Source organism: Clytia hemisphaerica, unplaced genomic scaffold (genome assembly GCF_902728285.1).
Source record: "Clytia hemisphaerica strain Z4C2 unplaced genomic scaffold, Clytia hemisphaerica genome assembly, whole genome shotgun sequence".
Lineage (NCBI taxonomy): Eukaryota > Metazoa > Cnidaria > Hydrozoa > Leptothecata > Clytiidae > Clytia > Clytia hemisphaerica.
This window is the reverse complement of record NW_027103529.1, coordinates 199758-328429: the sequence shown is the minus strand read 5'-3', so window position 1 is coordinate 328429 and position 128672 is coordinate 199758. Positions and strand designations below refer to the sequence as shown.

At 34.7% G+C, this 128672-nt stretch overlaps 10 protein-coding genes across 13 annotated transcripts; 6 read left to right on the top strand and 4 right to left on the bottom strand.

Annotated features, from left to right (window-relative positions):
* Positions 1 to 17587: 17587 nt before the first annotated feature.
* On the bottom strand, positions 17588 to 22061 carry LOC136799654 (protein lin-7 homolog C-like). Of its 2 annotated transcripts, none has more exons than XM_067056372.1 (9): positions 21967 to 22061; positions 21685 to 21726; positions 21174 to 21250; positions 20881 to 20952; positions 20351 to 20511; positions 19834 to 19882; positions 19492 to 19582; positions 18584 to 18649; positions 17588 to 17743 (listed from the first exon to the last, which is right to left on the bottom strand). In XM_067056372.1, exons 1-8 carry the CDS (start codon positions 22001 to 22003, stop codon positions 18606 to 18608), a joined length of 573 nt encoding a protein of 190 aa, XP_066912473.1. In that variant the 5' UTR covers positions 22004 to 22061; the 3' UTR covers positions 17588 to 17743; positions 18584 to 18605. The 2 variants fall into 2 exon arrangements, with proteins under 2 accessions (XP_066912473.1, XP_066912474.1); XM_067056373.1 differs by lacking the exon at positions 17588 to 17743 and adding an exon at positions 17804 to 17990.
* A 7616-nt stretch (positions 22062 to 29677) lies between these two features.
* On the top strand, positions 29678 to 33227 carry LOC136799653 (P2X receptor C-like). The gene is made up of 6 exons (XM_067056371.1): positions 29678 to 30003; positions 30716 to 30999; positions 31239 to 31382; positions 31785 to 31973; positions 32317 to 32474; positions 32882 to 33227. The coding sequence occupies exons 1-6, from the start codon at positions 29866 to 29868 to the stop codon at positions 33097 to 33099; spliced, it is 1131 nt and encodes a 376-aa protein (XP_066912472.1). The 5' UTR covers positions 29678 to 29865; the 3' UTR covers positions 33100 to 33227.
* Positions 33228 to 35192: 1965 nt separating this feature from the next.
* LOC136799652 (uncharacterized) lies at positions 35193 to 63647 on the bottom strand. Of its 3 annotated transcripts, XM_067056368.1 has the most exons (19): positions 63333 to 63647; positions 62046 to 62131; positions 60687 to 60824; positions 58304 to 59049; positions 57211 to 57507; positions 50966 to 51265; positions 49885 to 50028; positions 46483 to 46583; positions 45199 to 45304; positions 44174 to 44252; positions 43680 to 43777; positions 41930 to 42079; positions 40089 to 40861; positions 39669 to 39825; positions 38033 to 38138; positions 37526 to 37574; positions 36666 to 36845; positions 36072 to 36268; positions 35193 to 35399 (listed from the first exon to the last, which is right to left on the bottom strand). In XM_067056368.1, exons 3-19 carry the CDS (start codon positions 60787 to 60789, stop codon positions 35341 to 35343), a joined length of 3645 nt encoding a protein of 1214 aa, XP_066912469.1. In that variant the 5' UTR covers positions 60790 to 60824; positions 62046 to 62131; positions 63333 to 63647; the 3' UTR covers positions 35193 to 35340. The 3 variants fall into 3 exon arrangements, with proteins under 3 accessions (XP_066912469.1, XP_066912471.1, XP_066912470.1); XM_067056370.1 differs by lacking the exons at positions 62046 to 62131; positions 63333 to 63647 and adding an exon at positions 60990 to 61196; XM_067056369.1 differs by lacking the exons at positions 62046 to 62131; positions 63333 to 63647 and adding an exon at positions 61129 to 61195.
* A 1975-nt stretch (positions 63648 to 65622) lies between these two features.
* Positions 65623 to 70445, bottom strand: LOC136799651 (uncharacterized). The gene is made up of 3 exons (XM_067056367.1): positions 67342 to 70445; positions 66454 to 67002; positions 65623 to 65816 (listed from the first exon to the last, which is right to left on the bottom strand). Exons 1-3 carry the CDS (start codon positions 70391 to 70393, stop codon positions 65713 to 65715), a joined length of 3705 nt encoding a protein of 1234 aa, XP_066912468.1. The 5' UTR covers positions 70394 to 70445; the 3' UTR covers positions 65623 to 65712.
* A 339-nt stretch (positions 70446 to 70784) lies between these two features.
* LOC136799650 (uncharacterized) lies at positions 70785 to 84554 on the bottom strand. The gene is made up of 3 exons (XM_067056366.1): positions 84452 to 84554; positions 73195 to 76600; positions 70785 to 72060 (listed from the first exon to the last, which is right to left on the bottom strand). The coding sequence occupies exons 2-3, from the start codon at positions 76595 to 76597 to the stop codon at positions 71990 to 71992; spliced, it is 3474 nt and encodes a 1157-aa protein (XP_066912467.1). The 5' UTR covers positions 76598 to 76600; positions 84452 to 84554; the 3' UTR covers positions 70785 to 71989.
* A 7925-nt stretch (positions 84555 to 92479) lies between these two features.
* Positions 92480 to 94604, top strand: LOC136799670 (U5 small nuclear ribonucleoprotein TSSC4-like). The gene is made up of 3 exons (XM_067056386.1): positions 92480 to 92485; positions 93528 to 93781; positions 94067 to 94604. Exons 1-3 carry the CDS (start codon positions 92480 to 92482, stop codon positions 94488 to 94490), a joined length of 684 nt encoding a protein of 227 aa, XP_066912487.1. The 3' UTR covers positions 94491 to 94604.
* Positions 94605 to 95127: 523 nt separating this feature from the next.
* LOC136799648 (aminoacyl tRNA synthase complex-interacting multifunctional protein 1-like) lies at positions 95128 to 99853 on the top strand. The gene is made up of 10 exons (XM_067056365.1): positions 95128 to 95326; positions 95684 to 95709; positions 96075 to 96171; positions 96814 to 97008; positions 97429 to 97530; positions 97889 to 97962; positions 98121 to 98161; positions 98729 to 98850; positions 99053 to 99087; positions 99654 to 99853. Exons 1-10 carry the CDS (start codon positions 95170 to 95172, stop codon positions 99783 to 99785), a joined length of 981 nt encoding a protein of 326 aa, XP_066912466.1. The 5' UTR covers positions 95128 to 95169; the 3' UTR covers positions 99786 to 99853.
* A 1251-nt stretch (positions 99854 to 101104) lies between these two features.
* On the top strand, positions 101105 to 110378 carry LOC136799647 (ADP-ribosylation factor-like protein 1). The gene is made up of 8 exons (XM_067056364.1): positions 101105 to 101207; positions 106604 to 106741; positions 106844 to 106894; positions 107031 to 107061; positions 107502 to 107613; positions 108522 to 108569; positions 108787 to 108917; positions 109495 to 110378. Exons 1-8 carry the CDS (start codon positions 101204 to 101206, stop codon positions 109523 to 109525), a joined length of 546 nt encoding a protein of 181 aa, XP_066912465.1. The 5' UTR covers positions 101105 to 101203; the 3' UTR covers positions 109526 to 110378.
* A 276-nt stretch (positions 110379 to 110654) lies between these two features.
* Positions 110655 to 115649, top strand: LOC136799646 (uncharacterized). The gene is made up of 5 exons (XM_067056363.1): positions 110655 to 111489; positions 111672 to 111827; positions 112124 to 112343; positions 113902 to 114053; positions 114578 to 115649. Exons 1-5 carry the CDS (start codon positions 110869 to 110871, stop codon positions 114788 to 114790), a joined length of 1362 nt encoding a protein of 453 aa, XP_066912464.1. The 5' UTR covers positions 110655 to 110868; the 3' UTR covers positions 114791 to 115649.
* A 428-nt stretch (positions 115650 to 116077) lies between these two features.
* LOC136799645 (DNA topoisomerase 3-beta-1-like) lies at positions 116078 to 126484 on the top strand (the record flags this gene model as incomplete). Its single annotated transcript, XM_067056362.1, is given in 7 exon segments — positions 116078 to 116224; positions 116816 to 116958; positions 117484 to 117561; positions 117808 to 117876; positions 118314 to 118520; positions 125527 to 125661; positions 126236 to 126484. Coding segments are annotated over 7 exon segments (972 nt in total), but the record flags the coding sequence as incomplete, so codon positions are not given.
* Between the last annotated feature and the right edge of the window lie 2188 nt (positions 126485 to 128672).

Below are 128672 nucleotides of genomic sequence, written 5' to 3'. Positions count from 1 at the left end.
GGCACACAACGTTATTTGAACATTTTATGGAGATTCCATGTTCTTATGGTTGGAATTCACACGACTCTGACTGTTGGAACCTCTACTAAAACGAAACTGGTCTTAACCGTAATATATACCTACAAAAAAATATAAAAAAAAACCATCATGTTTCAACGTAAAATAATTTGAAATGTAGACAAGTTTTGACATAAGATTTTTAGTTATTTTTACGTCAAAGCGAGTGAAATCGGAAAGACCCAATCCAACTATCCTATATGTGGCATTGCTAAAAATATTTAACAGGACAATTAAGTGCAACGGGATTCCATTTGAATCACATTTCTATAACTGCTTGTGAAAAATCGGAAAAACATGATTTTCAGGGCAAACATTTGGTAAAGAAATAAAACCATAAAATTTGTTTTACTGAAGAAATATTGACAAACTTTTGCAGAAGTTTTTAAAAATAATGTTAGTTAGAGATTGTGGAATGTCGTGTGATGATCCAGCCCTTCTTTAAATAAAACCTTCGTGTAGAAATGGTGAGAAGAAAATTCAAATCCCTCCCTGTGAAATATGGAAAGACTATATATCTACACTATCAAAGAAATTTCGACGGTTATTAGCAATTTTAATGAAGATGAAATTTGGTCTAAATTGTAGAATTTAGAATCTTGATGTTTTACACAGTCCCTAATTATTAATTCAGTGAGATAGAATTTGTACAAAATCATCAATCTATCTCCATACCAAACTTTAACAAAAGAAATTTACGAAGTAAAAATTACGCAAAACTATTTGTTGAAAAAAAATACCATACGATTCTCCCAAAACTCTGACTACGGACTTAGAAAAAAAACGCAAAGTACATGGAAAAACACGACAAACTTGGAAAAAACACAGCGACGCAAAGATAAAATGATAAAATTCCCCTAAAAATTCACTATTAAATAAGCAAGCCAAGCGAAACAATATCTCAAGCAATAAGGAAGCTATTCTGACATATGATATTCAAGACAGAACAACAAGATTCACGAAGTCAAGCTGTTACATAAACCATTTCGACTATTGTCACGCAAAAACAAGACAGTCAAAGCGACAGACAGACAGAAATTCAAGTTTGATAGAAAACATGCCCATCTTCCCATAATGAAATAAATGCTTACTTCTTGAAAAAAATCTGAAACCTATCTCTTAATAAGTGTCGTCCAACTCCAAGGAGAAGGCTTATACTATAAGCTGACATAGGAGATCACAATCTGACCATCGAAAGAAAAAAATCTGTTTAACAGTCCTGATGATCTAATCTCGAATGAAGATCGTTCAAATGTTTTGTAGGTATTAATTAAAGCAATACTAAACATCGATTTAACTTTCCCCTCCCTCCGTTTTACCTGTACCATAATTCAAGATTCATATCGAGTTAAGTATAAAATATCTAAGCTAAGAAATAAGAGCAGTCTATGAAAGACTAGGATTCGTCTATTTGATACAAAAAAGGAAACTAACTATCATCAGGGAAGGGTAACCTAACCCCCTTTTTCGCAGTAGCGAGTATTGGTGCGAGTCCCTGGTCCTTCAACATCAAGAATGTTTTTAAGGATGGGAAAATTAACTTAGGTTCCAATTCAATGTGATCAATCTAAGTGGATCAAAGTTAACAGTTCAAATTCTGGAACATGATGTCTAACATCTTAAAAGGAAAACATACCAAAGGTCAATAAGAACACAAGAGCTTGTACGCATGTACTTTCGAAACCACAATTCATGTTTATATGTTTATAGGCCAAAGATCAGAAAAGAATGCTAACTTTTGAGAAGAACAAGATGTATCATCTATCATGCGGAACAACCCAAACCCACCGGTCTCGAGTATTATTATTGTTCGACTTCAGAAAACCATATAACAAAGATTATGTGACAAATATCATGATTGATTCAAATATTCCAGCGAAGCTTGAACACAGTGTTGTTTTAACGTCCATCTAACGCTATGAACGTTACGAGCATTAGATAGACGTTGTTGTGTGCCAGAAGGTCAACCTCAACCACATCGATGGTAACATCAAATGTCAAAGTCGTTGCTCTTCAAGGAGCTTTTATCACACTACCGCAAGGAATGATTATATTAGATACAATTAAAATCAATTTAAAAATAATCTTAACCAATCTTAACTCTTTATAAGATGATATGAGAGATTGTTCAGAACTTTCAACGATTTAAAAACGCAAATTTATGCGCGGTATCTTTTGAAACGGTAATTGACAGGGAAAATGAAAGAAGTCGTTTGTACTCATTATGGAAGATTCCAGGCGAAATTAATGGGATGATGTAAAAAGACCATTAATTAACGTTTAGTGCGCATTATGCAGTATTCATATGCTATAGATTTTCGATGAGTCATTAGACTAGAGTCTACTTCTCAATGAACTTTGCTTTTTGATGGCACCGAGTCCAGTGAAGTATCAGTGCCATCCAGTCTATCAAAATCTTAATCACAATGCTATTCAGTTTCCAAAGTGTTTAAAAAAATTTCTGAATTCTTACAAAGAATTTCTGAATTGTTGCATTATTCTTCGCACAACTAAAAGTATATTTCCTGAAAGGACGTATAACAAATTTCCCGCACATGCGCATTTAAGGGTATTAATTGATCTTAATTAAAGGAAGACTAGGTGTCATGGTTGTGTTATAAAATGTTTCCACCAATGACGGGGATTTCTAGAATATTTTTGTAATATTTCACAATTTTACATTTTACTAGCCCCAATCAGAAACCTTTCGCGAATTGCATTAAAATTTACATTTTATCAAAAAGGCAAAACCGAGGAACTGGGATAAACACACTGCCTCTCTTTTTGTGTTGGGAATTTTTTAAAGACCAGCAAATTCAATTCAAACTGAAGATTTTCAAATACACTTGTAGCTTCTTTTGGTTAAAAAACTCATTCCCACACTATTCAAATTTTCAAAAGAAAAGAATGTCCCGAAGTGTTTTAGTAAAGAAGTAAGGAAGAAAATTTTAAAAATAATCTTCAAAATAATCTAAATTTTAAGTTTTAATCAAAATGCTAAAATTGATGAGAAGGGAAAAATGATACTTTGATTAATTTTGAATTCTTAATAAAATTTTAGTTGTTTTCATTTGAAAATTATTATTACCCCTGCAATTAATCAGAATAATCAGAAAATGCATGCGTGAAACATGTACTTAGGGTGCAATCTCTATCCCTTAACTCAAGCAAAAATTCTGTTCACCGCCAGTCTCAGTAATGTTTAGAGCACTCAATCAGCCTTTAACTCATTTTAATTGTTGTATGTTGATAGGGTAAAATTTGAGTAATACCTATCTCTTAATTTCTTAGGTGGTTTGCTTGCCCTCAAAATGTTTGAAACAGTTTGATTTTTTTGGTGAGTCACCCGGTATTTCAAGACTTATAAAAACAGTGAAAATATATCCAAGTATAAAAATTTTCCCACGGAGCTACACATCAACCACGAGTAATCTAAGAATCAAACTTTCATATAATTAGTTGGTTTGGTCTATGATTTCAGATAAGGACTAAATGTAATTTCAGAAAAATTATATAGAAGTTAAAAGAAGATGATAAAATCAGATAATAATGTTAATCTCAGGTTTAAGACAACCTTACCGTCAGACAACGCAGCGATATACGTGCTCTATAGTCGCAGGCTTGTAAAGAGTCTTAACATAAATACCGAGAAAGCTTCTTAGAGTTCCTGTCACGATTTCAAATGTTAACTCTCTCCATGCTACAATATGGAAACCACTCTCAGTGTAATTATTCTTATTATACTGACATGGTTTCTACATAGTAGAAAGCAAGAGTGCACACACGCGACGAAGACTTAAGATTTAAGATATTATTCAAGAAATTGTTAAATTTGGCTCCAAAAGAAGTCCAAGAAGCTAAGGTAAAAAACCTCAAAATCAATTGTTTGTTTAAGTAGTTTGGTGGCGCAATAATGCACACTTGACTTACAGTAGATATCATCAAAAATCAAATTATGAGCTTTTCAGTAAAAAGGTCAACACAAACAAAAACAAACATAAGATCGATCCCCCACATCCCTAGCAAAACCAACCCCTTCAAATTCCAAGAGAGAGACGCGCTTTAGGGTTTGTGATTTATTATTCCCTTTGCACAATGATATTCAAAACCCTCAAAAAATAATATTTCCGAACATCACACAGAAGAAAAAAGGACAAAAATCAGGTTTCAAATTATCGGAATTTAGTCCCGATTGAAATCAGATATTATTATCAGCTATTGGTTTGTGTAGTGTTGTTGGTACCGAAAAACTTTATGTTTGATTATTATTTAAAAACAATATTTCAGACTAACCGAAATTAAAAAAAGAACCTCCACCTAAGCCAACATTCTTGTAACTTTAAATGGATAACTAAAAATCATAGATAAGAAACAGTTTAAATTGTGGAGTCCAGCTCCATCTAGAAACATAATTCGCGCCTGCAAAGACGGGACCAAGTGATGTTGATACCCTTAAACAATAGTTCACCATAAAACTAAAACGTAAATAGATCAAAAGCACATTTCGATAAAGTGATAAGCAACAAATGATAACAAAAGCTGAGACTCTTTTTTTTCACCTAAAGCAAACCAGTACAAAAAGCTGGCATAATGTCGAATAAGTAACTTCCACCTAACGTTAATGAAATCCAGACAAATTCGTATGAACGTAACATTGAATGCTTGCTGGTGTATATATATAACAAATCCAAGATTTTGATCAAAAAACTTAAAAATACTGTAAAAAAACTCATTTTTTTAAAGAACTCTTAGATTGAAATTTCAGACCTTACAACAATATGATCATAAACAATAACAAATTTCTGTGCTGACAAGACCAAAACAAATCAAAACTGATTTTTCAAACAAAACTATCATTTTATTTTTTCGATATTTTACAGCTGTAGTTTGATACTCATTTAAGAATGACACAATACATTGAATGTCACAAAAAATAGAGGCATGGGAAATCGACATACCACAATTTTGTAGGAACACTTTGGAAGATGGTTTAGAATTGAAGGTTCTAAAATTTCATAAACCAACTTTCTTTGCTTTACCTTCTTTTGCTTTACATGTCATTATGTAGTAGGAAGATCTTTGAAGCACTAGGAAGATCTGTACCAAGAGCAAGAGCGTCAAAGTTGTTCGTTCTTTGCTAAATTATCTGATGACTGGCAACAAACAATACAGCTTAAGATCTCTAACAGATATCTTCTTACAGAGAAAGAACTAAAGGGTTTTCGAAAAAACTTGTTGTAAGGAACAGGGGGTAAGAAGATACCTTCACATCACCGTAATTTTCAAACGAACAAACAAGGAGGCGGAGATTGTCAACAAAATATACACTTATGAAACAATGTAAACATCAAAATAACATATGATGCTATGATGTCTTTTTATCGGCTATAGGTAAATAAATAAGCAGCGTAATAATACCAGTTAGGTATTTCACGTCTCATTCTATTTAGTTAGTTCCTTGCATTTTGTAAATCTCTGCGACGTAAAAGCATATCCATCCCTTTCGGATAAGAAGCGATGTCCAAGACAAAAAATATCAAATCTAACCTCTGGCTGTGTTTAGGGTTTCTATTTGACGGAAAAATGAAAAGAAGAACCAGCTCACAATTGTTTGGATTCATTCGATCTTATGCCTGAAAGTGACCAACAAGCAGACGCATGACAAAATTGACAATCAAACAATCAATCTCAATGATGACAAGTCATGTTACCATACTGCGCTAAAAAACAATATTACACCAGCTACCAGTATGACCCTTACGACCAACAAATGTCATAACCCATAAACATGTGAAATACTAAACAAAAAACAAACAAAATAGAGGCATCGTCATCACATCGGTATACTCATTAATTCGGCATCTTTAGATCATTTGGCATTAAATAAACAAATAAAGAATACAACTTTAGGTATATAATTAATGATAATTATCTTTTCCAAAGCTATCCCCTGCTATCTAATTCGATTAACATATGCCTCATGATACCTTTGATAATACCGGCTCTGGTTTCCGTCTTATATGACTGATGATCTCATAGGATTTGTTCGAGGTTTACATTTTTGCCATTTAAAATGTATTTTAAAGAGGTTTTCCTTTCTTAAGAAGTATTTGAATTTTCGTGAAAATACCGAGGTATTGTCGTTGAAATCCAGAATCTAATTAAGAGATTGTTATTTAGCACTAAAAGCATCATTAAAGGTTTTATTCTTACACAAGTGTTCTCGTTTCATATCAGACACATATTTCATATCGGGACAGTGTCTTCATATTGTTATGTTATGCTGATATAAGCAAAAAAATGTTTTTCTTTTCCTCTTTCTGACCAATCTTGCCCCACATCTGTGTCAATCCAATGCGAAAAAGCTTTGTAAATTAAAATTGATAAGTAAGCAAACGATATCACTTTTATTTAAAAACAAAACCTTTAAGATTAGGATTCACAGTGTATAACCCACTCAAATTTTAGGATATGGCTATAAGTTACATTAAGTTGGATTCACTACAAGCAATCTAGTTGTGAAACAGCAAAATTTACATTTTCCAAATACATCACGTACTCACATCTTAAATTGAACTAAATTTGATCTCATAATGAAGAATTTTAACAGAAAACTTGCGAAAAACTAACGAAATGCTAAACAATCAAAGTATACAATGGTTTTCTCTTAGGCTCGAATTACACTAACCTTATTCAGTTTTTACCCATTATTTTGACGCTCAAAAGTCTAACTGATCAAACAAAAAGTCCAGCTTCTTCAAATACAGATCAATTAGCATGTCTAATGATTTTTTCACCCTGATTTTAGCTGAGAATCATTTATAACGTAAAAGCCTTGGTAGAAGAGTACTACAGAAATTTAAGAAAAGTTAAATAAAACCGAACTCTCAGGATAATATTCCCCGCCTTACCCGAAGAACATTCCATTAAAAGATAAGCCCGTATGTGTTTCAAAGTATAATGGAAAAAGAGCCTAGAGCTGCAGTGACGGGCCCAAATACGGTACACGAAATCAATCAACCAACGGCGATATTCAATTATAAAGCACAAAACCGCATTCAGTCTAACAAATTATTGGGAATGATAAAATTGAATATCGTATCTTAAGGTTGCTTCGATGGGATGTCTTTTTGTTAAAGAGATGTTTGACTGTTTAATTTCTAGAAACGGTGGGTGAAAGATTTCTTTACATAAAAGGATGCGCAACAAATATCCATTCATAGCTCTCTCTCTCGTAGTGAATAAAATAATTTTGAATAAATATCACCGCGTTTTGCGTCAATAAAATTAAGGTAATTTCTTTTTTAAAGGTAATTTTCGGTTAGTTTGGATTATTTATGCCGGAACCCTGTGTTGTATCCAGGGGGTCGTATACTTTCTTTTTGATTTTTAAATAAATTATTCAACCTTTTGATATTAAATAATATTCAAATTCCCATTGATATTTTAAAAATAACAAAATCGTTTTTGATTAAAACCGAAACGAACAGAAATCAAGGATGAATTAAAAAATCGATAAAAAATGAATAAAATTTAAAAGATTATTTAATGAATTTCATGGGGAAGGAAGGAAAAAATTGGTTACATTTGCCCCAAATTTCTTTTGTTATTTTGTAACAAGTTAAATATCGAAATTTAGAATTAAAATAGGGGAAACGGTCCCGCTGAATTTGCTTTCACACGGTTTTTTTACTTTGCTTTTGGCGGTCCGCGCCAAAGACGGTTCACAAAACGTGATTGAAATCCTTGATCTAAAACTCTCTCATTTCCAAAACATGATATTTATCAAATTTTAGGAATAATTCAAAAAGCTAGAACATAGAGTTTTGATAGAACGAAAAGTAATTTAATTAAGTCGAGCCAAAAAGTACAGGTTTTAGAGCATAACGCTTCATTGGCCAAAATATTAAGAACAAGTTAAGGATGCTTTGTGGACTGTCTAAAACATCAAAGACTTTAAAGGTATAAAACTCAGAATAATAATAACAACTAAAGGCTTAAACAATGCTGGACATTCCCAACGTGGAGGGGTGGACGCAACTTTACCAGAATAATCTCTCCACTTACCCTTGATCCGTCTCTTTAGTTGTAAGCATTAAACAGAAAGGCATCAAATACCATTTAGGGATAATTGATATGACTCGGCTGAGAATCGAACCCACAACTTTGCACACCGTAGATGGATGCCCTACCTTCGAGCTACAGCTAATATTTTTCTCATCTTTAAAACATCAACAATAGATTTTGATAAAAAATTGGTAACTTGTAAAGAAAAGACATCCATTGAAAGAAACACTTTCATGGAACTGCAACTGAAATGTCCTTGGAGTTATTAACCAAAAATTCCCGGTGAAACACGCCTCTTCACAGAAGGGGAAATTTAATAAAACACAAAGAAGGAGCACAATATAATGCATAAATGGTATAAATTGCAATAGGTTGGTTCCTCCTCCATAGAGGTTTCTCATAAAACGCCTCTGTTCACATTTTTGGGGGTTTGTCCCTTTCACACTTAATCCTGAACCAAAAAGAAAGTTTAAATGTCAACCTTTCAGAATGATGACAAAAAGATCTCACGTTCATCATCAAAGAAACCAGAAATGCCTTCTTTCAAAAAGTATTAAATCAGCAAACTTCTTTACCATTTCAGAAATCGTATCTTCTAAACTGCAGCTTTAGTAAAAAACTAAACTTAAACCTGACTATAATACGACAGCAACGCTAAAATCAATCTCCGAGCAGAACCTAACTAACGATAAGATCACCGTATTCCAAAGCGTAGTGCTGGTAGAATGGATAATATGCTTCGAGATAAAGGTAAATTCGACCCTAGTGGTGTTTTTTCTTAACAGAACAGAATCTTTCAAATTTCCAATAATTCTAGCCCCAAAATTTTACACTCTTACAGCGTACCTTCTGTCTCCTCGAATTTTAAAACTGAAAGAACTGAATACCTAACACTAAGGTACCTCGAGCATAACAGGAGACGACAAGGGCGTCGCCCTCGTGCTTTTTTCAAAACTTGAATTTGTAAACGTATACATACATACATAGTAAAGCGTAGTAATTTTTACGACAGCTTAATGACCAATTTTTGTTCATTCATTGACAAAGAATGTTGGTTTGGGTCAAATTAAGATCCTATAATTTGTGAGGAAAAAATAACTTGAAAAATTATTTACACACCACCGGAAATTTCAATATTTTATGAGCTTTAACCGCTATTTAATTACAAGAGAAAATAATAAAGGACCTCTTGACAGATGGTATAGCACGCATAATGGGCCTTTCAAGGGCCATGACTCCTTTTCCTAAAATATTTCACAAAGAAAACGAAGCAGGATGTTCTATATTCTAAGGAAATAGCGTAATTCAGATCTCCAATAAGCCTTAATTCTCGGCTAAATCCAGCCAAGCCAGTAATTTTCGGGTATGACAAGGTCTAAATTCGACTCCCTTCACATTTCAAATCAGTTTTAAGGGGTATGTCCACACAAAGTTCGTGCAAGCATATTCACCCACCATTTTTTCGAAATCGTTACGCAGACCTTAAAAAAGATGATTTAAAAGTTCGAATTTTTTCTTTAACAATGTCTGCAGAATAAAAGTGTCTGCATAATTTAGGGATGGACTTTATTGAAGAGGTATCAAAAAACCTTTTTTTATAGAAATCACATGAGTTTATGGGAAACTAATCAATCAATCGTGAAGCACCATCCCCCTATTTTCTCTATAAAGTTCTCAGAGACATTTTTTAGCTTGTCTGGTAAGGTCATTATCAACCGTTATGTCATATTTTCAATATTTATGTCAATAGTGCCAGGATTTAGCTTTTTCTTTTTTACTTAAATGACAATTTTGAGTAAGATAAACTTCAAAACAGTTCAGCCTATTTCACATACTACACTCCTATATCTCAGCATAATTCTTTATATGAAGGAAATTTAACAGTATGAAATATAGGGTAACATCATTAGTTAATTATAAGAGCAGTCAAAAGATAATTTCTATAAGGAGCACGAATCCGTTAGTGGATGCCAGCAGCCTACGTCGTCCTCAGTTGGTCAGGATGTAGACAAAATATTAGAACCTTACCATCTCAGCAATAGTTCCAATGAAAGATCACTGTGGCTATATTTCTAACATTATTTCGAGAAAATTTTCATAAAACATAGTACCTTACAAACTAAAAGGGGGCTGGGTTCGAATTCTTCAGGTTCTACTAGCTTCAAACATTTGATCAATAAAATGACATTAATTTAATTAAGTCCAATCCCTCTTACCAATACCAGTTCTGATAGGTGTATTAGCAGAATTTTTCACTTTCCTTTTTTCACCAACAAGAAGGGTGTCGATAGTGACCCCGCCCCCCGATCCTTTTGTACACCATAACCAGAATAAACTTTAGTACACCAAAATTGAAATAATAGCGAGTTGTATTTGCACTTTTGAGGACGCTAAAGTGACTGAAGCGATTTGGAACAACCCGCAGTTTTGACCCTCAAAATCGAGGACGGTAAAAGTGCTGATTTACCGTCGTCCTCAGTCAGTTAGTCAGGATGTAGACAAAATATTAGAACCTTACCGTCTCCGGCAGAAAAACATACATACATAAACTCGGTAATATTTCCAAACGGTACAAAATGGTTTCTCGTTGAAAGACCATAAATTAAAAGTAAGTGAAAGAAAATTTTTACTTTCAAAAACTGATAAAAACACACTTGTTAGCATAAACTTACGATTTTCTGTGGAAAGTTAAGAATTTGTAATATTTCACAGATTACACCTACATCTGACAGCTCAATGAAGTGCTAAACGGTATACAGTCTAAAACACGTGGTTAAAAAAAGCTAACAATTAGCCCGACTTCCTATTTTAATCAACATGGTATTGTGAGCTAAGCTGAAGCAAAATTTTAGAACTTGGTAGAGATTTAAAGCTTTGTTACTGAGTATTTTATGTCAACAAGGAAAGGGAAAGGCTATTGCTAATGACGCTGACAGCAATTTCTAAAAAAAAATTGGGGTGGAGACATACACATAAACCTTTACATCTATTCATCCTCCAAGGGGTTGATTAAATTATTTCAAAGCTCCTGGTCCAAATGTATCCTACCCTAAATGTTTCAGGGTTCAAGTTCTTAGGGAGAATGACATGGTAGAATTTCTTTTAGGAAAAAAAAAATCTCGGTTTCGGATCAAATTAATGGAATCCAAAAATAAAATGTCGTTAAAATAAAATCCATGAAGAAAACCAAACACTTGAGATAACGACCCTATAATCTTCTGACAATTTTAATCTGCAGGTTCAATCATTAAGATGTAAAAGAATGATTTACGATCAAACTAATTAATATAGAGTAAATTTTTCTTCAATCATATTTCGCGTTAGCCTGTACTAAACATTGAAATCTTTATATTGCAGAAGGAAACAGTTTTAAAAGTCTCGTACAGTCTATGGGAGGTATGTTTAGACATTTTCTTTTATTAATCCAATCCTTGGTGATACGATAATAAGGACTGAATTTAATGAATTTAACAGAAAATCAAAACTTTCAGCTACCTTTTAAATGTAAAGATTTCCTTTTTGAAACGTTGATTTTGTGGATGAGTTTAACTGATTTTTCTTTATTTCTTAACAATATTCAAAATTTCTTTTCCCCGCCTGGATTGCAACTAATACCCATGTTTTAAAATGTGTGTTTTTAGTTAGGGATTGCAGAAACTAATATTATTAGATAGCGCATTCCAAGGCCAGTAAAAACAAGAAAATGATTGAATACATTTACCGTCCTAAATGAAGCTTGGAAACATAAATTTCAATTTAAACCAAAAAATGTTTTTTTAAGCAAAAAGATCACAGATTGTCATGAAATTTTTAGAGACTTCCCTTCTAAAACTAAAGTAGAGCTAGAGTCTCTATAGCTGGAACATCCATTGCTCGAATGTATCATTAACTTGAACAAGGTTAATGGTCCCTTCATAATGTCTTTAATAAGACATAATACAAATAGTCTATATAACTCGAGCTTTCCATAACTCGAACAGTTTCCCGTTGGTGCTCGAGTTATGAAGACTCCAATGTCCAAACTCTGACTGAAGACTGCCTGAAACGGCACGAAACTCCGAGTATCGGAGTATAAATTTGTCTCTATTCTTGACTGAGAGACTCCAATGTAAATAGAAACGTTCGACGTTCGTCAACGGTCATCAGACTAAAAGGGAAGCCTGTTGTCATGACTTGCCACGCGAACATTATATAAAACAACGTTTATATTTTTCATACTAGTGGCACGCGACTCAAGGACCCATATGAAACTTTTTTCTTAAGAGGCCACTCAAACCTTACGGTTCTGTACGGTTTAATTTAGTTCGAAAACAAAAAACAATAAAAAAGCCACAAAAATGAGATAAAAATCAAATGAAAGTCAAAAACCACAAACTTTCTGTCTTTTTCGAAAAATAAATGAAAAACTAACCCAGTTGACCCTTTTGAATTTAAAATGGGAAAATAATATTGGTTCTATAATGTCTTGAAATAGTCAAGATTTAATAAGTAACCCCTACTAAAGTTGACTGAGTCATTTTAATACATAAATAATGGCTATATGGGATAACTCTCTTAAAACAAGAAGTCTCATTTACATGGTTGTTAGGCCATATCAAGTCTCAAACTTCGAGTCACACAAGATACTTTTCCCATAGTGGGGATGAGAAGTTCTATCGAGATCCAAAAATCAAATGGAGTTGGTTTTGGAGTGCAGTTTTTCCCATTGAATTTCTAATTGGGGTGAAATCAAAGTCAATTTCCTTGTCGAACTGAATTGTAGGGTATTTTCCCCACCGGGAACAGAATTTTGGTCTAATTTTCCAATGAAGTAGGTGTCTACTGGGTCTTTCACAACGGGTTTAGTTAGACTTCACATCATATACGTTAGTAAGTCACACTCTTATCGCTTTAAAAAAAAATTACTAAAAATTACTTTATCATAAGTTTTAATTAACTTAAACTTCTAATGTGACTTAGAATGTGGGCTAAAACCATTCAACCGTCCCTCGCCCTACCTTATACAAATTAAATGAATGAATCCAAAGCAATAAAACAATACCAAATAAGAGGCATGGGATTGGGTCAACAACTTCTAGTGTGTCCAAATGTACCTGCCAAGGTTCTTTCTTCACTTAGAGTCAACAACAAACGTAACGCCTTCCTTTTTCCAAAAAGTTTTTTCGACAAAGAAAGATAATATAATAAAAAAATCACACACTTGAACTTTTTAGCAACCAAATTAAAATACCACAAACGAGAAAAAAACTAAATGGAAACTTTTTAAAACAAAATCAAAAAAGATCAATGAAAAACTAACTTAAATCTTCAACAATCTCCAATTTTTTGTTACCAGAATCATCTTCAACAATAGGAAACTCAAAAGAGGGAAATAAAGGGGTAGAAAGGGGAAAAGTGAAAACAAAAGGGGAAATGTTTCAGTTTAAAAATAAAATACCAATCTTTGTGCCTGATAAATTATTTAATACCTAAAGGAGAGTGAAGATACATTTGAGAAAGTAACTAGAATTCGTCGGGAGTTTCTAAACATCGACCAGAAATGGCGACCACGACCAGCGACCACGACCGGCGACCAGATAAATTTGGGTTATCGAGTTTACCTGCTCTCTCCACCGTAGAAAACATCCGAATCGAGTCCTGACAAGGCTTTCAAACGAACCACTGAGCATGTGGCTGAGAATTACTCTAGCTAGAGAATACTAAAAGTGACTTTTGACGTTACCAGTCATTTTCTAGACAAAGTGACACTTTTTGACAAAAATATTGACAGGGGAATTAAGTGTGATGCCTGTAAACTTTATTACACCAAATATTTTAATTGTACCGAATGAGATGCCTTTAGTATGAATAGATAGAAATTGTCAGTAGGAAAAAGCTGGGAAGGCCAGTTTTAGAGATATCAATCTCATCAATTATTCATTTGTCTTTACATTGTCAAAATGACTTATTTTGACAAAATAATGATCTGATGATCAAATATAAAGCTTCCTAAATAAATTCCAGCACAAATTTTGCCACTAATTAATTTGATGCCGAAAATACAAAAGGATAGGAATTGACACTCTATTCAAGCTCCAAGAGCGTTGAAATAGCTGCTCTACACGTTTTGCACGTGGCTTTATAATTACTGTAGGTGAGACAGGGGTCAGCTTTACTCTTCAATTCGATAAATAAATGACCATAAGAGAAAGACTCTACGGTGGAGAAAGAGGAAAAACTCGATATCCCAAATGTATCTGGTCGCCGGTCGTGGTCGCTGGTCGTGGTCGTCATTTCTGGTCGATGTTTAGAAACTCCCGAATTCGTCATTAGAAACTTATCGGTAAACCTGGAACAGTGCAACACCCCTGTCTCGCGGCCCCGGTGGAACTTTTTCCTTAGTGGAGATAAAAACTCCTATTGAAATCCAGTGGGGATGGGTTTGGAGTGCAATTCTTAAACATTGAATTCCGAATGGGGATGAAATTTGAAATTTCAGGGGATTTTCCCTCCGGGGACGAAATTTTTGTCAAATTTTCCAGTGGGGCTGGGGTCCCAGCGGGTCTGTGACACAGGGGTGTAGTACACTTCTGTAATAGTGAATAATGAATTTAAAATCCAATCGCTACTGTACGACAAAAAACGAAGTAAACGTTTTCCTACCATGAAATTCGTAATTCAAAACCGTTAATGTATTTTTGCATCGCGCTTCTTCCTTCTAATATTTGTATGTCTTTCAATCTATCCATTGGCAAAATCGAGAGTATATCTGCAAAACCCATTAAAACAGCGAACGTACGTAAAACAGCATTCTAATCGCTGTCAACATACCTACGCCATCTATACGGAAGCAATTCATAATTTGATTTCACAATTTGAAATCCCTCTTACAATGTTTATACCAGCTAAAATTCAGTCAAGATATTCGATACTTTGATATTGACTTGAAATTCAAGTTCGACGAAATCGATAAAAACATAGATTTACAAACCATAAGTGACACAGAATGCTTCAGGAGATGGTTAACTAGAAAATATAGACAACGGTTAATACCCTAGCCTCTAAACCAGCAGGGTAAACTTCTAATAAATACTTAAAGCCATACGGCGAAAATAACAATGTCGCTTTGAAAGTCTACAGCAAGTTTTTAATCAAAGCATAGCCTACCGACCCAATACCATTACAGTAACCTAGCTTAAATCTTAAAAGGCCAATCTCGGCAAGATTTTCTGACAATCGTAAACTTTGTAAAGTTTCTAAAAATACACTTGACACGCGTTCGTTTCGAAAAATGAAGTAAAAAATAGTTTATAAATCTTAAAAATCTTTAGTGTTAGAAGATTAAAAGTCATATAGATTAAGTTAACCCTAATATTGATATATCGTGGTGTTCAAGATATTAGACATCACGCACAAACTGACTGGCTATTTTGTGCCAACAAAGAAAGTTTCGGAGACAAATAAGCTGAGAGACATGGATATCGTTTTCAAGAAAATGTGATTTTATGCCCAGGCTGCAAATCCCACCATCTAGATAACCTAAAGCAACAATTACCAGCTCCCCCTGTTTTGTTTTATCCAGCAATGAGTCGACGACCAGAATCTCATTTCCAACGTCAAAATTAGCAAGATAAGATGACTTTTACAGTAGGACAATAAGCTGAGTGACATTTGATAAAACCAAGGAACTGGATAAAACTAGGTATTAATATAAATTCTTCAAAAAATTAAACAAAACTTACGGTCGATCTTATTGGTTGAATGCAGTACCATTTCATTGTAGCATTATACTGATTCATGTTGGTCCAACAAAACTTGTTGCCCCTGGTCATCGTCTCTCTCCAGAATCAAAGTCTTCATTTTTTGTTAGTTAGTTTTTAGTATATATAAATTTTTCTTTGATTTTCTATTTTTGACTCTGCAGGAGAAGAAAATAGAATTGATTCATGGATAAGAGATGCTAAATCTCTCAAAACACAAAGTACAAAAGAATTGATAATGTGAAAACAAAGGTTTAATTACTAGATGATGTTAGTCTTGACAAAAAGAGCTTAAAATAAATTGAATGCCTGTCTAGATTCAAAGACAATTAGCAATGGAAGATTCATCAAGAATACTCCATACAGTTCAAAATAAAATGGAACATTCTCATCTGTATCTTTAGAAACTTTATATTACAACTTCTAGTGACATCATAGGTGTACAAGCTTGTCATAATATCTGGTTTTGTTGTCCCTTTTCCTCAACATAAAGGCATTTGTAGCTATATCCACCATTTTTATGAGAGTTTCTTGAAAAGTGGTACCCCACTAATGGTAGCACTACTCAATGGGGGTCAATTTGTAATTCACCAACATTAAGTAGTGTCTACCATTAAGGTACGAATCAAATATTCTGATCATAGATTTTGCTTGACCGGGATCGACTAAGCACAAGTAAACACGACGCTGTTTTTAAAGGACGCTATGGGTGTCATATGTGAAGGACTGATCAAGACAAGGACTCAGTTTTCTAGTTTTAATTTTCAATATAATATATACTACAATTAGAATAAAAAATTGGGGTTATCTTATAGAAGTTTTTTACAAAAAAATTATACAGTCAGTCATAAAGAACAATAAAAGCTGTGTTAAACTTTGATGAAGCACTTCTTAACCTGGTATTTTCAAAATATTATTTGAAAGCGAGGTCTAACAGGATAACTTTTGCGGCTTGCAGATGAATAAAGATAAAAATATGGAGGTTACTTTTGTAAGAGGCCCGATGTTAGAATGTAAATTTTAAAAAATGTATCAGATTTTATCAAAACTCAATGACTTTATCAAATATAAAGATTCAAGTCTCTAACCTAAAATCCAACTTTAAAGGTGTTTAATGTTATTGGACCCAGATTCGAGAAATGTATTTACTGCTATTTAAAGCTTCAAGTATAATTATAGATTGCAGTGCAGTGTTTCAAGAAAGCTTCTAGAAATCGACATCTAGACAGCTGAAAGAAAAAATGCTATCTAAATATAAAACATGTTCTATGATTTCATAATTCGTAAAAATAATGGAAAAGTTAAAATATTGACAGGTCATAAGTTTTGCTTAAAACTCTAGAAAAAAGCAGGCATACCTTCTCATTCTTGTAAAAAACTGTGGTATCTTCAAAATAACATGATTAATCAAATTGCTGTTTTCACACTTGTCAATGAACAAGAAAAAGTACTGTTCAGTAAAAAAAGGAAGCCCCAAAGAGAATAAAAAACTTGTCGAAGCCATGTCCTTATCCTACCCAACTAGGACGAAATGTCTATCTTACTCCAATAAAATCTAAAAACATTAAAAAGACGTCAAAATAACGTTCTGTACCAGCTGGGTATTTTTCTTCCAAACAATGTCCTATATTTAGGACTTTAGTGGAAGATTTTTTGTGGAGTCCGCAGCACTTAAAGTAATACGCTGTTAATGCTAGAAGCGGCGCATTAAATACGACGAAATGTAAGCTTCATAAATCTACTTCAAATCGCACAACGGGAATGAAAAAGAGCTAAAAGCGATTTAAAAAAAACTAATAAATAGATTGAAAACTATAAAAATGTTATAACTTATAAAATCAAGTCCAACTTTCTCTTCCAAGAAATAGCCAACAAAACCCCTGCAAGGTAGGGAAGAACATTTTAAAATAATTACATACAAAAAAGGTGTGTCATTACCACGTAGCCTAAGTATAAACAGTATTACGAGCAGCAGTTTGCTCTTTGAGCCTTATCACTGTAATGCAAAAATCACGCATTACCCTTGCAAGGTAAAGAACAGACAACAAACGAATAATTGTGTTGGTTATGAGACATTTCGGTGACTAGAAAAAGCCTGTTGACAAGTCGTGAAGTAAATCGTGACAACTGTAGAAAAATGAGGTGTGAAAAGAATATTACTAGAATTTTAAATACGTAGTGGAGGGCTATACAGACGCAAGGTTTATTAACTGCACTTTATCAATCCTTTCACCAGAAAGTTTTTCAAAGAGGGATAAGTATATGAGGGTCAAAGGGCAATTTCACAGTCGAAATGAAGAATCATGAATTTATAATTAGGACTATTTTAGCCCCAAAACGGCCTCCCATAGACCTTTTCATAAATTATGTCACGAACATCACTTGCCTCGTATTCAAACAATTTCCATGGTGATATTGTCCCTTGAGACATTGATGACATTCATGATTTTTCTTAAGAAAGTAGTTTTAATAAAATCCGCTGGGAGTTAATCACAATGGCAATAATTTCAAAATGAGGTAAGTGATGTTCGTGACGTAATTTATGAAAAGGTCTATTGGTTTGAAATTTATTTATTTATTTCGACCGTGAAATGACCTAATGACGAGCACACAGGTAGAACTATGACGCCATTTAACCATTGTAAGCTGATCCCAATTCCCTTGTTAAGTGATAAGGGCTGATAGGTGTACACAATATCATTGAGCAAAATGAAATTTACCTTCACGAAATTATTCACTAGCTCATTTCTTTCTACGATCAAAACGTGACTCCATTTCTTCAAGAACTGAAAAAAAAAGTAAACGAAAAATATATTTGAAAGTTATTGGGAGAAAGAAAAACAGAAATTGCTACACGAAAACCCCCCAAAAGAGTCCCCCAAATAATAAAGAAAACTAGCCTAAACCTATCTGTATTGTGAGTATCCTAATTCCAGGACAAAAAGAAAGTAAAACTTTCATTTCCCCTTTTTCCCTTGTTTTTCAACGAGGTGTCTCTTTCCCCATAAAAGACATATTACAAACTTTTTACCCCAATATTTTGTCTCGAAGTCACAGTTTTAGTAATTTAGTATAATTTCCTCTTTTCTTCTTAAAGAATATTATTTTAAAGTTGAATAAACTTTATAGGAAAAGTATAAGCTAAAGGGAAGACAAAAAACAAAATCTTGTTCATCCTTGACGTTTCGATACTTCTTGTATCATGATCACAAGCAAATGTTAGCTTACAATGATCATGATACAAGAAATATCGAAACGTCAAGGATGAACAAAATTTTGTTTTTGGTCTTCACTTTTTTTTTTAGAATAATCTGGCCCAGAAGAAAATCTTTTGAAGCTAAAGGGACTCGAAATTATAGGGACTTTTTCTTTCCCGGATGTAAAATAGAGCGCTTACACAGAGCATTATATTTGTCGAATTGACGAATTTTCGAAACAATATTTTTTAAACACGTGCAGAGCAATTCGAAGTACGAAGGTCTGTCAGTAAAGCAATGTATTATTAGTAATGCAAAGGTCACGTGAGTCCTCATTAGAGATGTTGGTGTTAAAACGTGACCATTGCATGTCCGCAAGACATCCGCTGAAGATAATCAAGAACAATTGTGTAAACAATTTCATAAAATACCTTGGGGAGTATATTTAACGACAAGTTTGACTCTTCCAACAGCCTCTTTCAATAAATCTACAGCTTTCTCGTGGTGCTCCCCCTCAACGTTCTACAAAAAAAAAGGAAATTGAAAAATGGATTGAAGAGATTCCATTTTTAGTATGCTGTGATAATAAGGGGCGTTATAAGTATAAAGGACGTTTATTGGCGATTGATAATTTGATACGCTGGATAAATCCTGACTCGAAATGATTGTGTAGATTGAATAAAGTTAAAGGTGAAAGGTTTTCGTCATTTCATTTGAATACTTTAGTTGCTCTGGTACAGACAATAAAAAAACAACACAATAAATGCCCTTACCACGCCATTTACTGCAAGCAGTTGATCGCCACGTTTCAAACCACCATGTCTAAATTAGTGTAAAGGAAAATGTGTAAGTAATAAAAGCGAGGGCCGTTACAAGCCATGCTACTTTTACGGCTAATTCATTAGTATCAGAGTCTACTTTTGGTGAGTTTCATATGGTTATGGACCATGATTCGGGTAAATTCCATCTAAAAAGAGCATAATGAGCATAATGTTCATTATAAATGAACATTTCATCTTAACTTTTTCGTAAAAATAAAAAGAGTCGTATTTGAACCAAAATTTACTCATCTCCGGGCAGATTCTGGTTACTTCACGCTGACATGTGTGCACTCTAAGGCTTAGAGAATCAGCAAAAGGCAACGTTTGTTCAAATGTTTGTTTAATCAACCAGGTCATATCAACACATTCGCCACCTTCCTTAAGCAGAGCGTGGTGTAAGCAGAATGGCCGAAGGAATGATTTATTATGAGATCAAACTTTACGGGTTCTTAATTAAAAGCGTATATACCTATCAGCAACACCGTCAGGGATAATTCTGGAAATGTAAATTGGTGAATTTTGTTCCAGTCCTCCCATAACGTTAAATCCTAATCCTTCATCAGTTTTTGGTAATTCAACAATTCTTGGGTGTGCGTGCCCTTCACTCGCTGCAAATGCCGCTACTGTTGCCTAGATATAATTATTTCGAGTTATAAAAACTAAAGAAACAAATTGGTCAAAAATAAGCTTCTTAGAGACTTTTAACTTGTCCTTTTTTACCATGAAATCAGCCAGACCGATAATAACAAAAAAAACAGAAATGTTATCAAAGACAAGTTTATGTACTATGATAAACACTCTTGCACTGTTTTCAACCAATCCGAAGGCTAAGTAGATCATATGCACGTGGCAGTATTACAACAGTTTTTTTCTACAAGACTCTTTAGGGATTCTAAGCTGAGCAGAAACTAAAATCGTCAAGTTTTGGGGAAGAATATACCTAATAATATTTTCGTATAGTGCTTGTACGTAGTGAATGTTATAGACGTCAAAACATACCTTTGCTGTTGCGTTCGCACGTACTTCATCATTTGTATTGAAATCTACCGTCTCGTAAACTTGTTCGTAAACCTACGAAAATATTTTTCAGAGAAGTATCTTGAAGTATCGTGTTCATATAACAGATGTCCTTGGATTTTTCATTAGGCGGTAACGTCTTTAGTACGTCCACCACGCCCAATGTAATGTTTAAGATTTTTCAATGAAGGCAATTCGCCAAATAAGGCAATAAATAAACAGGCTTTTGACAAAGGAGAGACAAAAAATGTTTCATAACAATGTATAACACTTACATCTTTTACACTTTGGCAAAAGTGACTTTCCAAAACCGATTTGAGATTTTGCATTTTTTGAGCTGGTAGATCATTTCCTACAAGATAAAGAAAAAGAGAAAAATGGTTTAAAAGTTTATTTTAGTTTACGTGACAAAATATAATCATGCCGTCAAGCAAATCGCTGATGACACCCTTTAATCAAAATGTCGAGATTGCCAGATGTCAGATTTTGTTCCTTTTTTTTTCCGTAGAAAACTAACAGGCCAACAGCCTAAAGTGAAGAGCGTGAAGAGTGTGAAGAGCGTAAGTGTGCGTAAGTGGCACCTAATCATATGAAGTTTTCTCTTGAAAAGGGAGAGAATTATGCCAGTACAAAAGAATTGTGAATAGAACATTGTTTAAAAGATTTGCCCAGCAAATTTAAATATTTTAAGATTTTTGAGTGTTTAAAAGGTTCATTTTCAAGGTTTTCCAGGTCCCGACAGCAGTCTTATAAATAAAGAGTTTATTAAAAATGAAATTCACATACTTTGGCTTAGTTCATCCAGTAATTCGATGGCTCGTTGAATGTCTAAATAAAAAAGCAGGTTTCAGAAATTAAAAATGAATCAAAGTAATCTTATTTTATTTAGAATTAGTTTAGACAATCATTGGATTCTTTCAGATTTCAATATATAACGGAGTGAAGTGAAAACATAAGGGAGTAGGGTCCCCACAGGATCACAGTAGTTTCCATGAATTGCTGTGTTAGTTAAAAACGGAAAATAGAATTGTAGAAGCAAGTAAAATTAACAAAATAGTAGAATCTTACCGGACGAAAGGTTAAGTGATCTTGCAGAGTCTGTCATCTTTATTTTACTTTTTATTATTTCTGCTAAAACTAAAGAACGTTTTGAAGTTGTAAATGTTTCGTGGTCTAACGAAAGCATTGAAAATGGCAAATAAGTGAGAAAAACATCTATTTATAGCACACTTAAATCAGAACTCTCCAATCCTCCCATGTTTGTTTTAAAAAACAAACCTCAAGCAAGCTGCTCTGTTCCTAAACTGACATAAATTTCTCCCAAAAAACAAAGTCAAAATAAAAACTATACCTGCGTCCAAACAGCAACAGGATATATTTGAAGACTTTGGCCTATCAAGGTGTTTCTAAATCATCCTGTAAATATTCTTTCTATATACCATTTCTTAGAAAAATGGCTGATCGTGGCTGATAATGATGTCACAAGAAAGTGGTCTATTATACTGCCTATACAAAAGGCATAGAATGCAGAGGGGTCCAGCCCCCGGCATTTTTCAGGGGGGGGGGGTAAAAGAAAATAACATAAGTTGGTCTATTGTTAACATCCCTAATCTAATTCTGACACCCTTTTTTAGAGCTTAAAATAATAGAAAGGTCAAAACTATTTTTCTTGGATTAGTTGTCAGAGAAGGAAAAATCCTTTTTCAATCAGTGATTCCAACTTTTATAACGTGAGATTTGGTAGTCAGTAGAGGCTAACATGCATAGATAGCACTCAAATGAATGACCTGCCTGGCCAATAAAATAGTTAAATCCAAACAAACCTGATTTTTACGATTTAATTTACGATTCATATCTACTGATCATAAAAGTGATGTCATGCATAATTATGTTTAAAATATCATCATCAAAAAAAGCGGTTTGTCGGTTTCGGGCCTTTTTTTGTCGGTTTATTGGTGAAGAGCACGAAATCTGTGCGGGTATCAGTGAAGGGAAAAGATTATGGTGTTGGTCGGTGATTGGGCTGTTTTTGTGGGTGATAGAATCAAAAAGTGAGCGGTTTTCGGCGATTGTCGAATACGTCGGTTTCTAAGAATTGATTATCCTTGAATCCTTGTGCATAAATAATCGAGAAGTAAAATAGCTCAAGAAGTAAAAAAGATTCTTAACAATAGCCCATAATTCTTAAGGTTCCTAAAGTTCACTGTAGGGGTCGAAATAAGCAAAAATGAGAATTTGAAAATGAAAATTTTTCGCCCAAATTTTGCTAAATTTTCTTTACACTGTAAGGGTTCAATTTGAATGACTTTTGGGTTGCGCGTATGGTCGTTTTTCAATTGAATGTCTCCCCCGGGCCATAAGTAAAAGAGGAAACTGTTGTAATGTTTGCGCTTATAAAATGGACAAAATCATTTTACTTTCGTGTTAATGAACCTTGATCTTACAAAAAGAACGCATATTTTCTTAGAGAAAACACACTTTCTTATAATCACCATAAAGTAATTATCCCATTTTTGTTTCAATTTTCATCAGAGAGTTTTCACTTTTTTTTGATTTACAAATTTGGAATTAAGTCAATGAATTTCAAGTTTTAATTCATCAATTTTCATTGAATTATTGGCATGGCACTTCACAGCACACACTCATAGGCCAGCCGGTGAGTTTTGGTTCCTTTGAATTTCTGTGGTTTGTCTAGGATTTTGGTTCCAAGTGTCTCTCTTTAAGTAAGGATAAGCATAGGATTTTTCAGTACAATTTTCAATTATGAATAAAGAATTTACCTAAAATTTCTTTTGGAATCAATTCATTTCAGTCATGCTTTCTTGTCATTTTGTCACTATGATTTGTTCACATTTTGAGAAATTTGAGAGATTTATCACAAGCATTTTGAGGATATCTAGGATATTTTGTCATATTTAGTCAAGGAATTGTCATTTTAGTTCAAAATATTTATCAATTTCATTTTTTACTTTTTAGTTTGAACCCAATTGTCAACACAATATCAATCAATCAAATCAAATTCAATACATTATTGTGTGCGTGTTCCAAACCGAACCTTAATTTTTTTGCTATTAATTCTAACTTTTCTTTTTGTTTAGATGCATAAGAAATAAGAAGAGTTAGAAAATGAGGGAATGAGAAAATCTGAAAAAAATCTTAGAAACAGAAAATGAAAGCATGATATTCAAGTGTATTTACAAGACCATAAAAGTATTTAAAGATTACCATCCTTATCAATTATTTATCTAAAATACATTTATCTAAATACACTGAAATTACTAAAAACACACTGAATTTAACCTAAAAAATGCAGTTAAATATTATTAAATAAAATATGTGAAAGCATCAAAATATTTCAAGTCTGCAAATTGCCTTTTTTAGACGCCCATGCGCGGCATACATGTGTTTTTGAAAATCTATTAATTTTATCCGGCCGGACGCGCCCGGAGAAGTCTGGGCGTGTTCGAGGGTCCTCTTGGAAGAGCTTAAAAAGCACGACTTCTAGCCCTTGGGGCTTTATAAAGGCGAGATAAAAAAATTAAGAATTATTGTGCAGAGCCTAATTCATAGTTTGTGAACCCAAGGGGCATGCAGTCTGCCTTTATATTAATAGTTACATACCATTTGAAGGAAGAGTAAAAAGTCAGTGTCTGTGAAGACAGGTGGAGAGGATAAATCTTGTCGGTTTATTGTTGAAAGAGCTATTTTTGCGCAGTTTTATTGGTTTTTGGAAGTCCCGTGTAGAGGGGGGTGCCCAGAGCACGAACACCAAAGTTATTTTTCACTTTTCTCACTTGCTTTTGGTTTTTGCGTAAATCCTTTTTGAATCCTTGAAGTCCTTCTTTCAGTTTGTTTTCACTTTATTTGAAAGTTTTTCTTGGAATAATAAGTCGTTAAAGCGAGCGCTATTCGGACTCAGTCCGCGAAGGAACCATCTTAAGAAAAAACATTCAAGACCACCTGGATAATACTAACCAACACGGATTTAGGTCAGGAAGATCCTGCCTTAGCCAATTACTTGAACACATTGAACGATTGATTCAGCATATCGAAAATGGTGACAACGTAGATGTTATCTACCTTGACTTAAGTAAAGCATTCGATCGGGTTGACCACTCAATACTTCTGCATAAACTTGAAAGAAATGGCATTTTGTGGAAAACTTCTCGACTGGATCAAATCGTTCCTAACAAAGAGAAAACAAAGAGTCTCAGTCAACACTTTCCAAAAGTGCAGATGTTTTATCTGGGGTGCCCCAAGGTTCCGTACTGGGTCCCCTCCTGTTTCTTGTGATGATATTGATATCAGGATATTGATGAAGATATTTATCATGCAGTGCTGCCCTCATTTGCGGACGATACAAGACTGCTGAAAGAAGTGTCCAGTCAAGATGATGTTCAGCTTCTTCAAAATGACCTCAATAGAGTATCAGAGAGTATACAAATGGTCAGAGATCAATAACATGCAACTCAATGGACTGAAATTCGAACATATGCGTTATGGGAAAAATGAAGAGCTGAAACCAAATTCAGTTTATTATTCTGATACCCATGACCAAATTGAGACCAAAAACAAAGTCAAAGACCTTGGAGTCACTTTGGATGTGGATAGCTACAGTCAACACATCCAAAATCAAATCAGCAAAGTCAAAGGCATCAGCTCATTCCGAACCTTCAAGACACGGAACCCTTTGGAAGTCACTTGCTATTCCACACCTTGATTACTGCTCCCAACTATGGTCTCCGTCAAAGCGATGCCTTATCCAACAATTGGAGCTGCTGCAAAAATCATTTTTGAACAGGGTTTCCTTGTTGAATCACTTGAATTATTGGGAAAAATTGAGTCAACTGAAAATCTACAGTCTTGAAAGAAGAAGAGAAAGATACAGAATAATCATGGTGCATACTAGAAGATATCACCCCAAACTTCAATTACAGCGATGATATGCAGGCGGCGTGCATTCCTACATAAACCAGAGACTGGGTAGAAAATGTAAATTAAAAGCTGTCAATGTCAAACATAAAAATATTTGGAGGGATGGTCTCTCACAGGAAGGACCAAGACTTTTTAATGCTCTGCCAAAATCCCTTCTAAACCTTACAAAATGAACCAAACAAACTTTTAAACAACATCTTAGACCAATTCCTCAATACACTGCCATGACGAACCACTGCTTCCTTATTATTTCAACTTCAGGAGAGCTGATTCCAACAGTATATCGCAGTAATGGTCAATCATCGGATTCCACGAATTGGATGAGTACCATAAAGTACAAAATCAAAAACGAAGTAAGTATCACATCTTTCAATGAAATTTTGTGTGATGGAAGATAACAGGTTTTCAAACAACGAGGAAAGTCATTTTCAGAACTCTTCTTGAGCAAATCTTCTCATAAAAATAATTCCTCTTGTGATCAGCCATGTTTACAAAAATCCCGAATTTCGTGCTTTTTTGACCTCGTTCAAAATTGGTTTGGTGTTGTTCTAGTGCTCGGTTTATTTTAATTTTTGGATAGATTGCAACGGATAGTTTGAGGAATCTACTGCACAAAGGAAATTCTATAGAAGTTTGTTTTTGGTTGTTTTTTTTTAAGTTCAAAGACGTTCGTTCATGCACTGGTAACTTGACTACTACGCCCCCTCTCTAAAGTAAAGGACCCTGCTGACGCACCGGACTGTCCGGTGTATTTGTCTGGTGGTAAAAAGTATCCTATCGCTACACCGGACTGTCCGGTGTTACATACTGGGAATTTTGGACGCCGGACATTTATGAAACAAAAAATTAAGAAACACCGGACGCACCGGACTGGTCATGTCAGGTGTTTTGATTGTCTGGGTGGGAAAAAATATCCTTCTCCGACACCGGACATCCAACTTCCTTAAGCAGTCTGTCACAAACAGCGATATTTCGATTGCACGGAAGCGCTTCAAAACACCCGCTTTTTTGGAGTTTTGTCTTGTTTACCCAAACACTTCAATCTCGCGTAGACTTAGGGGTCAAGACTAGAACCCCCAATACGAGACATTTGCCCATCATCATCAAATTAATATATGCATAAACCTGACGAAATCCTTTCTTTTTTATGCTTAGGTGACGTCACCATCAATCCTGTTTTGACAATGGAGAACCAAATTTGGCAATGCATTATTATTACGAGCGGCCGAGAAAGTTTGTGTGACGCAAAAATTGCGCGATAAACGAAGCCCTAGAAAAACGCCCACTGAAAATTGAAACTAGGAATTTATTGAATATTTCACTAATGAAGTATCAAACTTTTTGTTTTTTGTAATTATTATAAATTCATAATTTTTAAATACTATTTTTTGAAAGTCAAAGGACAATTAAAGTGAATTTAAGCTGATTAGGTAGATATTGGGGGCGGACGGGCGTTTTTCATGTTCCGAGATTGGAAATTAGACCAGAGTAAAAAGACGGGGGCGTCTTAGTATGTAATATTAATTCATTATTATTATTTTACTTTTTTCGCGAATGTTTTTGATTTTTGAATTAAAGGAAATATAATGTAATATATTTTATTTGATTGTCGATGCCAAAAGATATTTTTTTACGTTACGATTAATCTGCTGTTAGCGACTCCAGAAGTCATGCAACTTTCGTTGACGTCAAACCAAATGTTTCATTTTTCCGTGAACTTTGAACCCTTCGAACTTTGTTTCTATGTATGCTAAAGCTTTCCGGTTTTTACTAAATGAAAGCCCGTGATCTTAGCTTTCCAGCGGTATTTAACACTGTGGACACGGGCTAGACGGGAAATTGGTAAAATGCCGAACGTTTTGCAACATTTTGAAAATTGTTTGCCGACGGGAGAAAAAAAATTAGCAACTATCGAAGAACAAATGTGTTTGGAAACGGAGGAAAATGTATTTGGAGGCTGAAACTTTGTATGTTTATCAGAAAAAGGGTGAGGAATTCAAAAATCACAATCGCTAATTCTAGTTCTTCCATTTTCATGTAGTTTTTTTAACTTTTTTGCTTCTTTAGAATGGGAATGTCCCAAAAAAAAGTTTTTATTTCTGCCGAAATGGATTTTCTTTTCATTTGGGGTTTCTCCTTTCAGAAAAACTTATTCTTTACTCATAAGTTTTTGTTCCTCCATTTCCAGAGGCCCCTTGAAAATGGGTCCTACCACTTTTTTTGACTCGTTTCAACCTTTTCCAAGCTATTTTCTTCAAAAACAAAAATAAAACAATGCAATGTCTTCTTTTTTCAAAAAAAGATATATCTTTCGTTATTTTGATAAATATATATACTAAATATTTTACAAATATTTTTATATAATAATATTTTAACACCATCAAACAGTTACATCAAAATGCCTCGAAAATGTCACTATGAAAATTGCGTAATCAGAGAACGTATGTCTCGCTCATTATAAAAAGGCCGACACAAACTTTCAATAATTGGATTGTAACATCGAGTTAAGTCTCTTTTGTTAAGTCACCAGGGGGTAAATAAAACAGACCTTGATACATTTATCGTTCGTTTCAACTTGACGATTCGTTTAAAACTCAGCCTCCTAAATATTTGGGGTAGGTAAAATATGTACAAAGAAATTCATACTTTTCCAACCCGGCGAATCTTTAAAAAAGAAGCGAACAATAAAATATAATTACCCTTTCCAAATAAACCTCTTCGGTGGCGAGCGTGGTCTACTCTGACGTAATTGTAAAATTTATGTGATGGGAGTTTGACATATAATGTAATGTTGTTTGGGGAATTATGAAGTTATCTGGAATTGCGATTGCATTTATTTAGGTTGATTTTTTATGACTTCTAATGGTACTTTTTCTAACGAGTTTGATACTCTGTTCTCACACTTATGTCTTTTTTTTTTCGCGTCCTTTTCCGTGATTAATTTTATTTATATTTTTAAAGACAGGTAAGAAAGCATATTGATGTAACTGTCAAAGAATTCTCCCTCCAAATTTGAGGTATCTAGCTACACTAGAAAAAGAGATATGCAAAATTTAAGAAGCATGACTGGAAAATTTCTTGTTTTTCTTTTTTGACACATTTTTCAAATTTTTCCTAGCTATTTTCCTAACCTTATTTTTGACATTTTTAGTCAAATTTTTGACACTAAAATTTGAATATCTTTACAACCACTAATCCTCTGGAGGCCTATGACCCCTCATTTTCTTTCTTTTTCAAAGCTCTACAAGATAGGATAGATTTTGAAAAAAAAATTCTGGAGTTGCTACTGCTGTGTTGCCTCGCCATTTACCCCGGATTGTTTTAATAGGCACTTCAGTCATGTGAATAAAAACACGCGTATATGTTGAACCCGACTGTGGACTGACCGAAATTGCAATTACATAAATTATTGTGAAAGTGAACGCTTACGACAAAATTTGGGAAATAAAAAAGACAGCCTTTGTTTTGTGATGTGAGAATGTTGAGTTTTGTTTATATGGCAGTTTGTGATGGACTGTTAAGTCTGGTGTAGAAATTATCTAGTGGTTAAAAAAATTCTCATTTTACACCGGACTTTCGCGTGTCCGGTACGTCGGCAGGGTCCTCTCTCTAAACTTAAGCAGCTCTTGCCTCTCCCACAAAAGCAAAAGCTCAGCTAAAGATTCAAAAATAAGGTAACATGAGGATGAGACTAGTACCAGCCAGACTAATATTATTTAAAGAAAAAAACATAGAAAGATAATCACAAACCTCTATCCTTTTAAACATATTGATCAGGTTTATCCCTGACTGTTGATTTGACTTGATTTGTTAAATAATTCCAAAAATTTAGTTGAAAAATTTTTCGCGAACAAGCTGAGGTTCGGACCTATAACTTCTAGTTTTAGAAATGCAAAATCGACTTCTTGGAAAAGCAAAGAAGATAACTATTGTACAATCAAAAACGAAAGTGAAAGTTGATTCGAAATTATTTTTTCTGAGTTTTTCAAAAAAATAAAAATATTGATCAACCACCCAGGACAAGCCAGGAGAATGTCTCTGTTTCACTATGTAACATACAAATATATTATCATCAAGGATAAACGGCTTGGAATAGCCTACTATATATTGGCATTTCTCATAATATTTTATACATTGGTTCAGCTCTTGGTCAACAAATCATATTTACAGGTATGCTCGTCCGTCTATTATCTCTCCAGTCCAGTCACAATAAGTCTTTTGTTTTTATATACCAGATTCTCCCATCCCATCATCACTCATTATCCAACATAATAGAACGTAATCAAATCTCAGTCAAATACAATCGAATCCGTAAATTGCGGTAATACTGTATTCAATTAGGATTCTATCGTTTTGGACAGTTGAAAATTTCAATCGGTCGATTGCGTTTGATTTGGTTCGACTGGTTAGTTGGATCATCAACTATTCCATCCGTTTAATTGAGATTGTCTGGCCATTATCAACCATTTTTTGTGTCAATATCATCTGTCTCAATAATACTCATTTTTGTTTAGCATTAATAAAGCTTGTTTTAGCCTTTTTCATTTTATTAAAGATTATTTTTTATCATATCATGATAATATAATGCATACGTATGGGTGCATGTCACTAGTCCGATTTTTTCTAGTCAGACAGTAAAATAGTCTGAATCTATAAAATAAATTCACAATTTAGAAATCTTTTTTTCCGACGTCACTTTTGTCCGAGAACGAGCCATTATTCACTGAGATAATATTAATTAAAGTTCAATTTGGCGGCATAATTAGAAATAAAGTACCACTAACTTTAATTACAGCCCCACCCCCCAAAAAAAAAAAAGAAAAAAAAAGAACAAAAGGATTTAAGGATTTTTAGGGTGATGAATTTTGTTTTTAATGTTTAGTATGATTCCTCACCAAGTGGAAACATGAGAATCCTTGTCAACACGCCCACAAAACTTCAAAACGATGAAAATGAATATAATATCAATCCTGATTATTGCAAACAAAAGGAAAGTGCAAACAGTACAATATGTAGAAAACTAGATGGGTTATCAATTAACTGGCCAATTGAATCACGTTCTGTTACTCTTGCTACATTTATTAAAGAAAAATGGCAAAGACCAAAAGATTGTCAATATGCTCTTGTTTATGATCCAGAAAATCCAGTAAAATATGAAGATTTGAGGTAATTAACAAAGCTGCACTAATCACACAGATTAAATTTTGGTAAATTTAGAGGAATGTTTTCAAATATCATTACAGCAGGTTACATTGTTTCAATTTTTCAATTAATAACGACATGAAATCAAATGATAAGCACATGATTTGTGCTGCAATAGAAAGCTAAAACATATATTTTTTTCTTGTGAAAATATAAAAAGTTCCATTTTTCTATTTATACCGATTTTGTGTTTCAATTTATAGGGACGTCGATTACTATGCAGTAAATCCTGAGTTTGCTTTGATCAAGGTTGAACATTCGTTTACAGCCTTTTCTGGCCAGCTGACACATTCACATCGCAGGATGTCTGGATCACTTGTTGATATGAATGGCAATACAATCAAAAGGTGATCATTTGTACATTTGGTTTTATATTTAAGGAGGATTATTTTCAGAGTATGTGAAATAGTTTTGTCGATTTTTGAGCAGTCAAATTACTAATCTACTAATCTACAAATTATAACCATAATAGCTTTCACTCATGCAAACTTTGTTAAAAAAATGGGGTTAATATGTAGGGAAGTATGATAATCGGTATGGTTCCAGACTACCGTATTATTACTTTGGTTTTTTAAGAGAAGCGTTTATTAGAGGGGCATTTTATTTTGAAGTAATACAGAGAGAATAATGCATGAACTCTGAGGTGTGCACTTTTGGTTTTTGATTTACATCTCATTTTTTTACGATTGTAGCGCTGTTTTCTTTAGTACAATTGATTTCAAACCTATTTAGATCCCTTTTATTTTTAGACTGAATTCTAATGGAGTATCGAAGGTTGACAAGATTTTACTCAAAGATTTTTTGATTGCAGCCAACGTGTCTTTAGATGAAGTGTCAGATGCTTTGAATGCAAAAGAGCGTACCTTTCGTCAAAACGGTTTAATACTTCATGTCTCGATCATGTATAAAAATTCTGAGAAAATGTTGTATGGCGTCAAGTAAGGAATACAAAACATTTTATTTTTATTTTTTTTGAAGGTATTATTTTCGGGTACTCTCAGGTTCCAAATAAAATTGAGGTACGATAAAGAGTACTCGTATGGATCACACATACAGATGAGATGGAGTTTTTATAAGATACTTTAATAATTGGTCATTTGATGTAATAAAAATTGGCGTTCTTTGGAAAAAATAAGAAAATCGTTTTATTACTGTTAACGACCAACCAAATCAATTAAGAGCTTGTAAAAACTCCATCTCGTCCCCACACATACCCGTCACGTCCCCGAAGTGCATTTTTTAATACTCGTTTTTCAAGGGTTTGCCTAACTTTCTATTTAGTATTCCTGAATATACGTACCATGTCAGAAGAGTACCGTTTTCCGATTATCGCTTGAAACAAGAAATTCCTATTGCTAATAATGAGGGAAATATTTGTGAACGAATCATCAAGAAACGATATGCTGTTAGAATTGAATTTCACCAAGGAGGAAAAATTGGTAAGGTATTTATTGATATAATGTGTTGTTGTTTTTTTAAGTTTAATCTTCACGGTCGTACAGTTTATTCTGCTTTTGTCATCCGCACATTTGCAAAAATGTATTGTACGACTTTACTCCATGTTTGCTGCGATAGAAACGACTAAAATGGGATAAATGTTTGTGAGCATCATTGTGCTTATGATTAGTAGAAATAGAGAACGATTAAATTAAAAGCTTGGGAGTTTCTACTTTTCTGAAATTTCATAGATTCTTGAAGCATAGCATTTGTGTATGTTTTTACAGCATTTCATTTTTGGCCAGATTTGATTACAAAATTTGTTCAATTTGACAAAAAATTTACTTCGCTCCGACTCAAGTCAAATCTATAAATTATTGGATTTGTCTTTTTATCTTATATTTTCTAGGTCAATTTTCATCAGCAAATCTAGTCTTCCAATTGGTTTCAGTGATGGGTTTGTTAACACTGACAGCAACGGTTATTGATGTTATAGCTCTTTATATTGTTCCAAACAAAGATAATTATAGGCAATACGTTTTTGATGAATCACCGGAATTTTCAGAGCAAGAAAAACAAACTTTGAAAGAAAATGTAAATGATGAACAATCGAAGAAAGATCAATGAAATTATTTTTAGACGCTATTCGAATTTTGAATATCTATTGTAACAGGTGGGGGGGGGCATTCAAAAAATCTTATCTTATTCTTCTATGAAATGAAATTTTTAATTTTTTTTTGAAAAATTAGAACGCTTCGATGTTTTAGTATTGACCCCACTTCCACGAATGTATTTGTTTTTAATTTTGAGAATTTTGAATATCTATAGTAAGACTGGGTCATTTTGAATAAAGGGAGAAATCTGACTTAATTCGAACTCGCTCTGCCCGTTTAAAGGCAATAACCCTTTGTTTGGCTAAAAATTGGTTATTTTTCATCTTTCAAAAGGCTTTTCCATTTTCAAGGTTATTTTAGCGTGTTTGAATGATAGGCGATCAAAGCACTTCTCCAGCTAAAGGCTATGGAAAACCTTGGAGACAAGTTAGAGGAGGGGATGTCAAGAAATTGGTGTGATCCCATCCGCACTATAGGCAGAAAGTTATAGTTTCAAAGAGGAGATGGATTTAGTAAATGTTTAAACTTTTTGATCACTACTGGCCATTGATATATCGATAGTGACTTTTCAACGAATTATAACGAGATCAAGTATGTAAGGTTTTCAGAAAGTAGTTCAATGCAACAGAATTTAAACCAATTCCATCCACCTTAAAAAGTATCCAAAATAGGTATTTTTTCAATCTTCAGGATTTTTATATTGTGGTAATTTATTTTGTACCTATAAATTCATGATTTTTTTTTAATTTTGTATACTTTATACTTGGGTTGGATGGGATTTTTATATGGTGTAAATGTAGATTAATTTATATGAAATTAGAATAAGATAATCTTTCAATATCATCCTACTAATTTCTTCAGAAATCAATCGCTCTTACCTTTATTCGGGAGTGCCTTGAATCTTCAGTGTCTTTGTTGTCTGGCTCACCATTTATAAAAATCTTTTCTGACAATTTCTTAGCCGGGTACTTTGATGTTAAATGAACACTGCAACTGCAGAAATTGTGGGATTATATGCATATTATTGTGTTTCAGGGAGGGGGGAGAGAAGCTTATCCCGGGAACCCCCTTCCCTCCCCTTAAGTGTATTGTGCAAATTAGTGTTTGATGAAGGGTTAAAGCATCGAGTTTAAATCCCCGAATGGCAGAGAGGAAACTTAAACCTTTCTTATGCAAGAAAAAGTGAAGTCTTACTATTTGCTCCTTATTCAGAATGATAGATTGAATCTAGCTGTTCCTTTGGGTAGGTTTGGATGGGTTTTACTTTCAATCTGACGTGTCTGGGAATACCATTGAGTTTAAAGCCCGAAGGGCTAGAGTTCAATCTCTAGCCTTTCCCAGGCAAGAAAAAGTGAAGCCTTAAAAAATACGCCGTAATTTGGACGTCAGATTGAATCTAGCAATTCCTTTGTTTACGATTGATATTTTTTTCGAAATTTAGCGGTAAATTTTAGTTTCAATCTGTCATTTGTGTAAAAACCAGGCGAGCCGCTCAAGGCCGCGCAACTTTGGTAGGATTTGCTGGCTTCAAATCCTACCAAAGAGATTGACTTCTAGCCCTTCGGGCTTATACTTCATTGGTGAAAACTACTCTGGCCACACGTTTTGGATGAGAAACAAGTGTCTTCATTTTCCTTTCAAGAGTTTCAAATATAGTCCCTTCTAGGCTTTGAAATCCTTCGGTATAAATAGGGAGACCGCAATCGCTTTCGAATTGAGTGGCACCATCCATTCCGAGAAAGCTTATGTGAAACAAAGAGATAACGATTTTGAAGAAGTGATTCATTGTCGAATGCGATGGAGGATAAATGCTTTTGAAGAAGAGTGTTAACTTCCATTAAAGGTTTTATCTTTACATAAGTATTCTCGTTTCATATCAGACACATGTTTCATATCAGGAGAGTGTCTGCCTATTGTTATATTATGCTGATATAAGCAAAAAATGTTTTTCTTTTCCTTTTCCTGACCAATCTTGCTCCACATCTTGCTCCACATCCGTGTCAATCCAATGTGAAAAATCTTGAAAATTAAAAGTGACGAGTAAGCAAACGATATCACTCTTATTTAAAGACGAAACCTTAAATGCAGAATATTGATAAAAAAGAATTTCCTCGTAAAGATTTCGAGCTACTTTCCGTACCCGCCATCATTATTATTGAATATAACAAAAATACATAAAAAATAAATCTTAGTGACAAATATTATACAAGTGCATATATAGAATTATGAAACATGGCTGAGAGAGGATAGTGGTTTAGATTCGTATAGGATCTTCAAGTAAAATTTCGTAGAAGCTTGAACGTTTGACCGGGTCTATGGAATAAAAACATGAATATATTGAAAAGAATCTGAACAATTGCTTAGGTAGACTTGGGATAATACCCGGGGGTACTAGCTAGATTTACGAAATGTCGGGGGGACCACCCAATTTTTGAAAATGGAAAATTTTAGGGTCTCAGATTCTTGATACGCCTAAGTCAAGATGACGTCATATTTTTTAACGGAAGCACTCGAAAAAAGCCGAATTTTGACCTCTGTCTTTCTATTTTTAGTAGCAGAGAGGGGTCAGATCCCGCATTTTTTCGGCTGTTTCCGCTAGAAAAATGACTTACGCATGTCAAAAAAACCTCAGAGGGACTTTGAAGGTTCAAAAAGGCACTCTTAAGAGCGGCACATAGCCGTTCCCTCCATTTGCCTAAGTACCCCCATCCCCGGGGATAAGACAACGTACTCGGGAACAGAATTTTCTTACAGGCCATGGATAACATGTTTAAAGATTGTTGGCTGTTAGATTTTTTTGCAGTCCTGAGCAAAACGTTTTAATCTTTTTTGCCTAACTGCTTTTAAAAGTTGATATTCAGGCCATAAGACATTGTGTATTTTTATATGAACTTTAGAAAGATTTTATAGTTTAAACATCTCAAACAATTCAATTACCTGCAAAATTTCAAAGTGAATGAATGTTAAAAATGGAAGCTAGATTACCTTCGATTCCATTATTATGATGCGCACGTTCGATTTTTGATGAACCAGCCGTGTTCCGTCTTCGGAGTGAAGATTTTTTGCCAAAGAATCGTCTCTTGAGATCTTGTGCTGATTTACTTAACCGGCGTAACGGATTGCGGCTTGTTGACATGTGGGCGTGTGCTTCTTTTTCTGTTACTTCTTTGGTACCATCAAACCTATCACCAACAAATGATAAAGTTATAATCACCGGACCTAGTCTATGAACATATATATAAATCCTCTACACACGTAGAACAGATAGAAACCAAAATGTGACTTTTTTGCAAAACAAAATAGCGCGCTTAGAAAAAAGCTGAATTTCAAAAATAAAAAATAAATCAACTTTAAATTTAAAATACAGTAAACTCTCGCTTGTTCCAACTTCTAATATTCGAATCTTTCTATAATTAGAACTGGTTTCCAACCCCCTTCAGTAGAAACCCTCTTAAAATAATTGCTATAATTCGAATCTCTCTCTAATTCGAACAAATAAGATTATCCATTTAAATGTTTCTCTGAGCAGGTCAGAAAAATCCAATTAGACTTTTTGGAAAGGTACTTCAGCATACTCACCCTTCTATAGCAGGTATTTCACCTTCCGTTTGTTTCGAAGAGCTGACTTTGCGAGCACCATACCAAGTCCATGTCATATTGTCTTCATCGAAGTTATACCGTGTATCCGTAATGTGTAAAATATCTCCAGCTTTGAAACTCATTTCATTGAGGTTAGTGGCATTATAAGAATGTAATGTCCTGTCATGGAAAAAGTAAAAGGTCATAAAGGAGCGATGGCCAAGTGGTCAAAGGCGTCAGCCTCTTATACCAGGTACGAATCCCCGCTCCTTCCGATGTTCCGCTCAGTTCATGAAAAGCCGAGCTGGCTGGCCTTGGACCCCGTGAAAACAATCGACTGCCTAAAAGTCCTAGATTACTGGGTTATTCACGTAAAATATCGACTCTAATGAACCCATTTCCAATGCAAGATGAATTTTGAAATGAGGTGGAATTCGTGTTTCAGAGGGGTAATATAATGACCCGTCAAAAATAACCGGGATTCCATGTACTTTAAATCCGGTGAAGATTTAGAACTTAAGTTAAAAAGGGTTTAAATCTGTAAGATTCTGGAATCCCAGGGTAATAGTATTTTAGGTTAGAATGCTTATATCAAAAAAAGGTTGGGCTTTAAAAAAAAAGGGGTACGGGTTGTTTTCATTTTGAAGCCACAAAATATACCCCACAAAATTGTTTTAGATGCTGTGTTCTTCAGGAAAAGATGATATTATATAAATTGTTATGATAAAAAAGGTAGTAGGCCATGATAATATAAAATTTTAGTTTTAGGTCTCTTGATTTTTTCCGTTGTAAGATTTTCATGGACTATAGCAATTTTATTTCTCACCAGATCAACAAAAATGAATGATATGAGCACAAACCTGACGTAAAGTGACTCCGCATAGGAGTTTTGTACGACGTCTAAGTAATCTGTAGAATGAAAGAGAGCGATGTTAGCATATTATGAAAACATAGCCCATATAGAAAACCCCGGTCTGGAAGCCTTTTGTTTCTTTCCATTGTTTCTTACTTGAACTTGCGTTAAGAAGTTAGTTTGTTTGACTCACTTTCGATCATGTGATTAAATTCCCAGTTTGCAGAGTATAGCAAGGCTGCACTCGAGGAAAAATTGGTGTATAATGGGCTACAGTACAGAAAAAGACGAGTATTGGGTGTTGTTTCGCCAACATTTTGTCAACTTTTTGTTAAAATTTTTGTAAATGTGTGCAAGTTCCAGTTTAACTCTCTGTTTTTCTTAACTTGTTTTCTTATTTTCAGTCTGACCAGTTCCTTAACTATTCCTTATTTTTTGGGAAATAATATAGTAAATTTCAAAAAGTAAAAGTTTGCTATATCATTTCCCTGCATTTAACAGCAATTTGTTTTACTTTCATGTTCTTGTAACTGCATTCGAACTTTGGTAGACTTTATATTGCTCATCATGACACGAGTTGCAAAGTCCAAAGTTGCTCTCGTCAAATCCAATGAGTTCATCTATGGGAAAGAAGAAAATTAGAAAACTTTTGACAAAACAATAAGCTATTAGAGGTAAGATAGGAATTTACCACACCCTGAAAAAGGTCAGGATTACTATTCAGCCTGTGAAACAGGTGTTTGCACTGACGGAAAAGGTCGAGTTTTATCCATTTCTAAAAGATTGACAAAGGACCATAAGTAAAAAAAGCATTGAAAATAATACTCACAAATATACCGGGTGCGCCAGAAAAAAGTATACAAGTTTGTCGATGTATTTTAGGCTTTAGGATGAGAATTTTTATTTGATTCTTTTTTCATTGTATAGGGGAAAATCTAACTTAAATTTTGGTATATAAAACTTTAAAATAGGTTCAGTCAATCAAAAGTTATGCTAAAAAAAACTGAAAATTTCGACTTACCCAAAAATTCAAAATTCATTAGAAACAAGGAACAAGATTTTCACTCTGTTTATTATCACTTAAACAGTTAAATAACCGTAAATGAATAAAATTGTCAATTGGTAACTGTAAAATGGTTGATTTAAGGTCGGTGAAGCTCAGACTTTGCTAAGAAAGTAAAAATTTCCATAAAAATTCGAAAATTCTTGCTAAATAGCTAAAAACTAAAAAAAACATCCAATTTTCAAGTGAAACTTTCAAAATGCCACCATATCGATACTTCGACGCCCTGATTTTAGTTTTGAGGCTTAATTTGAATTATTTTAATATCCAATGAGTCGAGGAAAGCTTAAAGACCAACATTTTACCAAAAGAAATGCTTAGAAAATGACATTTTATCGAAAGATAGATAGATAGATAGTGGTAATTGTACATTCAAATTTTGTTCACGGTTTTTAATGAATTTTGAATTTTTGGGTAAGTCAAGATTTACAGTTTTTTTATCATAACTTTTGATTGACTGAACCGATTTTGAAGTTTTATATACCAAAATTTAAGTTAGGTTTTCCCCTATACAAGGAAAAAAGAATCAAATTAAAATTCTCATCCTAAAGCCTACAATATCTCGACAAACTTGTATACTTTTTTCTGGCGCACCCGGTATTGTAAAACGGAACAAAATGTAGTATAAAAATGAAATTTAAGAACTTGATATCATTTTTGATGAGATACAAAACAAGCGTGCAAAACAGAAAAAACACCCCTGTCTCACAGCCCCAGTGGAACTTTCTACCTCAGTGGGGATAAAAAATCCAAATGGGGATAGAAATTCTATTGCTCCATTGTTAAAAATCCACTGGGGATAGTTTTGGATTGCAATTTTTAAACATTGAATTTTGAACGGGGATGAAAACAAAGTCAATTTCCCAGTGGGGCTGAAATTCCAAATTATTTTCCCACCGGGGACGAAATTTTTGGCAAATTTTCCAGTAGGGCTGGGGTCCCAGTGGGTCTGTGACACAGGGGTGTAACTCATATGCTGACAAAAAAGAAAAGTAGCGCAGAAGGCTAAGAAAATCGTTTTGTCTTTCGTAAAAAAATGATGAGTAAGAAAAGTGATAAGAAGCACCAGAGGTACATGCAAACATACATTTATAATTCGATCCCCAACTTTGAGATTTGAATGAGCAGCAGCAGAACCAGGAAGAATGTCACTGATGAAAATACCAACTTTGTTTCCACCACAAATTTTAATGCCAAGTTTCTCATCTTCAGATTTTGCCAAACGAATTGATTTTGTTGCTTTCCTATTGAATTAGAATTGAACAACCTCAAAAGAATTGAAAGCTTTCCTTAAAAATACACTTTCTAAAAACAAAAACCAGATTTTTTCGCATTTCACACAAACCTTCAACCAGGAAAATATTGATAAAAAACTTTTTCCTCAATTCTTTGGACTAAATGATGTGGTTTTCATATGATGTGGACTTGAAAATGTGGAACGCGTAAACACGAAAATATTTCATAAAAAGTTTATACGGATAAAAATTTCCTCAAAATCACTACTTACTTTTTGGACGGTTTCTTTTTATATTTCCTCGGTAAAGTTGCATAACCCGATATGTTTCGTAAAGTTTGTTGTGAACTCAATGTATCCGCATGAAGGCTTATCCGGTTATTAATGTCTCCGGTCAAATGTGGTTCCGGTGGATCATCTAACGTTATGGGAGCTGCGAAGGAGCGTCTATTTAAAACTTCAAGATACAAACTTTTACTTTTATATTGTCTCGTAGCACGATCGGTGACGGCAAATTCGTCCTCGATCCGTCGTATTCGGGGACTGGGTCTATATAGTGAATGTCTATGAGGCGGTTCAATATTTTCTGAGTTCTCATTGGTTGGAAAATTGTTCATTTTGTTATTGGCGCTGTCAAATGGCGTATTACTATCTGCAAATATCTTTTGCGTGAAATTTTCAAACGAGTTACTACGCTCGGGAGAATATAAGCGATCTCGTTTGTCGTTTTCTTTTTCGGTATTTGTCGGTGTTTCAATAGTAATTGACGGTAAATTTGACGTTTTTTGTTTAGTAAAACGAGGCGGAGGTGGCTGGTGAGGTGGAATATTCGAAAAGCCGTGAAACGAGGCACGGAATGTCGGAACTCGGCTACCATTTTGTTGCCTAGGAACCGTTGACGCTGCATCACTGTTCGCTCTGAATGGTAACTTTGATGAGATGTCATTAATTAAGTTTCTAGCAGCTGACGATTCATTGGTTGATTTCCGTGGTGTGATTGATGATGTAATACTTGAGAATGATTTTGATTGGCTCACTTGTTTGCTCTATAAATTCAGAACATGAATTCAAATTAAGAACGCCACAGTAGAGAATGTCCAGTGATGATAACTACTCACATACTGACTCGTTAAAGGTTTTGTTATTACATAAGTGTTCCCGTTTCATATTAGACACATATTTCATATCAGGACAGTATCTGTCTACTGTTATATTATGCTTATATAAGCAAAAAAATGACCAATCTTTCTACACATCCGTATCAATCTAATGTGAAAAAGCTTGTGAATTAAAATTGACGAGTAAGCAAACGACATCACTCTTATTTAAAAACAAAACCTTGAAGACCCTACTTAAAACTAACGAATCAAAATATCCTGAAACTACACGCTTTGTTTATAAGAATTCTACTCTAGAAGAATATTCATGATGAAGTTGGTCAAAATGCTTTTGCTAGAATTTCCTAAGAATATCACCATCGTGGTATTTAGCATAACTGAACCTAAAAATACCAGTTTTACAGCATTTTATCCGTAAATTGCCAATTATCCCCTACGCTCTTTACTTTCACAAAAATACCATGTAAAGTTTCGGTTGAATTTGGATCCTTCCCTGAGAATACAGTTAAGAATATTCTAGGATGATTTTCCCCAAAAAGTTAAGAAAATTCGATGATGAGATGGAAAAACATCATTCTTATTAAAAGAAAACCTTGTACCTATATTTGGGGGGGGGTTGTAGGGGTTTGAAATACCATTTTCCCGTCAAAATTTTTGCTGAATCCCGGAATCCCGAAAATTGAAAAAAATAATAACACCGTCACACCGGTTTGTACTGGTTCATATACCGGCATAATGACAAAAAGTAAGGCCAAATACCGTCACCGTCTGATTTTAAAATACCGTTTTCCCGTCTTTTTTTTCGTCACATCCCGTAATACCGTACTAAAAAAGGGCCAATCCCGTCACATCATAAAAGTACAACCCCCCCTATATTGTAAGGAAAACAAAAAGTAAACATTAATACGTGATCACTATTAATGATGTCGTGAACTTAAAATGACTTATCTTTTTCTTAAAAAGTTTTATGAAAAGAGTAAACTTTGTGATTATTACCTTATTTTGTCGTGGTATGTACGGCAAGCTATCGACGGGAGCACTCATGCCGTCTCCTCTACGTATACGATATGTGATTTTGTTATTGGATTTCTTTGCTAGCTTCTTGATGACTGCACTTAATATGGAATCAATGTCTTGCGAATTAATCTGAAATGATAGGATAGAAAATAAAAACATTGAAATATGTGATCTTCAGAATACTATACCTTGCGCTAGATTTGTTTTGGGGACTTTAACGGATTGCTGGTTAAAAACCCTTTGTATATATTCGTTCTTGGAATGGAATGAACTGAAGTCTGTCTCAAAATAATTTGCAGCTGGAGATAAAAATGGCTGTAACTTTTGATAGAACATGAATCAAGTTGCGATTTTATGCTCGTTGAAAATATATTCGTAAGTGGAATATTATCAAGCAAAAAAGAAATTGAAAAAAAAAAGGAAATGAAAATGAAAAATGAAGAAGAAAAAAAACCAACTTCTTGTAGAAATGTGGTATAACTACTGCTTTCACAGGAGTGATTCTTAAATCTTAGATCATCATCACTGGGAAAAAAAATTTCAAAAATATTCATTCAATCAAAAGATACCAAACAAAGTTTGTTATTGGTTGATCGACAAAAGGATGTTTTTTTTGTCGTTTTTTACTACTTTATAGAGTCAACCAGCAATAAACTTTGTCACGGCGATCTTTGATCGGATTAATCGGATTCAAATTTCCTTGTTTTAGCCAAATTTTAGGAAATTAACTGAGAAGAAATGCTTTCTTTTTATTTTATCCTTTAGAGGGCAAATATTAGTACATTCTGTGAAAATTTCAAGTCTCTAGCACTTTCCTATCCGGAATTCTCTTGATTCCGATTTAGAGGGATCTCAAGCGGGATGAGGATGGGATAGAGGGATCTCTCGAAAACGAAAGTGCCCAATAACTGGTGAACAATTTTATCTATCAAAAAACTTATTTTCCTACTTTTACATTGCTATAAGGATACTTTATATATCAAATTTCATCTCCTTATGAGCACTACTTAGGGAGATACAAGGGATATTAGCCAAAAAATAATCCCGATTTTGCAAAGTTCCAATGAAAGATCACTGTGTGTTTGATATCTTTTGATTAAATGAATATTTTTGAAAATATTTTCTACAAGAACTTGATTTTTTTCCTCTTCATTTTTCATTTTCATTTTTCTTTTTTTCCCCCAAATTTTTACTTGATAATATTCCACTCACAAATATATTTTCAACGAGCACAAAATCGCAACTTGATTCAAATTCTATTAAAAGTTTCAGCCATTTTTGTTTCAGCTGCAAATTATTTTGAGACAGACTTTAATCGAATACACGTTTTTTTATAAGAACACCCAAAAGTTTTAAGACTAAAAATGTTCTTAATATCACCATTTTGCGAGAATTTTTGTCCATTTTCTTGAGAAATTGGTTATTTTAGATTCTGCAAAGCCTTAAAATGTTCTCAACTTGTTCTTAAAATTTTGCCATCCAAGCCAAATATAGTTTGTTCTTATAAAAAAACGTATATAATAAAAGTCGATTCAATTCTTATTTTCAACTTTTAAAAGTTAAAGTTTATTGATTTATCTAGAACTTTTACGACTCACAATCTCATACTTTAAGAAGGAAAAAAAGATTCTTTAGGCCGATCGTTTTGACTCAAAGTAATGTTTACTTTGGTATTAACACTCATTACATGTCAAACTTTCTACAAATTCAAACCGAAACTGAAACTGACCTTTGTGATGACATCTCCATTATGGATATTTTCGAGACCAGTAAACAAATCTCTATTCTCAGTGTTTATGTATTTGACACTTAGTTGGAATTGAAGTCCTGAAATTCAATGGAAAGGATAAATGGTTAAATTTTGATCATGTTTTAAGGTTAACAAACTTGAATAAGAGGGGAAGGTATAAGCAAGAAAGTTTCTAGGTATAAGATTCAAAGGTCCTATTGAAATAAGCCTTCACAGGAAAATCGTCAAAACATAAAGTTTCATAGATTTTATTAAAAGCGCGATAATAATTCATGATATTTATGACGTAATGTTTTCTACGGAAATACACCGGTTTTAGCCAGTAGTGGCAAATTTAAGCTAGACAAAATCTGCCACAACTGGCAAAAACCGGAGTCTTTCCGTAAAACACAATACGTCATGAATATCATAAATTGACGGTGTCAAATAAATTACAAAGCAATGAAACAGAATAACGAAACATGAAAATAAACCTAGATCATTTTGTTTCCCATAATTCACTTCAACGTCTGTCAATTCTTTCATCACACACATTTTTTCACGGCGTAATACCTGTAGAGAGAGAAAGAGCATAATAGACCTTATTGGAGTTTTTGATTTTTCTAAAAAAGCGATGCATTGTGGGATGTTTCGAATGTATTACAATAGAAATCTCTTAGAAATTCCTCGAGGGAATTCTATTGTAATACACTCGAAGCAATCCCAAAATGCATCGCTTTTTTAGAAAAATCAAAAACTCCAAAAAGGTCTATTTGTAAGTTACTAAAAGAAGCAAGAGAAGTCATCAAAGGATTGTTATCTAGTCTGTACACGTTATTTTTATAAGAACAAACTAGATTAGAACATAAGGCTTTGCCTTTGATGGACTAAATGCTAAGAGTAAGTTAAAAAGTTTTTAAAGGTTTCGTGCACTCGAAAACACCCGATTAAAATTTAGGGAAATGGTCGAAAATGGTCACAAAGTAGATAAAATAAGAACATTTTAAGGACTTTTTTAGGTTTAAAACCTAAAAAGCTAAAAAGAATCCGAAGGTTTCAAAAATTTTGGATGTCTTATAAAAAAACATATATTAAATATTCCCTCTGAAATCAAAAACGCTCGTCAAACCATGATAACTATTTCATTTGAGAATGATCGAAACATTAGCTTTAAAAAAGTGCATAGCTCGAATTTCATGCAGATCAAAAAAAAACTAAAGAATTTTCAATTTATTTCTCTGATCATATTCCTCTAAATTCCATATTTTGAGCCTCTGCATTAAGAAAATCTTTGGCGATTCATTTGTCCTTATACGAAACTGGCAAAAAAACGTCAATACAACGTCCTACGAACGTTAAAACAACGTTAGATGGATGTTGAAAAGATGTTCTGTGACTATTGGTCAAGCTTTAAAACAGCCCATATACCAGTAAAAATGGTTAAAATATGTTTTAAACTGGTTTTCAAACTAACACCACTGAGATATGAGTTAAAATATGTATCCAAAAAAATCCATACCAATGAGATAGTTCTACCAACGGTCTCTTTGAAAAGTTTCTCCACAACTTTTTTGTCGCCCTGATGAACCGAAGTACCGTTAACACTAAGAATGCGATCGCTCTTTCTATAGTAAAATAAAGATAGATAAGATTATTATGACAGTTGCTTATTTAAAGTCTGTCTCAAAATAATACGCAGCGCAGACAAGAAAAGGCTGTCACTTTTAATGTATTCCCAATAAAACAGCTGTGGGGTATTCAAATTCTATCAAAAATTATAGGTTTTTTTGTCGTCACTGCATATTATTTTTAGACAGACTTATACAGCTAAGTGTACCAAAAATCAACTCTTTATGAAGTGGTAACTCTAGTTACAGTTTATCGACTCGGTCTTTTCTCGATATAAAACGTTTCCCAAACGCTCTAACCATTACTTGTCCCAACCAACAAGGAACATGATTTTCAGCGTTTAAAAAAACTATCTGTCATTGATAGATCATTATTAAGTTTGAATAAAGATTCAAAAAAATTTTTGATTTTGTTAGCACTTTCTACCGAACAGTTTAACCACGCGAACGATGACGTCATTACAATTATTCTGACCAATAAGATCAATAAATAAACAAACACTAAGCGTAAACAAACAAAATGGTAGACATTTGAAAACCCATTATCGTAAAAAGGAAATGAAAGCAATCTAAGTCACGTCTAGAGGTAAAATGAACCGATCAAATTTCCTTCGAGTTTTATTGCATGTCACAGGCACTTATCTGAGTTTTCAATTATCAAGCTCCGGTGTCTTCAATTTTTCCGAGAGGACATGATAAAAAGTTTTAAAGGTTTTGTCATCTACATAGCAAAGTTTTTTATATTATATCCTTCATGATTATATGATTGATCTCTTTTAGATTGTAAAATGGACCATCAAAAGGACTGTATTAGTACACCCCTGTGTCACGGACCCGCTGGGGCCCCAGCCCCACTAGAAAATTTGGCAAAAAAATTCGTCCCGATGGAAGAAATACCCTAGAATTTCAGCCCCACTGAGAAACTGACTTTGATTTCATCCCCATTCAAAATTCATTGTTTGGAAATCGCACTCCAAAACCATCCCCACTGGATTTTTTAACCTTGGAACAATAGAATTTTTATCCCCATTGAGATTTTAATCGAAATTTTTATCCCCGCTGTAGGAAAAAGTTTTACCGGGGCTGTGAGACAGGAGTGTATTAGTAATTCGTCAGATCTAACAGCGATTTTACAAAGCTCTAGTCCACAAAGTCTACTCAGAGCACATGTTTACCTGATATTCCACTTGTCTTCTAATTGCTTTGTGACGTCACACACCATAACACGTGGTTCGTCATACGCATTGTCTAACTTCAAACCAGTCCTTGAATCGAACTATAAGACATAGAAGATGAATGTAAAATAGCGTTCAAAACCTCAGGAGCAAAGCATATGCATCTTCAGTCTGGTCTAGAAATTTGAAATCATTTTTCGAGGACAGATTCTAGATAGATTAGAAAGCAGATGTTTTCAAAAATCTGAATGATTTGCGTTTCTCAGCCCTAGTGAAGAAAAGCAGATTTTGAAGGTTTAAGGCTGTGAATTTTGGTGCAATATATATATATATTTACGAAAACTTGCAGAACAAGCTAGCACTTCACTTTTTTCTTGCGAAAGCCATCTGAAAAGATGGTATGAATTATTGATCGATACTTTTCTTACGAAGACTATGAAAATTGATAAAGCTAATGTTAAGAAATCTCCTTCCCACATCCTTCCTATTTATTTATTTATTTATTTCCACAATAAAGGTCTTGAGTTTATTCAGCTCAAAAATATTCTTCGCAAGCCTTGTGTGAATTCCAAACTTCCTGAAAAACTTCAAAAAGATCCACCATCGATTGTTTACTCTTTAACTCCTACGATTAGAAATAAAATCTTTAATTATAAAGAAACTGTAAATTCCATCAATACAGCAGATTTAGAAACTTTTGGCACCAACCTTCCATCTTGTGAGTGTCACGATTCTCCTTTTATTGATCTAGACCATGGTCATATCATGACCGGAGATTTAAGTTTCATTAAAAATAATCATTTGCGAAAATTGATATCCAAGGGACCAAATTATCGTGAACCTCGAAATATCAATTGGAATAAATGCAGAGATGTTATTTCTAGTGGTCTGGATAGTTTTGTGAATAAAACTTCAGCCAAAATTAATGAGACTGACGAAAACTTTCTTCAATGGAAAGTTGAAGTGTTAAAACAGGTGGATAAAAAGATAAAATTTTTGAAAAAGAAGATCAGGTACAATAAAGTGAGCTCTGTGCTCAAAAGACAAGATGTTATTGATTATTTGAATGTTTTACACACTAATTTTGTTATTGTCCCCATTGATAAAGCTGCTAATAACGTTGCATTTATTTGTAAACGTTTCTATGTTGAAGTAATTTTGAAGGAGATTGGGATTTTGGGTGCAGGAAATGAAACATACATTAGAGTTAATCAGAATAAAGCAGAAATGGTGAATGAAAATGTTCGTTTTCTAAACGTTTTGGTCTTGCTGTTTCTGAGAAGGACTTGGATCTTCCATGTATCTATTGGACTCCAAAGAAACACAAGACTCCTACTGGTAAACGTTTCATTATCGCTTCAAAACATTGTTCCACCAAACTGATTTCTAGATCTGTCAGTCTAGTTTTTAAGCTTGTTTACAGACAAGTTGAAAATTTCCATACGAAAGCAAAGTTTTTGAGCAATTATAATAAATTTTGGGTACTTCAAAATTGTGATCCAGTACTAGATTCACTCAACCGAATCAATAAAAAGAAAAACGCCAAATCTATTTCCACCTTTGACTTTAGTACATTGTACACAAAGATTCCTCATGACAAACTGATTAAAGAACTATCAGAGGTCATTGATTTTGTATTTGATGCAGGTAACTGCAAGTTTATCGCTATTTCTAAAATGATAAAGCGTATTGGTCAAAACAAAACCCAAATCTTCTGTGTCTTTTACACAGAATTCTTTGAAAACTGCTATGAAACATCTGATAAAAAATTGTTTTTTCAATGCAGGTGATATTGTTATGTGTCAAGTGATCGGGATTCCCATGGGAATCGATCCGGCGCCATTTTGGGCTAATCTTTTCCTCTACCAATACGAACAAAGGTATATGAGCAGGATCATTGAGGAAAATAAGGTTAAGGCTCGCCATTTTCATTCGACTAAAAGATTCATTGATGATTTGTGTGCGATCAATGACGGTAAACTGTTTCAGTCTGTGTATAGAGATATCTATCCAGATGAGCTTGAACTCAAAATTGAGCACTCTGGTAATCATGCTTCTTTTTTAAACCTGGATATTACCATCAAAGACGGGATATTTATTTATAAGTTGTTTGATAAACGGGATGCATTTCCTTTTTCCATAGTCCGAATGCCACATAAAGATAGCAACTTGCCAGAATCGATTTTTTATTCTTCTTTTGTTGGTGAACTTCTCAGGATTGCTCGTTCTACGTTACTTTTCGAGGACTTGAAAGTTAAAGCCAAAGTTTTTATACAAAGAATGCGATGTCAAGGTGCTGAAAACGCAAAGTTAGATTGCAGTCTTCGACGGGTTATAGTTCGTCATTTTTCAGAATTTTCAAGATTTCAACTCTCTCAAGATTCACTCGTTCGCCAGCTCTTGCGGTGAGCGGTCACGGTGTACGGGGCTTCGAACCGGGTTATAGTCCGATTTTTTAAATTCTCATTCTTTCCCCACTCTTTCCATCTTATTCTTTGAACTGTAAAATGTGTGTGAGAGCCACAGGGTTGGATAGTGGCAATCCAATCCCAGTTCCTTCTCTTCTAGTACGCTTTCTTCAACGTTGTGGCAGAAACGTGTCAAAGGTGTGGCAACTTTGTCTAGTAGAAAGTATACTTCTTTTCTCATTGTAATTTTAGTTTCTTCGGCTGGTTCCGTGTTACGTTTTAGTTTATTTTATATTATTGCGCGCGTTTTATACTTTCAATAAACACATCTTTTTACTATCTTTTATCTGTGGTGGTGTCTAATTAACACTGCTTGGCCTACCTACACAACCCTATTTCCATCATATAGGAGGATATTTTCACAAATGGCCGAAATCCTGTGTAGGTCGAAAACTGAGGAACAGATAATGTGTTTTCTTGAAATATTTTTTTGACTCATATTGAGTTACTTCTTTCCATCTTAACTCATATTGAGTTACTTTCTTCCTCAAAGTCATTTTAGATCACTAGTTTTACATTGACGGATTTCTATGTCATCATATTTTCCTTTTCTACTCCAACCTGATTGATTTTCTGTGAATGTTCATTCTAGATTTTTGTTGTATTTGTATTGTCTTTTTGTTTTGTGGGTTTTTGTATTTATTGTTTCCATTTTGAGTAGTTGAAGGTTTTATACTTCTAGACTATATATACATTTTTTTCTCAATTACGCCTCCTCATTGAGACTTTTTTTTATTTAAAAACAAAGTATGCAATTTTTAGCAAACTAAATCAAAATACTCATAAAATGCTGAAAATTAAGAACATTTTAAGAAAATTTCTAGGCTTAAAATAAAGCCAAAATATTGAAAGCATCGGTTGGCTTCAAAACTTTTCGATGTTTTTATAAAAAAAGCGTGCGGACAACAAGATCTGCTATAGAAAATGGTCATACCGTGTCAATACAAATCGCAATGTCTTCGTATTGTTCATATTGGTTGTGCAGTTTGTTCAGGGCTTTATTTGAACCCAATATTTTGTCTTGATCAGTAATGAAAACGTTGTCATTATCTGTCTCACTCATCCCAAATCCAACGTTCTATAGAAGAAGACAATATTGAGTTTAAAAGGGTCTCTTTTTTCCGAACCAAAAGTGAGTTTATGTTTCTATCTTTTTTAGGATGGATGAGAGACTGAAAGTATTTGGAACAACGCACGTTGCTAAGTAAATGAAATGCTAACCGTTTCAACGCTGCCGAAAACAGAGGATACTTAGACTTGCCAATCAAAGAAAAACAAATGCGCATTATCCATGTACATCTGCATCATCTCCCCGGCAAAATGGTCCTCGAACAGTTGAACCCTGAATAGTTTCCCCCTAAATAGTTACCCCCAGACATTCCCCTAGAACAATTGCTTTCCATAAGAAAATTATCCCCGGACATTATATTGAAAAGGAGACATCGAATTAAACTTCAGCAATAAAATTATAGAAAAGTCCAGTCTCAAGTGATAAGTTGGAAATAAATTTAGATTCGTAATAATAGACGATACTGGACTATGGCTACTTTGCAAGGCTTTTACACAAGAAATTATACCAATAGGTTACGTAAAAAGCAATAGTGAAGTAACTGGAAAAAAGCTCTGAGTCATTTTGAATTCTCGCTGCGATTAAAAGAAGTCTAGTTTCACATACGACAAAACACAGCAGGGTTAAGAATTAGTAAGCAGTTGAAGCATTGCCTGTTCAATTTGCATCTACGGCAACATAGCGAGCTCCTTAAAAAGATAGTCCAAATATAACTCAGAAAAATATTGAATCTCGTCGCATCGGTTGAATTCAAAGTAAAATCCTCGCTAATTCGAACTCGGACGGGAAGTCAAATTTGTTTGAATTAAAGTGAGTTTTTTATGAGGGTTTTCTCTTAACGAATATCAGAAATTCGAATTCGAGTCCGATGTTGTTATCATTATCATTTACTGGATTGAAAATTTGGAAAACTGTAGAATAAATTTCAAAATTTTCAGAATCCTACCTCGTTAAGTGATCCGGTTCTAATCAGTTTCTTCGCTACGTTATCATCACCGAAGTTAATGGACATGTGTTTATTCTTCGATGACATCTCCAACAATTTACGTATCCTATCCAATTCATTACGTAATTGATCTCGTTCTTTAGTCACATCATCTGGTCCTGTTACGTCGTTGAGAACGGCCTTATTGGGTCCATCATCAGGGGTCGACGGATGGGGGTTATTATTTATAGGCACCATCGTGTCTAAGATAAGCATGGTGAGCTGATCTTGTTTTTCTATGTTGGTTACTAAATGTGATACCTAAAAAGATAATGGAAAACAGTAAGAAAACTTGATTATTCCAGAAACATGATATTATTCCCTTGAAGAGGACGTCGGTGTGAATTTTCAAAAAGTGATTTTCTCTACAGAGTGTGACAGCGTTAGACGCTTGATCTTTATGATATATTTTTTTTAATACAATTTGAATTAACATGCATTTCACTGCTTTCTGATTTTTCTTAGTAAATTCCAAAAAAAATTACGAAAAGTTGGAAAAGAAAACTGTAAATTCACAGTCCTATAAAGCTTATAAAATAATCTTCCCTAAACACACCCCTGTCTCACAGTCCCAGATGAACTTCTTCCCACAGTGGAGATGTGGAGTAAAAAAATGCACTGCTCAATTTTTCCATTGAACTTCAAATTCAAATGGGGATGGAAGCAATTTTCAAGTAGGGCTGGAATTATAGCGTAATAGCAGACAGGCCAGGTGCCTAAACTAATCTCAAAGCAATTCCAAAAGAAAGTTAATACTCAAGCGGCTAGCCAACATAATTTCACTCTCCAGATTTTGTCTTCAAACTTGATAAACAATAAATCTAATTCAAAATTTGGATCCGCATAATTCAGCCACAATATCTAAATTTCAACTGAAATCTCTCTTCCATTCCAAAAGATTTCTTCTGTAAAAAGGAACGAGTTTAGAGAGAATTTACTGTTAAAGTGAAATTCTACACAAGGAAATTGAAGTTCAATCATGGTGAAAAAAATCATATATATAGAAATCGAAAAATTTTCAAATCAAAAAAAAGTAAAAACGTATTGGCTACCAGCCATAATGAAACATTTTTTTCAGTACAAAATAACATTCAGGTTTTTCTAATCGACGTCAGAGCTGTGTTAGTTAGACAATAAAAACGAACGAAATTCTCAGTTTTTTAAGATTTTATGTTCCTAAAAACATTTATAAGAAAATGTTATTCTAAGAAATTGTTCTCGAATTCTCATTTAAACGGCTAAAAAAATTAAGGAAATCATCATAACTTTCACACACTAATTTCAATAATGCCCGAGACTTGCATTCCTAACATAAACCTAAAATTAGGCCTTCAAGCCTTTTGAGAAACTTGTTTGTGCTAAATTTAACTAGCTACAACAAGCTTTCCAAATTTAAAATATAAACGAATGAATTCTTATAAAAAACAAAATAAAACCCAACTTATTACGTTAGAAAACATCTAATAAAGATCATCAAACAACGTTATAGATGTGATAGGGAGAGATAGAAAGAGAAAGACTGACGCGACCTTAGCTTGATTGTAAATACAATTTAAGTCAGCTTTCTATAAATAGAAAATGACGAAACCATTGCTTTCTCTCTTGTTAAAAGTTGTCATAACCTAGATAGAGTGTTTAACTTTTAAAACCTTATAAACGTTAGGGGATAAAAAGTCACGGCCGTTATTTAAAAAGTGCGTGCACTGTAGACTTTACACTACTTTTTGTTAAAAAGAGGTTTTATAAGAACATCCAAAATTTTTAAAGCTTCCAGATGTTTCTTAGCTTTTTGAGTTTAGGCCTAAAAATTTTCTTGTTTTTATCAGGTTTTTAATCCAGGTGTTCTTAAATATGGTTTATTCTTATAAAAAACCTTGCAGTAATTTTCGGTTTCAAGAAAACTTGCGCGAGCCCTCGGGAATCGTTGGCGGAAGGGCAGGAGAAAGTGAGGGCTGAGATCAGATTTGATTACTCAAACCTTGTTTATAGCGTTTTAAACAATAACGCCTTACAGAAAATTTCCTTCATAAAACTAAACACACGATAGGGGAAAAGAGAAGGGGCGTGATGGTGTGTGTCATAACACGAGGGTGGAAATCAATGACGTCATGTTACTTCCTAGAAAATAAACCACAACACACTAAAAAAAGAGGGGGTTAGGTTTGGATGATGTCAAGCTGGCAGCTCTCGAAATGGCGTTCTCGAAATTATAAGAGAATAGAAAAAAAGAATGCGATAACGTTAGAGGTTTTGCTTTTAAATAAGAGTGATATCGTTTGCTTACTCATCAATTTTAAGTTATAAGCTTTTTCACATTGAATTGACACGGATGTGGAGCAAGATTGGTCAGGAAAAGAAAACAATTTTTTGCTTATATCTGCATAATATAACAATAGGCAGACACTGTCCTGATATAAAATATGTGTCTGATTTGAAACGGGAACACTTACGTAAAAAAAAACCTTTAAGTACAATGGATTTTCCGTATTCCATTGCGTAATGTGCAAAGGAATGGTTTCACTGTTACAATATTGTACACCATCGTTAAATTTAACCTTCTGATTTCCTGGCAAACTATTCGCGATTGGTATTGCGTTTGAGTCACCAAGACCACGTCAATTTGTATAAATTTCGACCAAGTTGAATGCAATTTTTTTTCAACGATAAAATAAAAATTCCTTTCAGAGCTGTTACGCTAAGTGCTCAACTATTGCGAAAAAACAAAAACAAGATCCTTTTAAATATTGATCAAGATCTGGAACTAAAATAATCTAACATGACCCATAATATAGGGAGAGGTACTTGTTTTTTTCCAAGAATTCCTACCGTAGTGTGAAACCAAATAGAGACTTGAGAGTTGAGAGTACCAAAATATGGAAATATCTTTTGAACAAAACAATTCAAAATCATAGACGAACCCCTGTTAAGAGTAATCAGTTTTTAATCAATCTCGTAATTTATATCTTCAATAAATTCTTTTTACCAGCAAACAAACAAAAATTAAAACTAAGATCGAAAAATTTCGGAGAAATATGAGATGCTACAAAGAAGTAAACAAATTCACATTCACATTGGTTAAAAAATTCCATAGCCATAGCCATAAGTTTGTGACCTCTTACGTGTCTGCCTTTTCTGCCTTGAAAAGGAACTAAAAGCCTTAAATTTGATAGCCTAAATCAGTTAGGTCCCGTCCCAAAGGATCTTCAAAAAGCCAGGATCATTTCAGGAGTATAACTGTTCAGCCGTTATTCTAAACCTCGGATTAATGAACTGGCTGTAAAGTATACGATGTTCGCCATATCCATAGAAGCACACATTGCTCATGATCAACTCCAGCAGGAATTGGTCGACAGAAAACAATTAATAAAATTCATTTGGTCCCGGAGTCAACAAAATATGAAGTTACACCACTCCTTGTATATTAACCAATCAAAGTGGCGAAGTAGAGTCACATGATACACAAAAAAATGCATCAGAGATAGAAATCAACATCACGAAAAAGGGATAATCTACAAATCTACAGTTTACAGATCAAACTAAATTAATTTGAAATTGGTTTGATACAGTTTTTCCTTCCAAAACTTTGAAATGAACTCATCAGCAAAGTCTAAATCTATAGCACACAGCGTTTTGATGACGTTCACCTAACGTTATAAATGGGCGTTATGGTCGTTAGTGGTAGTTTCATTTGTGTCACGCGTTTGCATTCTATCCTCAATTAGACTATGCTATAGTCTAAGACGAATCACTATCTAAGAAAAAAGCCCAAAGCCGAAAAAAATTCGCAAACAGGTTTTTTGCCGAAAAGAGTTTATAGTCGGTAGAGTTGCCAGTCTTCTTCGAAACTCTCCCGCCGATTTTTTTTCCGTGAACCGCTATAACGCCATACTACCATTTCTTACCGCCTTTACTATTACTGTAACGGACGATAACATCGTCTAATCCTCAATGTGTGGACTACATATCTACGTCAAACATTTCCTCAAAAACGAGTCTTGTAGTAATAAAAGCTTTTTTTCAGTATTGAGGTCGATAGCATCATCCATTCTTAGCACACAATATTATTTGTAAGTCCCTCATGATGGTGTAATGAAAATGCCAGTTTATTGGATTGCAGAGAATTATACAGCGAAACCTCTAATTAGCGGACACCATCGAGGAAAGGGGTTAGTGTCCGCTAATTAGAAGTGTCCGCCTTTTAGAAACTTTTGATCTCGGAGCTCCAATTTTGAAATTAGGCCATCCCAGGGTGTCGAAAATACAAAATTGGGGTCTAAAGTACTTATCTGCAGACACTAGGCCATAGAAGAGCTCGAGTGACTGGCAAGAGGTTAGATCGAGGTGGAGGGTACGGACTAACTTTGTCCTACCTAAATTCGTTGAACGGGTCAATGGAAAACTGGAAATTTGTAGAAATAATTTGAATAATAAGACTAATAAGTGCTTGAAATAAAAATATCTAAATTTTTTTTTTCAATTTTGGACCCGTTTGATATTCAATGTCCGCTAATTTGAGAGCTAAAATAGGGGTTTTGGCCATTTCATGCGAAAAAATTGTTCGCTAATCAGAGGGTCCGCTAATTGCGTGTCCGCCTTGTAGAAACTTTTTTATGAAGATTTGACTAGGAAACGGCCGGGGAAAATGAAATTGTCCGCTAATCAGAGGTGTCCGCCTTTTAGAGTGTCCGTTAATTAGAGGTTTTACTGTATTCATTTTCAAACCGTTTTAATTAATTGAATCTGCTACAACACGACATATTGAAAAGAAGGCAACAATCTATATTGGGTCTAAAATTTAGCTTTCATACTGGTCCAGGAATTTGATAGAAGTCAACTCTGGCAGTCATTGAGGTAGCACCTGTACTAATAAAAATTATTTACAAATACACCGCCTGTAATAGTCGTTGCATAGAAAGACTTTAGACCCGAGGACTTAATTGCCACTAGGTAGATCTGGAAGTGAATACTGACTGGACAGAGACAGTGAATTTGGAGAAATCTATCTCCACATTGCTAGTGTGTTGGAATTCACCAACTACTACACTACTGGCCAGTCTGTAGACAAGAATTCACTTCCAGCTCTACCTAGTTGCAATTGAGTCCTCGATTTCCGCATGGACCTGTAGCTCAATGGTAGAGAAAATGCCCGCGAATGGAATGGTTGGCATGGTTTTAAGTCTTGCCGGAGCCGTTGGTTTTCCAACGGTTCTGGTGGCTGGTCAGAAGCAACACGAGAGCGACTGTATTCACTTCATTGTAATACAAAGATCGAAATTCGTGATTATAATCATATTAACAATCATGACGTCATCTAGATATCAAAATTTTCTACAAATCCAAAACCTAATTAAAAAACAAGGTCTCTTGTCCCAAAACCACTCTTTTTCCCCTTTTCATTAGGTTACGGTCAGAGAAAACCCGAATTAAAACAAAATGTTTGAAATCAAAATATTAAAGGTTTTATACTGAACACATAAACTTCAAGAAATGATTCTCCAAAATGTTTGAGAGGAGGGAAGCATAAGAAAAACCTGTTTCTCTAAACGAATGATCAATCAAAATTTGATTTAAAAGAAAGAACCTTTTTTTAAAGATTGATTCATATGTTTCTAAAAGGTATGAGTCATGAACTAATACGAACAATTCAGCTTCGAAATTCGAAAGAAAGTTCTGACTAGAAAGCGGACCCAGGGACCTGTATTCGAAACCCTCATACCCCACCCTTGATCAGGATTTTTATTTCAAATAATTCCCAACAAAGATTTTGATTGTGATTGTGATTGAGAAACTTTCTCCAGGGTTTGTAAAACTCAGTGATTAGACCTCCCAAGTACTGTAGAACCCACTAACCATGGCAAAATTAAACAGGAAATTGTCCCAGTGAAAAGATACACAGATATTTCATTTCTATTTGAAAAACACACTTAACTACCCTAACTGGGAAAAGCTGGATTTCGTGAGCTAATCGCATCTAGCTGGATTTTTTCAAGCTGTAAGTATAAATGCAATCTTTTGAGCTATAAACAATAGATTTTGCATTCAGGATTCTTTCCGCATCTAGCTCCTGCATTTCACCTGACTGGGTTAACACATTTTACCAGGTCATTGATGGTCATTGACACACTTCTATCCAGACTCACCAGATTGACTTATAATTTATTGAAAAATCTCAAGATTTAAATGACAACAAAGAAGCTTTATCATACCTGTGAATGTAGTTGATTGCAAATTACTTTAGTTTCCTCAATTTCCATGTTGGATTCTTCAATTTCGGTCATCATTTCATGAATCTGTCTGGCAAGTTGGTACGAAATTTTCGCCTCATCGGTTCTCTGTTTCAAATAATCATCTCTTTCTTTCTTCAACGTGAAACGTAATTCCGTCAACTCGATAATTTTTGTTTGAAGGTCTTCAATTTCTAAATCTTTCTCGTCTAAGTTACTTTGGTAGAATTGTAATAATTGGTTAAGCCTCTCTTGTTGTTTGTCTCTGTCATCTTTAACCTATTTTTGTAGATCAGGAGATGATAGTTTTTATATAAGCATAATTAGATTTCGACTTCTCAAACAAGGGCTTCACGCTAGACTTCTCAGGGCGGGTCGTTGGCAAAAAAACATGAGGGCGAAGATGCATGATGTATCAAGCGCTATTATCTATAATATGAAAAAGCACACCAGGCAAAAAACACTGTTAAAGAAGTAAATAGTTGTCAAAGTTAGGCAAATATCTTGACTGTAACGTTTAAAAAAAGAAGCAATCATTGTTTCAATCAATCAAAGTTCCTATGGATAACATATTTCAAATATAATAAAAACAGAAATAGGTCATTGAAATTCTTTTCTATCAAATGTTTTGACGCTAACAAATGTTTTAAGAAAAAACCAGCGTCGCGTGTTCTCTCTGACAAAATCCTCATCCCCCCATAAGTAGGGTATCATTATAATCAAAAATCTGATTTCGTCAATTATATTCTTTTTTTATAGTCCATTAGTTTAATCTTCGTTAAGCACTTGAATTAAAATCAATGATGTTTGAATTGGATTTAGTTTTTTCTGTTTACAAGTTACCCCTTTTTAGAATTTTTCCCCATGCAAATAAGTAAGTGAGCGAACAAACGAACGAACGAACGAACGAACGAACGAACGAACGAACGAACGAACGAACGAACGAACGAATGGAGGGTATTTTGTTGTCTCATTCGGTAAACGACGTTTTCCAACGTTTGTCTTGTTGTTATATGGATGTTATAGAAAGAAAGACGGTGTCTTGACGTTATGTGTCAGTTAGGAAATGACTTACGGCCATGAGCTCTGTCAGTGTTATGTCCAATTCATCGATCAATTCTTCACATTTCTTTGCACTTTCACTCCACTCTTCAAGAACTTTGTCTCGCTCACTAATCAACGTCTCTCGATCATCCAAAAGGCGATTTTTCGGAGGAGAAGATGGCACTGGGTGCTTCGATTTGGAATTAATTGAAATTTTACGTAAGAAATTTGTAATGGTTTTGGTCGGCCGCACGTTATTGGGCGCTGTAGTTGATGCTCGAGATTCGTCGAGGTTTGAATTGACTGAAAGGATTGAGTTGTCAATTTGTTGTCTTGAGGCGATTGCACCTTTAAATGTTTTCAGCTGTTCTAAAGATTCCATTGACTTCTGACGTAACATTTGTCGTCTATTAACAAGCTCTGGGGTGGAGATACGACGCGTTTTCACTTGCTCTCCATCACTGTTAACATTTGTGATGGAACGTAAACGACGCGGAACAGCTGAAGCGCCAAACGAGTCTGCGCGACAAACACGAGAACTTTGATTAAGCGTATGACTGTACGTTCGTATGGCGTAACGAGGCGCCGGGGACGGCTTGTGGGTCCTGAAACTTGAGCTTTTGATTATCGGCATCTGGTCTGTAGATTTGTCAGTATCATTTGGTTCGTCTTCTTTTTCAATGCTAGAGCTTTTTTGACGCACAAATTTCATATGTTTGATATTACTCAAAGCTGAACGACGTTTACGTGTTGGGCTGGCTCTTGGCGGACTCCCACCTGGAAAAATGACAAGGTAAAATTAACATTATTTTTCACTTTCTACAAGGGAGATTAATAAAAAAAGATAAAATGAAGATGAAGAAGATGAAATTTTAATCCCTTGCTGCTAGAAAGCTCATTTGTAATGCAAAGGTACTTTCTTATTTCAGCAATATGATCCTTTTTCACATAGAATTTTTGCATCAAAGACTGTAATGTCTAGAAGTCTCGTACCATTGAAGTGAAAAAATCACTTCTCGTCATCAGCACACTGAAGGCACCAAGAAAACTGAATTGGCAGAGGAAATATTTTTTCAATACAAAGAAACTCCTTTTTTCTAGTAGTTATTCGGTTATCATCCAGAAAAAAATTAACATTCTAGACGAAAAAAATAAATAGCACGAACACAGATATTTACAAAGTTTTCTTGCTCGCTGTTTTTCCTGTTTTTATCACTTTTCGAAAATCTTCTCATCTTAACGGAGATAAAAAATAAATGATACCCTTTCTTTCATTGCAACAAAAACATTTTTGAACTAACTAGAAAAATACACCATCCCACTGCGTGAAATATGCCATAGGGATTAAGAAGGTATTTCCCAACCCTGAAAGTACAAGGGTAGTTTTTTTTACGCCGCATGGAAGGATAAGCATTCGGAAAAACAACTTCTTTTTTAAACATCCTAAGGTAGAAAATGATATGAGATAAAAAAGACTAAGAAACAGATTCGAACAAGTGATGTTGTTTGTCCGTTGACGATAAGTCAAGTTGAGATGGTTAGAGTTTATGACATTTTATGACACAATAATGTTTTATACAGAAGCAGCAAAAAGAGCCCGGGAGTTTTTTGGTGCTTCTATATGCTTACGTATAAAAACATTATGTCATAAATACCATGAATAATAGTAAAGTAAGTATATTCATCTGGTGGCTGTCGGGGGAACCAGGACTTAAGGGCCTATCCCCTTTTCTATTCGCGCTAGACCTGAGAGATGGAATGCTGAGGTGGAGCACCACATCTACTACCTTGGTAATTGTATATTTCAACACCCCGAGTCATAACCAGGTGGAGCCCTAGCTCCGAACAAAAATTGGCAAAAAAATGTACTGAAATGTAGTTAAAGTGCCGTACGAATTCATCCCTATTCGAAATTGAGTGAAACCAAACTCTAAAACTACCCAAACGAGCGTTTTTGAGCTGAAAACAATAGATTTTCTAGATCATTTTCTATGTGATTTCGAGTTGTGTAGTGGTCAAATTCAAAGAAGGGCGTCTCCCTTGGGAAGTAAAAATGTGCGAAAAAAAACAACATTCTTGGCTCAGCCGTATCATACGAGCCTCAGATTTCCCTCGAGATTCATCAAAAAGGAAGTTATTTTGACAATCGTTTCGTAAAGACCGGATTCCACCTATGCGCACTGCAATCGCACCGTTTGGCTTCAATCTTTTTTGCTTGGAAAAAAGATTACGCCATAAAAATGAAGCGCACGTTCGAAAAAAAAGTTGAATACATTTCAACTTTTTTCAACCGTTACGTCCAGATCGTGCCAATGGAATTGATTCGTTTTTCTTTTGACCTATAGCGTGGAAGCTTTGCCAGATAAAGTGTGATCGCAGCACGCGCAAGTGGAGATCGGCCTTAAGACCTTCACCTGTTTTGATGAATGAAAGTGTTCGACCAGAAACGTCAACAAAAGAATCATTTTCAATCTCCTCTTTTTCCCCTTCTTCTTCGTGCTGTTGATCACGTGACATGTTTCTCCCTCATTGATTGGCTAAGAGCAATCGATCTATAACGAGAGTAAGAGAAATAACATAGAAAGTTAAGATCAAACCGAAAAGTTATTAATTTCGGTCAGAAATAGGATAAAAGGCCAGAATCTTTTTGTAAATTTTGCTAAAAAATACTAAGCTCATAAATTATCAATGGGTCAGCGAACATCAGCAAAACTTGCCTAAAACAAAACTCCCCCTATCCATATTAATTGATTGGTTGATTTCAGAGTTTCTTCACAAAAAAAGCACAGGATTGCTACGTTTTCAAAGTAAATGATCTGACACAAGAACATCACTATCAGCTCTGTAAAACATTACCTTAATTCTAACTAATGCCAGACTAACTAACAGCATCAATGATATATAACATACACAAGCCAAACACAAAAAACATATACATTTTTCGCTTAAATATTTACTTAATCTGCAACACATACTCTTTTTATAAGAAACAGTTTTTCGGCACTTTTAGCTTCAAATTGATTTTAAAATAACTAAGGTACTATATAAGTTTTGCACCAATTTTTATACTTTCTTTGATAGCTGAATTGTTTGAAATCCAACAGTTCCACGCTCGGTTTTGTTCTTATTATTTGACTATTTCAAGACCCATTATTCTTATAAATTGTTCTTATACTGTAGATAAAGATTGTAAGTGTTTAAAAAGCAAACAAGATTTGTAAAGACGAGGGATTAAAGCTTTCGAAATGATTGTCAATAAGTGGACTGGCTATCTGCGTGTACAATATACCCTCGAATATACCGGTATTCATATGAAACTTGATTGACATAAAATGACTACTTATCGGCCCTTTTATCACCGGTCATAATTTAGCTCCAGACCCTTTTACGCCGGCTCTCGCCAGCGACGAAAAAATAACGCCAATATAGCCGTTGGTTTTTATCGCCCTTCTTTAATAGTGACGTCCTTTTAATCTTACCTATGACGTGTTTTTTCGACGAATTTCATAACGTCAAAATCAGTTTTTTGCTGATATCTTAAAATCGGCTTAATCTAAATTTTTGACCTAACACTTTCCATAACCATCTCGTTAATACGATTCTTTTGAGCTATATGCGAGCAAAGAATATTTCTTTGATGTGAGAGTTAAGTAACAATGAGAAGCGGTGGAAAAATCGGGGAATAAGTTTTGAACTTTCCTTAACTCCTTAACCTTCTACTGAATGAACATTCTGAGCAATATAAATTGACAATAGAGCAAGGTTTAACCTACCAGAAGAGAGAAAACCAGTGTTATTCATCAGCAATCCGATATAAAATGCCGGCCTCACTACAGAACTTTCTATCAGTGACTTTGACCTAAAGATATAAGAATGAAGAAAAGTTTTTATCGAATATTGTAGTTTGTGCATCTCGAGAAACTATTTGTTAGACAAATGGTAAATGAATCTCATAGGCATAAGATCCATATGTTAGATCGATTATTGAACACAAACAAAAATGATAGATGTTTAAGTGAAAAACCTTCATATCTTGTACACACCCAAAATTTATGTTCCGGAAAACTTCCCTGGTAATCGAACCAAAATTCAGTCGAACGGTTAAAGGCATTTGATTGAGCTTTGTGTAATTCTTATAAAACATAGCATCTACGTTTTGTTTATCTAAATGTAAACAATGACTGAGACAGCTCAAAAAAGGAGGCATCATATTAAAATTCTGTCTTTAATATTTGTACAATTTTGTATCATGTTTGCAATTTGATGCCACTTGTGCTGACGTCATCAGAAACCACGTGTCAGTTGGTTAACCGTAAAGAATTTGGAGTTTTGGTGGTTTTAATTATGTCTTGTGTGAGTCAGCTATTAGAACCATCATTTGACTGCGTGTTATAAAAGCTGGCTCTTTCACATGGGCTTACCAGCCTTGAGGTCCAATCATTTGTTATTAATAACACCCCTGTGTCACAGACCCGCTGGGACCTCAGTCCCGCTGGAAAATTAAGCAAAAATTTAGTCACGGTGGGAAAATACCCTTGAATTTCAGTCCCATTGGGAAATTGACCTTAATTTCATCCCAAATCGAAATTTCATGTTTAAAAATTGCACTTCAAAACCACTGGGTTATGTAATATTGGAACAGTAGAATTTCTATCCCCATTAGAATTTTTATCCATTAGAATTTCCACCGGGTCTGTGAGACAGGGATGTTCAATACTATGGAAGCGATTAGGATGGTGCAATACACCTAACATTTATGGTTTTCGTCCGACTTTAGTAAATTAGAACCCAATCTTCAAAAGGGTTGAAAGGTCTGTTGTTGGGACTATATAGGCCATTTCACAGTCGCAAAGCGTAATGGGTAATCAGGACCACTGCGTGCTAATAACGACTTACTATTGGTCCAAAGTTTTGAACAAAATTGAAGATTTTTGCGTCTAGCCAACGGGAAGCCGTAATGGAGGCGCAATCAGCCCTGATTACCCACGATCCATTTCGACTGTGAAATGGCCTATAACGGAATGGCGATGATGAAAGTATTTTAAAGTCCTTTATCTTACCAATAAGCATCAAAGTTAAAGGTGAGAAATAAATCCTTTCCAGTCTCATCAGCCAATCGGAGCATCAATGTCGGATCCATACCATCAAGTAGTCAAACAATATATTGACAGTGGATATAATTCATGTACAAAGTCTGGTTTGGTTATAGGTTATAGGCATCAGCTTCATGGTTGTATGGTTAGTTGTCCAGCGCTGTTAGTTTTATTGTTATAAACGGTATTCGACAGGGTTTGGTATGTGATACCAATTTTTTTTTTTTTTTGACTCAATCTTCTTTCTCAGAATAATATTTGGTTTATTTTTATTTTGGAACTATAAAAAGTAAAGAAGACAATTTACAGTGATTGTGTTATGGATTCTAATTCTAAGTGGTAATGGGTCAACAAATCATAAAATAATTTTTCAAATAAAAAGATTAAAAATCCATAAAATCCGAAGAAAAACCCAAAAGGATTTTAAAATTCTACCCTAGAAAAATTCCAGACTCGCAAAAAATGTCATATTTAGCAATAGGGGTAATCTTTGAAGATCTTTTACAACCCAAAATAATCCCGAGAATATCCTTTCCTATTATTTGAAACTTTCATACAACACCCGAAATTTTCATCCCCGGCTGTGGGGGCTCGGGGCTGTCAGACAGGGTTACCATACACTTTACTAGGAGTTAAACCCCTCCCCTCGATTTTCGCTAAATTTCACAAATTGTTCTATCAAAACTTTATATTTTATCATTAAAAGAAAATTAAAAAATATAAATGCAGTGATTAATTTGATTAGGTAAAAAAATAGATGAATCAATACCCTGTACAAAAAGATTTTTTACAAAATAAATTAACTACAAAATTCTTATAAATCTTTTATTTCTAATGTTTGCATATCTATTTTCAAAATTACTACTAAATATTTTCAAAGAATATATTATTTGGGGAATCAACACTAACATAATACACCTTTCCCGAATTGTTTGGTATTTTTGGAAGATCTTCAAACCATATTAAAAACAATATATTTGTATTTCTGCTATAAAGTCAAGTGCATGCTGAAAATTTGAGCTCAAAAGCTTTTTTCTATCAATTTTTATGACTGTTTTTGTTCACGGTGAAGTCCCTTATAAAAATTAAAACATACAGCCCGGCCTCGTTTCCATGTAATTCTATTGTTTATAAAGAAATTTCAAATCAAAATAACTCAAGAACCGGAAGTGCTTTTTTCATAATTCTTTTTTTATTTGTTTAGTTTTGCGACATATAATTTTGTGAAACTAAATAGACACATCCAAACATTAAAACAAAAAAGTCAAAAAGCCTAAATAACAATTCGGGATAGGTGTATTCACCAAAATCCAAAATTCAAAATTCAATTGATCTTTGAATTCTAAAGTCCAAGAGAATTAGTACATGATCTAATTACGCTGACAGAGTGCACACTTAAAGCGAGTAGACTTTAGGAATCTTTTGTCTCATTAATCAATAGTTGATGTTAACACAAATGACATTTTGATTGACAAAAATTTCGGAAAATTCGTAAATGCATCGATAAATTTCTCTACTAAAATGAGTGTTAACAAGATTGATAATAATAAATACAGTGAGGTGCATAAGGTAGAAGGTAAAAATTAAAAACAGTACACGTTTTTTTATATGAACATCCAAAATTTTTGAAGCCTTCGGATGTTCTTAACTTTTTGAGTCTTAAGCCTAAAATGTTCTAAAACCTGTTCTTATTTTGACCATTTTGTGAGTACTTCTGGCTATTTTCCTAAGAAAAAGGGTGTTTTGAGACCACAGAGCCTTAAAATGTACTTAACTTGTTCTTAACATTGTGGCCATCGAAGCCCTATGTTCTTATATAGTTTGTTCTTATAAAAAACATGTACTTGCTTTATCCAAAAGGCCAATCGTATAATCTGAATCAACATTCCAAAGGGCAGACTTACGCAATCCTAAAAATATTTAGTTTTACTTAATTTAAGTGCCCAAGTCACTGTATATTAGAAACCTGGTGTCCAATCAAAAGAGACGTAATATAAGGAATATGAAAGGTTACTAATAATATGCATTATACGCAAGTATGTTGATGATGGGGATTTTTAAGTATAAATCCTGTTCTACTGGTGCTTGGTGTGGTGTAATGTAATAAAGAGTGAATATGAATTTATCCAATGCTTTCGTCAAGATCCCCATATTGAGTTGTTATAATTGTGATTCCTAAGGGTCAAAGCTTTTTGGAACCGAGTACATTAAAAAAATCCTTAGGGGTTAAAAGTGATATCAAAATGGGTGTTGCTTTTTTTTCGAGTTCATCTCCTTGTGAAATTAAGGGAAAGTGACTCGAAACATTCCTTTGCGTGGTGAAACGTTGTAAAATGTTAAATCTGAATTAACATTCAATGCTGTCATCGGGTAGTTGCTGCTCTCCTTGGTCACCATCGTCGGTCTTTGAAAGTAACGGTTTTGATAGATCTGGATTGGTGGGTTTAGAATCTAAAATGACAGAGATATTCTAAATCTTCACATAGGGTAAAAACACATCCGCAGTTGTGGATAAAAAGGTGGTTCCGAAAAATGACTGAAGGTTTGATTTCCATCTTTATAAGGAGAATATCTTTTCAGAATCTGTGAAATCTGAGTCAAAAATTGTTTTAATTTGTTCTTAGGTTTTGACAATCATAAAAATTACAAAGGTTTAAAGCACTTAGTGTATCACAGAAGTGATCTTTAAAGGAATTATCTAACGATAGAATACAGGGTTGTTGAAAATAACCCGTCAAATAAAACAGAAGAATAATTAAACTCATCCATACGGCAGAAAGGTCGATATAAAGCACTGTGTCTGTTGTCAAATTTGCTGAAAGTCGCTTAAATTCACTATGCAAAAAAATGGGCCTATCCTGAGAAAAGCTCGTAACAGACGAACGAACGGACGAACAAAGGTTAAATTAAAGGACCTCCAAGGTAGGTCCAAAAAAGACCTACTCCGTCAAACACTTTCTTTGAGTGCAGGAAACACAATGTCGTTCAAAATTTAAACGTGGTATATTCGTAACCAAATCCTTTTCATACGCCCTTCAACGCAAAGGTTGAAAAACGATGTATATAGAACGATAAACAAAGTACTTACCATTAGAAAATTTCTCTTTAATCCAATTCCAGAATTTAGGTCCATAGACCCAAAAGATTCGTATGGTCACCAAAATAAAGGGTAGCAAAATCAAAACATTGATCAGATTTCTGAAAACTTTATGTCGATTAGGTGCAAATCCACGCATCATCAGACAAAGCATTGAGACGACGGTCAAATTGGATAAAATGAAGATGTCATAATAATTCATCAACGGTTTATCATAAGGTTCATTGAAAGTGAAGACGACACATACAAGGAGACATAACAAACATTTCCATGTACTAGACTCAGCATCAATTGGTACAAAGGTGTTTAAACCAAGAAGAACTACTCTTGAAGTGTAGTAAAACGAAATGAAATAAAGTTGATCATCACGATAACAATAATTGAAATACTTGAAGAATGTGGTCAAACGACGGAATGGATTCTGTCCCCACAGTGGCCGCAATGCAACCAATTTGTAATGGAAGAAAAGAACGATAGGAAAACCAAGGACAATGAAGAAGCCAACAATGATGGCAACGACTGCAAATCCAATATGGTATCCTTTAAAAGAAAATTTTGTGTGATTGATTACGTGATATGTCATAAAAGTTATTGTTGATTTATAAACCGCTTGACTTCAATCTCACCTACTCATCTGTGATGAACGGAGCCTTCTGGATTTTGACATTTAAATTCATAGAATGTATGCCTGTTGTTTGGAGTTTCATAATGTAAGCTTCTGGAGGTATTGAATAAGTTCCCAAACTGCGAAGGCCGTAATCGGGTTCATGACTACAATAATAAACTTTTAAACTCTCCATAACAGGAACAATTTTTACCCTTTCCCCTTCGGTTTTCGAGCTATAGAGAGTCAACCTTAAATGCATCAAAATGTCATACCTTTTAAATATTCGACATCACCTTGTATCCAGACGTTTAGTTTGTTTGGCTCATCGGGATCAAGTTTCGCTCTGTTTAGCAGTTGGAAAGTGATACGTGTGAAATCTGAATAAGCCAACACGCTTATGATGGTAAAGGACTTCATGTAGTTGACATTTGCGAATCTGCTGTTTGGATCCCTGGCTAGGTATCCAATCACGACTAAGATGAGAATCATAATGGTCGGGAAAAGATAATTAAACAATGCTTTCCATAGGTTATCAAAACCGTCAATAAAACAAAAAGCTGGTATGAAACCCCCGGTTGAATCCATGTTGATTATACCAGTAATTAACTTCATTGGGTACCAATATTCAAAGGAGGACGGGGGTAACAGTACGATTGTTTGACAATAGTATATAAAGCCATTCAAATAGTTTGAGTAAATATCAATATCGAGCCATATAATGACAGCGTCTACCATGACAAAGAAAACAATAGTCGCAATAATCACCCAGATCCAGTTCCATTTAGAATAGCGTGAAAAAACTTCGTTCTTACATTTGACGCATTCCTCTTTTCCTAAAGCTACAGACCAACCATGAAGGCAGCGCCCACAGATCTTAGAATTTTGGTCTCGACTTGGTCTACACTGGTTTGGTTTGGTTTGATCATATCGGCAATCATAGCCTGTGATCGATACACCTCCTTTACAGTCATTACAATAGCCAGGAGGGCAAGTCACTGTTATCTCAGCATCTCTAATAAACGCTTTTTGATCTCTGTACGCCCATCTATTTTTGTAAAAATAAATATCCCCTCTATAACAAAAGGCGATCCCTTTGTCCTGGTTTTTCTGCATTAAACATTGGCACCGATTCTTCTTAAGGGTATATCCAAAATAACAAGGTTTTAATTGACGATCTGTTAAAGTTTTGTACACAACTTTGTTCCATGCTAACGAAATAGTAACGTCATAGTAACAATATTTACCGTATTTACCGTCAATTTTTGGTTGGTTGTTACCGAGAAGTGTTAATGAGATTGTATCATCCTCCGTAACGATGAATCGAGGATTGGTTTCTACTGATACGTTGCATTGTTTATGTGAGTGATTTTTATGGATGATGACGTTAATTTGCTCACTGACATGGTTTCCACGTTGGTCAAGAAGAATGATACTTGGATGAAACATTGTGCCTGGTGGTTGATGCCATTGTAAATCATTGATATGGATTTCGACAGCTCTGGTGATGATTTGTGTACGGTTTTTAGGACGGAAATTGAAATTTTTCCAATGTAATAAAGTATCATTGATGCCAATGCTGGTAACATTGCATGCTGCTAGTGAGGAGATGAATATACTGTCACCATTGATTTTGGCATAATTGTCTGTAAACGATACTTTGCCTTCAAATGATTGTATGTTATCTTCAAACGTCGTCACGGTTTCGCCAGCATATTGAAAGAAACATCTATCAAATTTCAAAGCATTGACTAAATTGTGATCTAATGGTGGTCCAGATGATTCAATATAAATAGCACCTCCACGACGCCAAGCTGTATTATTTTTGAAGGTCAATTCAGTACTGTTGTAAAGGAATAAAAAAGAATTGCCATACATTGAGATCGCACCACCATTCTCTCCTTTGTTACGATCAAACAAAGCTGTCCCTGGAAAATGGAGATGACTGCAATCAAGAACAAAAGCATTGTTCATATTTTCTTTGAATAAATTAGAACCATAGCAATAGAGTTTACTCTCAAAGGCATATATAGCACCTTGGCCCCCTGTACCATTAAATGTGCTACCGAAGTTATTCATAGTATCCATATTGTTAAAAATCACAAAAATACGTTCCAAATTAATTGCTGATCCAATATTTGCCATATTGTGTGTGAACTGAGTACCAGCGATTGTAATAGTTCGCAAATCTTTGATAGAGTCTAACGAAATATGCTTCTGGAACATTGCGCCACCAATTTCAGCAGAATTGTTGATAAACCTGCATTGATGGATTTCGACCTTGTTTTCAAAATCCTCTCTTTGTGTACTGGTGACAAATAAGCCTCCGCCTGATAGATTTGCATTGTTATTGGTGAAATTAGTGTTAACCATATTGATGGTATTGTAAGAGCTTTCATTGCGAAAACGTGCATATACAGCACCTCCCCAAGCAGCTTTATTTCCTTCAAACCAACAATTTAAAATGTCTACTGTAACATGATTGACATTTAAAAAGAACAAACTTAGGGCACCACCACGTCCAAATCCAATATGTCCTTCAGCCATTCCAGAGCCAGTTGGACTGGCAGATACGTTGTCAGCAGTGTTATACAAGAAATGTGAATGTTGTAATGAAATTGATGGTGTGTTTATCTCCTGTTTACGAAGTTCAATATATATTCCGCCACCTGAGGCATAGCCAGGAATCACTTTTTGAGTGCTCGGAGTTTTCAGCTGTACAAGTTCATTATGTTCTATAATGATATTATCAAACTTAATCTCCCCTTGAACATTAAACAATGCAGTTGCATATCCGTGACTGCCATTGAAAGATACTCCAGTCATTGAAATGTCGGTAACTTCTTTAAAATAAATTGCAGACCAGATATTGATAGGTTTCTTAAAGTCAGGGTGAGTTACGAAGGACGGCATCGGATGACCGCATTCTTCAAATTTGATATTCGAAATACGAACTGATTTGACATTTTGGAAGTTGAATCCAGATTTCTGATTTTCATTACCAAAACAAGGTACACGAAATGTTTTGGAAGGTGGATAGCTGGATATACTGATATTGGATACTTTGCTAATGGATATGACACTTCCCAGTATTGAGCTTGTAAGATCTTTCCATATGCGAATACATGTGTTATCAGTAAATGGGAAAGATGCTAAATTCTTCAAAGATCCACATTGATAATGTCCCTGATTGTCTTTCTTGCACCCATCATTTGGTTGCTTTCCAACATCAATGATTGTAATGTATGCAGAGTCGCCAAGGATAAATTGTACTGATGAAAGCAATACAAGACCAGCAAAAAACATCCCAATGAAACTTGATGCCATTTTTTTATCAATTTTTTATATCTTTTATGTGTTTTTCTTTTTGTTATTGTCATCTGAAAATAAGAGAAAATTAAAATTATGGCCTATTAGTATTATTTATAGCAATCAAAGAATTTGTTTTAATATAAATTTCAGTCAAAAATTTGTCAAGGTTTTTCCATGGATGATGAAAATATGAAAGGATAACAAAGTTTGAAAGAATATGAATGAAAGAAACACAGTAAAAAGAAAATTTATATTGTATGCTTGACAACTATAGAATTAATCACCTGGGAATAAACTCTATAATAACCGAGCCAGACTGCAGTCCTCAATTTAGGTCCGTAAATTCCCTGCAAATATATTTTTGTTGCAATTTGTTATAAGACAAAGGGATAAGTATCGCTAAAACTCAGATAAACAAGAAGACATGTTAAAATAATTTATTCTAAATAAGATTGACAAGAAAAATCAAAATAATTAAAAATACCCAAAAAGCGTACTTAAAAATACACACCTCATGATCAAAGGATCTTTTAAAAAGGGACAAATATTTCTCGGATCTGAAGGAATTATACACTCCCAACAGTAGATAAAATTAAGTTTAATAGAGGCTATATATTTGAGAAGTTCAAAGTAAACGATGATGTCTCAAAAGATTATGAGCAAATAGTTTAAACCTTTATGAGGATCATAAGTGTATCTGTAATCGAATTAACTAAAACTAAGCATAAGCAGTCTAAAACTTTGAGATTGATTTCCAAAAACCTGGTATCACTTTGAGATGCATTGTAAAGCAACTATTAAAAACTGGCCTTTAAGTCTCAATACCGGTATAAATTTGAAATATAAAAATATAGAATTATTTTATAAAATATTTACAAAAATTAATTTAAAATTATTCAAAGAATTATATACCTTTTATTTAGTTTTTCTTTAATACAATATTATACTAATTATCTAAACAAGCCGACTCAATCGTTTTTCGATTTCATTGATGACCAAAATGAAATTTTATTATCTTGCTACTACAGGGGGACTACAATGCAAATACAATAATAAATATCTTCAAAATTCTGCAAATAGATTTTTGTTTGGATTCTAGAAGATTTTATGTCAATTGACAAAAGTGGCGTGTGCAAAGAACACTTAAATTTTTAGCATTTTGACAGATTCACAATATCCTTTCTAAATTCATAATTCTTATCAAAACATAAACAAAACAAAAAACAAAACAGAAAACAATTCAAATTTTACAAAAGATAAGATTTTAGTTAAAAATTAGCCAAGTTTTCATTTTCAATATTTTAGTTAATTAGTTTTGTCAAATAATCTGTCCAAAACTCAGGCCATTTTATTAGGTCTATGAAAACTAAATTAACTAAAGTCTAAAGCAAGTCAATTGAAACAGTAATTAGAAAAATGATAATAGCAATTTCAATTCTAAAAGCATTAGTTGAAAGTAGAATATTTTCCAAAATTGATTTTAGAAGCCCAAAAGTAAACAAAGACTTAAACTGTGTAAAAAATGAACACACATTAAAAATTTCAAGACAAATAAAGTGCATATAAAAATTCTCAAACATTACTTATATATTAATTTATAGTAAATTATTTTTAGTCTTCATCATAACGTTGGTATGGGACATTGTAATCAGCAGTTGCACGAACAGGGAATGGGGTCGATACTAAAATGGAAAAAATAAGTTTTTATTATGACTGCATGTCTTAATAAAAGCATAACTTTGTGAAATTTAACAACTTGTAATTACCTGGTAGTAATTTTAATTTTGTGATTTTTTTGAATGTTGTAAATTGAAATTCGTTTTGAATTTTTTTTTACAATACTTGTGATCATGGTGCAAAGAAGACACCGAAACGTCAAACAATGAATAAAATTAAATTTTTAGTTTTCACTTTTTTTATCAAAAGCATAACTCTTACAAGCTTCACAACTCACTGTTGATAACTAGTTTAATGATTATAAATTTCTGAGAACCAATTTCTTGTTATGAATGTTCGCACACGATCGTTTTCTTTAGGAATTTGATAAGAATGATTAGAGATTTATTATGAATCTCTCATTACATATTTTAGTATTTTCTATAGTTTGCTATGTTTGGCATTTGTCCAAACAAAATCTACTTATGAGAAAAATTCGAACAAATGGTTTTGAGGGTTTTACAGGCCTAGACATGCATTATTAAGAGTAAAAAATAAGTGGCACTATGAATTCTTTTTACTGCATTGAAAGATTGATAAAATAATGTTAAATCCACATGTAAATCCACATATTTAGTCCTGGAACTACAAATAAGGGAAAATTTTTCTCTTGAAAAATTCAGACCGTTATTGTTTATAATGATCAATTTTTTATTCAAAATACCGAATCATGGGTAATCATAATTGGTTTCACTCCCCCGTAAATAGCTTCCCTTTAGGTATATGTAAAACCTCCTAAACTACAGAAAGTCACTATCAGAGCGTGGTGGTCCTTCTATCATTACCCATGATTCATTGGGCTGTTCCATTAAAAAACCATACAGTGGGTGGACGAACTTTTTCAAGTCAAAAAAATTATTGAAAATGTGTATACCCCCTGGAAAAAGGCAAAATTTGCAAAAACACCCTTGGAAAGATTCTTTTCATACCTTAAAGCGAGGATGGACGAACTAAAATCAGTCTTTTACCCCCTGGAAATATAAGAGTAACTCTTTTATCCCCTTTGAAAAATGAAAAAAACACCCCTTGAAAAGTCTCGGAATACTGGAAATGTTCGTCTAACCTCTGTATGGATGTAAAATTGACCCATTTCGACTTACATTTCCTTCCATCTCGTCTCCTGTATCTTCGATCATAGCAATGCTCTTTGATCATACTGATGGGTATCACCAAGACAGGAACATACGACAACACATGGACAAAGTTGATGAGACTTGTTTGACCAGTAATGGAGTAAACATTGCGAATTCCCATACTCAGGATACTGATGACTGCCAAGGTGGATAAAACAATTGTTTCGATCAAATTGACAAAATCTTTCTTGTAAGGTCGTAATTTGGCGAAGAAAAGACAAGTAACAAAACAAATTAACACCATAAAAGCTTTTTGAACCTGCAAATGGTTAACCATTAAAATACCATTACAATATATGAATACTCGACAAATAAAATAAAACACCCAAAACCAATTTCGACCAAATTTGAAGTATTCACTTACATTATCTTCAAATTTACGAAGCCATACGAAAACGGTAACATTGCTTTTTCGAAGTAGAACAATTTGAGCGATACTGAACAAAACAAGAAACAATATGACGATTGCAGCAACAATAGCATGTGGTTGATGTTTAGGTCCAAACCATTTCTCATCTGCATACATGTACACATACTTGGTACCATCAATCTGAATGTAATGGAGAATCTGAATACTAATACGTAACAAATCAGAAAAACACATTACAACAATGATGGACATGGTCTTGTAACAGCGATCCTTCAAATTGTACTGTGTATTATTTATAAAAATTTCTTGTTTGAACTTTATACAAATAACATACAATACAGCCATCCAAAACAGCATAACAATAGGTACAATAAACCCCATACTCATTTTTCCTAGCGCTGTCATACCATACCAAAGACACATAGTCGGATAAATACTATTGCGATCAGAAACTTGAAAGATTGACATGACGAAACTCAAAATTACGTCAATGGTTTGCTCTGAGGTATAAAGTGATCCAATGACTTCATAAGAATAAATACATATATTCAAATTGTATGACATAATATCAACTCCTAATGCAAAAACCAGTAAGACGAATAGAAGAAGGGTGAAAAACAAAATTGCAGTGATACCAATCCAGCCTTTTGAATTCTTGGGGCATTCCTGGCAATCGTAGCTTCCGCTAACAGCAGAAAATCCTACTTTACATTTGCTACAAAGTGTGGAGTTTTGTTGGCGATACTGTGCACACTGCCAATCGTTGTTATAATGATTAAATCTGCCTTCGTCATTATGGCAATATTCATTTGGACAGGTGTATGTTTTTGTTTGGCTAGGATTAACCCAAACATTCTTTTGTAAAAAAATATATTCAGAGTCACAAAATGCAATGTTAAGGTTTTGGTTGTTCATAATATCACATTCACACATTCCCGTATGTTGGTCAAAAGTATATCCAAATGGACATCCTTTGAAATGTAGATTAGTGAGGTTTTGCTCAAGAAAAAGATTTGAAGTAGTTTTCACTGTGATATTAAAAGCAATGGGATCTTTAGTTTTTTGCTTGAGTTGTAGTTTGATGGAATCCTTATCAGATGTTACGAAAGCATTGTTGGTGTCAATAACTACCTCCCCTTTAGGATAGATTTTAACATCCATGCTTTCGCTGACATTATTGCCTCGATCATCTTGTAGCACAATGTGTGGATTTAAGAGTTTTCCAGGGTAGGAATACCATTCGTTCCGTTTCAAAGTCCACATGCATATAGCATTAGATGCTATTGAAGATTTCTCTGATGGGAAATGAAAATTTGGCCAGCTGCTGAATACTTGTGTTTGGTTTTCGTTAAAATGTCTACAAGGCTGTACTGAGGAAATAAAGATATCATCACTATCTCCATCATTACAATCATTGTTCTGAAAAGTCACATTACCTTGAAAATTCAAATATGATATACCATCAAACTTTATGAAACATTCATAGATATTAAGTTCAGTTGTATTCCAAGGTCTCATTGGTGGACCAGCTGTTGGAGCATAAATGGCACCACCTTCCATATAAGCTGTATTATTTTCAAATAACAGTTGTGAGTTTTGGGTGAGTATCAATCTTGAGTGTTCATATAGAGCAAGAGCACCACCTGTGTCTCCAAAGTTTTGTCGAAACACAATGCTACCGTTAGCAGTCATCTGACTATTGTCAATTACAATTGCCGAGCCTCTGTTATTATATATAATATTATCATTACCGATAAAGCGCAGTTCTGATCGTAGAGCATAAAAGCTACCTTTACCTGGCAAATCAATATTGTTTGTGTTCACTATTTTAACATTTTGTAAAACAACAAATACATTTTGGAAGTGAAAAGCTCCTCCTACTTTAGCTTGGTTGCTATCAACAGTAATATTCTCCAACATGAAAATACCAATCTGTTTAGCATCATCATATGTGTCCGGCCATACAAATGCGATACCCCCTCCAATCTGGGCAGTATTATTTGAAAAAATAGAGTTTTTGAAATGTATGTGATTCCTGATTTCAGAGCTGGTAAGCCCTAAAGCACCTCCTGCGGCAGTTTGTGCATGATTATTTTTTATTTGACAGTTTATGAAACTGAAACTATTGTTCTTTGTATTTTCAGCAAAACTTATATAAATCCCAGCACCAATATTTGCTTCGTTTCCACTAACGATTACATTATTTGCAATAAAGGCATTATTTTCTGTGTTTGGACCGGATAAAAAATATACACCAGCCCCTCTTCCAAAAGGTAAATCATCATACATCGAGCTTCCCAATGAGGTTTTAGCAGTGTTAAAGTTATCTTTAAAAAGACTAGATTCAATATTGATTTCCTGGTTACTTCCCTTGAAGCTAGATTGAAAGGTTATCAAAACGCCACCACCAATTGCATAGTATTCATTTTCATGCGAAACGTTCACAAAAGCGGATTTGACAACTGAGCTTTCTCTGAGAAAAACGTTTGAGTCAACAAATGCAAATCCATAGCCAGCACTCAATGATAGATGTGTACTTTTAATATTAACATTGTCACATTGAATAAATGCAATTGCACTAGATATATTCAAAAGTCCTTGATTCCAATCTATGGAAGATATCATACCACAGTCATTGAAAGTTATATTCTCAAAAATTACATGTGATGATTTTGAAAATATCAGCCCTGATTGATTACTACAAAAAACATTGGTGTTCTCTGTCCTAGAAAATATTGTAACGTTTTTGATATTGTCTTTTTGAATTGGAGATTGCAGAGTTGTTGTGTTTGTCAGAGAAATGCAATCTCCATCTTTGACAACACCAAAGGCTGCGTGCAATGATCCACATGTAAAGGAGCTGCCTTTTTGGGTACAGTCATCAGGTGATTCATCATCGTCAATAAAAATTGTCCTTTTACAGTTTCCAGCAACAAAGTGTAAATAAAATGCTGCAGTTATGTAAACAATCAGTGAGAATCTTAAACCAGCAACCATCATAACCTGAAATGAAGTGAAACAGAAAGCATATAAAACTGTTCCAGAGTTTGACACAATTGTTTTGGATAAAAATCTTATTAATGTTAAAATCAACAAAAAATCAGAGTTATTAAACTTTTTAAATTATTCTTTTAAAGTAAATTACTGGTTTTGCAAAATAGGCATTAGCAATAACCTCATCATTAGACTGGCTTTGAAAGTTATATTTCAAGTTAATATATTTCAAATTAATTTCAAGAAAACCTTAGTGGAAAGAATGTAATGAAACAAAATCTGGATCACCAATATGTCTAATGTTCCCGAACTTTTGATTTAGTAAAGTTAAGACTTGTTGAGTGAATTTTTCTTAGGGAGAAAGAGTGGCACTCTCCCCTTCCTTTGGGTGGATAGCTATCAAAAGGGGAGCCTTCAGGTTACCTCTAACTGCGGTTACAGACTTACTATACTAACTTAAAGTGTCCCACTTTCACCAGGCAAAAGTTTGTCTAGTTTCACATTGTCATTTTGTTAACAAATCAAAAAATGAGAGAGATTTGAAACCTATTTTGACCAATACATTTTATTTTTGAACATTTTCTGTGTGAAAATAAAAGGCGCACAACATTTTAAGAAACATTCCTCTAATTAGGGTATAAATATACCTCTGGGATAGAGTTTGCGGCTTTTATGTCTTTTTGTCCTAATTTCTCTATATTTTCTATCAAAATAATCATATACCAGAGATTACAGGAGGCGCCAAAATTAAAGGGTGTGCAAATACCCAACTTCAAGGAGTGTTCAAAAATAAAAGGTGCCAAGATTGGAGGCCTGAAAATAAATGGGATTAAGGCTCTTTATTGCCTTACTGTAAAGTTGAATTACCTTTGACGAAAAGGGTAGGTTAAGACCATGAAAAAAGTTTTCAATCATTGAAACTCCCTGCTATTCTATGCGGACAGGCAAGCGCATATCTGCCCATTATGAGCGCATATCTGCCCCTAGCATGCATCCAGACGGCTGTGCACCCTCCCGGTGGTGCACCTGTGTGTGGGGTCTTCCTGGAGGAAAAGGTATCATAACAGTTAGTCAAACTCGTGAGGTCTATTCACCCATTAATTATATACTATATGTCACTCTATAAATAACCTTGAATTTCGAGCAGCCGTCGTTCCCCAGTGGTATAGACTACATGTTTTGTAATCAGAAACATGTAGGTTCGAACTGAGGTAAAGTATTAAAAAGTTTCAAAAAATTCTCTAAGTCTCGGTGCATCATGAAGATTTAGCCGTAAGTGATGCCAATCCTTTAAAATCGCTGTTTTGGTGTAAGATTTAACTTCCTGGACTAAGATTCCACTGCCCCTTTTCTAGAAGCTTTTCTATAGAAAAATAGAAGTATAAACTAGATCTAGCTAGTTGAAAAATGAGCTTTGGAAAGTTAAGGGCAGTCTCCTTCTTATTTAATAACACAAGATTTTCTGTACATTTCATATTCATTCCATGTGGAATCTTTTATGTTACTGTGTTGCATATAAATAACTAATAACTAAGCATTTGTGCCCGGAGCTCTTAAAAGTACACATACAAAATAAGTTACAAATTTTAAATAGCATAGTTTTCTAATTGTCTTTTTAATCTACCATGAAGTGTTATACCGAGCGCTGATTTTTAGTTTCAATAACTTGCTCTCACTCGTTTGGTTTCCATAATAAAAAGAAAGTCATTATTGTGAACTTTGTATTTCCACTACCATCAACTGCTCTAACTTGGGACTATCTGACAAAACATGGGATGGCATTTCACCGAACCTCCAAAGTCATTTGATTTGAGTTAATGAACGGCGTATTAAAAAATACACGATTTCTCTTTCGCACTAAAAGTAGGCTTCTAAATCGAAACATGAAAAAAATCCATAGTCGAACACACGCGAGTGTCTGTGCACTTTAAGAGGAACGAAGAAGTATGATTGATAAACTTGGTGGAGTTATCAAAACAAATTTGTTGTCAAAGAGATTTTACAGCAAGTTAAGAAAATACAGGCCAGATATCAACCAGTCTGGGCCAACAGATCTGGGAAACAGATGTTTGAAAAAAGCTCATTGCTGGATGCTTTTGATATTTGATTTTTGATAGTCAGCTGATTGCTTTCTTTTCTAGCTGGAAACTAGTGTAAACTATACTATACTATATTCCTCCTATCATCCAGGCGTCCGCGCTCGATAGGATCGATCATCGGAACGGCTCGATGACGGATCGATATGTGATCGATGGATTACTTATCGATCCGGATAGGAGATCGGTGGAAGATTCAGCCATTAAAAAGTCTTGAGTATCGATCCTTCGTTGATCCATTATCGAGCTAGTATTTCAATCGAGTATATCGATTCGTCATCGTTCGTTAATCGATTCGTCATCGTTCGTTAATCGATTCGTCATCGATCGTTAATCGATTATGCATCGATTATAAATCGATTATGCATCTATCATGTATCGATCATACATTGAGCCCGTAAATCCTCGAATAAGCTTATTTAAATTTTCAGGCTCTAAGGGGGGTGCTTATTATATCAGGTACCCGAGAGTACCATATTGGTCATTTTTAAGCCGCCCCCTCCGCTTTTTTAATTTCGGCAAGGGGATCGAGTTTCAGGTTTCATGTTGCTTGTTTCAATTTTTCATGCCAAAATTCTCAAATCACTTTTTAACCTGAATATGCTAGAAATAGGTCTATTAAAAGGGATTGACTTGAGAACTGTTAATAGCTTATATCGCAAGCACTTAATGGCACTTAATCATAATAACAATTTTCTCGCATTCTCCTCTTTACAGATAACAAACGAAAGTTTGCAACCAGTTAGGAAACACAATTTAATGGAAGTAGTATCTGAAAGTGTTTGTATTGAAACTATATCAAGTTTCCAACCAAACGCACGTGTCGGAGCTAGGGCTCAGGCGAAATTCCGTAATCTAAACCTTCCAGATGTTGAAAGTTTCCCCGACCTTCCCAGAGCTTTCTTAGCGTGTCGAAAGAAAATTTCTACATCGGTGCCAGATAAGTACCGATAAGTAAATCCGGTTTGACGCCATTAGATCGATATGGATCGGTTAATCAATATAAAAAAGCGGTCGATATTTTGATTGGATCGATAGAGGTGTCGATAGGAAATCGATAGGTAATCGATAGGTGTCGATAGGTAATCGATAGGTGTCGATAGGTATTTCTATTTCTATTTCTATTCAATAATTCAGAGGGTACATACGTACAATTTCCTGAATGTAAAATAAAATGGTAATAAAATAAAATCTATCTAAAAATATAATAAAATCTAGAATTTAATAAAAAGGCAACCACTTTGGATTAAGAGGTAATTGAATATTGCAGAAAAAATAATTTAGATTACTGAGGAATTTAATTGGTTACCAAAAGAGCTACATGGCTGTATTGACATTGAAAACAAACTAAAAGGCTAAAAATGTGAACGATAAAAATATGTGAAGGATAAAAACAATTCTGAGTAAAAACATTTTATTAACTAATATATAAAACATAAGATAAATTGAAATAAATTAGATTGCAAGGTTGAATTGAGGAGAAAAACTACAGAAGAAGTTATGACCTCACGCATCACTGAGAGAATTTTGAAAACTTGATAAGACAAGACAAGATTAATTAACACTGAGATTTGAAGCAAACTTAAGAAAATAATCTATTTGAGGAAGGCCACTAATTTATCATTAAATATATCTAACGACTCAGCATTAACCAGACCAGCTGAAAGCATATTCCATTCTTTGATTGTGTATGGGTAGAAGGAGTAGGTATACCGTTGAATTGCACCTTGGATTGGCTGAAATCGAAGATCATTGCATCTCTGAGGTTTAATGGTATTAGGAGGCATGAACTTGATTCCATGGTGAAACTGGTAGAGAGATGTTAAGCGCTTGACTGTACGCCTCTGCTCCAATGTTTGCAGGTCAAGGTTCTTAATCATACTAGTTGGAGAGGCTTCTCGTTGCCATTGATTAGAAATCCATCTAGCTGATTTTCGTTGTACAGACTCTATGTGTCGATTGAGTTTTAGATTTCCTACTGGGTCCCATACTATTGATGCATATTCGATTATGGGTCGTACAAAGGTTTTGTAGCATTGGAGTTTAACTTCCTTGTCACACATTCGAAGATTTCGTTGCAAAAAATGTCGACAGTTATGAGCCTTTGCAGACGTTGTTGTGATATGTTTGTTGAATGTTAATTTGCTATCCAAGATCACTCCTAGATATTTAGCTGATTTTACCAATTCGAGATTGTAGCCATGGATTGAATATGTTTCTTCAGTTTTTTTGTGTTTATTTGTAAATCGCAGGACTTTACATTTGTCAGCATTAAACTCCATGGACCAGTCCTTTTCCCATTGGGTAAGGTGGTTCATGTCATTTTGCAGATCTCTGGCATCTTTGATTGATTTGATGGATTTGTAAAGTAGAGCGTCATCAGCAAAAAGACTTATCTCTGAGGATGTGACTGCTAATGATATGTCATTTATATATACTAAAAACAGCAGGGTCCCAGTACCGATCCTTGTGGGACTCCGGATGTTACTTTTCCCTCTGGTGATTCTACGCCTCTAACGAGTACTTTTTGGGTTCGGTTACTGAGAAAATCCTCTATCCAAGTCAACAAGTTGTTTTTGATTCCATAGAAGCTTAGCTTTAAAAGTAACTTGCGGTGACAAACTTTGTCAAAGGCTTTACTGAAGTCCAAAAGTATAGCATCAGTTTGCCCTTTTTCATTCAATATCTTGACTAGATCATTAACAGTTTTTACTAATTGTGTCTCACAGGATCGTTTCTTTCTAAATCCATGTTGTCGGTCAGTGAGGATGTTTTGCTGCTCTAAATGGTTGATTATGTGACTGTGAATTATGTGTTCGAGTGTTTTACATAGTACAGATGTTAGGCTCACAGGGCGGTAGCTTTCAGGGTTTGATCTGCTTTTGTTGTTGCCTTTATATAGCGGAGTAATGGTTGCTTTGCGCCAGTCATCTGGAATTTTTGATTGCTTCAGCGAAGCTTGAAAGATGAGAGTAAGGGGTTTACTTATTATATCAGCACACTCCTTCAAAATTCTGGTGGAAATTTGATCTGGTCCATTAGCTTTGCTGGGGTTGAGCTCTGAAAGTAATTTTTGAACACCATTTTGTGTTATTTCTAATTCACTGATGGGTGGACAGGTATTTCCTTTTATATCTGGTGTTCGGCCGTCATCTTCTGAAAAAACACTCAGAAATTGATTATTGAGGATTTTTGCAATTTGAGTGTCATCAGTAAAAGTATTTCCATTTGAGAGCAAAGAAGTGATTCCGATATTATCCTGCTTTTTCGATTTGATGTAACTGTAGAACTTTTTCGGATTTGATTTGTGTTCTGATAAAAAATTGTCGTTGATAAATTTATCACAAGTTTGTTTACAAGTCAATCTTGCTTTCTTTGCAGCTTTTATGTATTTGTTCCAGTCAGCTGATTGCTTTGTGCGTTTGTATCTATTATATAATCTTTGCTTTTTTCGAACAGCACGTCTACATGATTGGTTAAACCACCGTTGGTTGTATCGTTTAGTTGAATTTTTGCACGGTACATTGCTTTCTTGAGCAGTAGTAATGATATTTTTGAATTTTAACCACAAGTTATTGATCGGTGTATCGGTTGTTTCGTTTTCCAAGAATTGGTCTGACGCTTGTCTTACATCTTGCTTCATCTGGTCGAAGTTAGCACGGTTCCAGAGGTAGATTTTTCGTTGTACAGGTCGCTGTCTTTTAGGGTGGCAATAAACGTCAGCAAGAACAGCTGTCTGGTGATCTCCAAAACCTGGTGTTGGTCTGCAGCTTTCGATGAAGGACGGTCTGTTGGTAATGAGTAGGTCTAAGATAGATTTTTGTCTGGTTGGAAAATTGACAGCTTGGGAAAGACTGTTTATGTCAAATGCCTCAAGATATTGCTCATTCAGTGCTCGAGGGTATTGAGATCCAGTAATTGTGTATGACTCCCAATCAACATCTGGTAGATTGAAATCTCCTCCGATAAACTGAGGGTTTGATTTGAATTTTTTGGACAGGTTGTTTATTGATTGGACAAGGTCATTGTTTTCCTGAATTGAGCTGTTTGGTGATCGATAGCAAGATGAGATGATTATGGGCTTCTGGAATGTCTCCACTTTTACAGCGATTATTTGATGACTGTTAGAAGCCTTTATGGGTTCAGTGATCAAAGATTCCTTTGCAATGATGATAACGCCTCCGTACCCATCATTACGGTCACACCGATGAACAATTTGATAGCCTGTTTTTGGGATAAGCTCAGAGTTAAGAATGTTACAAGATAGGTGTGTTTCAGTCCCAATCAAAATGTCTATATCATTTGTAATGAGATAATTTGAAAGTTCTTCATTTTTGTTGTAAATACTTTGAAAGTTACAGATAACAATTCGAAGCTTACTGACTTTTTTCTTTGGAAGATTGTTTTCAATACTTGAAGCGGAACTGCAAGAAGAGATTGAGGTGTCAAAGAGACTGTTCGAAATATCTGCCAGTGCACAACCTGGACAAAGCCACTCCAAACTCTCCTCGTTAACATGACATTGTAAATTTGGTCGCTCATTGACGAACATTTGCGGTGAAACCATTGATTACAAAGGTCACAAGCGATGGAAGCACCTGTAGTGACAGCTTTTCGACATTCGCCACATGGATATTTCACTTTCGAAGCTGGTCCAGGGTTTAATTCGACCGATCCACTGATTATCAATAGTAGTTGTTGAAGTGTTGCACTTGTGCTCATTTTGTATGGATTGTATGGATAGTTTCGGTGTTCCTGATGAGAAAGGGCAAAGGAGAACAAGGAGATTTCATTCTTAGACAGGATTTTGCAGCAGAGTAGAGAATTCCCTTGGTTTAATGAAACCTCTTCTCTGGTGGGTTGCCAGATGAAAACCAAGAATAAGATTTTAAACAGGTTCATCATGAATCGAGTCAGAGAAGATAGAATAGAATATGAGGTACCTGCTCAGCTGCACGTGGATCCAATCACACGTACAGCCGGTCCTTGGTTATTTGCCGAAACCTCAAGGGTATCTACACACACGTTCCTTGGTTTGCCCACTTGTGTCCTTGTGTCCTTGTCAGTTTCAAACCAAATGCTTCTTGTTGTTTGTATTGTCTTGTTTGTTTTTGTAAATTTTCTTTTTAGTTACACTGAAAAAGATGGCTCCACCGGTTTCCCAGGTTTTGCCTTAAACTCAAATTTGAAGTAATTAGTGTTTCTTTTTAATTGTAATCGATAGGTAATCGATAGCGAGAAAGATCGATTAATATTAGAGCTTGATTTTTAGAAAGAGTCGATAGGGTCGATAAGATCGATAAAAGATTGATGATAGATCGATAACTAATCATAAGCTTAAAAAAATCTTGAGTATCGATCCTCTATCGATCTATCGATAAGTAATCCATCGATCACATATCGATCCGTCATCGAGCCGTTCCGATGATCGATCCTATCGAGCGCGGACGCCTGGTATCATAAAACTTTACAAAAGTACAACAGAAGGTTGAAAATGGCAAATGGTCCACAAAATTGAAAATGGATGGGAGTTAAGTAAAAATAAAATATACCAGCCAAATTAAACTTACCTTTCCAAAATTGTGAATCCTTTAAATTTGTCACAACTTAGAATGCTAAAACCTTACGAAAAAAAGGTTTATTGGATGACTGACATAAACTGACGCCTTCTTTCTCTACTTTTACACTCGCTGTCAAAGATTTGAAATTTTTAGGCTTGGGTACAAGTCAAAAATAAAATTCCTAGAATTTCAAATTTTCTGACCTTTGAACTCTCTGTTTGTCCGCTATTTTGAGCCACCGGTATCAAGCTCCGTAATATCGGAGTGAACTTTGCTAAATCCAATCCAATTCCTTGACAGCCATTCTGAAATGGAAAGAGTTACATCGGATCACCCAAAGTACCCTCATGTTTTTTTTTTATTTTCTTATCTCTGATCCTGTCTCTCTCTTTTCTGACTGTCTGAGTTTCTGAGTTTCTGAGACTTAGTTTCTCATTTCTGACTGAGTTTTCATACCTGTCAATCATTTGTCCATCAATTTCGACAAACCTAATTTTCGCACCGAGTGGGATTCGAACCACCACCAAAGAAAGACCTTCAGATTCGGTAGCCAGCGCTCTATCCACTGAGCCATCGCCGCATAGCAAATCCACGCAATTCATAACATATTATACCAAACTAGCAAAAGACGGGGGTAATGTTATTATAATATGGGTAAAAGTACCCCTTTTTTAAACCTGACTGAAATTCGAGCCGTTACTAGCAACCCTGCGGGGCCCAAGGCGCCGAGTATGCACCCGGCACAGTGACAAGCCGTTACTAGCAACCCTGACCCTACCTAACTGTTAGTTAATCAATTCCAAACAACAAAACCCCCGGAAAGGTGACTATCAGCGATCCGTGGATAAAAAAATAAAAAAATGAAAAATAAAAAAATGAAGGTAACTTTGGGTGATCCGATATAACTCTCTCCTTCTGAAATCAAAATGGGGCAAAATTTACGTGTGGGATGTTATGATATGATATGATATGATATGATATATTTCTTTTTTCAGATCTATTTACAGTTAAAAACGGTAGGTACCTACGTTTATACTATCACTATCCATTCGATAGGGATTTGAGAAAGTAAGTATGTTTCAGAATCTTTCAAAGCAGGTTGGTGCACAATTTTAAGTCAATACACCGTTTAGGAGTCTCGCCATTTCACGGTACTCCATTGACCATTGCAGAGGCCCGGTAAAAATGGTAGGTAAAAATGCGCACTTTAGTACTGTGAAAGGTTAGAGGAATGTAAACATTGTGAATTTTTGTCTCTCCTTTAAAGAGAATGATTTAGATATTTGAACATGATATCAATGATAATTTTATAAGTCTCTCCTGAAAATTTCACAAAAATTCATCAAGAGGAAAAGAAGTTATGATTAAAAGGAGTTCTTTACCTACCGTTTTTCTGCTATGTTTCCTTATGAGAACCAGATGTTTACCTACCGTTTTTTTACGGAGGAGAGTGAATTTTCCGTGATCGCTAAAATCAAAACAATGGAAAATTGGATTGACGCGTGCGCAGTCGACACTCCTAAACGGTGTATTGCAGGCAAATTTCCAGGATTTGGAGCTGCTACCGTTTTTAATCAGAAGATTGAGTTTCAGAAATCAGAATGAATGTACCTGCCTTAGTAGCGACTCCAGAAAAGACAAACCTCCAAAATGTGATCGGCTATTGCTCATTCCGACATTTTAAATTTTCCGGGGGTTTTGCTGTTTGTTTGGGATTGTTTAGGTCAGGGTTGCTAGTAACGGCTTGTCACTGTGTCGGGTGCATACTCGGCGCCTTGGGTAGCAACTCCAGAAGATTTTTCAAGTTTTAATTTTTTTTTCAAAATCTATCCTATCTTGTAGAGCTTTGAAAAAGAAAGAAAATGAGGGGTCATAGGCCTCCAGAGGATTAGTGGTTGTAAAGATATTCAAATTTTAGTGTCAAAAATTTGACTAAAAATGTCAAAAAAAAGGTTAGGAAAATAGCTTGGAAAGATTCGAAAAATGTGTCAAAAAAGAAAAAAAAGAAAATTTCCAGTCATGCTTCTTAAATTTTGCATATCTCTTTTTCTAGTGTAGCTAGAGACCTCAAATTTGGAGGGAGAATTCTTTGATGGTGTTAAAATATTATTATATAAAAATATTTGTAAAATATTTAGTATATTTATCAAAATAACGAAAGATATATCTTTTTTTGAAAAAGAAGACATTGCATTGTTTTATTTTTGTTTTTGAAGAAAATAGCTGGAAAGGTTGAAATGAGTCAAAAACGGTGGTAGGACCCTTTTCAAGGGGCCTCTGGAAATGGAGGAACAAAAACTTATGAGTAAAGAATAAGTTTTTCTGAAAGGAGAAACCCAAATGAAAGAAAATCCATTTCGGCAAAAATAAAAACTTTTTTTTGGGACATTCCCATGTTAAAGAAGCAAAAAAGTTAAAAAAACTACATGAAAATGAAAGAACTAGAATTAGCGATTGTGATTTTTGAATTCCTCACCCTTTTTCTGATATACATACAAAGTTTCAGCCTTCAAATTTATTTTCCTCCGTTTCCAGACACATTTGTTCTTCGAATGTTGCAAATTTTTTTTCTCCCGTCGGCAAACAATTTTCAAAATGTTGCAAAACGTTCGGCATTTTACCAATTTGCCGTCTAGCCCGTGTCCACAGTGTTATATACCGCTGGAAAGCTAAGATCACGGGCTTTCATTTAGTAAAAACCGGAACGCTTTAGCATACATAGAAAAGAAGTTCCAAGGGTTCAAAGTTCACGGAAAAATGAAACATTTCATTTGACGTCAACGAAAGTTGCATGACTTCTGGAGTCGCTACCTTGGGCCCGCAGGGTTGATGCTAGTAACGGCTCGAATTTCAGTCAGGTTTAAAAAAGGGGTACTTTTACCCATATTATAATAACATTACCCCCGTATTTTGCCAGTTTGGTATAAAATGTTATGAATTGCATGGTTCTGCTGTGCGGCGATGGCTCAAGGGATAGAGCGCTGGCTTCCGGAACCGAAGGTCTTTCTTACGACCCTCGACATGGCCCGAGAATTCTCGGGCCTCTTCGGGCCATGTTCGGGCCGAGAGACCCTATCAATTCTTTTGGCCCGAACATGACCCGAGTCCTTCGGGCCATGTTCGGACCATGTCAGGAGATTCCATATTTAAATTAATTCAGCATGTCCAGTCAAACAAAATAGTACAAAATAAGATTTGTCTGTTTTGTTTATATCGCTCAAAAAAACTTTACGAGCTTCCCGTGGACACAATGAAGTATAAGCCCGAAGGGCTAGAAGTCGATCTCTTTGGTAAGATTTGAAGCCAACAAATCCTACCAAAGTTGCGCGGCCTTGAGCAGCTCGCCTGGTTTTTACACAAATGACAGATTGAAACTAAAATTTACCGCTAAATTTCGAAAAAAATATCAATCATAAACCAAGGAATTGCTAGATTCAATCTGTCGTCAAAAATGTGGCGCATTTTTTAAGGCTTCACTTTTTCTTGCCTGAGAAAGGTTAGAGATTGAACTCTAGCCCTTCGGGCTTTAAACTCAATGCGTGGACACGCTTCAGTTTAAAACCAGGACCAGTTTACTAGCAAATATTTCCACCCTAAGTATATTTATAACTATGTTTTCATACCAAATAAGACATTTAATATTTATATGAATTTACAACATTCATATATTTAAAATATAAATAAGAGAAACCAAGTTTTTCTCAAAGAAAATGTTAAAAAAATTCAGTCCTGGAATTACGCGCCTGTTTAAATCATGTTTTCAAAAATTGGCCCGAGTGTGGCCCGAACACGGCCAGAATTCTCGGGCCAGCTCGGGCCATACTCGGGCTTTACGCGAATTCCAATAAAAGTGTTGGCCCGAGAATTCTCGGGCCATGCCGAGGGTCGTTCTTTCTTTGGTGGTGGTTCGAATCCCACTCGGTGCGAAAATTAGACTGGTCGAAATTGATGAACAAATGATTGACAGGTATGAAAACTCAGTCAGAAATGAGAAACTAAGTCTCAGAAACTCAGAAGCTCAGACAGTCAGAAAAGAGAAGGACGGGATCAGAGATAAGGATCACATTTCGGAGGTTTGTCTTTTATGTTTTCCACTCCAGAAGTCATGCAACTTTCGTTGACATCAAACCAAATGTTTCATTTTTCTGTGAACTTTGAACTCTTGGAACTTTTTTTTTATGTATGCTAAAGCGTTCCGGTTTTTACTAAATGAAAGCCCGTGATCTTAGCTTTCCAGCAGTATATAACACTTGTGGGACACGGGCTAGACGGCAAATTGGTAAAATGCCAAACATTTTGCAATATTTTGAAAATTGTTTGCCGACGGGAGAAAAACAATTTACAACTATCGAAGATCAAATGTGTCTGGAAACGGAGGAAAATGTATTTGGAGGCTGAAACTGTGTATGTTTATCAGAAAAAGGGTGAGGAATTCAAAAGTCACAATCGCTAATTCTAGTTCTTTCATTTTCATGTAGGTTGCATACCTTTTAATGTTCAAAACCAAAAAACTGAAACTGTTCCACTAAACTGCAGATGGTTTGGGTTTGTTTACCTAAACAAAGAAGCTGTTACATTGCTAATTCGATTTCTAGGATCTTGCCTGAAGTCACAGCAACGAATTTCAAAATGGTAGCCCAGCAGAAGAAAACATTAAAGCTTAGGGCTTATGCATGCGTGCGCTTAGTGAACCAGCGTAAACAAAATGTATTGCTTGGTTAGAATAATGGTTTAGCAAAACAAAAAATCAAATGGTGCAGTTTGTTTGCTAAACCCTCGGTTTAGCGAACAAAGAAAACACAGAAAAAAGACTGTTGGCTTTGATCATCTGTTTAGGTAAACTTTTAAATGAATCAATGCGTTCGCTAAACCCTCTGTTTCACTTTTTTGGGTTTTTGGCTAAATGGTATGCACCCGTAGTTTTTTTAACTTTTTTGCTTCTTTAGCATGGGAATGTCCCAAAAAAAAGTTTTTATTTCTGCCGAAATGGATTTTTTTTTCATTTGGGGTTTCTCCTTTCAGAAAAACTTTTTCTTTACTCATAAGTTTTTGTTCGTCCATTTCCAGAGGCCCCTTGAAAATGGGTCCCTACCACCTTTTTGACTCATTTCAACCTTTTCCAAGCTATTTTCTTCAAAACAACAAAATAAAACAATGCAATGTCTTCTTTTTTTCAAAAAAAGATATTCTTTCGTTATTTTGATAAAATATACTAATATTTTACAAATATTTTTATATAATAATATTTGAACACCATCAAGAATTCTCCCTCCAAATTTGAGGTCTCTAGCTACATTAGAAAAAGAGATATGCAAAATTTTAGAAGCATGACTGGAAAATTTCTTTTTTTTCTTTTTTGACACATTTTTCGAATTTTTCCAAGCTATTTTCCTAACCTTTTTTTTGACATTTTTAGTCAAATTTCTGACACTAAAATTTGAATATCTTTACAATCACTAATCCTCTGGAGGCCTATGACCCCTCGTTTTCTTTCTTTTTCAAAGCTCTACAAGATAGGATAGATTTTGAAAAAAAAATTAAAACTTGAAAAATCTTCTGGAGTTGCTAACTTAGGCTCAAAAAAAGCAGACAGGAGGTCTGGCTCACTGACCTTTATATAACCCTGGACAAAGCAATATCTGCTATCTTTGATTGGAGTTTTTTTAGAATTGGTACCCAAGGAGAAGCCATTGCAATGCTAAAAATTAACGTCTAACGCCGCTACATCATCAAAAGAATTTAAGGGAAAGTAGACGACCCTGCCTATGCCCGGGACAGTCCGGGGCAAATGTCTGGGGTCTGAAAAAAATAACTTTTTCCCCGGACCTACGTCCGGGGCTCCATTTTTTGCGCCATAAATTTACCCCGGACGTATATCGCCAATTAAATTAAAAATTAAAAATAAAAAAAATAACTTTACTTACCTTTCTCTGTCTGATCAGGATCCATTTTTCAGCTTTCGGTTAGATTTTAGAATTTGATTGCTGAACAAACCACGCTTGAGATTTAAGGTTCAAATACAGGCCTCACACACGAAACGCCAAAATCAGGACATTACAAGATCTTTTGGAAGACGGCGTTTGTCCACGGAAGAATATTTCAATGAATTAGAAAAAAGCCCGCGCGGTCAGCGATTCTATAAAAAGCGACCGCGCAGGCTGTCTGGGGCGTCCGGGGTAGTCTCTCAAAAACAAATAATACGGACCCCGGGCACGCATCAAAAAAACCCCGGACTGTCCCGGGGCATAGGCAGGGCCGTGAAAGTAGACCTAGCTCTCTCGATGCATTTACACCACTATCGAGTAGTGTCGACATTAGGGTACCAATTTTCAAAAAACTCCGATCAAAGATTTTTTGCTTGGCTGGGATTGAGAAGCTTTGTCCAGGGTTATATAAAGGTCAGTGGTCTGGCTCTGGGGTCTTGTAAACAGCCCAACCAACAGGACAGTCCTGGTGTGGTCTATGGGGCAAAGCCCCAAGAAAATTATGCTTTTTTGCGGAATAAGTGCTATAATATCAAATATTTGAAGACATTTTTCACTACAGTAATTAACCTTTTTCCTCCATAGCTAATTTTATTTTTCATAAATATTGAGTTCCAAAACTCAATTAAAGATTCAGTTTCTACTACCATTATCCGGTAGCAGAAAGCCCCTGGAAATTTGCCTGAATTGGTGATTGGATACCGAGCGCCGAGAGATTGGGTAACATGCATAGCCCTCAAATGAATGACCTGTCAGTATAGACTTAAACTCGTATATCAAGATTACAGGATTCGAGTACGGGCCGATTTTACTTTCGTTTTAAGTGGTTCCATTTTCGATTTCAAGCCAACATCTTAGCAACAGGGTGCTCGCCCATAGTTACAGGGGTTTGTGCAAAAAACTAAACATAGAAAATTTTCCAAATCCCTCATTTCGATTAGGGGTCTTCGACAAAAAACTTTCGAATTTTTTATCGGCATTGGGCCGATAAGGGGGTAGGGGGGTCTAACTACATAGGGTACCGATAAAAAAACAAGTATTGGGATGAAAATATTTTCAGTTAATTTCTTTCTGATTTCGTCCACAAACTCCACTGAAAGCATACAATTTCACTTGCTTTCACCTTCGCGCACAAATTCGCTACTTTAAAAGTCAGCGTGCTGCTGTTTCTTTCGAAATGTTGCAACTTCATCGCGTCTTTTTAACTTTGTTTTGATTAACAATATCAATGCGGATATGAACAAACTCAATGTTGGTGCAAATACATAGACAAAAATTCAACGCGATTGCAGGCATGATTGGAAAAAATGTGTTTTCCAAGATGTAAAAGTTGGTTTCGAAAAAGTTTGGCCGATAAGAGCAAGGGGGGAGGGGGTCTGGAGCTTATTGGCTCAATGCCGATAAAAAATTTGAAAATTTTTTGTCGAAGACCCCTTAAAGCAGTTAAGAAATGACTTTTTTGCACCTAATTCTTCAAAAAGAAAATATTTAAGATTTTAAGTTCTTCTTTTATTCAATGATCTTTTACGGCGCTTTGTTGACAATCTAACTATCGCCTCAAATTCCCGGTTTCTTCTGTGTAAATTGAAGATGAGAAGAAACCTAAGCCACAGATCACGGATTGAAACAAATATATAAACAGATATGAAGGGTGGGATTTTACAGACACCCATCTTTTTCTTGGGAAGTTAATCTTCAAATTACTTTTCAAGGTTGACTTGGCTCAAATCTTTTCATCTATGGCTCAAATTTTAGGCAATTTCTGATAGTTTTTGAAAAAGTTAATTTCATTAAAAAGTGGCGGGTTATTTTTTGATGAATTCCTTTAGAAGTTTTGCGGCGCACTTGTTTGCTTGCGAGTCAAGTGAACAATAGAGCGCTTTCACAGCATTTTTCTTTGATGCGCATCTTGGCGGGACGCTAAGTGTGACTAACTGTTTGTCAGTCAAGGATTATACCCTAAAGAGATATACTCATTTAAGAGAAGGTCTCTTAAGATTTCTTTCTCTTAACAAGGAGACTTTTCTTTCTTCATTAATTTTTGGCCTTCCCATCACTTTGCACAAGTTTTGAACTTCATAGATTGACTCAGCACGTTTTTTTCTCCCTTCTAGCAAAATTTGGTTGAGTTCTGCTTATGTTTCGTGGACCTAGCCTGCTGACTTTTAGTTTTAGTGACTTGTTCTCACTTGTTTGATTTTTGTAATAAAAAAAAAGTCATTATTGTGAACTTTGAACATTCTTTAAATGGAGGTATTTCCACTAACTGCGCAGACAAATAGAGATGAAGCGGCAATCATGGCCTAGGGCGCTACTTAGTTCCGCCTTATTTTGATAAGAGGAATAGCTTTTTCTAAACCTGGAATATTGAAGTTCCGGCTGTACTGAACGAAAGTCCAAGCCCCGTTTCCCGATTTTCCCACTGCTTCCCATTGCTTCCCATTGTTACTTAACTCTCGCATATAGCTCAAAAAAAGTCTATTAACGAGATTGTTACAGAAAGTGCTGGGTCAAAAATGTAAATTAAGCAAATTTCAAGATATCGGCCAAAAAGTGATTTTGACATTACGAAATTCGTCGAAAAAACATGTCATAAGTAAGATTCAAAGGATGTCATTATTAAAAAAAGGCAATAACTTCAAGTCTAATAAAGCAATCAACACCAAATTTTGACGTCAAAAAATGATGACGTTGTTAAAAATTTTTCATTCTCGTTTTCATGTTATTAGATGCTGTTTTAGAGCTTTAGACCGTGTCACTGGTCGAAATATTGAAACTACCATGAGTTGGCTGATTTATCAAAAATACGCACATGATTAGCAGAGCAAGCGTTATCGTATGTATATCGCAGATATCTTGCTCCGGAATAACTGAAGTGCACCAGAACATTCCGGAGTTCTGGTGTAGACCAATCGCCGAAAGTGCTCCGGAACACTGAAAGTGATCCAAAATCATCCGGTGTTCGGGAGCACGTAAAAAAACGGTACTTTTTGCTCCGTACGTTTCCGGAGCGCCAGGAGGGTCCTAGCAGAAAAGTTCTTATTATTGCTTGAACACTAATTTTTGAATCATACTCTTTGCCTCAATGAAATATGTAGTACTAATATTTCAAATGATTAATGTTTTAATTGGAGTAAATGAAAATGGATCCAACAAAAAATAAAACATTTCAGCTGCAAGGACAATCTGGTGGTTTTAGTGATCGTTTAAATTCAATCTTTGGGAGCTTGGATGAAAAACAATCAATAAATGAAGACTCTAACAAGATAATAAACAGCAAAAATAATGATGAGAGAATATCACAGAAAACAAGGAGAAAAGAGCTCATAGAGAATATCACCAAGCCGATAGTAGAAATGAAAAACAAGAGTTTAGTAAACCTGGTGAAAGATCTCATCATAGAGAAAGTCGAGAACTTTATAAGCCTCCCAAAAGGTGTCCAAGAGATAATAACGAATTCCAAAAACCTTATGACAGACCACAAAGAGGACGTAGAAATGCAAGGGTACCTGATCATGTTCTTCATCCTGAAAAATACCAGAAATATAGGTACGTTTATTTGAACCTTTTGTTACATCTTTCTTGGCTCATGTTGATTAAAATGACAAATGGTGCCAAAGATATATATTTTTACAAAAGCAAACTGACTGCTTTCTCTGATATTCTTTTTTTTTCTTCATATAATTAATTATAGTTTAAGACTATGTAAAACTAGGTATCTTTTGAAAAAAAATCTTATGATTTATAACAAAGTAACCGAAAACAAGAAATTTGATTTTGTTCATCTTGAACCAGTTTGAACTAAAGTTAAAGACATTTTTTGTTTATTTCTAGTTTGAAGCAAGATGGAACACGTGATTCAAAATTAAAAGGTGATGCCCTGAACAAAAAGATTGCATTAGATTTTATAGACAGTCTCAGAGGAGAAAAAGATTTGGAGAATGAGGACTTCAACAGAGACAAGGGTGTCGATTTCAAGCCAAAATTTAGACAATCAAGTAGCAAAACTAATAATGATGATAATAAAATAAATTCAAAAAGACCTACTTTCCAATCATCACATGGAGCCAAAGCCAGAGTTATGGAAACGTTTGAGTTTGGAAAATCCTCAACATTTTCAAAAAGTAAACAAAAAGAAATAGAAATTTCTGAGAAAGAGCCTTCTTCTAGCAAACCAACTAAATCAGAAGACAAGGTGTCTACAGGTGGAGGAATAACACTTAACTATTATGAGGATGAAGAAGAGGATGAGACTTGAACATAAAATAATTTATTATAGAGTTTTATTACAAATTTCCACGAGAATCCTATTACACTACTTGTCATTCTACAAAGAATTTTTAATACAATTTCTGCTTGGGATTATTACAAATCTGTCTATGTTCAGGGAGTTTGGTGTTTCCCACATTCAATTATTCAATGAGCTAACCTAATATAATATGACCATACTTGAATATAAAACTTTCTTATGAGGCTTTAATAAGGAAAATCTTGTACAAAAGCTTTGCTAAGCCTTGGTGATAAATTTGAAAATTTTAATGTAAAAAAAAAAGGAAGATTTAAGACAATGCCCTGGAAAGGCATGGATATGGCTATTATGGCTGAGATATGGCTATTGCCATATTTTGGAATACCTTATTCATTTTTGTCTTTTTCACTTTAATTATCTTTAATGGTGTCTAGCAGTACCTACTTTTGAAAATAAATGGAAGGTGTTGTCTATTAGGGACCTACGTTTTAAATCTTGGAAATCCCACTGTTTCGAATTTTTCAAAATCTAGTTTCAGCCCTTCTATTTCAGAGGTATAGAAAATAAAAATAAAATCATAAGTTTCGACCCTCAATTTCGATTGTTTGCTTCATATTCTTAACATTATCACTTTTTTTCATTCCAGATTCTAAAAATAAAAATAAAAACTGACAAAACTAAAAAATATATGAATAAACTTTTCCCAGTTATTAGAAGAACTTTACATACTCGATCATTTTCATCCACCACTACAAGAATGAATGCCTTTGTAGAACGCCAACAACAAGCTGAGAAAACTATCGATTTGTTAAAACAACAGATTGCTGTTTTGGTTTCAATTGCAGGTTTGTAAATTATTTATTACCAGATTAGAACATGTTGCATGTAAAAAAAACACTGCTGGAAAATTTCAAAGCAGAAACAAGATGTTTTTCGAGGTAAAAAAGTGCAATTGTCATCTGACTGGAAAAAAGTGGGATGTTGGTTAACAATTGGGTTGGTTGATGCTTTTTTTTGAATAGTGGGTTTATAGATCATTGTTTAATTCCTTACTTGAAAATTGATTCATTTTCTGCAGAACAAGCGAATTCAGCCAATAAGCTATGCTATCTAATTTTACTTTCAATAACAATTTAAAATAATGTTCTCATAGAGTTATTTATTGATATATTCCTTCAAATACTTGATTTCTTTTTTTACAGAGCAAAAGCAGAAGATAGCAGAAAAGGTATACCTATCATAAATCTACAAGCATGATTTACTCAGACTCTGTTATATGGCACTTTTTACATGGTTGTTGGTCAAATTTTGCACCATTGTTGCTATACGTTGATAGCTAATATTCAGATGATTTTCAAATGATACACTAATAAAGTAATGTGATTTAGATTTAAAAATGTCCTAATTTACATAATTTTCTTTTTCGCGCAACCAGGATTGGACTTAGGCTTGAAGACAACATAATTATTGTCAAAAAATGAAAAATTTCTGTCTATATTTTAAAAGAAGAATACATTTTCAAAAGCGTCTACACTTACAGATTGGTTTTGGTTTTTGTTTTAACCTCTTTTCTTTGCTTTTTAACCTTACCAGGAGGAGATTCAAAAGCTTCGCAAAGAAAATGAGCAAGCAGAAAAACAAGTCCAGAAATTGAAATATGATTTACGCTTTTATGAATCACAAAATGGAGGTAAAGTCTAAAAGCTATTTACTTTTTTAAAATACTATCAAAAGTTGTTTCTATCCGCTGTTATCTTTATCCTTAATGACTTTTAAAAATCAAACTTTCATATCATGAGAAGAAATTTAGTTTGTTGTCCAGTTATCTTCTATTAGGTGACCCATAGTTTGTAGAGGGGTCAAGACCCCCCTTAGGAATTCATTTGAAATTTCACACCCCCCCCCCCCCTTAGAAAATCAGTATAAATGAAACGATGAAATGAAAGTCATAATTTCGCATAATTCAAGGAAGATCCCCCTTATCTAAGAAGACCCCCCCTTAACTGGCAACCCCCCTTAGGAAAGTCATACTTTTAACACCCCCTTGCTTTTGGTTCATCAAAACCTAAGACCCCCCCTAAATGTAAGGGGGTAGAAACTATGATGGTGATTGATAAGTTGTATAGTTTTCCTATGGAACGAGATATCCTTATGTAACTTGAAATAATTGTTTCCAAGATCAATTCCATGTTTAAAACTACATTAAATTTAACCGCCTTTTCTTTACCTTACATTTTTACGAGGAACGTAATCACATAAACAAAAATTATGGTACGAAAATTGAATCTCAAACTTTGATCATACGATATTATGTTAAACTTTCATTTTGTAGTCAAACAAATAGCTGTTCCTGAGAAATCCACCCCAGTTGCATCAACCCCAACAACGGTGGAAGAGACACCAAAACCTTCGCAACCAGCACCTTCTTCAGGTGACAAGAAGAATGAGAAAGCAAAAGCTTCCAACGAGAACAAGAAAGACAAGAAGAAAGCCAACAAAGAAAATAAAGCACCAAAAGCAGCGGCAGGTAGGTTTATTGCAGTATATGATATAAATACCCCTTTTCAAAGACACTGGGCTGCTTTTGTTCGGATTTCTTTGGTTAAAGTTCTGGCAGTGATTTTAGTGATATTGTTATTAAATAATAAGTTGATTCATTTTGAGGGGGGGGTTAAATTTGTCGAATTTGCCGATTTTCAGCAAAAAACTTTCCCAATTTTTAAACCCCGCCAAATATTGTATTTTTTGCCATGCCAACAAAAATCCATGCCAAAATTAACTTCTTGAGTCCCCTATACAATCCTAGTCCGAAAATCTCTATAGAACCTCTCTACTTTCTTCGTCTTTCTACAGCCCAACCATTAGTAGAATCTCAAGTCACCGATTGATTATTCGATATAAGTCGATGCCGAAAGTATAGATTTTTTATCTGCTATGCTTATTTCAGAGGGCGCAAAACCAATCGATGTTTCACGATTGAACTTGAAAATTGGAAAGATCATTGATGTGAAACGACATCCTGATGCTGATGGTCTGTTCATGGAAACAGGTGCGCTCAATATTTCATAAAATGATGCACATTATAAGATTTTATTAGTTACCTGTAACCTTTTCTTGTTTACAACGATTATCGATGCTACTTACGACTGTGTAATATCACATCAGTTATTGCACGGTCCTGCAAACCTGATTCATAATCATTTGACCCTAATAAGTTTGAACCTTAGTTTTAAATCGGTTTGAGCCTGGGTATGCTTATAAGCGTAATGCTTCATAAAAGCGTGAAAATTGTCATTGTTCGTGGATTCATGGTGAAAATTCAGACAACTATTCTATGGGTCTTGTGGTGTCCTTTGTTCCAACGTTTGTGCATGAAATATAACGCTACTCTTTTACTGTCTTTTTAGTGGAATTTGGTGAAGAAAAGCCGAGGACAATTTTGAGTGGTTTGGTAAAACATTATACTCTGGAACAAATGAAGGTGAGAGCTTCCCAATTTCGAAAGTCAACATAGGGTTTTATGTTCAGTATAATTTTTTATACTCTGTCTTAGTGACCCAGTGAGAATTCTGTTAGCCGTTAAAGCTTTGAATCCATCAAAGTAACAAAGTCATATTTTCTTGTCCTTTTCATTTTCAGGATCGAACAGCCATCTTTTTATGCAATCTCAAACCACAAAAGTAAGTACACTATAGTTTAATTTTTCAAAATTCAAACCAATTTTTAACTATACTGTTACAAAGTGTGCACTAGGGTCCGACATTTCACCTCTAATTTTTTTAAACCCCAACACTCAAAAAAAACCCCTGACCTGAAACTTCACCTCAAATGTCCAATCTAAAAATACGCTTGATTTGATTGAGATGATGTTCTTAAGATATAACCTTAATATAATGCTATTGGTTCTTGGCATTATTTGAGTTTATTAAGATTTAGTTTAATTTATTTTTATGGAGAGATTATGACAATTGAAAAGCTCCGATTTTCGTACATCACGTGTAACCTTTTCGCTGTAAAACATTTTTCTTTTGACTATGGAAATTTTCGAGCTGAAGCTCTTTTTTATCTGGTTATTCCCTTAACGACCAGTTATGGATGGCTGTGTTACCAGTAACGACAATGACCGCCAACTACAGTACAAGAAATCGGAAATTAGCTCTTGTTCTATGATTAATAAAATGTTTTCAAGGAGTTTACTGAAACTTTATCTTCTAAGGAGAGTTTCTTTCCCCTTCACCACTTTACAGGATGAGAGGCATTGCATCGGAAGGAATGATCATGTGTGCGTCCACACCAGAAAAAGTGGAAATCATCACGCCACCCGAAGGTGCTGCTATTGGCGATCGTGTTATCTGTCCGCAATTTGCCGGTAAGAATTCTCATGGCTGCACCTAAATTCGTTTGCCCTAATTTGAGAATATCGTCTGCAATGTTTTCAATGCTCTTGATTATTTTTCCATATTTGTATTTCTTGTTTGTAAAAGTCAAACTTATAGCCAAGACCTACTACGTTGTCAATGTAAAGAGTTGATTCAGTCTTTGATTTTATGCATCTTTATACTTTCTAACAGGTGAACCTGATGGACAACTTAATCCAAAGAAAAAGGTAAACAACTTCTTTAAATTTCAGTTTCCGATTCAGATCCCGAAAATCCCTCTGATATAATTTTGTCCTACCAAGTTCTTTCCAGATCCAGACCATTTAATATTCTTCAAAGCAATCATTCGCTTTTTTACCAATAGTTTCGATTTTGTTCTAAAAGCAAGCCTATATTTTTTTCCGTGTTTCAAAAGAACAAAAACGTTGCAATGCGAATGAAGGCTATAGGAATCCTCCCTTCATCTACTTATGCTTTTATCTACCGTTTTTAGCCATCTATTTTTTTCTAAAACGGAGACGGTAGCTTTAAATTTGTCTAGATCCTGATTGACTCAGGACACCTTCTTTTTGCGGATCAAAACTGTTTGTTGTTCCAAATCATTTCAGTCACATCGCCGTACTAGAAAATACGGATATGTTAACCTGCCTTTAACTCAACTACTAATACTCAGACCCTCACTGATCGAAACTGGAATGGGCAATCCTATTTGTTCGAATTATAGAAAGATTCGAATGATAGAAGTTAAAAAAGTGAGAGTCTACTGTAACTTGCAACTTCATTTTTTCTGTAGATTTGGGAGCAAGTTGCACCAGACCTTGCCGTCGATGATGAAGGATTTGCTTCGTACAAAGGGAACTCACTTGTCATCGAGGGTAAAGGAAAATGTAAAGCACCTACAATGACAAAATGTCCCATCAAATAATCTAGATTTTGTTTTGTTTATACAGAAAGTTTTATATTGAAGAATATGAGATGTACTATTTGACTAAACCTATAATGTGTTTTTTTTTGGTCTTCGCAAAACATTGATCCTGACAAGGAGGCAAATTAGGGGTTTGGGTATTAGTTTGGTAATATAACGTCTTTTTATCTACTTGAAAAAATAGTATATGGTCAGATTTCAGCACCATAAAAGGCATCATAAAATAAAGCAATTCAAAAGCATTTTCAGACCTTTAATAATTCATGCCACATGTTATCACATGAGGTGGCCTTATTTCTTCGATGGTACCCTTAAAGGTTATGTTTTTACATAAGTGTTCCCGTTTCATATCAGACACATATTTCATATCAGGACAGCGTCTGCCTTTTGTTGTATCATGCTGATATAAGCAAAAAATGTTTTTCTTTTCCTCTTTCTGACAAATAAATGTATGCTATTTTAGGCCTTTATAGGAGGTTTTTTCTTGTTCAATAGCAAATAGCAAAAACATCATTCATCTGCTAAATTAAAGTCCTGCTAAATTCAATTTTTCGAGCAATCCGCCGAATCAGATTTCCTCTGAAAAATTCCCGGTAGAACTTTTCCTTTAGGGAAATAACTTTTAACGCCTTTTTTTTGAATTTTCTATTCTTTGAATAATGATTTATGGTTGAGACACCTGCGTTATACCTTAAGGGAACTTATTTTGGCGAGAACTAATTTTGGTGGAACTGGCGAGCGAACTCGAAATTCGCCAAATTTAGTTCCCACCAAAATCAATTTTATAGTTATAGGTCATTCGCCAAATTAAGTTCTCGCCAAAATTAATAAAATCGTTGACTCGTCAAAATAAGTTCTCGCCAAAATTAAAAAAGTTTTTGAATCGACCGTTCGTCAAAATTAGTTCTCACTAAAAAAAGCTCCCTTAAGTAGGTAGTTCCATCACCACAAGGTTTAATTTCAGAGAAAGCTAAACTAGTGCTGCTTTACTTACGTGTTACGTTACTATATTTTGTTAGTAGAGGGCCGGCAGTGTGAAAAATTTCTCCAAACCCTAATTTTTGTATTTATTTTTCTTCTAACCTAATATGAGAATGCTTCAAATCATTAACAGAGAGGGGGCTCGACTTTTGGGGCATTTAATTTCCAAGCAAAAAAAAAGTGAATATTGCGACGGCCCCGTCCCTGTTCTCTGTCGGCTTGTTAGAGCCCGGCCCCGCTGGTCCGTTTATGCGAATTTCAATGTTTTTAGCCCACCGTTGTTATCTTACGTCATCATTATTGCTCTTTTGGCGCTTCAGTGGACGTAATCGAAAGTGACAAATAAAGAGGCTAGGTTCAAAAGTGAAGTGAAGAAGACACTCACAACTTATAATCAAACCACCAAAACACACTAAAAAGTTGAATTTAAGAATCAAATGGGTAAGTAGCACTTTGACAAACTTTACCATACAACATTGACTTGTAGTTTTTCATTTATCATTTATTTTTTATATTTTTCACAAAAAACAACGGTATAGCCCCTTGATCTTGCATAAACCCAAACATTTTCTGGTCATGTCTGGGCCAAAATAGTAAAACATTCTTTTGGTCGGGACATTGATATTCAGGTCAAGTTTGGGCTACAAAAATTTGGGTTTTCTGCCTTCAAAAACCTCCAGCCCGAGAGGAAAATTGCTGAATGCCGAATGTCAATCACGTGACAAATCATATCCTTTCCATACGGTTGAGAGTGTATGATGAAAGTGGTGGATTGTATGTTTTCGGGACATCAGAGGGCGTCAAATACTCTTCTTTGATTTACGATGGAAAATCGGCCTTCTTTAGAGCATAGACCAGACCCGATCAATCGAACTTGTCGAACAAATCGAATAATCGAACTATTCGAGCTCCATCGAACGATTAAAGTTCGATTAAAAAAATTAATCGAACTCTAAGATTTTTTAAAAGATTGTGAGTGTTCGATTAAGTTCGATCAATGGGTTTCGGTTCGATCAGTTCGATAAACCAATTTTTTTCGACAAGTTTGTGCTGCTCTGCCACCGTATATTAGCTTCTTTTCAAAGCCAAATTCGGAATGTAAATCGGGAAATTACTTCCGATAACGGATTACACACTTTTCCTGTATCCTTATAGCGCCAGAGGCGGGGTTTGTTGGGGCATAGTATTCCGCCACTCGGCCGCGCGCGAAATCGCAACAGAGGGGGCTACGGACTTTATTCCGGATAGACAAATATCCTGGTACAATAAACGTCAAGCTGTTAAGTCCGGGAACTGTCGAAATGGCAATCACGTGCCAGGACAAAGTTTTTGCAAGCGAGGGAAGATATATGAGGATTAAATATCATCGAACTAATCAAACTTTTTACTGACCGAAATAATCGAACTGCTATTGCTTCAAAAATTGTGAGTGTTCGATTAGGTTCGATTAATTTTTTTAATCGAATTTTAATCGTTCGATGAAGTTCGATTAGTTCGATTGTTCGATTGGTTCGGCAAGTTCGATTGATCAGGTCTGGCATAGAGAAATCAACAGTCGAAAGACGATTAAACGGTAATGGAACACAGTCGAACGACAATCGAATCACGTGTGTTTGGTTTGGGAATGCGAAACACGAACGCGAACAACCCATGTCTAAACTTTTCAATATATCTCCAGAACTAACAGATTTTTTGAAATTCTGTAATAAGGTCCAAGTTTCTGAATAGTTTTACAACTATGTCATAGTGGGAACCCCCCCCCTAACTTTAGGGGGGGGTTGGAGGTTTTCAGAAAAATTTAAGCAGGTGGGGGTTAGCCTGCTCACAAATCTTAGGTGGGGGTTACCCTATACAGGTGGGGGTGACTTTTTTCAGGTGGGGGTTGGAGAGTTTATTTACTAGTTTTCTTATTTTGACTCAAAAACTTTCTTTCAACCCTGCTCATCATAAACATATACATTGACAGTAAAAATCTATTTCTTCCCAAGTCTAATAATTATAACAAAAGATGTATGAAGTATAAAAAGCATAGAAATTATTTTCAAGTGATTAACCTTGCTTACCCTCAAAATTGTTAAAACAGTCAAAAACCTTTTTCAGGTGGGGGTTGGAAACTTTTCAGAATTTAGGTGGGGGTGGTCCAAGAAGGTGGGGGTTGGGTCGGTAGCATTTTTCAGGTGGGGGGTTACCCTATGCAGGTGGGGGTGACTTTATTCAGGTGGGGGTTGGAGGGGTGCTGCCCACTATGTATGTTCTGTGAAAAAATCATAACCATCAGTCAAATACTCGTTCATCTATTATGAGATTGAAGACAAAAATTTGGGAGGAAAAATAAACCTTGAGCACAAAAAATGCTTTATTAAACACTTTTTCCACCGAAAAACAAATAACTTACCTTCCCCAAACATTGAAGAAGCCTCTACTGATTAAAGTAAATGAGATAAGATAAGATAAAACCTTAAAATCAACCAGAATTTACAGAAAAAGACGTGCTTTTCTTGCCGCCATCTTGTTTTAGAATGAGAATTATTTTCGGTTCCAGGTCCCACGGTCTTTTTTTCATCCAATCAGATCGCGCGATTTCGCTTTCGCTTTCTCTAGTCCAATAAGACTGCAGGATTTGAGTCATTTGAGGACAAAAGGTATAGGAAGCTTTACTGAAGGAGGGATAAGGCTGGGACTATCTATGTAAAAGATACGGACAAAAAAGGCACTTTTTTGGGTGATAATTGAGATTTTTTACTTAGAAGCTTTAATTCCCCAACCCCCGTCTCAGGCCCCCCTGATATGAGCACGGGAACCATGTTGGCCACCCCTACTGAAAATTTCAGATCAAAACAAACAAACAAGGAGTTAATTCCTGTTACTCAAAGAAAATTGGAAAAAGCTGGTTTTTGACTGTTTCTGATCCTAAAGTGCTATTTTTGGTAAAAGCTATGCAATTTATGTTAGGATTTCTAGAAAGCTTGCACCCTTTCAGTTAGGGTAACCATCCCGGATCCTGCCATTCTATAGCCCAGCAAAAATTAAATGACAATCTTAAACTTAAGTTTCTTACCATTTGCCATCGAAAACAACCAAAAACATTGCTATTTCCTAAAGCCGGAGACCAAAACAAATTATGTTCCAAGATTATGGCGCCCTTTTGGATCTATTGCTAAGGCCATCTAAAATGGTGGAAAGAGTTGCGGAAAGACAAAGGTGCCCGCTGCTTCGAGGGTGGTAACGCCAAAACGGCCAATATGATCTTCCAACAGAAGGCAGGTTAGTTGCCGCGCAAGTTACGTCATGCACTCCACCGCAGGGCACAACGAAGCGTGTTTCAATGAATATCATTAATTATAAGAATATCTTATGTGCTTACCTTCAGTAAAATTCGATTGCTTCATTGAAAATGAAGAAGGTAAGAAGATAAAAAATGCGCTGGATAATTTTCATTGCAACAGTTTGGTCAATCATAGCTGAAAGTTTGAAAAAGTTTTTCTGACGCAAAAAAGATTTTCAGCCAATTAATTAAGAGCACAGTGTACTTATACTTATTATGTTTGCTACATCGTCTAGGCTAAAAAAAGTGTGAAAAGGCACGAATGCCACTTTTTAATGAGTGATGTTATGATTTCTTTGATTGGGGCTGCATACAGGAAATCGCCAGATGTTCCTAACTGCCTTTTAAACTTTTTTGTTTTCATTCAAAATGACCGGACGCCGATTGGAGAATTAGAGAACACCCGTGGCCTAACTGCCTATCGTCTGATGGGATTAACAAATAATGAGTGTGTAACTTGCCGCATAAGTGACGTCAAACACTCCATCGTTTTGCCACTAATTTGTTCTTCTTCGTTGCAGACACTCGCATGTGTATGTTTCACTACGGATTTTTCATATTTCGATTTAAAAGCCTACTCGGTACGAAAGAGAAATCTTGTATATTTTAATACGCCGTTTATTAACTCAAATCAAATGACTTTGGAGGTTCCATGAAATGGTGGCCGAATTGCCGTCCCATGTTTTGTCAGATATTCCTAAAAGCAGTTGACGGTATTAACCTTTCAAAGCTGCTAACTTTTTTGAAAAAGGCCAAAAAGTTCATAATTTTTTTCTGGAAATTTATTCTTTCAAAGGCCATTTCAGGACAAACAATTCGGGTATCAATTTTGGTATTGTTGGAAAGCTCTTTCTCTCAGCTACAAAAAACAGCAGATTTTTTTCTCTGAATCTCAAGTGGTCAGGAGTTATGACCAAAAGACTGTGTATCGGTAAAATGACCTTTTCAAAACGTATATATACGTCTTTCGCCTCCTAAGGGTTAAAGAGATAATCAGATGGTAATATTTATTTGGCATGTGGGATCTATATATTCTCCTAACTAAGCAAAATCTCAAAATATTTTTGCCTATGTAACTATTTTCCAAAGTCAAGATATAAGTTATAAGTCTTTGGCTTTTAGGATGAAAACAATAGAATTTCAATGTAAGAACTGTGTAAGGACCCATTTTCAAAATTAAATTTTATATCTTAAGATTTTGGAAAATTGTTACACAAAAATACTTTGAGGTTTTACTAAGGACCACAGAAGATTTCAGCAATTAAAATTTCTCAGACCATCTGATTACCCCTTTAATGAAGCTTCAAAATTTAAAAGAAAAATTCAAAATATCTGTAACTAACTTTTTGACATGTTCCTTACTCAATTTGAAGGTTCTGATTTGATTCAGAATTAATGTTACCAAGCTTGAAAAACTGCACATTTTGCATTAAATTTCGTATTATGCATTTGATTTCCATCAGGCAAAATTCTTAGACCAAAATTATCAGACATGATAGAGTTCTTCAAACAAAGCAGATTCCTAAGACAAGAAAGATAAGTGTTTTTATTTATTGAGAAAGACAAGCGTTTTTATTTATTGGAAATTGAAAATATCCCCTGTTTCATAATAAGACTGGGTCTTTCCTTTGCTTTCTCTTCACCCTTCTAACTTTAAACCACAAGTAGTTATTCCTTGCTCAGATTCTAGTTGGAGCGGAGTATTAAAAAGAAACTTTAAGTACACTTGTTTTTGAGATTCATGAGAGGCACTCACTGCGTAGGAGTGTTAACATCCCCTGACATTCTTTTATAAATAGGGCAAAAAATGTCCCACTAAAGTGTTTCTAAATTTCTAGCTGGTTTAATTTTTTGTCCAACCAAAAAACGATCACGTTGGACATATCCGACCATCAAAATATTATTATGTTCAGTTTTCAGGCCTAAACTCTGCATAGATTCAAAGACCTTTTTACCACAAAAATGTCAATATCTTTTGATCTAGGAGAGTTGGAAATTTGAAGCGCTTTCTTGGTAATCAAATAAAAACTTTTGGTTTATTGGTTAGCAATCAGGCGTTTCATTTGCTTTCAAGCATTTAAATTTTCATTTCCCAGTGTTGCTAACTGATGGTATTATAATGAAGTATATAAAAGTATATGAAAGAATTAAAATAAAACTTGCATGCATTTAAAATTGTCATTTTAAAAGTTTAAAAAGAGATTAAAATTTTGCTCCTCCTGAAATTCAAAAATGATTTTCTCCTCTCTCATCTCTTAGAACAAGCCTTTCAAAAACATTATAGACATAACTGGAAAAACACCAGCAAAGGTCCTAGGTCCATTTTCATTTTATTTTCACCCTCTTTACCTATGAATATTTTTTTATCAATAAGACTCATAATATCACAATGTCCTAGAAAATACACAAATGTATAAAGATTAACTGCATTTTCATTCAAAATGAGGGCAATGGAGACCTTGTTATTTTGATTAAAGTCTTATCAAAACTCAAATTATTTTCTATGTTGTAGGTGGTTTCTTTTCAAGAATTTTTGGTGGACTTTTTGGTTCAAAAGAACTTCGTGTATTGATCTTGGGATTGGATGGTGCTGGAAAAACAACAATTTTATACAGACTTCAAGTTGGAGAAGTTGTTACAACAATACCAAGTAAGTCTTTTATTTTCTGTTTATTTATCTCATTGTAAAGCCATTTAGAATTTCCATATTGAAGGCAGAAAGTAATTTTTTCTTTGTTTATTCTTTTTGCAGCTATTGGTTTCAATGTTGAAAGTGTAACATATAAAAATCTGAACTTTCAAGGTATGACAACAGTTGTTCCACTTTATCTAATATTTACACCATTTTATCACTTTTTTTTGTTTTTTACGGTCTGTAAAATTAAAAGATTTCAATCATTCTATTCTTTGTTACTTTTCATTCTCTTTTACATTTTAAGTTTGGGATCTTGGTGGTCAAACAAGTATAAGGTATGCTTCCTTATCAGCTTTAGTCGACAAAACATAGAAAAAACTTTCATCACGATATTGCGGAACCTAGAAATTTAGAGGCTCTGAAGTGCAAGCCAAAGAATCTGGCTCTGACCCTTTTCTCTTATAATGTTTGTGAGAGAGCCAACACACGTCTTCTCATAACTTTTTTTGAAAAATTAAATAATAAGTCATCATGCCTAAAACAAACCTATTTTTGAACCAATTATAAAATATGTGCATAGAAAATTGGGCAAAATCTGCCCTTGTGACCTAACTTGCTGCTGAAGCCATTTGCCATAATAAAGATCAGAAAGATTGCATCGCCAGGTTCCTGGCCTTAGTATTAGGCTAGGATTAAGATTAGAGAAGAAGACAGAGACTGAGATTCTAGATTTGCTTTTAAAATAATATTTTGGATTAAACGTTTCAACTTTTAGACCATACTGGAGATGTTACTATGCAAATACAGATGCTATCATATATGTTGTTGACAGTCAAGATAAAGATAGGATAGGAATCTCAAAACAAGAGCTAATAGCCATGTTGGAGGTACGTGTTATAGTGTTAGATCTTATCAATCTTAGTGCCATTACTATTTTTGAACTAACTAATCACAAGATACACGCTTGGCTATGTTTCAAATGATTCCTCTCCCATCATGGGGCAATGAGGTGGTGTTATTAGTTTGGTTCTCGTCCTTTAACCCTTTAAGTGCCAATGTCGTATATATCAGACATGGGCTATGTAAGAGGGCGAAGCCCTCCTTTAATGCCCAGTTTGAGTTAGAAATCGTCATTTTTGGTCTAACTCGTAGGAATTGGATTGGGCTTCATGGCCAAGCAACAAAAAAAAAAAATCAAAAGTGAGTCTTTTCAGCAAGATTTAAAGCTAAAATGTCAAGTAAATGCAAAAATTTGACAAAAATCAAGAACTTTTTTAAGATTTTGACCGTTTTTTGACCATTTTTGGTCAACAAGTGATCCAAGAACCTCCAAATTTGGCCCAAATTTACTTGATTCTGTCTTCCAGCAAATTAATTTGAAGTTTTACCACTAGTGATAGATACTGAAGCTTTACATCAAGGACAGAAAGATATAAGAGAAGATTCATTCCTTAAAGGGTGAGAATCACATTATAGCGATTCGTACATTCTACCCAATATTTGGGTAAATAAATTCAAAAGATAATTTACCTTACACATACGATAACATGAAGGGAAATTACATTTGATAATTATGGGTAAGAAGGTCTTGTAGTACTAATAGTTGGGAAAACATCCTTCACCTTGCCAGATGATGGGAGAAGAATTGCTCGAAACATAGCCAAATGTTAATCTTGTGATCTAAACCACGTTTAACTTCCAATATGAAAATCAATGGGTCGATTAACTCAAATTTATCTTAATTGTTTCATTTTACATACTTCAATAACGACAATCAACTTCTTATAATTTTTAGGAAGATGAATTAAAGGACGCAATATTATGTGTGTTTGCAAACAAACAGGTTTTATTTTCTGCATAATTATTTGGTTAATTCTTAGAATCGTTTTCTTTTCACTAGTTTTTGATGGAGTGAATCTTTATCTTTTCTTTTCATTTTCTTTTAAACTACCCATCACCCAAAAGTTTTGACAAAGTAGGCCTTTTTAACGTGCCTTTTATTTTTGTGCAAAATTAATGGGTTGGATACATCTGTTGCAATAAAATGTAATGTTTTCCAGGACATGGAAGGTGCAATGACAGCTGCTGACGTATCAAACGCTCTAGGATTATCAGCATTGAAAACAAGAACTTGGTCTATATTCAAAACATCAGCCACTAAAGGAGAAGGGCTTGAAGAGGCTATGGACTGGTAAAAAAAATTTCTGTGTTTTATTTTTCATTGAGTTAAACATTTCTAGTCATGACCCGACCAACACTTTTCTTCGAATTTAGAGAAGCGTTTGATTTGTGGAGAGTATTTTATGTGAATTGTCAGCTTAGGGGACCATTCTTCCAGTTCAATAGACCTTATCGGAGTTTTTGGTTTTTCTAAAAAAGCGATGCATTGTGGGATTGTATCGAGTGTATTACAATAGAAATCTCTTAATAGCAATTCCTCGAGGGAATTCTATTGTAATACACTCGAAACAATCCCACAATGCATCGCTTTTTTATAAAAATCAAAAACTCCAATAAGGTATATTACAATTAGGAGGACCAAATTCAGGGACAGCCTTTTAGGTTTCTACCCCCTCCATATCTGCACCATGTAATATAGTTTCGAAGGTACTCTTTTTTTAATCATCTCGTTTGAAATAGCATGACATGTGTCACTGTAATGGTATCAATTAGAACTCCAACCTGGTAATTTATACCAGCTTAATAATTTATACCAACCTGATAGTTTATCGGGTTATTATAATAATTTATTCTTTTTCTATTTTCAGGCTAGCGGACGCAATTAAAAGTCGACAATAACACAGGTCTTTTTATAGATAGCAGTTCTTCTTTTTAAATTGAGAGCATCAGTTTTATTTGATGTCTATTTGTATGGGTTACAACGAAGTCCTTCCACAAAAGAGGTTTCCAATGAAAATTCAGCTAGAAGTTGTCCTGTCACATTATGTTATATGGCTTCTGTAACTTATTCGTGGAGTCACAAGGTGGATGGATTATTACGTGAAACAGGTTTAAAACTATAAAATACATCATGATGCATATTAAGTTGGCTAAAAAAAAAGTTTATAGCATCCAAGTGTCATACAATAAAATTACATTCAATCCTATGCTGTGGTTAAAAATCCCGTCAGAATAAAAATTCAAGGAATTACAGTAGGTTTTCGGTTCATAATTTTTGTTATTGATTCTCTTTATATTATGATTTTTCCCTTTCGGTAACTTTCAGTTAAAAGTTTAGTTTTTGGGTTAGAAACGTTTCTTTCTCTATGCTGACTTCTAGTTCTTCCATTAATCATGGTTGACATATTCACATAATAAATTGACTAGATTTAGTCTTTCTTTTGGTAGCAAAAAAAAACAGAACTCGATTGCAAATTGAAGTCTTTAAACGCTTGACTTGTTAAACTCGAATCGCTCCCTGTACCTGAGTAAAGTGAGATAAAGGCAGGTTGGATTGATACCATCATTTTATTTATTATTATCATTTTTTTCTTAGTTGTAATATATCATAGTATTCAATATGCAGGGTATCATATAATAATTATGCGCGTTTCTTTCTTTATTATTAGTGATGAAAACCTTAGTTTGAAATTTAGTAGTATTTTTTATATATAGAATTTTTCCCCCTTGAATAAAAACTAATGGTACGTCGTGTATTTTGGACTCATTTCATTTCTAAAAGCAAGAGCATCGTACATTTTCCTAGAAATCGTTACAAATTTCCCAACTGTTTATAAGAAAATGGCTGTCACAATGTATATATCTAAAATCTTTCTTATAAGCAAACAAAGTAAATCGTATCTTGGTTTGACTGATAACGTCTGTGCTACACCTTAAAATGTTTCTTACTATCTCTTTTGTAATATCCCTAATTTTACATTATCTCATAACAATTATTCAATAAGGCTTTCTAATAATAAACGTAGTTTGATAACATATTACATCATAACACCATAGTAAGATCCATCTCCATATCAACAATAAAAAATTTATATCTCTACACAAAAAAAGAGAAATTCTCATAGGACGATCAATTTACAGTTTTAACATTTTTTATGATGTTTTTGTTCTGTTTATAGTGTTTCATCATCATAACAGAGTAAGGATTATAAGAAATTTGATGATATATGATATAGAAGAGAATGTCTAAGGAGCTTAGAGAGAAGTTAAAGGAAGCGTTCCTTTCCATTGATGTTTCGCAAGACGGCTCAATAGATTGGGAAGAATTACAAATTTGCTGTAAAAATATTGAACTGAAGCTAGACGATACGGATAAAGACGATTTCCAACGTTACAGTCAATGTGCTGTAAATTATAACAAAGAAGTTAGAGAAGGACTCGATTTCAACCAATTTTCAGACTTTGTTCGGAATCGTTTAAGAAAGACATTTAATGCTGTAGACACAAATCGAAATGGATTTATTGATCACAATGAAATTGTACAAGTGTTGCAAAAAACTGGCATAAAAGTTAGCAGCCGTAAAATTAATGCTATTCTAAATGCAATGGATAATGATGGTGACCAAAGAATCAGTTTTGATGAATTTTGTACCTTTTTTGGTGATGTTCCATCACCCAACATGCAGTTTATTGCTAACCTATGGTCTACAGGTGAAGGACTAGATTTTGGTTCTGATGTTGTACCTATTAGTATACCTCCTGCTGAAATGCCACTTTATCAGTTCATGATTGCAGGTGGGGTTGCTGGAATAGCCTCAAGAACGTTGACTGCGCCTTTGGAAAAGTTGAAGATTATTGCACAGGTAATTATTATAAATATTATGCTTCTTTTCTAATAATATTAAAATTTTATTCGTTTTTTGGTTACGAATTTTGTCAAATTTTTCTTGCAGTGGTGTTTGTTTAATACCTTCAATTTTATGGAGGAAATTTTATGCCACTGGTTTCAGGGTTGGTAATATATAAGTGACCTTTAACTTTGTAGACTTCTTCAAACCAAACGACTAAACTATCACAAACATTTACACACATTTATCGACACGAAGGAATGAGAGGATTCTTCGCTGGAAATTTTGCCAATTGTGTTCGTGTTTTTCCTACATCTGCCTTAGTATGTCTGGTATACTCAAGAATGATCAAGGTAATATCATGTTTTCTCTAAAAGAAATTTTTGGTGTGAAAAAGTGGCTTTGGTACTAAATTTTTCCCTTTTTCCCTTTCTGTTTATGAAATGTATGATTCTTCTTTAGCCAAAGAAATTGAATAAATAGTAGATTAAATTTGCAAGATGAGTAAATTATTTGTGAAAAACAGATTCTCAAACATCCTGAGAAGCCTGTCGAGTCTTAAAATTAGACTAGACCTCTTAGACCCATAATATTTGTTTATTCTTTGAAAATTACATGATATAAAATCATGCCTCTCTCTTTATTCTAGTACACACCAGTAGATAACACAAAGAATCCTAACCAACCCTTGTGGAGGTTTGTGTCTGGTGTGACCGCTGGCATCGTGTCAACCGCAGCCACTCATCCTTTGGATGTTGTCCGTGCAAGACTCACTATTCAAGATAGAACGTCTGCTAATACTTATACTGGAATATTGAATGCTTTCAAAAGAATTACTGCTGAGGAAGGCTACCAAGGACTCTATAAAGGTATATGCTTTTTATAAGAATCATCATTTGCTGTTTAGATGAATGAATACTCACGATAGTCCTGAAATAAGAGTCTTAGGCAATTCTTCTGGCTAAAATTCTCCTGATTGATGATTATACATTTACAGTATCAAATGTTTTAAACTGATGATACACTAGGACGGAATGAGGGAGAATATAAGAATGTTTAGTACATGAGATTTTAGTTAGTTTTAACTTGATTTGTGACTCCTGGCGATTATACATTTTTTGTATCAGATGTTTTAAACTGATGATACACTAGGACGGAATGAGGGAGAATATGATATTGTTTAGTTCATGAGATTTTAGTTAGTTTTATCTTGATTTGTGACTCCTGGCGATTATACATTTACCGTGATTGATGATTAGTGATTTACAGTATCACATGTATCTGATGACACTAGGACGGAATGAGGGAGAATATGAGATTTAATGATGTTTTAGATGATGGATGATACCTGGAGATTTTAGTTATGATTTTAGTTCTTGATTTGTGACTCCTGATGATTATACATTTACAGTATCAGATGTTTTAAACTGATGATACACTAGGACGGAATGAGGGAGAATATGATATTGAATGATTTTAGTTTTAGTTTAGATTCATGAGATTTTGTTTAGTTTTTAGTTCGAGTTGTGACTTGTGGTATCTCCTGGATGATTATAGTTCATTTACAGTATCAGATGTTTTAAACTGATGATACACTAGGACGGAATGAGGGAGAATATGAGAATGTTTAGTTCATGAGATTTTAGTTAGTTTTATCTTGATTTGTGACTCCTGATGATTATACATTTACAGTATCAGATGTTTTAAACTGATGATACACTAGGACGGAATGAGGGAGAATATAAGAATGTTTAGTTCATGAGATTTTAGTTTAGTTTTAGCTTGAGTTGTGACTCCTGATGATTATACATTTACAGTATCAGATGTTTTAAACTGATGATACACTAGGACGGAATGAGGGAGAATATGATATTGTTTAGTTCATGAGATTTTAGTTAGTTTTAGCTTGACTTGTGGCTCCTGATGATTATACATTTACAGTATCAGATGTTTTAAACTGATGATACACTAGGACGGAATGAGGGAGAATATGATAATGTTTAGTTCATGAGATTTTTGTTAGTTTTAGCTTGATTTGTGACTCCTGATGATTATACATTTACAGTATCAGATGTTTTAAACTGATGATACACTAGGACGGAATGAGGGAGGATTTGATATTGTTTAGTTCATGAGATTTTAGTTTTGATGATCTTTTAACCCGAGATGAACATGACAGTAGGGAGGAATTAGAGAGAAAAAATATTGTGTCTTGGATCGCTGGTACCACCCCTACCTCCACGGGCTTTTTTCCAAAATCTTGTCGTGTGTACTTCGATTCTTTGTGAAGAAGAGTTTGGTACAGGCTAAAAAAAGGTAAAGGTTGAACAATATTACCGGCACAAAACGTCAAAATAAAACGACAATTATCCATAACCTTGACGTAGAAACATACTGAAGTCGTCAAAACAATTTTAATCTTTCCAGGTTTACGACCCTCACTGGTATCGATCGCACCGTTCCTTGGTTTACAACAATGCTCATATGACGTATTGAAACTATACGCTGTCAAACGTTACAGTGAAAGTCACACTACGTTTTTGATGTGTGGTGCTTTTGCTGGAATGTTTGCCCAAACGGTATGTATTCATCTGACTTCTCTTTTAATCGAATAGTTTCTAAATGTTTTATTCTTGAGGTATGTTTATACTTCTACCAGCCTCAAAAGAATAATATTCAGTGGGAAATCGGGTTTTAGTTGCCCTTGAGTATCATCTTGACCTGTTTTGTTTTTGCCACGACTTGGATAATTTGAATTTATTAAAGTTGATCTAAGTTTTGGGATTTTCTTGTAACGAGAGAGTTAATTTTGTAACATCATGGCTCTCAAGGAAAAATTGCATCAGATTTTATTACTTAAAATAGGCCATAGCGCGCAGTGGTCCTGATTACCCATTGCGCTTTGCGACTGTGAAATGGTCTATATGGCTCACGGTTGCGATTAATCATGGGTAATCAGAACTAAAGACTTAATTTTTCCAATTTTTTTCAAGATTCTACGTCTGTCCGACGAAGTTACAGTAGTTCGTCGTTACAGGTCAAAAAGTCCTGATTACCCATAATTAGATTTATAACTGTTTCTTACGTGTTTACGTATTGTTAGGTTGTTCACCCGTTGGACGTTATTCGACGGCGTATACAAGTAGAACGCGCGTCATCACCGCAACATTTTGTGTCCGCTTTGCGTGACTTGTGGAATACAGGCGGTTATCGTGGTATTTATGCTGGGTTATCGGCATCATACTTGAAAGTCATTCCTGCAGCAGCATCCAGTTTGTTAGTCCGTGATTTCTTACTGGGCCGGATACAAGGTTGATTTGTATTGTGAATGGTTTGTTTTATTCTATGGGATATATGTATGGATGGTTCCCATTAAATGGTAACTTAACCTTTTTCTTCTTTCGTGTTTCTAAATCTTAATATTTTGGTTTTTGTAGAAACAAAAAATTGAAAGGAATCTCTAGCAAAGAATTCTTCTTTTTTACTGATTCTGAAGCATCGCTAGAAACCGCGTATCAGTTACTGCCTAGAAATGGAAATGAGAAATAAACCTGTATTTTGATGTAAGGAAATGCTGTAGAAAAATCTCGTTACTTTATGCACAGTCATCTTAATTATGCATACTTTTTATACACTTAATTTATTACCTTCATTTACCTCTTATATTATTTCCGTGCTTGGAATGTACAGTGAAGTCTCCTTAACCTGCACAAGTTTTATTGTCCCTTCAGTTAACAATGCCCTATAAACCTTACTCCATAACTCGAAATTTCCTTAACTCAAACAAGTTTGTGCTCCCCGTGCGTTTTCGAATAATGGAGACTCCACTGTATTTCTAGAAGTATGCTGCGGGGTGCACTTACAAAAAATTTCTTTCTTTAGAGTAAATTTTTTCAAAGAAAGAAACTTTTTTTGTGGTGCAACCGGTAACAACAGAAGATCTTCTTAAAGATCTTGTTTTCAACTCTTGATAGCCAAAAAAATGTCAAGATGTAAGATTTCTGGTTGTTCAAAAATCAAAACTTATTTGTACCTCGACATGTTCTATTATCTTGAATTTTGGAATTATTATCAGAAAATTAATTTATTCCTACCTATTTATATATATTTCTAAAAATTATAGATGATCTTGATATGTAATTTTAATTTCTATTACTATCGCTTGAATTGTATTTTTCACTGTTTCACCAAAAAAACTTTTTTTGATATCAAATATAAATTTAAAAGAAAATATTTTTTATAAATTATCAAGTTTTTTAATATAATAAACGAAATAAAATATTTTTGAATCTTCTGGAATAATTTCACTTAAAAATGTCTTACTTATTGGTATCAAGAGGGTCGGAAATAGATATCCCTGTTTGGAATAGACATCCCCGTGTCGACGAGACCCTGCGTCGACCATGGATTGTTTTATGGAACTCTACCACGTTTCAAACCTTACCCCAATAGACAAGAATGAACCTCCTCACTAGGGGGGGGGGTACACGGTATCTTTCTGGAAAAGCCTTTTAGGAGTAAGCATTCTTTTGGTTTAGATTCTTATAGTCAGTTATGATGCTGTAGATTAAATTTTATTTCATTTTTTATATTTTTTAGAACAATAATACTAAACTATCATCAAGAGATAAATAATTAAGTTATAAAATATAAAAGAAAATGAAGACAGTCCTTATGGTTGCCGAGAAGCCTTCATTGGCACAATCCATTGCTAAAATTCTCTCCAATGGATCATCTTCTCAAAGGAAAGGTTAGTTGATTTTCTGTCATTGCACGATGAGTTATTTTCTCTTATATGGCGCCCCTTCAAAGAGAGCAATTAATCGTTAATTGCATCCTGTAGAGAGCAATTAATCGTTAATCACACTCTCGATGCGGCGCCAATATTTACAAAATTGATTTTAGTGTTTTTTTGCATTGCATTCGAAATTCATTTTGTGAGAAAGAAAATCTATAAACATTAATAAAAGAAAAACATAGAGAGAAGAGAAACATAAAACTTTCAGTGTAATTTACTTTCCTAACGGGGAAAAAGTAGTGAAACCCGTTGTGCGATTAGTAGCTCGTAATCACATAATAAATCGTACAATTCGAAAATTGCACTCGTGATTTTTTTGTTTCGCATTTTCCTCGTCTTATCGGACTCAGAAAATTAATAACAAAAAAATCACTCGTGCAATTATTCTCGAATTGTACTCGTTATCATGTGATTACATATAAAAATTCGGCTTCCCAGATGAAAATTTCACTTACTTAAGAAAAACTTAACTGTGTGGGTGTGGCTGCAAAAACCGTGGATTTTGGAAATTTTCATTGAATATTCTTTCACTATTTTCTACAGGTGTTTCGCCATCTTGTGCTATCCATGAATTCCAAGGAAGTTTCAAAGGTGAAAATGTTTTCTTTAAAATGACTTCCGTTTGCGGTCACGTGATGGCTTTGAACTTCTCTGGCGCATTCAACAATTGGGATACCTGTGATCCGGTAAGATATCTAACTATAACATTCACCACTACAATGATTTCGAATATTACGTCATTTTAACAACAGCTGATTGATTGCAATGATGCATTGGGTAAAAATGGAAAAAAAGTTGCATAATTTCTCAAATACCAAGTCAAAAATGTTCGACAAGTACCAATATTTATACCGAGAGATCTTTAGGAAATGTAGAAATTCACCATGATTGAAGAATGATTACATTAAATTTTGAAGACGTGATTGCTTACACAAATCGAATGTTTTTCCACAATGGCGGAAATAATGAGAGGCGTCTATAATAGCAACACGTGTGCAGTGGGATGGCTAGAGGATAGGAAATATATTCAAACTTGCTAATCTACTGGTGTATTGGCCTATTTTTGACCAACATATGGCCTATTTCTTTTTTCTTTTTTGTCTTAATATCTTCCATTTCAGGCTGCATGCAAACCTTAAACAGTCATCAGAGAGATGCGATTCATTGTTGTTGTTGCTTTCAAATTTAATTCATACTTGTTTTGATTTTAGATCGAATTATTTCAAGCCAAAACCATTAAAAAAGAGTCGATGCCAAATTTGAATATCTGTCGACATTTACAAAAAGAGGTCAGTACTAATAAGTTTCAAAGTCATCCATTTTACGTACCAATGTGACATGTAGAAATAGCTACTATTGTTTTTTTTTCTGAATATAAATTTAAATAGCTACCTTTCTTTCTTGATTAAAAGATTTTAGTTCAGAGTCCTAATCAACTTCGAATAGGTTTTTGATGTTACGTAAGCCCTTAACAAGACTAAGTAACATTGCGATTATATTGTCTTTTTATGCAATTTTCATCAATATTTTTCCAGGGAAAAGCGATCGATTATTTAGTGCTTTGGCTTGATTGTGATAAAGAAGGAGAAAATATCTGCTTCGAGGTATCATATATTTTGTATCAAAATCTTCAAGACCACAACAGTCTCAAATGTGACGATTTTCGATTCGATCGTTCGAGGGACGTTTTGACCAAAGTTAAGCCAATCATTCTCATTTTCCATTTCTCAATATAATAACACTCTAGTGGGTAAGCGACCATTACTCTTCTAGTCTTGTATCGAAAAATGGAAACCATTTCGCATCGATTGACGTGTTATTTTTTTAAATTGATCAACTAATTTCAAAAAGTTTTAGAATGTTCTTCAGGCTTATTTTATCAGCTCGAAGATTTATGTGCCGTAAATATGGGTGGGGTATTGCTCAGAAACCACCCTTCAATCAAGAATCGGTCGTGTGGAGTCCTGCATTGATCACTTAAATGTTAACTTGATATTGACCTACTTTCAACTAAATGTCGATATATTTTATCTCAATATAGGTCATTGATATTGTCAAACCAATCATGAAGAACAGCCAGAATATTTTCCGAGCAAAATTTTCTGCCATCACAGACAAAGACATTAAACAAGCCCTCAACACAGTTGGTAAACCAAACAAAGATGAATCAATGGCAGTGGATGCAAGACAAGAATTAGATTTGAGAGTTGGTTGTGCATTTACAAGGTTTCAAACAAGATATTTTCAGGTATACTTTACCTCCCTTTTTTGTCCCTCTTTACAGTCACAACAGCCCAGGGAGGGTACTAGTGCAAAAAGGAGTGCGGGGAATGTGCCGCTGGTAAGGGTACTTTTTTCAACTCCATGACTCCCGGATAGGGTCGCGAAAACAGCAAATAGAAAAATCAGTTTCTTGAACCTTTTTGGGGGAATTTGGGTAAAAAGCGACAAACAACAATCTTATTCTTCGATCATTGATTTTTTAATATACACACCAGTTGAAATGACATCTTTTGTGAAAAATGTTTTTTTGACACAAGTCCCAGTGTCATAGTGTGCAGAGGGGTCCGAACCCCCCATTAATATTTCATCCCCCCCCCCTATAAAGGTATCCCCCCTATTTTTAAAATTTTTTGATCCCGCACCATTTACAGGGGTCCGAGCCCCCAGCATATAATTTGTACTCCCACAAAATTCGAACATTTTTATTGGCAATAGTTAAAAAACAAGGAAAAACAAAATCTGATTAAAAACAGAGTGCAGTGAGAATAAATCAGATAAGTCGAAATTATGTGATATTAAATTTTATTGACTTAAATCAACATATAACATAAAAAAAAAATTTTTAACCAAAAAGTTACTATCCCCCCATTTTTATTTGATCCCCCCTATAAGCTCAAACCCCCCATTTTAACTGGAAAATTGCCCATCCCCCCCTATAAAGCCTTCCTTGAAAACTTGGTCCCCCCCCTTAAAAAAGGGGGAATTCATACTATGAGTGTATGATATTGATCTTAAGAATTCACGAAGTTGGATCAATTTATAAACCGGTGGAGTTTTGTAGGAGATTTGATACCGCTCATAGAATATGCAGGACCCAAACACATTATGTACAACCAAAGTTGCAACAAAGAGAATTTTCAATAGTAATAACACTAATCACCTATGTGTATTTCTTATTCTTTTCTTATATGCTTAGCACTTTCGTTGCTTTATTCTTCTTTTTTTAGCATAAAATTTCTTTAATCTTCTGTAAGCTGAATACAGAAACTAAGTTGTTAATAACAAAAATCCGTAATGGGCAAAGGTAGTCAAAAAGATTACAACGCCCCTCCAACAACATCACATGTGTGAATCACCTATATGCGTTTTTCTTATTCTTGATTTGTGCAAGTCAATATTGGTGATTTCTTTTTACTAAAATTTTTTTACAACTCTCAGTTGAAGTCTGTCTGTCTGTCTGTCTGTCTGTCTGTCTGTCTGTCTGTCTGTCTGTCTGTCTGTCTGTCTGTCTGTCTGTCTGTCTGTCTGTCTGTCTGTCTGTCTGTCTGTCTGTCTGTCTGTTTTTGAAAAAACTTTGGTTCATTTTAACAATTAGAGGTTTTACTTGGAAATATATTACACAATTTTTCGCGATCAAATTATTTTCATATTCATGTAAGAATTCTCCATAGGTGAAGCGATTCTTTAGATTAGTTTCCTCCTTGGAGTCTCTCTTTATTTTAACAGTGCATTTTTCTTATCCAAGAAGTGTAAACTTAAATTTGATCGGATTATTTTTAATTAAATTGAGATTTTTTGTGTAAAATGAATAAATAGTATGATATCGTTTTATTTCACATTTGCGAATAATTTTAAGATAATTTGGTTTCATTGAACTCAACGAATTCGCTCAGCTTTGTATAATTTAACGAGAGAATGTTTTTTATTTTGTGACACCTGTTAGCCTTACCCGTCCAATAACACCCCTGCGTCTTGCCTTCCCGGAAATTATGAAAATAATTTAAATACGATCACAACTGCACTCTGGTTTCAAAATATCAGATTTTTAATTAAAAAGTAGGTTCCTTTCGAATTTTAATCAAAACATCAGAGCATGAAAACAATTGTCTTATCTTACATGTCCAAGTCCAACAAGTCCAAAAAGGAGGACGCACTATCACGAACATACATTGTTGCAGCCCAGTATTCTAGGAACATTAGGCAGTGTTTCGATTATTTTCAAGGTGTCCTTTGTTATCTGGCTTGGTTATCCATGAACTGAACGGAACATTGTGGAAAAATCGGAGATTCTAACCCAGATCCCCTGGTTTGTGTCTCTGACGCTTGGAACTACTCGGTCATTTTCCTACCAAAGCATCAAGGTTTTTAAAATCTTCTGATATAGCAAAAGAGAAGCATACGAAGACATTGTGACGTTGCCAAGTTTGTCCAATTTTACAACAGGAATGCCAATGGATCATAATGTTAACTTTTCAGCTACTAATATACTACCTCTGAGCTCAAGTGGTTTAGAACTGAAATTTAATGAAAGTAGTTTTATCTCTAGACCTTATTCGACGAAAATCTACAATAACAACAATCGAGCTTCCAATAGTTTTCTTTCAACAAAGAAATCTCTTCAAACATCGACGATGACCTATACTAAATCTCCCTTTAAGGTTACACAATCACCTCAACCAACTCAGGCTGGTATAGACTCTTTTGCACGTATCTTACTCATGTTCTTTACGTTCAGACCTAGACCTTTGTTCCTGACACCAAATCCACCAAAAGTTACCAAACTCCTAACTTCTCAGCCACTCACAACTATAAAAAGCCGTGGCCGTGCTAAACGTGGACGAGTATTCATACCTATAAATCGAGGTAGAATTTCTTCAACCCCAAGTAACGGAATTGAAACAACAAAGATAACAATGGAAAGGACTCCGACTAGCTTTACTACACGGAGGACTCCGATAAGCTTGTCTTCGAGGAGGACTCCGATAAGCTTGTCTACGAGGATGACTCCTTTCAGCTTGTCTTCGACAAAGAATCCGACCAGATTGTTTATGAAAAGGGTGTTGATTAGCGCAACTACACGAAGGATTCCGATCAGCTTATCCGCAAGAATGACTCCGACCAGCTTGCCTACACGAAGGACTGTCATCAATTTGTCCAGAACGAGACCTATAATAACAACCCCTCACCTTATTACGACAAAAAGAGAGAACGTTTTGACAACAACGAAGTTTCCTGCTTTGCCCTCCGAACAAACTACTCCCAGACCTCGTAGACAGATATTGTCGTATAGCAATCTCAAAGAAATTCCTACTTTTAATATCACGACAATGAAACCAACTATCAGTGTGTTACCTCTCTTCACCAGATATGTGTTACCAACATCAAAAAATCAACAGACTCCTCGGCAGGCTGGAATTTTGTTACCAAAAATCACCGTACCGGCAAAATCATCCTCATTTCCAACCAGAGTAAAGCAAGATACCCCTAGTGCTTCCAAAAGACCAAAGACTATCTTCAAAACATTAACGAGTGGTGATTTAACAACCACAGGTAAAAATCTAAGAACCTTGAAATCATTGGTACCAATAATGCATGTTACCGATTTAAAGACACTGAGACCTATGCAGGAAACATCTATCGCGGCTAACTCTAAAACTCCATCTCGAACTTTAAAATCATCGGCAAATGTATCTTTTGATCCGAACCCGATTGATTTATCAGTAACAAATATTAATGATCTCGAACAGTTATACAATAATTGGATAGATGCCACTTCTGTCTTTATTATCATTTCAAATTCTTTTGTTTTTGTTTCGATTCTTGTCCACTGGAAGAGAATCGGGCACATGCACACCACAAAATATTTTCTTAATCTTCAAACTAGTCATTTTGTCTTTGCTCTGATCACTTTAACCAGGCGGTGGTTGGATACAAAAGACAATTATATCCTTGGTAATGGGGTTGTCATGGTTACCTTTGTTACTATGGCCCTTTTGAATGCAGATCGATATTTTGTTATTTGTCATCCATTTCGTTATCAAAAATTGATAACTGTCAAAAAAGTTTTGATGTCAATTTTAGTTTCTTGGCTATTGGGGATCAGTTTTATCATGTTGTTACAAATTCACAAAGAGAATTCTATTGATATTCTCAACATTATCACCAATGTTTTTCTCTTTTTCTCAATCACTATTTTGACATTGTCAAACATTGCCATATGGGTTGTCACACGTCGTCACGTGCTCTCAATTTCACGTAACGCCGTCCACGTTAACGTGCATAACAAAGGAAGAATACGTCGCCAACAATTACGTAAATCCACCTTGGCATGTCTTTTAACTGTGGCCTCGTTTGTGATTCTCTGGATGCCGTTTCTGGTCCGTAATTTATACTTTATCGCATCACGTGATGAACTTATTAGCCAATCAAAAGTTGAAACAGCGAATTTGGTAACCCGATGTTCCGTCATGTTAATCTATTTGAATCCGATTTTTGATCCTGTCATTTTTTTTGTGTTGAACAGAAGTTTGAGATTTTCTTTAAAGAAATTTTTTCGCAAAAACAATAAACTTGGTGTAGCGCTGGTTCACGTATCCTCAGCGTTTGGAGCACACGAGAAAACTGTCTTTTGCAAAGAATCTTCCAACTGAAAATTCATTATACATGGTTGAAATATATTGAGAATTCCGGTTATTTTAACGTTTTTCAAGATTTAAAGTTCCGATGAGAAAGATTTTGGGCTATCTCTTTAATTTAATCGAATATTTCAGTTTGAGTGGGGTTGGCAGACTTCCAGGCTATATTCTGAGCCTTTTTGGACTATTTTTGAACTTTTGGATCCTCAGATCCTAAGGTCCTAATTCTACTCTAGCGTTAAAACTCTTCTCTTGGAACCTACCTACTTTACAGCACTTACAAATCGATTGTGGTTTCAAAACTTCCTGGGGAATTTCCCTTTTTTCTCAAATATTATGACCTTGAAATATTGTAGGTCGCACTTTTTAGATTAAAAGTTTGATAATATCAACGAAAAAGAAACTTTAAAGAGAAAGCCAGACGTTATGGTTTATCATTCTTTGTGATGGTGATGTATGGTTGCATGAATAACGATTTCGACATTACATTGTTTAAAACCACTTGATACCAGCTGTTTTGCATGGTTTAGGCGTATGGAATTATCCTTCAATCCGTATGTTGAATAATTCTCGTAAATCATTTAAAGAAGAAGAAGCGAATTACTATTTTGAATTGAATGGTATTTATGGAATTTTTAATTGTCAAGCAGTCTTACTTTAGCTTAGTCTGTGTAATAATTTTTATGGTTGTCAGGTGTCATTTTTTTCGGATTTCTGATTTTTTATCATTTTTCAAAATTCCGAATTTTTTATTCTTCGGAGCATTCCTAATTTTTTTTGATTTTTCAGAATTCAGAATTATTTTCATCTTTCGGAATTTCGAATTTTACCTGACTTATTCAGGATTTCGAAATTTCTTTTAAAAATTAGCAAGGAATGCCGATTTGTTTTAATTGTTTGAATTTTGACCTGAAATTCAAGTTGCTCAGCATTTTGATAGTAAGATCTGCCAGTCTAGACTTTGTTTCACTGGGATGTTATAAAGATTAAATGCCGTAAGTAAAATGACAGCTTCGTCTTGTTTTCATCCTAGCCTTTCTCGACCCACATCGATATTTAGGAATCAATTGAAAGAATTGAAAATCCACTCCGAAAATCATACTATTTTAGTAACAGATGCTTGAATGTCGTTTATATTTAGGAAAATAACCGCCTGGGAGGTACTACCCTTGCCGACCGACGGGGGTGTGCCGCTGAAGTTCTGTTGACTTATCTAATGACAAGGGAATCAAAATTAAAGTTCCCCTGCGCAAGCGTAACCGCGGCCTTTTTCTGACCGATCTTGACTTTGCTGACGATCTTGCCTTAGTTTCTGAGAGTATTCAAAATCTTGAAAGTCTTCTTCACTCACTTGAAACTTCGGCCAGTCAAGTCGGTCTTTATTGCAATGCTGGAAAAACTGAATTTATCAGCTCCTCTGGAAATGTTCTCCCTTTAACTTCCAAGAATGGTGTCAATATCAAACTTGTGAAGGATTTCAAATATCTTGGCTCTCATATTAACAGCTCTGAAAACGATTTTAAAATTAGGAAAGGTTTAGCTTGGAAAGCTTGTAATAAGTTAAACAAGATATGGCACTCTAATTTGTCTAACGCTCTTAAACTTCAAACTTTTAGAAGTCTTGTCGAGCCCATTCTTCTATATGGCTCGGAGACTTGGACCATGACAAAAACCATGCTGAAGAGCCTTGATGGCTGCTATACAAATCTTTTGAAAAGAGTCCAGAATCTTGATTGGCGCAACCATCCAACCCTTCAAGAGATATATCATGGACTCCCAAGAATTTCCTCTGTCCTGACTAGCAGGATGCTCTCTTTCTCAGGTCACTGTTTCCGTGCGAAAAACGAAATGGTGTCTGAGATCTTACTTTGGTGTCCTGCGGGCCCTAGGCGCTCGAGAAAGCGCACTTTTCTTGATATTTTGAAACGAGAAACAGGGCTAGAGGTTGAGGAACTGGGCACTGCAATGGCTGATCGAGAGCTGTGGAGGGAGGGTTATTGTTTGTTTCCGACCTAGGTCCATCCGAAGGATGATGATGATGATGATGTTCGAAAAATGGACCCTACGTGGGACTCGTGTTTTTGAAAAAAGTGACCCTGAATGGGACTGAAGTTCCAAAATTTTGAGAAAATTTTCTATATTTTTTTCAAAATTCGCTCAAAAAGGCGCCCTTCGAGGGACAAAAAGGTGCCCTGGCCAGCTGTGCATATCCATACATCTTTTTGCACAAGTACCCCCCCCCCCTCCGGGAATAACCGAAACGACAATTTTCTGGTTTGACGACACAGTGTTTTTTAAATATTTTTTTTTGGATTAATATAACTGCCTACATTTTCCTTACTTTACTCTAGCGGTAATTCAGTACAGCCAATATTATGTAATTTTATTTTCGTACCGTACCAAAATTCCTTAATATATCTTCATACCCCATTTAAAAATGACCTAAAATTTTCAAAAAAAGCTCTAATAAAAGCCTCCATCTCTCCAAATGGTTTGTGGGTATAATGGGTGCTTGGGGGGGGGGGATAAACAGAAACATAAAAAAATCAGTGTTTACTAAAATTTATTAAATTGCCATGAAAAAGTTTCATTTCATTCAAATTTTCTTTTTCGCAGGGAAAGTATGGCAATTTGGACAGTTCATTGATATCATACGGGCCATGTCAAACACCAACTCTTGGCTTCTGTGTGGAGCGACATGATCAAATACAAACATTCAAACCAGAAATATATTGGAGGATTCTAATTAAGGTTTGCTTTGCTTTCCTTTTGTTTTTCTTTGAAATGGTCACGCTTTTCAACAAATAAGATTTTCAAAAAAATTGGTTTATACTGTTCAAAACTATAAATACAGAGTTTTAGCTCAATTCTATTTTGTAAGCTTCTTCCGAAGTTTGAGCCTTCGATGATTGTTCTTCACACTTCTTGTATTATATTGGCTCGTCTAGGGTACTACATAAACCTGAAGCTTTGTCGAAATGTTGTTTTAAATTAACTTAGGCTTGAGAAGTTTTCCCTGTGGAGTCCATTTGATATTTTCAGAATCTTTTTTCAAGGCTGATGGGATTCCTTCTGAATACGGGAGCGTTTAGATGGTGATTGATTTCCGGATTCTCGTAGCAATATGAGGTTCAGGTTTTGGCTTTTTACTTTTGAAAGTACAGACAGCTGACGTAAACTCAAAAATGCACTTTGTTATCCATAATCCCCACGTTTTACAACTCCCCCAAATAAAAATTCTTCCTCACGATTGGACTTTTCTAGAAAAAAAACCGTGCCCATTTCTTTTCCGTTTAATAAACTTTGGAACTCAATTTTACTTCAGACAAAATCCGGCATGCAGTTAGACTGGCAACGTGGACGGATTTTCGACAAAGATGTGGCTCTTGCTTTCCACGATCGAATGAAGAATGAAAAACCGCAGTCAGTGAAAGTTGAATCAGTCAAAGAAAAAGAAAAAGCCAAACAAAGACCACAAGCATTGAACACGGTCGAATTACTGAGAGTGGCGTCTGCGCGTCTTGGTATCGGACCTCAGCAAACCATGCAGATTGCAGAGAGGCTCTACATCCAGGTAATTACAGGGTCTTGAGATAAAACAAATTACCTGGAATATTTTTAACAGGTTTTTTCATAATATTTTTGCTGAAATTGCTTTCCAGCCATTGAGTTTCATGTTGAAGGCTTAAAGGCGACCAGGCAAAAGTGATACCGTAAAATGTGTGCCTTATTTAGATGACAGATGAATCTACAACTTTCTTTTTTATGTTTTACATTTTTCGAGTTCTTGCGGCAGATGTTATTCAAATCCAGTATTTGTATGAAAACCACGCGGGCCGCGCAACTTGTAGGAAATAAGTGGATTCAAACCCTACATAGGAGATGTGACTCTAGCCTTTATACATTATTGCTCGTCTTTACGGATGTAAATTTATACATATGTGGTTTGGGAAAATACATGGCATTTTCATTCATCCTATATTTTGGTATTTAGGGGCCTCGGGACGAATCGTTGCCGAAACAAGATAGAACTAGAATAACTTGTTTTTATTTAAGAGCAAATTTGAGATGTTGTAGGCATTAAACCTATTTTCGATCCTTGCCTTCAATAGATCTTATTGGAGTTTAAGATTTTTCTAAAAAAGTGATGCATTGTGGGATTGTTTCGGGAGTATTACCTTATTGTAGTTGATTCCCTATAGTATTCCTCATTTTAGGGAACACGAAAGGAACTCAATTTTAACAACCGATTTGTTCCCAAAGGAATGAATCGTTTACTGTGTCATTATGTTGTGAACATTTAATTACCTTGAGACTTATTTGTTCTCTGTAATTACCATTTGTTTTTAATTTGTTCATTGTTCCTTATGGGGCAGAACGAATTTGTAACTTTTTGTTTGACTGTTTTGTTCATTATCAAAGGGAACACTAAACGTATTTTAAAAGTCTAATGTGTTCGCTTTGATAGGGAATGTTATATTATGTCATGATAATTTGAACGAATAAGACTATTCCAGATACGCGCTAGCGGGAAAAGTCAAACAGAACTTTTTTTGATTGATCTCGATTGGAGGATCAGTTTGGCGCCTTTATTTAGGCTCATTTAAAGGAACAAGGGGTACATATTGTTGAATTTCATCCGTTGGGAACAAAAAGAACCTTTTGTTCAAGACAACGACAGCCAATATTAAAATTATTGCAAACCCCCTGTAAGATTATTGCCTCTTAAAAGCATAAATAGCTGGGGTATCTCTCTTTTTGTCATTCAATGTCTGGCCATGAGGGCCAGACGAAGTCTTATAGTCAACTGGAGATCTCTTGAAGGAGCTGCACAAGGGAAACGAACGCTGCATTTACGCCCGAACAATAAAGGTTTGTTCACTTGTCCATTGTTGAAACATTGCTTACACACCGATTTCAAAAGCTGTCGAGGACTACGTAAACATATCAATACGAAACACCCTTGGTATTTTTATTTTGATCAACAACCTGAAGTAAAAACGGAAAATATGTTTGAAGAGATAACTCCTGCCAGGAGCAAGGCTTATACAGCTAAAAAACCAGCTTTTTCTTTGGAACAAGGCATAGGCCAGGACTATCTACAATGGTTAACTACATCATGTGGGGGAGGTAAAACTCACAAAGAAGCCGTTCAAATTGGTAAGAGAACTATGAAATTCTTCATGAATGCTTTAGGGAACAACCCAGATGATATTGAATTGACTTTGGAATTTGTAGATTGCTGTCTAGGATCTGCAAATATCATTGTTTCGTTTTTAAAAACTTTGGAAGAGTCTTGGAAGATGAGTTCATCAGGTTCGTTGAATTACGTCAAAGCTATTAGCGACATGGTCGATTCGATTTTCGAAAGCAAACGGCGTTCCAGATCCAACCTTAAGACATTTTGCAGTTACAGAGGTTTACTTAAGGAGAGCGAAAGAGAACTTACGGAAGAGAAAGCACGTCGAATGCACTCGTAATCTTGACTTAGAATCTTTGATATCTAAGGATAGTTGGGCATCCATTGAAGAAATGGAAAAAGTTGTACCGTTTCACTTGCCTAGATTTAAAGGGATAATAGAGAAATGCCTTTCTCATGGGATTGTTACTCAAAGGGACTTGGTATTTTGTACTAGATTTATTACATCATTGTTGTTTCTAAGAGTAAAATGCTCTCGACCAATGACTTTCCAATTTTTGACAATCGAAATGATTAACAAGGCTAAGAAAAATGAAGGCTTCATTGATCAGACCGAGTTCAA

Bases quoted from the DNA above. Each gene is read 5' to 3' on its own strand.
- LOC136799670 (XM_067056386.1), top strand. The intron at 93,782-94,066 runs GTACGTTTATTT...GTTTATTTCTAG, and splicing joins GAAAAATACCAGAAATATAG to TTTGAAGCAAGATGGAACAC.
- LOC136799651 (XM_067056367.1), bottom strand. From the start codon at position 70,393: ATGGCATCAAGTTTCATTGGGATGTTTTTTGCTGGTCTTGTATTGCTT. The intron at 67,003-67,341 runs GTATGACATTTT...TTTCTTTTAAAG, and splicing joins TGATGTCGAATATTTAAAAG to GATACCATATTGGATTTGCA. The intron at 65,817-66,453 runs GTAAGTACTTTG...CTGTCATTTTAG, and splicing joins TAAAGAGAAATTTTCTAATG to ATTCTAAACCCACCAATCCA.
- LOC136799654 (XM_067056372.1), bottom strand. From the start codon at position 22,003: ATGACAGACTCTGCAAGATCACTTAACCTTTCGTCCG. The intron at 20,953-21,173 runs GTAAGTGTTATA...ATATTTTCGTAG, and splicing joins TTTGCCAAAGTGTAAAAGAT to GTTTACGAACAAGTTTACGA. The intron at 20,512-20,880 runs GTATGTTTTGAC...AATTATATCTAG, and splicing joins GTGCGAACGCAACAGCAAAG to GCAACAGTAGCGGCATTTGC.
- LOC136799648 (XM_067056365.1), top strand. From the start codon at position 95,170: ATGAATAAACTTTTCCCAGTTATTAGAAGAACTTTACATACTCGATCA. The intron at 97,009-97,428 runs GTAGGTTTATTG...TGCTTATTTCAG, and splicing joins AGCACCAAAAGCAGCGGCAG to AGGGCGCAAAACCAATCGAT. The intron at 98,162-98,728 runs GTAAGTACACTA...ACCACTTTACAG, and splicing joins TGCAATCTCAAACCACAAAA to GATGAGAGGCATTGCATCGG.
- LOC136799646 (XM_067056363.1), top strand. From the start codon at position 110,869: ATGTCTAAGGAGCTTAGAGAGAAGTTAAAGGAAGCGTTCCTTTCCATT. The intron at 111,490-111,671 runs GTAATTATTATA...TTAACTTTGTAG, and splicing joins AGTTGAAGATTATTGCACAG to ACTTCTTCAAACCAAACGAC. The intron at 112,344-113,901 runs GTATATGCTTTT...TAATCTTTCCAG, and splicing joins CTACCAAGGACTCTATAAAG to GTTTACGACCCTCACTGGTA.
- LOC136799650 (XM_067056366.1), bottom strand. From the start codon at position 76,597: ATGATGGTTGCTGGTTTAAGATTCTCACTGATTGTTTACATAACTGCA. The intron at 72,061-73,194 runs GTAAGTCGAAAT...TTTCCATTTTAG, and splicing joins GAGACGAGATGGAAGGAAAT to TATCGACCCCATTCCCTGTT.
- LOC136799652 (XM_067056368.1), bottom strand. From the start codon at position 60,789: ATGTCACGTGATCAACAGCACGAAGAAGAAGGGGAAAAAGAGGAGATT. The intron at 43,778-44,173 runs GTTTATTTTCAT...ATTGAATTTCAG, and splicing joins TGGGAAACAAAATGATCTAG to GACTTCAATTCCAACTAAGT. The intron at 36,846-37,525 runs GTTTGTGCTCAT...TTTCCATGACAG, and splicing joins GCGGAGTCACTTTACGTCAG to GACATTACATTCTTATAATG.
- LOC136799653 (XM_067056371.1), top strand. From the start codon at position 29,866: ATGTCTCTGTTTCACTATGTAACATACAAATATATTATCATCAAGGAT. The intron at 30,004-30,715 runs GTATGCTCGTCC...TTTAATGTTTAG, and splicing joins TCAACAAATCATATTTACAG to TATGATTCCTCACCAAGTGG. The intron at 31,383-31,784 runs GTGATCATTTGT...TTTTATTTTTAG, and splicing joins AATGGCAATACAATCAAAAG to ACTGAATTCTAATGGAGTAT.
- LOC136799647 (XM_067056364.1), top strand. The intron at 107,614-108,521 runs GTACGTGTTATA...TATAATTTTTAG, and splicing joins AGCTAATAGCCATGTTGGAG to GAAGATGAATTAAAGGACGC. The intron at 108,918-109,494 runs GTAAAAAAAATT...TTCTATTTTCAG, and splicing joins CTTGAAGAGGCTATGGACTG to GCTAGCGGACGCAATTAAAA.